The following is a 141718-nucleotide window of genomic DNA, read 5'->3' as shown; positions in this document are numbered from 1 at the left end:
GTCTCAGAAGCCTGAGTTTCCGTGGCTTTATTACAGCAATTCCACAGATTAGCTAAAGTACTGCAGATAGTGTGTGTCCCTGCAATGTGTATACAGTTCCCCCTGTTGCATATGTGAAGTACTTGACTACCTTGAGTAAAAGTTGCACAAAGAGAGATTGGAGAAATATAAAGCCCCCTCAGGCTCCACAAATAACTCATAAATACTCACAATCTTTCCTCCAAGCAGGTGCAAAATATCAACTTCATGTTCACTGCTTAAGACAATGTTTTACATAATACAAAAATTAAACAGAATTTCCAGGACCAAAGTTGGACATTTTAAATGAGATGGCCTCATTATACAAAACTTCATAATTACTGTTCTTGCTGTGAATGCAATTCTTTATATGAAATCTTTAAAATTGCAGAAACATAAAGCCCTATCAGGTTCAAACTCACAACCCCTTGTTTACAAGATCAATGCTGTATTTTTTTTCAGCTTCACAAAAGCAATATGGCCACCTACATTGTCAAGAAATCCAGTCTGATCGATTGAGTCTTACTTGATGTCAAATCTGTGGCTGTTGCTTTTATTTCTGTTAAACCAAAATTGACATCCAATCTCACTCTGCGACTTCTGCCCAGTCTGATATCAGGCATTGGAACAGAAAATGACCCAATCCTCTTTAGCCCAGGCTCATCCACATATTTGGCATTTTTCTTTTCTGTGCTGAAAAATTGGAAGAACATTGATTTCTGGTCATCATCTACAGGGCAATAGAAATGTTCTGACACTTCATTGCAAGCTACAGACTGACCTTTCTCCACAAATCTTTTAAAAAGTTCAGTACAATATTCATAATCTCTTTTTTTATTAACTCTCATTTTTTGGGGGTTGTGAATCAAAGGATTGAATTTTGAACACATATCAATGCCATAGGTCAGGGCACTGATTCTTGACCCTATTATTTTGGGGTCGTTTCCAAACAGAATGGCTCCCTTTGCGATGGCCAGCTGGGAGTCGTAGGGACACAGCACTTTGCATCTGCTGCTGAACTGCTGACGGATCTCCTCTCTCAGAAACTTGCAAGAAGCATAGCCCCCGACCAGCAGGATGTAGTCTATGTGGATTTCAGGTGTTGTAAGAATAGCTTTTATTTCATTAACTATTTTCATAATGCTGTACGCAAAAAAGCTCTTGAGCTTGTCATACGAGATTTGGATACAGCCATCTGACCAAGTAGCCCCATCAACATCAGAAAAAAAATAAGAAATTGGCTGCTTTTCATCTGCTAATTTGATCAAATTGTAGTGACATGTAATGTATATGTCTTCTGCCTGTCCACTACATTTTTGAATGGAGAAATGGTACATCATCTTTTGGAGTTCTCCGGGGTGTTTTCTTGTGTACTTGTCCCACACATTTGTGTGAAATATATCTCTCAGAAAGGAAATGAAATTGTCATCTACAGATCCTCCACCCCATCCCCCACCAGACGCTCTCCGCAGCTCCTTCAGAGATCCATTCTCTTGGACCTCGTGCAATGTGATGTCAATTGTTCCACCTTCAAGAACAATAACCAAAACATTTTTTAAATATATATATACATTTATTAAAGCTGAATAAAGGATGGCAGTGTTACTATAATGCCTTGTTTCCACTGCTGAAGCAGCCAGGCCTAGATTAAAATATTATGCAATTGGCTAGTGATCATACAGAAAAATGGAAAACAACATCTTGACAGAGTTCTTCAGGAGACTCAGAAGCCATGTTAAGATTAAAATGATAAATTCATGAATTTGAACACAGATATCCTATGAACTTACAAGGACAAGTGCCTTTTTGAGAGTTCTTAATGTAGGGTTTTAAGGTATTATCGATGCGTTATGCCTCACCTCCACAGTCGACAACAATGTACTGTTCCCAGTCTTCTGCTGCAGTTTGTCTTGATCCCCTCCCTCTGCCACAAAGCCCTCTTTAGGCAGCTGTTTGCACCACACTGAGGCTGCCTCAGGCTCCAGGGTAATGATCAGATTCTCTGAGTCACTCTCAGACACCATATCTGCCTGCAATTTAGAGAGTTTTGGAAGGGTTACTTTTATTAAAAAATACCTAATGCATTGCTTTGTTAGTATTTTATGTAATCAGTTATAGTATTCCAGAACAGCAAAGTAAACTGAGTACTGGGATATGTTTTGTACTACATCCAGCATTATTTTTGTATAAACTGACAGAAAAAAATAAAGAACCACTATATTTAACCACTCATTTATATATATATATATATATATATATACAGTGAGGGAAAAAAGTATTTGATCCCCTGCTGATTTTATACGTTTGCCCACTGACAAAGAAATGATCAGTCTATAATTTTAATGGTAGGTGTATTTTAACAGTGAGAGACAGAATAACAGCAAAAAAAATCAGAAAAACACATTTCAAAAAAGTTATACATTGAATTGCATGTTAATGAGGGAAATAAGTATTTGATCCCCTATCAATCAGCAAGATTTCTGGCTCCCAGGTGTCTTTTATACAGGTAACGAGCTGAGATTAGGAGCACTCTCTTAAAGGGAGTGCTCCTAATCTCAGCTCGTTACCTGTATAAAAGACACCTGTCCACAGAAGCAATCAATCAATCAGATTCCAAACTCTCCACCATGGCCAAGACCAAAGAGCTGTCCATGGATGTCAGGGACAAGATTGTAGACCTACACAAGGCTGGAATGGGCTACAAGACCATCGCCAAGCAGCTTGGTGAGAAGGTGACAACAGTTGGTGCGATTATTCGCAAATGGAAGAAACACAAAATAACTGTCAGTCTCCCTCGGTCTGGGGCTCCATGCAAGATCTCACCTCGTGGAGTTTCAATGATCATGAGAACGGTGAGGAATCAGCCCAGAACTACACGGGAGGATCTTGTTAATGATCTCAAGGCAGCTGGGACCATAGTCACCAAGAAAACAATTGGTAACACACTACGCCGTGAAGGACTGAAATCCTGCAGCGCCCGCAAGGTCCCCCTGCTCAAGAAAGCACATGTACAGGCCCGTCTAAAGTTTGCCAACATCTGAATGATTCAGAGGAGAACTGGGTGAAAGTGTTGTGGTCAGAGACCGAGCTCTTTGGCATCAACTCAACTCGCCGTGTTTGGAGGAGGAGGAATGACCCCAAGAACACCATCCCCACTGTCAAACATGGAGGTGGAAACATTATGCTTTGGGGGTGTTTTTCTGCTAAGGGGACAGGACAACTGCACCGCATCAAAGGGACGATGGATGGGGCCATGTACCGTCAAATCTTGGGTGAGAACCTCCTTCCCTCAGCCAGGGCATTGAAAATGGGTCGTGGATGGGTATTCCAGCATGACAATGACCCAAAACACACAGCCAAGGCAACAAAGGAGTGGCTCAGGAAGAAGCACATTAAGGTCCTGGAGTGGCCTAGCCAGTCTCCAGACCTTAATCCCATAGAAAATCTGTGGAGGGAGCTGAAGGTTCGAGTTGCCAAACGTCAGCCTCGAAACCTTAATGACTTGGAGAGGATCTGCAAAGAGGAGTGGGACAAAATCCCTCCTGAGATGTGTGCAAACCTGGTGGCCAACTACAAGAAACGTCTGACCTCTGTGATTGCCAACAAGGGTTTTGCCACCAAGTACTAAGTCGAAGGGGTCAAATACTTATTTCCCTCATTAACATGCAAATCAATTTATAACTTTTTTGAAATGCGTTTTTCTGGATTGTTTTGTTGTTATTCTGTCTCTCACTGTTAAAATACACCTACCATTAAAATTATAGACTGATCATTTCTTCGTCAGTGGGCAAACGTACAAAATCAGCAGAGGATCAAATACTTTTTTCCCTCACTGTATATATATATATAAAATGGACCTGGAGAAGTCCTAATGGAGGAAAAAGTAAAATAGATCATCTTACATTCTAACGAACAGTAACATATAATTGAAGACTGCACGGTCCTGAACAGATTCAATACTGGTAGCGACCACAGAATGGTTCGGGCATTAAGAGCATTTTAGCTCTGAGCTGAAGCACTGATCTAAAGAAGACCTCTCCCCCCAAAGTTATCAGATTTCCTTAACTCATCAGCTGTGAACTGGTTTACATCAAAGTGACAGTTTTTGGAGGATGGCACCGAGAATAGGCCAAATAGTTTAGAATCCCTGCTGTGAGATGTCTGGGGAAGGGGGCCTGTAGGTAATAAAAACTCTTTGAAATGGACGAGAGCTATTAAATAGCTATTTGAGACTTAAGAAACTTGACCCTTGGAACGAACAGGGCCCTGCTTTCCTCAAAGACTTTGTCTTCAAATAACTACGGTGGAACCCCTGCTTACAAAGAAGATTTTGTGCACAACCTTGGAGCCTTCAAACCAGTGGAAAATCTGTTTGGAAAAGACTCTACTTTCGCGAAACCCCAACTTCCAGGTGCATCGACTGAGTGGAAGTTCTTGGACAAAGCCGAACCGGACTGCCTTTGTTCCAACCACACGGACCTCGTGCCGTGTGCTGTTATCTGAGCCCGAAGCCAGAGAGGCCTCTCTGCGACGAAGTTCAGATAAGTTTAACAGTTTGGAGTTCATGATTCATGACATTTGAGAAATCAATTAGAAATGTTTATCTGTGATTCATAACTCTAGAATGTGTAATATAATTTCATTTTCTTAAATATAAATGTGTGTTGCATTAAACTGTTTTGTTGATAAATTTAGAAATAAAATCTGTCAACGCCGAGAAATATCTTCTCATTCCTGTTTAACTGTTTAGTCTGAAATTGACACAAGTTAATAGACATTAGATTATTGGTGGCCCTGCCTATCCTTAATCATTGAATAATAATCAGTTAAGGGAAATTGTGGTAACAAGTAATGCTAGGATCTTTCTCGGCACCTAAACGTAAATGAGACTGATATATATATAACGAGAAGTTACCTGACATAAATACTAACCTGCGTAGTTATTTAATGTCTGACTAACAATACTAACAAGAGACTCACCTTCGTCTTACTAACCAGTATTGTAGTCAATGTGTTTATAACCTTTTTTGTTTAACGATTTGTGTTATCATATGCGATCCCATGGTCTTTGATTTGGTCACGGAAGTGATTTGTCTATGATTTGTTGATCTAGAGTTGAATTTTAGTTTTTCCCTTTTGTATAATTAGTGTAGTGCTACATTTAGTCTTTGTTTTTCATAAATTTGACAATTTAAATCTTTGGAATTGGTGTCTGCATCCAATTATTATGGAAATTGAGTTCTACAAGATTCTAGGATTCGTGATAAGGCGATACTATAAATTCACTTCTTTAATTGAAATTTATAAGTGTACCTTACGCTACATTGTCATATTTGCAAAAACACCAGAAGACCTTGAGCAAGAAAACTGGGCTTAAAATTAACCAGAGTGAAACATTAGTAATGTTTTAAAGCTTTGCTATATTTAAGTAAATCAGCGGATACATAAGTCTAAAGTTATGTCTACCATGGACAACAAATCAGCACAGATGGCGATATTATTGAAGAAATGATAAGAGTAAACATGGGATGGAGTGCATTTGGAATAATCTTTATAGACCAGAACAATTCTAATATATATATATATATATATATGACTTTTATTATAATTTCCTGTACATGCAAAGAAAAAGCTTTGCAAAACATTCTTTGTCATGCAAATAAAGCAAATTTGAATTTAATGTGAATTTAGTTGAATGTATATCTATACATCTATATCTAAATCTATCTTTCTAGCTATCTATATACACCGATCACCTATTAACTTTTTCAGCAATTTGAGATACAGTAGTTCGTCTGTTGGATCGGACCACACAGGCCAGCCTTCGCTCCCCACGTGCATCAATGAGTCTTGGCCGCCCAAGACCCTGTTGCCGGTTCAGCGCTTTTCCTTCCTTGGTCCACTTTTGATAGGTACTGACCACTGCAGACCGGGAACACCCCACAAGAGCTGCAGTTTTGGAGATGCTCTGACCCAGTCGTCTAGCCATCACAATTTGGCCCTTGTCAAAGTCACTCAGATCCTTACGCTTGGCCATTTTTCCTGCTTGTGACATCAACTTTGAGGACAAAATGTTCACTTGCTTGCCTAGCAGAATTTGGCTGGACTGTGTGGATGGAGGAGTGGCAATTGTAAATATTTGTAATATGGCTGTGTGTGCTCTGTCTTGCATGTCCCTACCCCTCTGTGCACCTTGTTTAAACACCCTGGCTGGGCAGGAGGTCGCCTTTCCTCCTGAGTCTTGTTGGGTTTAGTGTTAAACAATTGATCATGTCAGGACAATGTAAGTGTGTATCACTTATAAAGAGCAGCTCCTGTGTTGAATACAATGCAGACTTGCATGTTCATTGTTTTAGAACCCAGAAAGTTAAAGGAAAACATTGACTCACCTTAGTGGCTGCCAGTCTCATGAACTGTTTTGCAGCAGAGTCCCAAATAGCCGGCACTGTCAGCACCCAGGTCACATCAGAGGCGATAAATTCCTTCCCGCTTGTGGAGTCACTGATGGTTTTCAGAGCATGCTCCTTGAGAAACCCCAGGCTCTCTGAGAATACCTTCAGTGCAGGAAATTGTTCTCCATTTTTAGCTGAGATCATGAGGTTTTTTGAAATTGTTTAAAAAGTGCAGATTTAACAGTTTTATTTATAGCAAACAAATCAGTTTTTAGTTGAGACAGAAAATTACTGGTCATTTTTATGATTACTTGCATGTAGTTGGCTTTTGGTTTAATAAACTATGTCTTATTGTGTTCATTTCGATGGAATTAATGCATCAAACTTACACCCTTTTTATAAGAGGTCTTTAGCCACTGATTGAAGCCCTAGTAGCAAACTAGAAATCACGGATATCCGTAAACACTTCAACAGCCAACTGATTTTTCTTTTCTTCATTCTCACCTCTCTCTGACTCTGAACTCAAAGCCAGAAACCCACAACATGCGTCGTCGACCCCCTCCCCACTCACCTTCTCCACGTAACTGATCTACTCCCCTTCATCTCCTCCTGTTCTCTCTATACACATGATCTGTGCCTACTCGCACCCCATGGATTCTCCTACCATTCCTGTGCAGATGATGCCCAGACAGGGGTTTCTTCCAGTCTTTTCCCTTTTCTGACCCCCTCAACCCCTCTCGCATTATCTTCCTGTCTGTCTGCTATTTTCTCCTGAATGCACTCGAACCACCTAAAGCTGAACCTCTCTATATCTGAACCCCTTTTCTGTCCCTCCTCCTTCTCACCTTCTACTGATCTCTCCATCTCACTCTCCTTGGAATCGATCACTCCCTCTCCTTCTGCTAAGAATATAGGAGTCACCCTTGATCCTGCACTCTTCTACACTCTGGTCCTATTGCGCAAGAAAATTAAAATTTCCTCCTCTTTCTCCACAGCCTGTTCCTTTTCATTCCTGGCCCCCAAGTGGTGGAAGAACCTTCTCACTGAGGCAGGGTGTCCAAACTATGGCTTGCAGGTCAGATGTGACCGATTTATAATTTATAAAAGGCCTGTAACGTGGTGTGTAAATTAATGTTAAATGTGGCCAGCGTGAGAATCTTCCTCCATAAACAATAAGGTTAAGCTACAGCCTTTCTAATGTGACTGCACAACCCACTCTCACTAGATGCATTTCAAAGGGCTAAAGTTTAGGCATTGCTGTTTACTGACATCTGATTGGTTGTCATATTTGGACATATTTGACATGCCTGTATGGGTAATTTACTTCTTGAAGGCGGGACTAAGCACAGTGACAGCCCACAGAGCTGGAATTCCAAATAAATTACCAGGTTAAAATAATTTTAAACAAGAAACCTATAAAAGAGAATACTGGAGTTTGGAAACGTTATGCAAGCAGGCGATTGGCTGTAAGTTCTTCATTATGAAACAGTGGAATATAAGTAAATTTTGTATTGAATAAATATATTGAATGGCATAATCTTGCATTTGAATAGGATTATAAAAAATACATAAGGAGATAATTGTCCTGCTTACAGATGCTAGATTATTGAAGAAATAGCATTATTATTACTATTATGATGATGATATTAAGTAGGTTTATGTAGCCTAATGTTAGCACATATGTATTTATTTATGTATTCCATCTCGGAGTACCCCGAAGAACAGTCACAAGGCACTGGTTGAAAGTGAAAACATTATCCAGGTAACTTTTCCAGCGATTAGAACTGATAGACATGCAGTGCAATGTCACGATCGCCAAAAGCACAGCCTGGACCAGACCAGGTTCCCTCATTGAAGACCCCACACAAAGCATCCTCAGTTTGTTTGGCTCAACATACATTGGCTCGACATTCTCTCTTGTGACTGTGAACAAAAACAAGTAATTATATGCTTTGATTTGTATGTGGCCCCTGAAAATAAACTTTCATATCTGGCCCTTTGAGAAAAAAGTTTGGACAACCTTGCACTGAGGTCAGGACAGCAGAGTCCCTGACAACCTTCCGGCAATTACTCAAGACACATCTATTTTGAGACTGAACTTGTAATTTAGCATCTTATGCTCCTGTGTTGTTCAGCACTTCTTAAATTGTACACTTTATATAACTGTTTCATTATACTGCTTACTCATACATTGCTAGAACACTTCAGGCATGCACTGATATGAAAATTCTGGGCCAATACCAATATCTGATATTCATTTTACAGGATTGGACAATACTTTCCGATTATGTATTTACCTATAGAATGAGAGCGGGTTGGAAGGGGGGATGAGATCAAAAGTGCTTGTGTTCATATAGGTTTTTTTGTACTCTGTTTTTTGACAATCATGCATTTGTTGGGACTAGCAGCATTGTCGTTGCTAGGAATGACATTCCACTGCCCTGCCATTCACTGCGCAACTGCACTGACTTCAGCAAATACCCAGACACAATTTGGCTTGCCATAATAGTATGGCTTTATTTTCCACATGTGAGTACAGGTCACTTTGACATGTCAGAAGCAGTAAAATGCATTGAGGGCATCTCATGCATTGTCGCAAAAATCTCAGGCTAAGAAGCTTGGCCACCCCACTGGCCTCCCCTCTCGTCACTCAAATTTTCATCAGAAAGTGAAAAGAAAAAAAAAAAAAATTCAGTGGAATTACCACTCTTTAAAGGTTTTATATATAACTGTATAAAAAACATGTCTGAAGTGACACCTCTATGAAAAGTCCAGCTCCCTCGAAGCTGCGGCTAATTTTACCGTGACATCACACCATGACAAGCTCACCGTCTCTCAGGCTGTTTTGCTGCATTAGCACTAAAGGAAATACGTTACCAAAAAATAATAATAATGCACCCAGGGGAGAGATACCATGATAAATAGCTGTATTATATATGGTTGCATCCAGGTACACAATAACAGCATCTCTGCATTATTAAAGCCATAAAAAAACGTACACTTACAGTGAAGAAACAAGAGGGCTGCCACCTGACCCCACAATCCAGGACATTTTGAGACAGAATGGGATTTAAAATTAGCTGCTAAATTTAAATAAATAAATGTGTAAATAATCTGGTTGCTGAATGACAAGTCAACAAACAAGTCATTCTGATGATCAGTTCAACATCCTGCCTCCGAACTGCTGAGCAATGTTACTGATTGGGAGAATAATCACACTTTATGGCAATTTAATACAGTATTAACATAATAACTGAAGAACTGCATTTCTTTCCCTGTGTGTCTGTGTGAAAAAGGTCACTGTCTCACTGTCTCACTGTGCTACGGTACTGTGCTAAAGTTCTACCCTGATACCTAGAAGAACAGGGTCTGATAAGAACCAGTTTTCACCAGCAATTTGGTCTCTCCTAAACTGTTTGTATCCTTCCAACTTGTATTCATCCCTATCATTTTCTGTAAGCCATGTTTCTGTCACTCCTACAACATCATAGTCACATGCCGGCACTGTGGCTTCTAGCTTTAGCATCTTGTTCCTTATATTCCTGGCATTGAGGTGCAAACATTTCAGGACTTTCCTACTAGCAGTTTCCCTTTGTTTTCTTTCCTTAGTAGAACATCTCCCATTGTCAGAGCTCCCTGCCCCAAAAATTAACATATTAGTGTCTGCATATGATCAAAGGAAACGTTATTATGATTAATAATAATGTAATACATGAAAAGTATTATTGTAGCCATTATTATTATTCTAATTATGCCACTGTTTGCCCTGCATGATAATTAAGCACAATTATGAATTTGAGCAAAGGTGTAGGAGCTAATTATCAGGTAAAGAGAAAGTGTCCCAAGATTACAACAGCACCCCACCACATATAAAATAAAAAAAAATGTTTATATATTATCCTGCTGTCCTGTATCTGATGTGGGGGTGAATGTCCTGATGTGAATAATCCATGTTTTTGTTAAAACGGTCTAACAACAAATGTGCTTCACTTTAAACCTGTTCAATAAATGGGTGGCACGGTGGCATGGTCTTTTGCACTGCTGCCTCACAGTCCTGTCCAGGGTGTAATCCCACTTTATGCCCAGTGTCTGCTACACTCTTAGGACTAATGTGTTAAATTTAACACATTCTGAGTTTGTTCAATGACAACACAAAATCTAAAAATATCCAGTTGACACTTTGAGAGTTAAACCATCGCGAGAGTCAGTGTTAATACTGGGTGTCAAATTAAAGAGTGTTGATTTTACACTGTACTGGACTGTACTGTAAAATAATTTAACATACCCATAATGCATTGTGGCAGTTTCCTGTTGTTTTATGGTTTTATTTTTTTCTTAATAATTGTATAAATGTTAATTATTGTACATTAATTATTGTTTGAGGGTAAAATGTATCTTTACCCACCAATATATTTATATGTGTGTTGTCAGATTTTTCTACCCTCTCTCAGAACTCATGTCTTTGAGTCAACCCCAAACCACAATGTTTGGCTATTTGTCGGTTTGTGGTGGTGCTTGTAAGCATTAGCTGTATATGCCTGATCATAACACATTTGATTATTATATTGTTATATCACTGTATTTTTTTTTTCACTTTAAGATTTTAAACGTTTTAGGTGGTTTTAGAATTGATTTAAAAAAAATGTAATCATAAGTATTACAATTTTGAATGTTTTTATTTTGTAAATGTAAAATACCAAAACAATAAAAACAGTATATGCCTGATCAGTTTGCGTGTTTGATTGGGTCTGGGTATTTATTTGTAAACCAATATATATATATATATATATATATATAGATAGATAGATAGTGATGGAAAAAAGTATTTGATCCCCTGCTGATTTTGTACGTTTGCCCACTGACAAATAAATGATCAGTCTATAATTTTAATGGTAGGTGTATTTTAACAGTGAGAGACAGAATAACAGCAAAAAAATCCAGAAAAACGCATTTCAAAAAAGTTATAATATATATATATGATTTGCATGTTAATGAGGGAAATAAGTATTTGACCCCTTCAACTTAGTACTTGGTGGCAAAACCCTTGTTGGCAATCACAGAGGTCAGACGTTTCTTGTAGTTGGCCACCAGGTTTGCACACATCTCAGGAGGGATTTTGTCCCACTCCTCTTTGCAGATCCTCTCCAAGTCATTAAGGTTTCGAGGCTGACGTTTGGCAACTCGAACCTTCAGCTCCCTCCACAGATTTTCTATGGGATTGAGGTCTGGAGACTGGCTAGGCCACTCCAGGACCTTAATGTGCTTCTTCTTGAGCCACTCCTTTGTTGCCTTGGCTGTGTGTTTTGGGTCATTGTCATGCTGGAATACCCATCCACGACCCATTTTCAATGCCCTGGCTGAGGGAAGGAGGTTCTCACCCAAGATTTGACGGTACATGGCCCCATCCATCGTCCCTTTGATGCGGTGCAGTTGTCCTGTCCCCTTAGCAGAAAAACACCCCCAAAGCATAATGTTTCCACCTCCATGTTTGACGGTGGGGATGGTGTTCTTGGGGTCATTCCTCCTCCTCCAAACACGGCGAGTTGAGTTGATGCCAAAGAGCTCGATTTTGGTCTCATCTGACCACAACACTTTCACCCAGTTCTCCTCTGAATCATTCAGATGTTCACTGGCAAACTTCAGACGGGCCTGTACATGTGCTTTCTTGAGCAGGGGGACCTTGCGGGTGCTGCAGGATTTCAGTCCTTCACGGCGTAGTGTGTTACCAATTGTTTTCTTGGTGACTATGGTCCCAGCTGCCTTGAGATCATTAAAAAGATCCTCCCGTGTAGTTCTGGGCTGATTCCTCACCGTTCTCATGATCATTGAAACTCCACGAGGTGAGATCTTGCATGGAGCCCCAGACCGAGGGAAACTGACAGTTATTTTGTGTTTCTTCCATTTGCGAATAATCGCACCAACTGTTGTCACCTTCTCACCTAGCTGCTTGGCGATGGTCTTGTAGCCCATTCCAGCCTTGTGTAGGTCTACAGTCTTGTCCCTGACATCCTTGGACAGCTCTTTGGTCTTGGCCATGGTGGAGAGTTTGGAATCTGATTGATTGACTGGTTCTGTGGACAGGTGTCTTTTATACAGGTAACGAGCTGAGATTAGGAGCACTCCCTTTAAGAGAATGCTCCTAATCTCAGCTCATTACCTGTATAAAAGACACCTGGGAGCTAGAAATCTTGCTGATTGATAGGGGATCAAATACTTATTTGCCTCATTAACATGCAAATCAATTTATAACTTTTTTGAAATGCGTTTTTCTGGATTTTTTTTGCTGTTATTCTGTCTCTCACTGTTAAAATACACCTACCATTAAAATTATAGACTGATCATTTCTTTGTCAGTGGGCAAACGTACAAAATCAGCAGGGGATCAAATACTTTTTTCCCTCACTGTATATATATATATATATATATATATACTCAATATCATATTTATTTTGCTTAATTTATGTAGAAGGAAGATGTTAGAGAAACAATTAGAGCTCTACAGAGACAGTTTGCCAGATGCAGCATGGATGTCTATAAGAGACTTGTTCTGGTAAGTTCAATTATATATATATATATATATATATATATATATATATATATATATATATATATATATATATATATATATGTTATTCTGTGTGAGAAACATATACTAATAAGTAGTTATTACCTACATTAATTTATGTAGTATATCAAACATGTAGCTTTTGCAGGCTCTGCTTATTTATTGGAAAGGCAAACAGCATGATTGCCCATAATGTTTTAACAAACCTAGAACACAATAACACAGCGGTACAGTGTAGTCTCTGTTTCTCTTTCTCTTACTTTGCAGTATTATTTGCAAAAATACAATTTGTGAGTGATCTGTATTAATATAATCTCATGTTTTCTTGTATAGAAATTACTCATGAAACCTGAAATGAAAGTGCGTAAGGATCTCCACCAAGAGTTTGTTAATATAGCAGCAGATTGCTACCACCTGGGATGCTTGATGGCCCTCCATAATCCTCCTCTTATTGTTCTAAATGAAAGCAATCCTCAGGTCCCCCCAAAAGGATCAAGAAAAAATATTGAAAAAATAATAACATTATTTCCACTCATTACAAATGGTTCAAATACAGTATTTATGCCTTTGCCATTTCCATATAAGAACTAGTTATTTGAGAAGATTCTGAGAATTAATCATTTAGTTTGTGAAAACTATATGTACTCAGAAATACTTGTTGGATGTTGGTGATATTCTATAAACATTTTATAAAATGCCTGTAGTAATTTGAAATAGTTTTACTTGGAATTCCTAATATAAAAAATATTTTTGTTAGATTTAAGTTACTAATGTAAACCTAGAAAGAGAAGCTTATATTCTGTATATTCTGCATGCATTATTATACCACTTTAGGGAGATATTGTATTATCAAAACAAAATATGTTCCTTTTTAACATTTCATTAATTGATGTTTAATTGATGTTTAATTAATGTTTTCTTCATATGCCAGGAGACCAAACAGTTTGACAAAGCTATTTTTATCCACAATTTATTATGGCTAAACCCAGTAATTTGTCTACATATTATTAAACAATCTCAATTTATGTAATTGATCTACTAGTGAAATGTATCCTCTAACCTAGTGTCAAACATATCAATGCCAATTGTTATTTGAATACATGGAACGCTCTTTGAGATGCAAATCACTATAAATAAATACATTAGAATTGTAAATGTATGAAAGGGCTGCACTGTGTATTTATTCAATTTAATTTCATAATAAAAAAAATGTAACCCAGGGATTTTACCAATTCTGATTCAACCCAACTCAAGAGATGGAGACAGTACATACATAATACAGAGATCATAATGGGAGTTTACATGCAGTGTTTTTAACTCATGAAGTGATGAGGCCCATGCACGTTAGCCCCGAAACTTGGCAGAATCAGGTTTTGTGGCCAAAATAACAGCCACAGGGAAGGACAGGGTCAATCCCAAACACTGAAATTATGTAAAAATTATGAAAACATGCCTATTTCCAGCAGGGACATGAGGGAGGGGCAGGGGGGCGAGAGCCACTGCCCCTTTGGTCCGCAGAGCCCTAAGTGCCCTCCCCTCCTGCATGTTTTTTTCTTGCTTTGTACAATGCTCAAAAAAATTAAGGGAACACGTAATCATTACAGTATAACACCAAGTCAATTAAACTTCAGGGATATTAATCTGTCCAGTTAGGAAGTCTAAGCGATTGTGAATCAATGTCACCTGTTTTGGTGCAAATGAAAGTGACAACATGTGCACTGGAGAGGCAACAGCAAGTCAACCACCAAAAGGGAATGGTTTTGCAGGAGACACGTGAATTGGCAGGTCCGCCATTGGCGCCCCGTTCTCTTCACAGATGAGAGCAGGTTCATACTGAGCGCATGTGACAGATGTGAAAGAGTCTGGAGATGCCGTGGTGAACGTTACACTGCCTGCAACATCATCCAGTATGACTGGTTTGGCGGTGGGTCAATGATGGTCTGGGGAGGCATATCCTTGGAGGGTCACACAGACCTCCACGTGCTAGCCAACGGTACCCTGACTGCTGTCAGGTACCGGGATGAAATCCTTAGACCCATCGTCAGACCTTACACTGGTGCAGTGGGCCCTGGGTTCCTCCTGGTGCAGGACAATGCCCGACCTCTGTGGCCAGAGTGTGTAGGCAGTTCCTGGATGATGAAGGCATTGATGCCATTGACTGGCCCTCACGTTCCCCAGACCTGAATCCAATTGAGATGTAGCCATGCATCCGCCGCTGCCAAGTAGCACCACAGACTGTCCAGGAGCTCACTGATGCCCTGATCCAGGTCTGGGAGGAGATCCCCCAGGACACCATCCGCCATCTCATCAGGAGCTAAAAAAAGACATCTGGCAGCCTGCCTGAATATTGAGTCAGTCGAGGTTGACGATTCAAGTAATGTGTGATTGATGAGTCACCTGGAAGGCATTTATAACTATGCACTTATTGGTAAAGCAATAATGTTTTATGGCTTCCAGAACACAGTGTTAAACTTAAATTAAGCACTGTTTAACATACTATTCTTAATAAAATGAAGAAGAAAAAATGTGAGTTGATAATTATATATCATGAGTGAAATATTCTACAAATTCCTTTCACGATGATCAGCCAGATCCTCAAAGCCACCCTGAGAAAGGTTGCAATTCAGACCCAGAGAGTGAGGGAGAGCCTATTGAGAGACATGAATTGAAAGAGACAGAGGCATTTGGTATCCAGAGTCAACATAAGACAGCTTCAGGTGAGAGGGTGACAGACTCTGGGAGGAAGAGATGGTTTTAGCAGCCTGCCCTAGAAAAATAATATTGTTACTGCTGTTACAATAAGGATTGTAAATTTCTTGGCAGTATTGTTGTGGAAATTTTTAAGTCTGTCTCTGTGGCATTCCAAAATCAGAGATACAAATAATGATTGCACTTAACAACAGCAATAATAATAATAATAATAATAATAATAATAATAATAATAATAATAATAATAATAACCACAATACTATTGCACTCTACTTGAGACAATTCCTGCCCCAGCAATGCAGGGAATATTCAAAGAGTTTGATGATCATCGGTGGTTTAAAACACTTTAAATTAGTGAAAATATTTGAAACACTGCCTGTATCAACGGCCACTGTGGAGTGCTCATTCTCAAAGATGAAGCTGCATAAAACAAAGGTCCGAAAACCTCTGTGGTCAAGAAAGGCTATCTGATCTGCTTCTCCTGTCCATAGAGAAGGAAATCCCAATCAGCAAAGATGATGAAGTAATACATCTCTTCCAGAGAATGCAGCCCCACAGGAAGAATTTGCAGATTTTGCTGGGGGTGGGGGCATTTGCCCTTTTTTGTTATTGAGCCACTGCCCCCATGGTGTCTCTGCATGTAAACCCACATTTCATGTGTAAATGCTACTGAGATAATCATTTATATCGTATAGAGGAGCTTTTCCAGATCTGCAAGGGGACCCGGGGACACAAATGGAAATTGGGCTTCAAGGCATTCAAGACAGAAAACAGGAGACACTTCTTCACACAGAGAGGCGTCACAATCTGAACAATCTCCCCAGTGATGTGGTTGAAGTGATAATTTGGGAACATTTAAAAAGACTGGATAGGATCTTTGGATCACTTACTTATTAATGGTCAGCACACTAGAGGTTTCCTATGTATTACAACACTCCTTGGGCAAAGTGGGGGACCCAGAGCAAAATCGAGCAGAGGATCTTGACAGTGAGTGCAAAAACTGAGCTTTTCCCGATGTTCTGCTGTTAATCTGTATTACATAACTGATCTGAGCTACTACACACAATGCTAAAAGAGCTTTTAACTGAGCAATCTAGCACTTGCTGAATTTTGAAAATACATATTTTGTCCATCTAATGTGCAAGTATGCAATTTTAAACAATTACCTAATTGCATTGCATTTTAAGTGAAAAGAATGGAACATAAATATCAGTCGCAGGCAGGACTTCAGGTGACCCATATACTTTTTATTACAGCAGTATTACATCACTCAGTCAAAAAGTCCAGGCTGATTGCTTGTGTTTCATAGGATGACAGATCAGTGGCTGTGGCCTGTATTTCTGTTAGACCAAATTTAATGTCCAGTCTGACTCTGCGCATCCTGCCCAGACTGGTATCGGGCATCGTAACAGTGAAGGAGCCGATTCTCTGCATGTCAGCCTCATCCACATACATGGCACACAGCTTTTCTGTGTGGAAAAATCTAAAATGCATGGACTTCTGCTCTTTATCTATGGGTGAATAGAAATACTCTGAGATTTCATTAAATGCTACAGACTGACCCTTTTCCACTAATTTAGCAAACACATCCGCACAGTACACATAGTCCCCAGCTTTATTTACTCTGCGTTTTCTGGGGTCGTGGACTGAAGAATCAAAGTCCTTAGCTACTGCAATGCCATAGGTAAGGCCACTGACCCGGGATGTGATTATTTTGGGGTCGTTTCCAAACAGAATTGCTCCCTTTGCAATTGCCAGCTGGGAGTCATAGGGACACAGCACTCGGCACCTGCTGCTGAACTGCTGACGGATTTCCTCTCTCAGGAACGTGCTAGAAGCATAGCCCCCGACCAAGAGGATGTAGTCGATGTGAATCTCAGGTGTTGACAGGATTGCTTCTACTTCATTCACTATCCTCTTCAAGCTACCCTCAAAGAAGCTTCTGAGCTTGTTATTTGAAATCGTAATACACCCATCTGACCAAGACACACCGTCCACATGCTTAAAATACTCAGACATCTCTTTCTGCTCCTCTGCACATCTGATTAAATTGGCGAAGCACATGATGTAGAGGTCCTCTTCTCCTGATGTACACTTCTGAGTGGAGAAGCTGTACATCATCCTGTGCAGCTCTCCAGGGTGCTCCCTCTTGTACCTGTCCCACACACCCAGATTGAAAGTCTCTTTGAGAAAGGCTTGGAATTGCTTGTCTACAGACGTTCCCCCCCACCCCCCTCCAGACGCCCTCTGAAGCTCCTTCAGGGAGCCGTTCTCCAGGACCTTATGCACTGTGATGTCTATAGTCCCCCCTGTAAGAACAGAGACAGAAAGAAGTATTTAAGAAAGGATTATGTTCAATAGCCAGTTTCCGACTGTAGAGAGCAAGTTCATGTTCATGTGTAAATCTTTACTTCTTATATACTGTATTGAGACAACTGGACAGGCAATGTAGAAATAGAGTTCCACTGACCATAAAATGTCATACATGGGAAGACCTTATTGAAGTTTAAGTTTGACAAGAAAAGGAAAATAAAAAGTGATTCTTACCACCACAGTCCACAGCAATGTACTGCACTCCCGGTGTCTGGTCAAAGGTGTTGTCCCTTCCTCCCTCTCCCACAAACCCTTCCTTGGGCAGCTGCTTACACCACATGGAAGCTGTCTCCGGCTCCAGGGCAAGAATCAGCTGCTCCGAGTCCAGCTCTGACACCAGACCCGCCTGTGCAGGAGGGAGGTAAACCATCTGTTAACCTGGGCATTGCATCTGAATTTATAAGGTACATCGTGAAACTTGTCAATATGCATATATGCATTTGTAGCTGTTAACACATATATATGAATGCCAAGATAAAAATCTCTTTGAGAAAGGCTCTGAAATCTTTGTCTGCAAACGTGCCTCACCACCCCCTCCAGACACCCCCTGCAGCTCTTTCAGGGAGCCGTTCTCCCGGACCTCATGCACTGTCACTCATGCAAAAGCTGGATATCTTTGTTGGTAAGGAACTGAGACCCACCTCAGTGGCCGCCAGTCTCATGAACTGTTTGGCTGCAGCGTCCCAGATGGCCGGCACTGTCAGCACCCAGGTGACATCAGAGGAGATGAACTTCCTGCCACAGGTCTGGTCGCTGATGGTGCTCAGGGCATGGTCCTTCAGGAAGCGCAGGCTCTCAGAGAACACCGTCAGAGCTGGGAACGGCTTTCCACTCTTAGCAGGGATCATCAAATCTTTAGTGATTTTCTACATTTGGGAAGAAGATGAGCACATTTAGAATGAAACATTGTATTGAAAATGATAAATTCATCCATGTAAATGTATATGTTTGTGTGTATTTTACTCCACATCAATGATGCATACTGTGCAGCTCATTACTTGCTGTTAAAAAGTAATGAATAGAACATATGAAAAATGTAATATAAATGTTTCCACAGAGAGGAAAGGAGCCCTTAGACCGCCTCCACCTAGTATAGTCAAAGAGGGCTCAGTGAGGCCAAAGACTGAGCAAGACTGCAGGACTGGGAGCACCAGGTTACAGTGTCTGTCCGGGTTTCTCAGTGGAGCAGAGAGTGAAGTTGGAATGAAAATACACTTTGATCCTGCAAACTTTCACTTCACAAGTTTTTAATACATTTTATTGTACACTTTTTTTAAAAGCGCATTATCATTTGTGTATATATTTATTTCAATATGTTTAAGTATTTCTCCTACCTTATTGTACAGCTCCATTTTAAAGTTTTCAAAGAAATACCACTTTCTGGACTCCTCCGAAGCCATGGTGTTGTACTTGATGACGGCGTCATAGCCAAATCTACTGAGTTTCTTGTGGGGGTTGAACAGGGCGCAGGTCGGGGTTTGGGGGGTCTGTAGCCGCGCTCCGAGCCCCAGGACACGGAGCGGATGTTGTCCGTGCAGGACTGGACACAGAAGCAGTAGCCGCTGTACGCTGTGCCGAAGTCCACAGCCACTATGAGAAACGAGTGGCACATCTTGCTCTCTGCAGCTGGAAACTGGGTGACCACACCTTTTTTCATTTCTGTTTCGATTGTGGTGTTTTGCAAAGCTTGTGTCCGCACTTCTACATGGAAACGAAACTAACCGGCTCTTGCTACTTTTCTGTTGAGGCCCTTTCTGTTTCAGAAATATCGGGATTATTGAGTGAAATAACAAATGGCATTTTAAATGATCACAGGCACCACTCCCTGCAGAAAGTGAAATCTTCAGGAATTCAGAAACTGGGGAGGCAATCCCATGAAAAGGTGGACAGTCATGCGATTATTATTAGATAGGCTACCATACATTACTATTGCTTTGGATAGCTTCAAATACATTATTACTTGCTCAAATAAAATTAGGGTCACAATTCAAACTTCTTAACTTCAAATGGCAGAGAGGTATTTTAGTGCTGAATCCGATGCAAGACGCAGCACATCTATCCATAAGGAATGATTTATCATTCAGTCAGTACCCATCCCATCACAACACCTGCTGTCGGCACATGACTACTTTTATAAATCTATTTCCCATTGAAACAACATTGAACCGACCTGCAGGCTACTGAGACCTGCTATTTTGTTTCTAACGCACTGGTTTTCCCGTCCCTGCTCAATTATATACAGGCTACACTGTCATCTCCTGGTAAAGTGCGGTATTGAACACAAGTTTTTATGGAAACATTTTGAAGATTTTGGTCACAATATGAAAAGCTGCTATGTAAATGAAAAGTACAATTGTATCTTGTATGAAAGCATGTAGCAGTAGTGTTTTTATTGTATGTATTGTATGAATTAGTATTGAACTGTGTCAGCTGGGGGTTTTGAGTAGTGTCATGAAAACTTTTTAGAGTGTGTATGAATTGAAAGTGACCTTCAGTGATGAGCGACAGAACATTCAAGGAAAATAATCGAAATAAATGAATAAATGCAAATATGTTTGACTGTAGATAAATGCTTTTCAGCCCTGGTCCTGTCGAACCACAATCCTTTCTCCAAACAGGAGCAAAATATCAACTTCATGTTCACTGCTTTAGACAAAGGCTTTAAATAATAATGAACAAATAAATAGCTGAAATTAAAAACAGGATTTCTTTCCAGGACATTGACCATGAGATTGAATATACAAAACTTTCTAATTACTATTCTTGCTGTGAACACAACTCTTTATATGAAATCTTTCAAATTGCAGAAACAACATTGCAAGCCCCATCAGGTTCAAACTCACCCCCTCGTTTACAAGACCAATGCTGTAACTACTGAGCTCTGGAGTCAGTCCTGCCTATTGCTGTTCAGGCAGACATTATGAAACACACACCCCAGGTATAGTTGTGTTAAACAGGGAGCTCAGTGCTCCACATGTCACTGCTTGACTGTGCAGACAACATACTAAAACCAGCAGGGGGCTCTCCTGTAGCTAGTCTATGAGCAAAGCACCAGGGATCAGGAGAAACGACACTGTCCCACCAATCACTTGTCATTAAGTGCTCTGTGTGTAATCAGTCAAATCTGAGAGTCAGTCCAGTGTTTGATTGGCAGCCAGTGCAAACATGCCAGCAGAGGAATATTATGGGATTATTATTATTACCTCTCTGAGTTTAATTGTAATGCTTTGGGAGACAATTTTGCATAAAGCAGATATAACCGAAGTACCAACAAATTTCAGAGAGATGTACAACTGTGTATCATCAGCATTGCATTGAATATGTATACAAAGTGTCTTGATTTGTTTGAGTTCTGCTGTCCCCCATGCCATACTCCTCTATCTCCACAGGATGGTGTCTGTGAAACATCATATTGTGTGGGTGAGATTGGGCTGTCAGTTCAGCTGAAATGTGTGTCTGCTGCTCTGATATTATTTTCAATGCAGCTATTAACAAATGCATTACCTTTCCCTTAAAGGCCCTGTGTGCATGTGTGTGAGAGTCTGCAATAATTTGCTCTTTTGCAACATTGTAAGGCTCTCTGAGGGAGATTGCAGGTGGGTAGAAGTGAGTATTCACAGTAGTGTAGAGTAGTGGTCTGGGCTCCAGGCTCCAGGCTCCAGGCTCCAGGCTCCAGGCTCCAGGCTGTGTAAAAATAACGTGATATAATTGTAAGTCACCCTGGATAAGGGTGTCTGCTAAGAAATCAAGTAATAAACTCAGTGTCATTACACACAGTTACCACATGGTGCAGTAACTGGGCTTGTATTCCCTCAGTCCCCTTTATGACACTTCATTGCCCTACCCTCTAATCCAGGGTTTCCCAAATGTGGCCCTCAGTGATGTTTGGTGTGGCCCCCCAAAGCCAAACTTTAACCACCCCTCTTCTGCACCTTTACTATATTTTAACACTTTCAGAAAAAATATGTCACAAATTGCACATGTAATTTGGGGGAAAATAATAAAACAACAATTAAAGTTAATATATGTCCCGTAACAGAGATAAAAAGGTATGATTTGGGACATATTTAGTTTTCATTGATTGTTCATTTTCTACTGCCACCCCCCATCCCCTTCCCTCCAGAAATTGGCCCTCCATCACCAGACATTGGGAACCCCTGCTCTAATCAATCCACATTGTATGTAAAGACCAGTCACACACAGCAGCATACATAAGAACATAATAACATAAGAACGTTTACCGATGTTTGGTGTCCATTAATAAGTAAGTGATCCAATTTCCATGTGTGTCCCTGCTGATGTGGAAAAGCTCCTCTGGTCTGATGTGGTCGATGCCTTTCATGATTTTTAAGTCTTGGATCAAGTCCCCACGTAGTCTCCTCTGTTCCAGGGTGAAAAGGTTCAGTTCCCTCAGTCTCTCAGTAGGACATTCCCTTCAGACCTGGAATAAGTCTGGTTGCTCTCCTCTGAACTGCCTCTAGAGCAGCGATATCTTTCTTGAAGTGTGGAGCCCAGAACTGTCCACAGTATCCAGATGAGCTCTAACTAGTGCATTGTACAGTCTGAACATCACTGCCCTTGTTTTGACAATATACCCTAACATTCTGTTTGCCTTTTTTATTGCTTCCCCACATTGTTTGGATGGAGAAAGTGAGGAGTCCACGTAGACTCCTAGGTCTTTCTCATGCTTTACTTCTTCCAGTTCTATTCCTCCCATAGTGTCATTATAGTGGACATTTTTGTTACCTGCATGTAATACCTTGCACTTGTCGTCATTGAATTTCATCTGCCAGGTGGCGGCCCACAACTGAATATTATCTAAGTCCCTTTGAATAACCTGTGCTGCCGAGATTGTATCTGCTGAGCCACCTATTTTTGTGTCATCTGCCAGTTTGCTAACTATCCCAGAGTCCAGATCATTAATATACAGATTAGAAAAAGCAAAGACCCTAGTATTGATCCCTGTGGAACTCCACTAACAACCTCACTCCAGTTAGAAACAACTCCTCTAATTGACACCCTCTTTCCTATAGAAGCCTGGGGTGTTCTGAACTACAGAACGCTACATTAAACTACAAATTAGACATGTCGACCTGTCTATACTGTCAGTCAGAAAACTTTCTGTCACTCCTGGCTCTACAGACTCCGCCTTCCCTCCTCTCCTCTCCTTTCCTCTTCAGAGGCAGCAGGGTGCGATCAGACTAAACCCTCAGGCCAGTGTGTCACCACCGCCACCTGTCTTTATGCTTTTCTATTTGCAAAAGAAAGAGAACAACTTGCTGCACTTCTTCCACACAATGGAGGACAATAGGCAGACATTCAGCCCAGTGTTTGTTTACAATCTGTCACAATAGTGACCACATCCCGCGTAAAGACTGCACAAGAGGTCAGGAACTTAATTGCTTTCTCAAAGTGTGAGATCCATTTATAAACTAATTATAGATGCCAATACATGTGTGTATACTATGTATCTTGATATATTTACTGTTCCAAAGTGACTACAGATGTGCAGAGTACAGTAAATATACACATTTGTATCCTTGCTAATTGAAACGTTTGTATTGCAGTTATGGATGCTGTTGTGGGTTCATGCCTTCATTTGTACCTGGCTAGAGCTTTAAATATTAAAGATATGTTGTTAACGTGTTGATTTGTTGCAGGGTGACATGTCTGTTAAACTTGTCTCAGAATACTGGGGTCAGAATGTCATCGAAGTCCGTCTGAGTATCATGCTGGGCCTGAGTGGAGTAAACCTGCCAGCACTGCTCTGTTAGTGAGGCAAGAGGTTCCTGCTCTGCCAGGGAATTTCCCAGCTCGGCTCCGCTCCCTGGGGGGGCCTCAGACAGACTGCACGTGTCGGAGGCGTGTTCTCTCTCCGTGCGCACGGTATAACTCACTGCCAGGCAGAGGCACAGGGACACACTCATACAGGGACACTTGAGAGCTGAGCAAGATTTTCACATGCTGTGGGTGAGTCAAGTCACTTTACTGTTTGTTTACTGTGCTGTGCCAAGGATTGGAGAGTCACAAAAACAACTAAACCGATCAGTTCTCCTGGTGATTGTATGTGTTCTGAGGTAGTGCTAGGATTTTTGGGAGCTTATCACTCTCTCCATTATTGATCATATTTGCTTAAATAATTAATTTCTGACTCTCATCAGACATTTTATTTTATTGAATTCACATGTTGTTAACTTTTTTAAGGTGTTATTGTTTGGCATTCATGGGTCTTTTCCTCTGCAGTTTATTGTCAGTGCCATTCTGCTCATCATGGGCATTTCAAAGGGGCTGCAGCAGGTGAGATCATCTTTCTGATTATTTCTCTCTCTTACAATCACTCCTCCATTGTACCTCTGGAGCAACTAGGATTTATGTTTTTTATATTAAAAAAGTATACAAAAATTAAAACAACTCAGTGAGCTGTTGAGATGAAGGAGAAATGCATCACTGTTTCAGAACACAATGTAAACTTTAACAATTTCATCTTTTATGAGTTTTTGACAATACAAAAAATGTAAAAAAAATGTTTTACTGAGTGCTATTAAAATGTGTTTGGATCTAGCCCAGTCTAGCTCACATATCTAGATTGCTGGCCTGATAATACACAGTGTCGCCCTCCTGAACACCTGACTGCAGCTGACTGAGCAGTTGAACTGCATTTTTTAAGAAATCTGAGCCTAGAGTCTGCTGAAGAAATCACAAATCAAACACTGAGGTCTCACTGCGCTAAACATTCATAAGAGGTCTAACTTTCCATCCAGAGTCATTTGCTAGTTCTCCCCTTGGATAAACCATTGCATGAACTTTGCTTTGCCAGGGTTTTGATGGTATACTATACTATCCCTCTTCAAGCTTTACATTAATTTCACTTTTCTTTTCCTTCCCACACTTAAATGGGGAATTGACACATTACACTGCCGTAGACTATATTATAAGGAAATATTCGAAAACCTCTCCTGATACTGTAAAACAAGCCTGGCCAAGATTATGAAACTCTTCCTTGTCCTCCTCATCCTCTTCTTCTAGTATATGGTTAGCTGATGCTTTGTATACTTTTCCATATGAGTGATATTGTGGTGTTACATATGGTCCTGACATCAGCTTCAGAGCTGCTACAGAGCTGCTTTATAACTTTATAACCCCCACTTTCTCTTCTTAGACACAGACAGTGAATACTCAAGATTTTCAGTTCAGTGTTAAGCAGCTCAATTGCTACAAGTGGTTTACACCTGGCACTAAAGAGAGGGCTAATTGTTTCTATTGACTGTGGTGACTCCTATTAGCTGATGTCATGTGAGAGTGAGCAGACTCAGTGCAATGACTGAACACTGCGAGGGTGACCGTCCAACCTTTCTGCCCCAGGGCAGGTTTCGGTCTCTACAAAATCTACATATATCAAATACGTGCACTGCTCTTTCCACCCCTGGTGTTATCTTTCACATCTTACAACTTTATAACAAGTTCTTGTAGGAAGCAGAAACTATCCCTCTGCCACTGAACAAAAAGCTTTGGAACCCCCAACTTGTCTTATCTGTTTTCTTTCCTGGCACATGGAAATAACAACGCATCTTGTGTTACAGAAGAAGAAGAAGGTGACCGCAAGAGAGGTGCCGGGGAGAGAAGAGCGGATGCATCGAAAGGACCGCGAGAGGCTGGGCCACAGGGTCAGGAATGTGCTGGTGAGTCGGAGCTTTCTGTTCCTTAATCCCCCCACTGCTGTGTGCCAGCCTTGACCTGCTCCCTGTCAGAGCCAGCGTACCAGTGCACCTCACTACACCAAGCCTGGTATGAATCCGGTGGGTCCCTGTTGAGGAGCACTGGTGCGATCGTGAATCAGTGAAGATACTGGAACACTAAAATGCATACACTGCATGTATAGTATGCAATGCTACACAAAATGGAGTATCCGATTGTGCTCCCTCAGCTTTGTGTACCATGCAGGGCCCGACACACAGACACTCAGGTAGATCAGACAGATGTACAGATGATGGGCACCACCTGGGCAACTCCTCTGTGTCTGGGGTGTGCTCGTTTTAATATGGCAGGGGCATGTGTGGCAGGCAGTGTAGAGCTAGAGGAAGGAGGCAACAGAACTTGTTCCCCAGCATTGCACACAGATGACACCTGCTCAGGTGACAAAGCCTTTCACTGGAAACAAATTGGAAACAAATCATCTTTCAAATCATCCACTGGCCGTGTTTTCCTGGTTCCCCTCAGAGCGTCTTAACACGAGAAAAATGTTAAACCAAAACAAAAACAAAGGATAAAATCTTTTTATTGCTCAAGAAACCAAAACAGCTTTCCCATAAGCTAGTCTGAACTTTGTGAGTTAGTGGTGAACATCAGATCAATCAATCATTCTTTCACGTCACAAAACTAATAATAAACTCCCGATTTCATCAGACCTCGTCAGAGTTTTAACGGGACTCAGCTGACTGTGGCTGAGGTCACCGCCGGCACCTCTCCCTGTCAGGAGCACAGCGCCTGTGGAACAGGTTCCTTACCACTGAAGCCAGGGAGGCAGTGTTCACCAGCACCCCCTCCCACACACACACACTGCTCCAGACAGCTTTGTTTGTGTTTATATAGAGGGAAAATTAGCCTCAACATTATTAATCCATCTTCATGAATTGAAGTGGACGTGAATTTCATTAACAGCCAATGAAGGGCGCCACATGTACACAAAATAAAGCCAGCCGTATGGAACAGGCCTTCAACAATGTGTGTACTAACCCACCGCTGCTTGTTTCCCCTGAAGGACGCCAGTGAGAATGACCTGCAGTGTGTAGCCCTGCTGCTGTCCGCCGGCCTGGTGGATGCTGACCCCTCCATGTCCTCCCTGACACTGCAGATCTTCAAAAAATACAGAGACGCAAGGACGGACACGCACTGAACCCCGTCCCCAGCTCTGAAACAGCCCCCTGGGTGCACTGGGTCAGCGACAACCCCAGCATCAGTGTAGCTGTGTCCTGCAGGTCAGGGAAGCAGCTGGGCACCATGTGTACTATGCGGGTCACAGTACTGCAAGCCCCACTGAGCACAATTGTTCCGAAGTGTACACTGGTGTATCCATTTAACTTTGTATCTCTATGAGAATTCAAATTCTTTGTATCGTTTTATTAATTGCTATCAGCACTCCTATCAGGGCTCCACAATTCTGAAAAAGTATGGATGTTTTGACAAGAAAGTATTTTAATTTGTGTGTATTTTTTTATTGTTGCTTTATTTGTTTATCACTAGTCTGGATTCCTGGATTTGTAAACAGAATCAAATAAAGTCACCGAACTGGAAAAACCAGCAGCTGATGCCCTGTCGGCTTCCTTGCGTATGTATGTACGTGAGTGTGTGTGGGTGTGCCCGTGGCAGGGTTGCTTGTTTATGTTCCTATGTGCGTGTGCATTCAAATACATGCGTGACTTCGTATGTGACTGAGTCAATACCAAGGCCTGACTGAGATTCCACCAGTTTCCAAATAGTTTTTTGGCCCAGAGACCAAATTTTCTAAAAGCAACTTAAATATCAATGAGCAAATCTAGCAAGAGACAGAGCAGGAGCAGGACATTAATATTGATTTTAGTTTATATAGTTTTGAAAATACAGTGGAATACTTGTGTGGCTCCTTGGAACTGGATGCATTTACTCTAACTCCCCACTAGGGAGAGCGCACACACCTCCGATAACACAACCCTCCGTCACCGCCACTAAATCCAGGACTCGGCCACAGTGCCTTCGGGCAGGTTTATTTGAACTGAAGTCCGTCTATTTTGAAAGAATGTGAAAAATAGAATATTCGCTATGCTAACAAATCTAACGACACAAGTTCCCTCCCTGTCTCAGATCTCTCCCCTTTCTTTTTGGTTTGGGGGGGAACAATAATGATTGGCAGTAACTGTGATAATATCTGTGACTGTAATTTGACTGAATTTATTTAGTCATAATTTTCTAAAGCTTTTATATGTATTTTGTAATGATTGTAGTGCTTTTGTAATGCTTTACAATGTGTCTTGCATATATGGTAAGTCGCCCCGGATAAGGGTGTCTGCTAATAAATAAATAACAATAATAGGCTCGATCTTTGCTGTTTCAAGACTGTGTTGGGTAAAAGGAATTCAGCTCTCTCACATTGATAACTACCTCAGTTTTAGTTTTGTTTGTGAAAGGCTAGCACTCCAGAAAGGGATTTGCTTTCTCCTTGTGTTCCCTTCATTCATAAGCATCTGACTTTTCATTCCACAAACAGTTTGTCCTTTAAAACGTGAAACAATTGACTTTCTCATCTTGCCCTGTCTGGACAGATAGTCCCTAAAATCAGCACGGTCACATGGGGAATGGCATGCCAGGATTCTCTAGGTCATAGTACCATATCAGTGCATCACAGACACAACACAGAGTGTGCACTGAGCCTGCCACACAGAGCCCTTCACTTCCTTCTACAGACAACAGTGTCAGTCTGCCAATACAGTATTTCCTTTGTTGGAAAAACTGTGTTTCCTCATGCTTATCCAAATGCCTGTAGTTTACAGATCAGTGTCATTATTTTCACCTGTCATTTCATTACAATGGAACTGATCAGACCACTGTGAAGGAAAAGTGTCTCGCTCTTCTGCCTATTAAATAAAATCAAACAAACGCATAGAACTATTACTGAACAGCAGCACCTTAGGTATATGTTTGTGACCTGAAACCAAACCTGAAGAATGGCTCCAATCTGAACGCTGACCTTTACAAGTTGTCACTTTGGATTCAAGGACAAGTGTGATTATGCACTACACATCTGCCCCCACCTCCCCCCCAGTCAGTGGGCAGGATAGCTGATTGGGTGAAACAACATTAAATCAGTTTACCAAAGGCACTCCAATCGACAGACTACAATTTTTCCAGAGCCATACATATTTCTCTCTGTCTACACACTTCAGTCACAGATTGTAAACAATTCCACAATTTGCTTTGGAGAAGAAACACAGAGGAAGCGGAGACAACACAAGTCACTGTGCAGTCCACACACCCCTCCTTATTCTCTCTATCTAATCATATTCCAAGCTGGGAACCCCCAGAACTTTAATCTGTGCATCTAATGCTGACTGACTGAGTGTCACACAGAAAAAGCATCCAGATATCTGACTTCTGAAGAAATTCTGGTAACCGGTGACACGGATTGGATGAAGATCACTGGATTCATATGAACACTGAGTCAATAGCCCATTATTCCACAGTGTTACTGGTGATCTGTTAATAGCACCTCAGGTATACAGCATGACAACAGTGACTGCTGCAGGAAATACACAATAAACACCACTGTCTGTATTTTTAATCGTATACATTATAAGGTATAAAGATACAAAAGTTTAATGACAAATTACGTCTGTCTCTTTCACCCCTCTTTCCTTTTGTTGGTTTCTTTTACTGAACTACACCAGACAGGAATGCGCTGCTCAAGGTGAGGGGATCTCTCTGCACTGCTCAGCTGTTGGCACTCCTTGTGTTTACTAACAGTCACCACCAGGGGGAAGCACACGTCTCAGATGGCACAGCCTTCCCTCACCGCTCTGCTCCTGAGCAACAACAGTCACTAAATATAGGGCTCAGGCACAGTAACCTTGGAGATGATTTATTGTAAACCAGGGTCTATAGAGTACTACCCGAGGAAGACAAAACCCATCGAGAGACTCCAGAGCGTTACAAAAGGCTTCCCTATTGAAGACTGAGATTTCTTTTGTCCTGGAGGAAAACGGGATGATTCACCAAAGATTAATTTCCGTGCACTGACTGGTGTGCTCCCGACTCCTGAGCGCAGTGAGGTGTTCTGGAGCAGTCTGGGCAGCAAGAGCCCAGAGCACAGTCAGTGTAAGGACTGAGAATAGACCCAGCCTGCCCTGTGCCTTCACTGTGCCCTCCGAATTGGGCATCCTGGCACAGAGTGAGGTGGTACTGAGGACTGGGGGCTCCTCCCTGGCAGCAAGCTGGTGTGGTCTGGGCTGGGCTGGGCCAGGGAGAAGGGGGATGCTATCGAAGAAGGGTACTGTCTTTGTCATCCGTGGTTCCAGTGTTTGGAAGTGAGCTTTAATCTCTTTCCAAACTCCAAACTCAGATTCTAATCCCAGCCCTAAACCCAGGTGTCACTTTAAAATAACCCCCAACTCCCCCTCATTTTCCTAGACCCCACAGTCCACAGAAACAGCCACAGCAGCCAGCTCAACAGCTCTCCGAAGGCCAAACTGCATGGTTAGAATTTCTGAAAGAGGGGAAAGGGGCCGTCCAGTGACGGAATCACAAATCTGTAAAAAGCAGAAAACTACAAAAGACCCTTTGTCCCTCTCCACAATGTAAGGCATGAATATCCGCATGGCTTCTTTGCCGTTATTATTAGCAATTTGTAACCGTAAATTCCTCTTTGGTTATCTGAGATCTGGCTGCTCCCTGATAGAGGAGTCTTGTGCTGATACCCCTCGTGTAACCGTGACGTTCTGACAGCGCTGCAGGGCTGGGCTCTCCACGCAATCTCACATTGAAATCCGCTGATTGATTTGAAGATAAAGTGACAGTGTCGGCAGACGTTAACTCAACAGCTGCAGAGTACCGAGAAGAAATGTTTTTAATGTTTCCTGTGTGGCTGCCCTGCCACCCCACCACCACCTCGGTTCTTTTGAGAAATCAGCAATCACAGGGCAACAACTATGCCAGTACGGACTCTCTCCACACTCTCTGGACTCTGGGCTTGTGTCCTAGGTGACCTTCTGTCCACCAGAGCTCCCTCGTTGGGCAACGCAACGCAGGGTCAGCTGGGGGCATGAACTTCCCCTCACACCACAACCTGGCGTCGCTTTCTCTATGAACTGCTCTCTGTGACATCAAACCCCCCAGCCTCCTTCCTCATTTCCCCATCTCTTTGCCTCACTGTCTGCTTCCTGTTTGTTTGTGTGCTGGAGCGCAGGGGAGTGGGAAGCACACAGGAACTGACACTGCCACTGGGGACCACACAGCTGCCTCTGTGCACAGGATGTGGTCGCAGAGGAGAGAGGCAGTGTGCGAGCAAGAGAGAAAGAATGAGAATGACTGAGAGAGAGAAAGAGACGAGAAACAGAAAGGTTGATTGATGTGAATTGAAGGCAGAAAGGCAGCAGAGCAGACCAAACACAGAGGAAGGCTGGAGAAGAAACAGTGACCCCTGCTGGGCGGCTCTGGCTGTGTCCACTGGGACACTTTTCTAAAGGGAGGAGGTCTGCTTAGATTGGCCTGAGAGAGCAGGAAAGACACCCACTGATACTCACTCTGCATCAGATTAACAGAGTTGCTTTAGTCTCTCTATTGAAGAAACGTCTTTCAGTCCAGGAATTATACTGTTTACTCTAGGTTCCATCTCCTGCTTATATCTGATCTGTGGCAAGATGGATAAAACAGACAGAGAGGTCTGGTCAGGAGCACACTCGCTGTATAATAAAAGGAAAAGTCACATGAAGTTTCAATTTAACCTTGGCTGAACTTGGTGGTGTGTAGACCGTCCATCAGCCCCAGCCTGAACAACAGCTGTTCAATCGCTGTTAAAGACCTTGAATCGCAAAGAGACTAAAGCGAGTCTCAGAGACAGACCTGCAGCCGTTCTGCCTGTGAGTCTGTCAGGAACACACGTCAGGCTGTGACTCAGAGCTGCTGTCTCTGCAGAGAGACGGAGGCAGCGGCCATGAAAAGAGCTATAAATATGCAAGCTGCTGTTGTGTTAAGAGTGGCAGTGTGGTGGGGCGCCGCTGGGCACTGTGGCGGAGCAGACAGGTGTAAATAATCAGCCATGATTACAGTCGCCACCACCAAGAGACCAAGAGACAGGGAAGAGTCACTGAGAGCTGGCACACTTCACCTCCCCATGTCAGCAGGGCTCTCAACTGAGCTGGATCAACTGATAGGGCTCCATCCTCCTCCATAGCACGGGTCTCTGAAGAGCCAGCTTCCTCAACTCTGGGTACAAGTCAGATATTGGCTTGTTGCTTATATTTATATATTCCACCTTGTCACAGTGATAACAACCACCAACCTGGACCACAGTGCTGTAAACCTCTGCAACCACGATCCACCCAGCCTCGCCTGCCAGCTCGGTGGTGGTCCCTCTGGGCTGTGACCAGACTCTCCATAAGAAGGCTGGTACAGTCACTGCTGCAGGCACAATAAACAGAAGCGATAATGATATCTGGCCATCATCACAACCTTAAGGCACTGTACTTAATTCATCTCATTATTTACTTAGGGTAAAAAATAAACGGTACAAAAATAAGAAATCCTTTCTGTGCGGTGTCTCCTGTCCTGGGTGACTGTCTGACCATGATCACAGAGCTGGCAATTCCCCTGGCCTTCGTGAGCAAAGCTGTCCCAGACTCTCCCAGGTGAAGCCGAGAATGAGGACACTGTTGGGGAGAGGAGCAGATTGTGCACCAGACATCACTTCAGAGCGCTGAATATTCTCACGGCTACAACACGCACCACAGCCAACTGCACACACTTCTCTAGGCCGACTGAACTGACTGCCAGTGCCTGTGCCCAGTGACCAGATCCTGCTGCCCTGGTATAAATATTCTTCTTGTTCTTATGAATTAATGGGATTTTTCAGGCCGGCTCGGCAGACTGCAGGCGCGGAGCCCCGATGCCCAGACTGACGACAGCCAGCCTGGGGGATCAGGAGCTCTAAGCTGATAATTCCCTTGTGAAAAACAAGTGTGCGTTACAAGACATAACCAGCCAGGGATCTGAGTTGCACAGCCCCGTCCCTCACACAGCGTTCTCCACACCCCACACTGGATATCCTGTGCAGAGACAGATGGGGGGTGGGGATCACTAAATGCAGTCCCAGTTCAGGCTGTAGCCCCTGCTCACTGCCTCCAGAGTTTTAATTCCTGCATTTCCATTCCTCTCGCACCCTCAGTCTTTGATTTAAACAGGACTCGGCAGAGAACGCAGCAAACAAAAATAGTTTTTCTTCAGGGCCTCCCTTGGTGTCTGGGAGCGTGAGATCTGTCCTGCAGCAGAGACGGGCTCAGCTGTCACTCACTGTCAAAAGGCATCAGTCACACTCACAGACAGGCGCTGGCGAGTCTGGGCCTCTGTTCACGCATGCACAGAGTGGACAAGATGGTCCTGCAAACAACACTTTTGTAAGGCAGCCGAGTGACCAGCTGAGCTAAAGGTGCCGTGCAGTATTGCACAGTGGCAAAAGACACTACCACACAATGGTAGATTAGTGTGTGCCCGCCTCAGCACACAAGGTTTGGCATTACATTGTCCCTGCAATGTCAACGTCCTGCAGGGACACAGGCCTAGTGTAGCCCTCTGTGTTGTATGCATGCCACTGGACCCTGACAAACTGGATCAACAATCCCCCGTTCATTAATGGGATCAATTGATTACAAAGATTGACCCAGGTGCTGTAACCAATGGATGGATTCAGATAAACGCTGCGGTACCCAAGGAGAAGTTATGCCCTCATCCCCCATATGAATGAAAGAGGATGAATAGGGATTCTAGCAGCCAGTTCATCATTGCACTAAGAGTTTCCTTGTCTACGGTTATAAAAATAAAACTACTCTCTTTCCATTGGCCATATCATAGCTGCTTCTGTGCTGGCCGGGAGGGTCCTGGACTGCGGCTCCCCGCGGTGTCCCAAGCATGGGCCCGTCAGGAGGCCGGCCGTCCTGTCAGGCACATTAACAGCAGGATGGGTCAACAGACCACATTGTGGCATTCCTTCTCCGCAGGCAGGCATCTCCCTGCTCTGTCAAGGGAGGGAGGAAGATCTCGTCGCACTGCACAGGACACGTTCAGGCAGTCCTCAGACCTGGCAACACACAGCGCTCCAGCTTCCAGGATTTAGGCCTTAGAGACGGCTGTGTAACGGCCAGCCCAGCAAGCAACTGAATCCCTCAGTTATCTGTGAGTTTTCTTAAATGTTTTTATTGCTCAGTTCTCTCCTCGTTGTGCAGGTTTCTTGAAAAGGTGCTGTCATCTGAAGCGGTGTGGCCAGCTCTGTGCTTGTTGCTCCCTTTCATGTCCACAGCTTCTGCCTCATGTGAAGGGAGCGGTGATGTAATGTCCTCATGACCGCTGTGTGATAGAGGGGCCTGTTTACAGAGCCATGACAGAGAGTTAGAAGACAGCCCTGCCTCTGTCACACATGGGCAGAACAGTAACAATCATTACCCAGAATGCAAATTGTCACCGGCCACAGACACAGCTGTAAGAATCAATATGACGTAAGCGTGGCAAATTCAAAACTTCAGCAGCACGAAGAAAGTCTTCTGCCCCCCACCTCCCTTTTTTTCACTGACATCAGATATTCAACTCCACATTCCCCTAGTAAGTGCAATACCAAGAGCTAGAATAAGAAACCGTAACGATATAATAACAGTAATAGGCACTCACAAAATATAGAGTGGAAGACAGACACGATTCTGAATACATGCTGAAAGGGGAAGAAAAGAGACCAATAATCACTAACATCAAAGACAACTTCAGCAAAGGCATGTAGTATATGTAGAGATTCAAGATGACGACAGAGGACAAATAGAATGATAGCAAAGAGATGGAAATATCAAAGAAAACTACTAGAAAGGCAAAAAGACCCAAACACTGTAGTCTAAACTCACCCAGGCAGCAAAGATTTAAAAGGGAGTACAGAAGGATTGCAAGCAAAGTACCTTTGCAAGACCCATAACAAAAATCTTGTTCAATTTGAGGGTCTGATGGGACACTTCCCCACATCTTTGCTTCTCTCGGATGCAACAGCCAGAGAGGTCAGCCTGTCCTGTTCTGCACCAGTCTGAGTGAAGAGCCTGTAGCCCCTGCCTCTACAGTCTGCATCTTTCAAGTGCGTCTCCTCACGCTGCAGTCTTCCTCCCCCGAGGCCTGCAGTGAGCACGCATTCAAAATTGAACCATATTTGAATCAGCCACGGGGCTCTCAGAATAATTATTAATAAATGTGTGCATCGAGAAGTTTCTTCAAACGTGCCCATCCTATGTCAGAAGACGTGTGTGTGTATGTGTGTGTGTGTGCATGGGGGGGGGTTGCAGCAGTTCCAAGGAATTACAACCCAAACCAGTTTTCTTCAGCCACAGAGAAGATGCCATGCTGGCTGCCCCTGTGTCCTGGGTTTGTGCAGATGTTGTGGCCTGGTGTGTGGGTGGCGGGGAGATGCTACTGTGTGCAGATTCCCCAGCCAGTGAAACCTACAGCTGTGTGAGAAACACTGTCTACCCACCTGCTAATGGACAACATCTTCTTTATCACAGGACACACAGACGTGGGCAGAAGACCGTGACACTCCAAACACACACAGAGAAATCACCCTGGAACAAATCAAATGGAAATGGTTATTTGATTATTTGTATAACTGATCTGCCAACAGTATATAAGCCTTGAGTGTCTATTATATATGTGTGTGTGTTTATTAGTCAGCAACATTTTGGGTGATTTGGAGACACGCTCTTGAAAACTAGAATTCTAAGAAACAACTCAATTGTAAAGCATGTTGAGGAACTAATGATTGAGATCTGATTGACTCAAGAAAAGGACAATGCCACTGCCATGATATTGCACCTGTAAATGAACACTGCTTTACTCCCGACGTAAACTAAAACAGTACAGGAAGTTCCCAGCAGACATCTGTAAGATAAGCTATTTTGGGCAGTTGTTTGTTGTATGCTAAGCCGGCTGGCTGGATCTGCCCTCGGCATACACACACACACACACACACTGTCTCCTGTGTGCATGATCCCTGTGTTGTGATGTGGTGGGGAGAGGGAGGTTTGAGAGCAGAGGCACATGGGGAGCATCCACTGGTTGAGACTCCAGCAGCTCTTGCAGACTCCCCCTCCAGGCTGCATTACCACCCAGTTTTGTGGCCTGTTATTTAAATCGTAGTAGAATCATTTCAGTATTGCTGCAATTATTTGTTTTCCAATAAAAGGTGATGACATAACATGGCTGGTGAGCTATTCCTCTGTTTAATCTCACAGTGTACCAGGCCCCATATACCCACTCCAAGCTCTCACCCTAGCCAACCCCTAAACACTGCAGATCTTTTGTGGTACACTGTCATTTGTGTCAGGCCCTGCGTGACAAACGAGGCCAAGAAACTGAACTTCACTGTGTTTGGATTTGTTCCATTTTGTACATGGTTTTATGTAGCGTATAGACATTATTTGTGGGTCACAACTGCTCAATTAAACATGGCAGGGATCCATAAATAAATATTCTATTCCAGGAATCTGGGAGAAATAAACTGCTTAGTTAATTGATTAATGGCTAGTCTAATTAGCTAATTGAAGAGCTGGCTGTGATTGATAATGCTCTGCTTTGAGAAGTATGACCAACGCCGGGCTGGTCCTGCGATTGTCCATGTGTAGGATCTCTCCCTGCCTTTCATGAGTGGGGGAGAGTCTGCGCTGTTCGCATTGTACAGCCATGGAGCATCCGGCAGTTGCTGCATAGAGCACGTCTCTGCTCCTCGGCTTGGGATGGTAGTGCCGTGCAATGTTGCAGGCACAGGGGCCCAGCAGGGCTGAGAGGTCACACACTCATGTGATGTACCATATGTGCCGACTTCCTTGTGTTGTGCTGACACACGTGTGACAGGCTATCGAGAGCATTCCCCCACGGCACATAGAGCACTGCGGATCTGATACTATGAGCTGCGTATGTGTGTTTGAGTGAGAGAGTTAGTGAGCGTGTGAGACAGAGAGTATGTTAATTTGTGTGTGTGTTTCACAGAGAGTGTATGAGTGTGTGTGTGTGTGTGTGTGTGTGTGTGTGTTGAGAATAAGAAGACAGGACTTTTCTTATTACATCTGCCTTCACACCCCTCATTTGTCTAAGAGACAAGTGAGAAAACCCCCTCATGTGTCTGTCAGTCTGCACCGGCAGCTGGCTCTGTGTGCCTCTACAGTTCAATGCAGCCCTTTGCCTTTCCACCGCGTCTTTGTCAATGAGTGCTCTGCTTCTCTTTTTTCCGTTTGCATCTGCATCACTACATTTTTGCACTTCCTTGGCCCACATCACAAAGTGCGCGAGTGTGTGTGTGAGAGAGAGAGCGACAAAAAGAGTTAGTGAGTGTGTGAGAGGGAGTACGTTACTTTGTGTGTGTGTGTGTGTGTGTGTGTGTGCGGTTACACTAAGCTGTGCAGAGAGCGAGGCTGCGAGGTGGAGTCTGACTGTCAGAAGGAGCGGCTTGGTGAGCAGTAAGGCTGTGCGCTCAGTGAGGAGAGAGAGAGAGAGAGAGAGAGAGAGAGAGAGAGAGAGAGAGAGAGAGAGAGAGAGAGAGAGGGGGCATTTCTCCAGTGCTCCTCACACAACAGATGCTGCTGCAGAGCTCGGCTCAGTCCACAGCCAGTCTCTCTCCACAGGCGACACCATTGCCCGTGGACTCCTCTGCAGCCAGGGGTCCACAACACGGGTCCACACAGAGCACTGCGCCTCGCAGTCTGACCCAGAGAAGAGTGTGTGGGACTTTTATCTGCATATGCGTTTTCTACATTTGATTTGTGTATAGACTTGATTTATTTATTTAATAATAGCCATTATTATTTATGTTTCACCGGGATTGTGATTTATCCCCCCACCGATCCGGAGCGACGTTTTTTGTCTCCAGGTTGTTTCATTGTGATGCCCAGCGCCGCATGTTGTTTTATTTATTTTTAACATCGTTTCTTGGAAAAACAAAACAAAAGGCAGCAAGCGGGCGTCTGTCGGTATAATCCCCTGCTTTTAGTGAAAATGGGTGAGAATCATCGGATTTAAAAGGCAATAAAAAGAAGAGCTCAGCTTTACCGAGAGAGGGGGGAGCGTCTCTCTCTCTCTGCGGGGATCAGCGCGTCCCAGCCGGCGCCACCGCAGCGCTGTATCGCCCGAGTGTCCCGGGACGGATCGGGTGGTCGTTAGCAGTGTGAGTCTATAAAACGCAGGTGGGGACAGTCTGGATTACAGACCAATCGATCAGGGACCCGCCTCCTCGACCACCCCCGCCCCAGCACAGGTGAGTGGCGGCTTTTGTTTTGTTTAATTCAGTTCGGGTAAATACCCAAGAGAGGAGAGACTGTTTATTGAAGCATTTCAAACACTTGCTGCCTAGACTGACAGTGTCAAAACAAATAAACCACATAAAGCTGTAGTGTATAACATATAAACAAGACCAAGGCTGCTTGATGCAGGAGAAGTTTATGTGCAATTCAATATGCTAAGATATGATACGTTTTTTTAGTTTTTTCTTTTTTCTTTTAACCCTGTCTGTTCTTTATAGAGCGTCCCGAACCACAGGGGAGGAAGGAAAGAGACAGTGTGGAAGATAGATAGGGATGGAAGGACGGGGGGGGGGAGAAAGGGAATGAAGGACAGATAAGGGAAAAGAGACAAGGAAGGAAGGAAGGAGAAAGATGGGGGGAAGAGAGACAGGGTAGGAAGGAGAGAGACAGGGGGGAGTGTTGTTCTGTCGCCCAGCTGGGTCAGAACAAATGAGAGAGCACCAGTGAAATGCTGTGCGCTGGTACAGCAGCAGGGGAAGGAGCTGTGTGAGATCAGCGCATCGGGTGTGGGGGGGGGTTGGGAAATGTCTGTCATTCACAGCTATCGCTTTCCAATCCATTCAACTCATTATCAATCAATTCCTATTCTGCTGCTTCTGGCTGTTGTGCCGGCACTATCATGCACACAAACCCTGGTATTGATTGTGTCCCTGTCCTTGTCCATTACAGAGCAGTCCACCCTTCTGTGTCCCTGGAGGCTCGGCGCAGACCGGGAGACCAGCTGTGAAAAGGCAATGAATTGAGCATCAGGGCCAAGCATCTCTCTCGCTGGAGACAGCAGTCCTCCACTGAATTATATATCTGATTTTATATGCCACTGCCTGTCCTTCGCCATTCCTTTTGTCTGTGTTTGTAAACATATTGTTATCTAAAGGGAGAAATTGGCAAAGCTGGCTCTAACTTCAGACAGGCCAGCCGAATCAGTCCCAGTGAGTGGCAGCATCTGGCTTTAAAGAAAGGGCAGCAGCTAAACCTAACCATGGGTACGGTGCTGTCTCTGTCTCCCGGGTCCAGAAAGGCCCATTTCTATGAGGACGGACCTGGCTCCCTCAGCCACTATGCCGGGCTGGCTGGCAGCAAGTCCCTAAGCATGCAGAAGGAGCGCAACATCAAGCGGCAGTCCATGTTCCTGCCTGCCATCACTTGGAAGCGGCTGGTGGCATCCACCAAGAAGAGGGGCTCCAAGAAGGCCGGGGGTGGTGGCGCGGGGGTGGGGCTGAACAACAACAACAATTATCAGAAGGACGTGACACACTTGAACCATGAGAACGTCAAGAAGTCGCTGTCCTGCGCTAACTTGACCAGCTACGAGGGGCCCCTGGCCGCACCTCATGCCAAGCCCCAGCTCTCTTCCGTGGCCAAGGTGCAGTCGGGGGGTTGCCCGGCTGGTGGGTCACCCAAGCGAGTGATTGTGCAGGCCTCCACCAGCGAGCTGCTGAAATGCCTTGGTGAGTTCCTGTGTGGCCGCTGCTACCGCCTCAAGCACCTGTCGCCCACCGACCCCATCCTGTGGCTGCGCAGTGTGGACCGCTCACTGCTGCTGCAAGGGTGGCAGGACCAGGCCTTCGTCACGCCCGCCAATGTAGTGTTCGTCTACCTGCTGTGCCGCGATGTGATTGACGGTGACCTGGTGTCCACCGAGCACGAGCTGCAGGCCACGCTGCTCACCTGCCTCTACCTGTCCTACTCCTACATGGGCAACGAGATCTCCTACCCGCTCAAGCCCTTCCTGGTGGAGGCCGGCAAGGAGGCATTCTGGGACCGCTGCTTGCGCATCATCGACACCATGAGCGCCAAGATGCTGCGGATCAACGCCGACCCGCACTTCTTCACGCAGGTCTTCGCCGACCTCAAGAGCGAGGGTGGCAGTGAGGACTACAGCCGCACGCTGGACCGGTGAGAGGAGGAGAAGTTGCCCCTCTCCCTCTGTCCCTCCCCTGTCCCTCCTGCCTCCTCTGTCCCCATTTTCATTGACATGCCTATCGCACAGGGCATCTCCCAGCCTCCCTGGACCACTACACAACTCCCCAGGATTGGACGACACTTGCTCCTGCTGCTCGGTAGTGATTCCAGCCGAGCAGACCTGGGCTTAATCTGCTGCCGATTTGTGGAGTGCAAACAAGCAGCATATATATATATATATATATATATATATATATATATATATATATATATATATATATAATTTGTTTTTCCTGATCCATGTTTCCCAAGTCTAATGTACTAGTTTTATTTATTTAATTGTATTATTATTGATTACTGGTCTATGGTGCTTGTGGACTGCGTGTGGAATGCTTACAGGTACAAAAGCAGCCCAGAGTACACCAGTTGATCAAACTGCTGACCCATGCAGCTGCGCACCCAACACCTCCTCATAGTCTCTCTCGCAGTTCTTCAATCTGGACACACTGGCGGTGGCTCCACTCCCACCCCCACACTCGATACATGACCTGACTGTACTTGAAAAGACTGTTGAAGCTCTGCAGGGCTCCCCTTTGACATGCGACTTTGCTTGTCCTGCCCGCTCTCTGACATGCGATGTGCTGGTCCCTCCACCCGCCTCACTCCTGTTGTTTTAGTTCCCTCGCCCCTACCATGCTTTAGTGTGCAGCCATTCTGAGCTCCTTGCACTGTTTACAGACAATTGGTCAAACCGTGCAGGCCTTCACGATGCAGCGGAAGCTGGGACTGGAGTCTGGCTACTGTGCCCACGACAGACGATAAATCAATAAACAGATCAGTTCCCTGTGAAACTGATGCACTTTGTACGAGATTGATCCCACAGTAACCGCACACTCTAATGGCAATCAGCCTGTTGTTGTGACATCAGAGACTGGTTAGTTTCCCTGTGTTTCCCACCAGGCACGTTTAGTGATTGACTTTGTACCTTTGATCGGGGGAGTCGCCAGTCTTCTCTGCTACATTTCTGCCAAAACTTATTTTATTTACCTCATATTAGTTCTCGACCTGTGCTGGATTCTGTGACCTAGTAACAGGCTGATTGTTTGCAGGCAGTGTAGTCTAGCATATATATATATATATTGCTCTAGCACTATCTTGGAGAGACTGTGAAGAATAATTTCACTGCAGTCCTCCATGCGAGACACTGTTACCTCCAGCGCTTACTGAAATCCAGACAAAATCGCAGCAGACGTCTGGTTTTCAAGAGCAAATATCAGCAGCCCTAGAGCTCAGAATGGCAACGTGTTTCATAAACTCCAGGAGGAAAGGCAATGGTAGCAGGATGGGGAGAGAATGCCCTCAGGGAGCCCCTTGCCCTGGGCAATTTAACAGTGGGTGGTCTGCAGTTGGAGCCCAGTGCCTATTTTTTGACTGTGAGCTGTCAATCAGTGTTGCAGGTTACACTGGGAGACTTTTTGTCTTGTCTGTTGTGGCCCAGTTTGTCCTGCGCTGTCGTCAGCATAGTTGCCATAGTTCATTTAATGGGATTAGCAGATTAATGATCAATTCCACCTCTAATCCCCACTATTTGGGCTTAATGCATGGCACGGCATGCCATGCACTTCCAAGATCTCGTGTGTTTATTCCCCTCTAGCAAAAACAAATCCATATTTGCTAATTTAATTGGGGCTCCCTGATTGTGCTTGTGTACACATGTGTGAATGTGTGTGTGTGCGTGTGTCTGCGCTGAAAGCAAACTAACGATGTCAGTTCATTTGCCTTCAGCACGGATGCGCAGAGCTCACAAACTAGGAGTGAGTGAGTGTGGATGGATGTCTGTATTTATTGCCTAAACAGAAGCAGAAGTATTAACTGGCATATACACTACAAGTGGGTAAATATTCATTCAAGCAGGCAGTGTGAAAACTGTGCATCTCTGGCTGCAGGTATACATGTAACTATACCACAGCCAGGGGTTTAGTTTTCTTTTTCCCTGTGAGGCTTGCATGATTGCATTTTTCTTTTGTTGTTTGTCTCTTACAAATTACAGTAATTGTCGTCCCCTGTCAGTGTAATGTGAACCTGCCAGCTGAGCCCAGTGCCCTTATTGCAGGGAGGTGATCGGAGTGTGTGTTTGTGTGTGTGTGTAGGAAAAAGACAAGCAAGGGAGCAAGAGATCGGGAGAGAAGCGGAGACGTGTGTGCTATTTGTGGACATAAAACTTGAGTTTCCATGACAATGTGGATGCTTGCATCACAGGGAGGGAGAGAGATGGAGACATTGGGATGGCAAGCGAGAGAGAGTGCTGTGGGGGGGGAGCTCAGTCTTTGCCTGTCAGTGTCCCCCTGCGATTGCAGTCCTTTACTCTCTGTGACATTTTGTATCAGAGCGGGGACTGACTACAGAGCTGTGTCCGTAGAGGAGTAGATAACACAGATGTGAACAAGCAACTCTGTGGAGAAACATACAGACCTCCTGCTCTCCTCCTCTCCTCCTCCCTCCATCTCCTTCTCATCAACCCTCGCTGTGGCCACAGGGGCACACTGTCCTGCTGCAGGATTCAGGTCTCCTCTTGCCAGCAGAATCCAAGACACCACTGGTCCCGTTAATGGAGTGGGGGATCCCAGTCTTTCATTCGGTTTAGTTCTGTTCTGACTATGTGAGGCATACAGGCTCTCTGACCCACCAGAAGGGGGGAAAAATCCATTGCAGGGTAGATCAGAGAGAGCGCAATTCTTGTAAAGCTGAAAATACAATCTTCAGGTTCCTTTGTGAGAGAGGGAGATGTCATCTGTGAGCTTGAGAGGTCTTGTCACTGCGCAGTAAATCCGGTTGTGTGTGTGTGTGTGTGTCATCCTCAGCAGAGAGAGCAATGTTATCTGGGGGTCTATGGCAGGGAGGGGGTGTAGTGGTTGTCATGTTAGCACAACCTGAACTTACGCCTTAATCCTATCGACATGAGCACAGCTGTCCTGGGGGTAAAGAACTCCAACAATAACCCTAGCATAACCATGGGGCCTGGAGACCGAGAGAGAGAGAGAGAGAGAGAGAGAGAGGGGTGAGGTGGTGGGCAGTAGAGAGGGCTTGAGAGGGAGAGAAAGAAAAGGAAGTCATGGATTCAGCATTCTTAAGGAAGTGCCTGAAAATCCTTATCCTTCCTTTCTTTTTCTGTCTCTCTTTCTCTTTTCGCAATAAAGCACAACTGGTGGCTTTCCAGGACTGAGACAATAGCAGCGCAGGGCAGGACAGCAGGGGGAGCGAGATGGAGAAAGGCAGACGGAGGGGGGCGCAGGAGACAGTGTCTTCCTCGCTCATTCAGCGCAATCAGGCTGGGCTGTCAGAGCTGATACACTGGGGGCTTTCAGGGCAGCAGGCAGGGGGGCAGGCCAGGCACACAGCCTGCGCTCTCACCAGGCAGGACCAGCTCGCCTGCGGCTGAATGGCCTTTTCTTGTGCCTGACCTTCTCTGCGCCATGGATCGATGCTCTCCACACACCCTGCTGGCCTCTGCAGAGCGAAGACAAAGCTGTTCTGTTTTCTGTTGCTGCCAGATACATTAACCTGTGCAGGGCGGCGCACAAACACGCTGCTTGTTCCCTCTCAAGAAGGGCAGCCAGTGTTGGGGACCTGGGACCATCTTCTCTGTGGGCAGGCCTCGCAGTTGAAAGTGTCCCCGGTGGGCAATGGCCTGTGGGTTGCAATAGCAGTATTTGCTTAGTGACAGCTGCTGCTTCTGGTTTTTGTTCCCTCTTCGATTGTGGAAATATTTAACACTAATTAGGCCTGGGAGTAATTTAACCACTCCTTGTGATTATGGAAACTGTGTGCATATGTTAAATAGTTGACTATGCACATGAGGGGAGAAGGGAAGGGGACTACAGGTGCACCACACACATTTTGGAATCCCCCTCAATTGTTTCCATTGCCCCCCGCAGGCTCCCAGAAGGCAGTGATTCAGAGTGTGTGTGTGTGATGCTGGTACTGTGCTGCTGGGCCCAGGTGGCCCCCTCTCTGCCCCCCCGCTCCACTCCTTCATTGCATGCTCTGCCAGCTGGTCCCAGCATCAAGAGACAAGTGGAACAAATAAGATCATGTATTCCTTTTCTTATTGTTTTAACAATCCACAGCATTGTTAAAAGAGACACCTTGTAAAGACCAGTCTACATGTACTAAATCTTCCAGAATACATCTGAAGAGTGTCCCTGGAAATGGGAGCTGCACCTGACACTCCTGCACTCGCAATCTCTGTCTTTATCCCCGTCCCCGTCCCTGTCCCCCCCTCTCTGTGCTCTGTGTTTCTGAAGTGCTGGTTTATCCCATCGGTTCAGGATAATGTTGCCCTTGCAGGGATTGACTTTGACCCTTCCTCACCTTTCCTTCTCATTCCCAAATCCCTGTGACTGGGGGGGTGGAGGGGAGAGGAAACTAGAATTAAAAACTCAAACCTGTCTGTGGAAAAAGTCGCAACTCTGTGAGTTGTGGCAATGCGAGTTTTGCTGCTATATCGTTGTCCAGCTCAGTGACCAGTCTCTCAGTATCTGCATGCCTGTGAATGTAAAACAGGACAGTGTAAATATGTTGCAGACTGAGAAAAAACAAAAAAACACTCACAAAAAAAAAACCTACGCAATGTCTTGCTACTGTGATGGTGTGCATGCTGGCAGTCATTTAATAGGTGTTTCAGGTATTTTTTTTTATTGTTTCTGTAGTTAAATTGAAATGGTTTGTTTTTGTTAACTTAAAAAGAAAGAAAAAGATGCACTGGTTTATCCCATTTTGGGGAGATATCTTATCAGTATTATTATTATTATTATTATTATTAAAATTTGTGTTTGCCAAGACAGGTTGGAATCTTCAAATGTATTATTTTTTATTTTTATTTTATTTTAAATACAGATTTCCTTCGTCTCATCTTCTGCAGCTAAAAAATCTTGAAGCACGTGACTTTTGACCAATGTCAAAGCTGTTTTAAAAACGTCACGTTTATCTGTTATTTTGTTATTGCGTGTGTGTGTGTGTGTGTGTATACACACACACACACACACACACACATACAGTATATAAATACCCAGAAGCACAGATCAGTGTGCAAGAACTGGCTGAAAGACTGAGAAATGATCATGTCTCTGGGAAAATATAAATACTTCTAACTGAGAAGCAGGTGAATAAGGATTTGGGGGCTGAGAGGGAGGGCAGACTGCGGTCAGAGATGGTGACACTCACAGTGTGTGACCTGCAGCCACTGCCTTACTGCCCTCGCGTCTGTCTCTGTCTGCAGTACACAGGGTTGTGAAACCTGGGGTGCTGTGCAAGAACAGACAAGTTTGAGAAATACGGAAAAGTGAAACACAACATGGTTCTCTATTAACAGCCTCCGTATGTGAAAGATGTCAGCCATGTACTCTTTATTGCTACTGTTATTCTTATTGTGTGATTATGGAGCATTTCAAGATGCATAAACAAAATATGTCTTGTACCTCTTTACTAATGCTGTACATGAAGACCAGTGTCCAATTTTCTCCCATCCACTGAATGACTGGGAAAGCAGGGAATACATTTCTTACTGTTCTTTTTGCATAAATAAAAGAGCAGTTTGCAAGAGGAATCCCTGCCCAGCCCCCTGGCACTGACCCAGCTCTGTTGCCCCATCAGGTGCCACTGTACACCCTGCTGACTGGGCTGTTTCTACCCCACTGCTATGCTGAGTCAGAGTGGACACTCCTAAAGACGCTCAGAGCCCTGTGTGGTTTCAGTTGCCTTGGGGTTCACCTGTTCCCTGGTCACCAGCCCAGCTCCCACCCTCTCAGCTGTCCCATAATGTAAATGCTGAGGCAAAACCTGTCAATCAGCTCATCTGTTGGCAGTAACCATTGATATGAGCGACCACTTTTCCAGTCTTTCGTGTCCACGGTTACCTGAGGATGTGCGATAATGCGGATCTGTACGTGGAGTGACTTTTGTGAAGTCACTTCCTATTTTTCTGTTGTATTGTATGTTGAGAAAACTTGAAAACAAACAAACTGTCACAGGTTTTTTGTTGCTGTTGTTGTCATTGAATTTCAATGCAAATGTTCTTTTTTTATTGTTACTATTCAATAAAGTGTTGACAAACTAGCGTTTCCTTCCTGTGATTAAGTAAGAGTGTGATAATGGCTGACTCAGAGCTGAAGTGACGCAGGGAGAAAGAGAAGTGAGCTTTGCACTGCAGCACCCAGCACCCACCCACCCACACTGCTTGACAGGGTTCAGACCTCTACTGCCTCTTCACAACCTCACACACTTCTCCTGACCTTACTGTATCAAAGCGCAGTCTCTCCCGATATAAAAGCCAGGGAGCACCCAGCTTGGTTGTGTGTTTGCAGTGCTGTCTTTAGGACACGCTGCTCTCTCTCTCACTGTAGAGAGAAGAAAGGGACAGAGAAGTGGGGAAGATGGGAGAGCAAAGGGGAGACAGGAGTGTGGGAGAGGGGAGGGGAGTTAAGCAGCTGCCCGCTCGGGACAGATGGTCAGTCTGGCTACTCCTCACTGACTTCTCGCCAGCTGGTATCTCTGTCCCAGTATACCTGCCATGAAAATGTCTGTACTCTTTTTCATATAGATAGAACTATATATAGCGAGAGAGTGAGTTAGAGAGTAAGAATGAGAGAGAGAGAGAGAGAGAGAATGAAACCAGCCCAAAACACAGTTTGCTGTGGGGATCCCATTATTTTGCTTCACTGAAAACTGAATCTGCAGAAAGTGAAACAAATCAAGGTGCAGGTAAGTCTCAGACCATATCAATTACAGCTCAGGGTAGAACTGTAGAATATTATATAAATATAGCCCAATACACTTGGCCCACACTGTCCCTCTGTATTCTCTGATGTTTTTAAACGAGAGGCTCAAATTCTTTACAAACAGGCTTTTCTAATGAGCGGTTTTGGTTGTGCTTTCACACAATGTGCTGTGAAATCAACTCTGTGAACCTGACACAGGCATGCAGGTCAGCTGGGTGATCCTGGGATCTGAAGGACAGACGGGTGGCTGGGGCTGCTCCAACAGTCAGTGAGACATCGACGGCTGGTTTCACAGACCCAAATTAGGACTGGTCATGGATTAGCCAATGTTATTTTAGGTAGGGTAGTCCTAGACTAGTGCTTATCAAGGTCTGTGAAACCAGCCACTAGAGTTTCAGGCATGCTAGAGATTAGTGTGGATCCCACAAGAATGAGAAAATGAAAATGAACACCAGTTTGGAAAAAATAAATATGGGGACATGCCATTCTGGATGAAATGGTCGATTTTCTGCGCATTGGAAACAGTGGCCAATAAAACATAAAATTTTCTTCAACCTTAAATTATGTCAGAAACCACAAAATTACTGTAGATCAGCACACTGCAGTTAAAAAAAAAACATGGTGCAGTAACAACCAGCACAGCAAAGGGGAAAGCAGCGCATATCTCTTCTCACACAGACTTCTGCTGTGGAAAGTTTTCGACACTTGAAGTTGGTGGCGATGCTTGACTGGTTTATGCAAAGTAACATCCTGTGTGATGGAATCATTTTGCAGGCTGTGCACATGGTTTCTCATGGTTAGATGCAAGTCTTGGATGCATAAATACTCTTCTGTGAAGCCTTGTTTCTCATCTAGTTGATTCTTCAGGCTGCGGTGGATTCCCAGGGACTCTTGCTGGGACTGTGTGCAAGAGGCAAGAGGCCATGTCTTGGCTTTCAACACAGTTCCAGGCGGTTTCAGACTAAAACTCATTACTGTTCACACTAACCTGCACCAGGAGTTGCTTCACAGGAGTCTGACATCTCCAATCCCCGGCCATGCTGCAACAGTTATAATGACCTGCCAACGCTACATTCATGCTCTTCCCTCTGAAGTTGTGCTTCTTCACTTAAATAAAAGAAAACCTGGCGGCTGCGGCTCCTCGGATTGTCAAGTGTTTTTTCGTCTTCAAACACATCGCTGACAGTAAAAACTCTGCGCCGCTCAGGCCAGAGCTTTATATAACTGAGCCGAGGGAACAGCTTGGGAAGGAAGAAGCACCATTAGTAAAGCAAGAGAGACACTTTTTCTAGCAGATCAATAACGCAGTGCTTTGTACAATTACAGGGCTCTCAGCAGTGACCAGTGTGATAGATAGCACCTACAAAGTTTGTTATTGATATAGATGGATATTATTATTATTATTATTAGTAGTAGTAGTAGTAGTAGTAGTAGTAGTAGTAGTAGTAGTAGTAGTAGTATTAATTATTATAAGTATTAATATTAGTATTATATAATATTATAACAAAAAATCTAAATGTAGCACCACAGTGGGAAATCACAGTGCAACCCAGCAATGCAGAAAGAATAAGCATCACTGACTGGGAGACAAAGTATATTTGACAATTATTTTAAAGGAAAGGCATCTGTTTGAACGGCTGTATATCCTTACTTGTGATTGGCTATTGATTGTATGATTCATTGTTGATTGGCTATAGACCATACAGTGACACAATGCAATGCACAAGGAATGGACTTTTAAATGTTCCACCATTGGTGTTGCCAATAGGATTTTTGGTGTTTTTGATTATTTCAAGTATTTATCATATCTATACAAAAATATACTAGGTGTCACGGTGAATCACTGTATGAGGTTTGTTATGTGTAAAGCAAGAACTGTAGGCGGAGTCAGAACAGTAAAAAAAAAAAAATTATAATAATAAAGATCTTGCAAGAGAATGAGACTCTGCATGTTCTCACTTTATTCCTTGGCTCCAGCTCTTTATCCCAGCTCTGACAAGAGATTAACAGCAATCCCAACAAAATCTGTACACTTGGAGAGGCTTGAGCATTTACAGAAACAGCACCGATGGTGAGGAAGTGTGGAGGAGGCCATGGGTCAGGGCTCTGTCTGTGCATCAGCCGACCCTGTCGGATGTCAGTGCCCCTGCCAGCTCGAGAGTGGGTCTCCCCGGTAGAAACAAGCATGTAAATGGAAGCTTACAATGTCCATTTTACTGGGTCACCTTGACATCAAGTAGCTGAACCACAATGGTGGCTTACGCCCTGTTTACATGCATGAAGAAATGAAACTGACAGAAATCTATATTTAGACAATTCTGAGCCCCATATATAAAATATATTTGTCATTATTTTTAGTATTTTAAAGTGACCTAAATACAACTGCCTTGTACGACTGCTGCACCACAGGCATTTCTCCACTGGTGGCTCGCACAGGGTGGAAGTCACGCACAGGTGACAAAAATAAATGTCTTTAATTGCAATTGAAGTTGTACAAGAAATACTTCACACCTGATAATCAACAATCATTTTCCTTCAGTAATAGTCATATATGTGCAAGCATATTTCTTTGACACGTAAAGGCAAAAGGTCCCCGGGGGTTGCCTGGCTCCAGTGAAAGGACAAGTGTCTCAGTGCAGGTGAGTTACAGCCAGAAACTCTCCTTCAGTACATCCCTATATACCCAGGCCCCACACTCCAATCAGTGGACTATTAAATACAATATATTACACAACATTTTTTATAAAAAATACTTTGTAGAATAAAAAGGGTAGCATGGTCTTCTGCTATGAAAATAAACATCTGAAAAATACACTGAATTAAAAGAAAAAACTAGAGATCAGGCCATGAGACTGGCAGCCTGTTTCCTTCATAGATCAGGTCCTCTGTGCTGAGTCCTACCCCATCCTGGTAGTAGACTGCCGCTTGCTAAAGCTCTGCAACTGTGATGCCTGCCCTGCTTGCCCTGCTGCCCAGAGAGTGACCAGGATGCTCTGGCTAGGATCCCTGCCTTTCAGTGCCCTGACATCGGTGCCAACCCCTGAGGATGCTGGAACAGGGCAGTGTTCGTCTGTGCTGGAGGGAAGTGGTGCATGGAGGGCTTGGGTGGCATTGTGTGTGGCGTGTTCTTGCAAAGCGGGTTCTGTGGGTCTCCTAGTTGGCGGGCAGCAGCAGGACAAACCCCTGTGAGCTCTTGCGGAAGTCAGCGGTGGGCTGGCCAATCTTGGTCTCCACAGTGACGGACTTGGGTTTTCCACGCATGTGCAGCTGGAGGCCTGTGCTGCGCACCGTCACCTGCAGGGGCTTGTGCTTCACCCTGTCGAGTAAACAGCACACACAGGGTTAATACACAGGATTAATACACAGGGTTAATACACACATAGTGTTAATATAGACAGTGTTCCTTCACAGCCTTAATACCTAGTGTAATATCCTCACAGCATTAAAACTCACACGCAGCATTAATGAATACACGGTCATGATATACAGCGTTTATATAAACACATCAGATGCACAACAGTGATTCTCACAGCATTAACACTCAGAATTACCCACAAACAGCATTAACAGACACACAGACCAACAAAGGATTAACACACACACTCACACACACACACACACACACACACACACACACACACACACACACACGGATTAACGCACAGAAATAACCTCTGCTGCACTAACTCTGCGCTGTATGTGACTGCAGTGCCCTGAACGCACGCGCTCTCACCCACACTCTACAGACACGGCCACAGCTGCAACTGGAGCCATCAGCTGAATCAGGGAGTTTCAGTGGGAGAGAGAGAGGATCTCCTCCTCTCAGTGAAAGACCACAGCAGGGTCGCCCCATGTGGAAAGTGCTGGAGCTGAACTGAGGGAGAGTGAGGGGCAGCTGGAAGGATGTGGATATGGTGGTGATGGTGGTGGTAGGGGGGGGGTTGTTGCAGCCATTATTTGTGACAACGAGTTAGCCTGGGCCACTACCAGCCCAGTCCAGCTGCACAGGGGACCATTGGGTGTCAAAACCATACAGCTCTCTGATTGTGTATTACTCATCAACACAGGGCAGTGAGAGATTCATTGATGCTCTCTCTTCCTCTCTCAAAGTGTTTTTTTTTTCTGTTCCCAGACAGTACTATTTATAGCTGATAATTAGGCCTGCTGTTTAATGAAGCCAATTCTGAATGTGGCTGAGAACAAAGCTCCGCACAGACCAGCCCTAGTCACAGCTGCCTGTTGTGGGGTGGGCAGTGAGCCTGGTGGGGAGAGGGCGACTGAGTAAGAGAGTAGTGTGTGTGTGTGTGTGTCAGTCCCTCTAGTCTTGGTACAGCATTCAAATCCCCCCCATAAGGAGACTGGTCTGATTTGTCACTCATGTGGACTGCTTTGGGGACCAGGTGCTGGGAGGTGTGCCTGGGCCAGCACTTTGACCCCAAGTGGATACACTACACTACCACCAGTCTTTCTTACAGAGCATCACCCAATATGTAGTCTGTGTGTCCTCGGTGGATCCTCATTTCCCCACTGAATTTGTCTTTTTAATGCTAATTTACCAACATGCATATTCACCTTAGAGACACGGATGAAAGGATACTGTGGGATCCCAACCACCCCCACCACCAACCTGAAAAATCCACTTCTTTCTGCCAGAGGACTTCAGAGTTCAGTCGGATTATTGCTGACCAGTCTGAGACACAGACACTGTGCGCGATATGTTTAAAGAAGTTATCTCCCTCCCCCTCAAGCCTCCCCAACACCCCTTGCTTCCCTTGCTCCACATGAGTTCTCATTGCTGTCACTGCTGTGATAAAGACATCTCTGCACACTTTCAATCTCTCTCTCCCTTCTCCTTTCCCCAACAACCCCCCCTACCCCCAACCTTCCTCTCCCACATCCCCAAAAGTCTTGTCAGTGTCTATTGCGCTGTGAGGATAACCTTGTTAATAAATCTCTCAGTGTGTCTGCTAGGGAGGCACTGCTCCGCTGTGCTGAATTATTCATTACAACAAAAACACGCAGACAGAACTGGGCCACAGAAACTGCTGCTGAATGTGTCTGAGGAGACCCTCTCTCCCTCCCTCCCTCCCCTAACTTTAGCAATGTTTCTCTGTTTTCCTTGCACACTCAAAGTCACATATGCACACACTCAGTCAGAGAGACACAGACAGATACAGACCAGCACTGCCCCCCTTGAAACCGGGGAGCCTGCATCCACAACTCCACTGGACATTTGCTCCTTGAACTCACAACTGTTCTCTGGTTCTGGGCTCTGAACTTAGCTGGTGTGAAGTGCGCTGCTGAAGACTGCTTTGTCATGTAGTAACCTGTCTGTGTCAAGCACTGTCTCTGTGAAGCAAAGGGCATTCTTTAAGATAAGAACAGATTGTGCCATTGTGACTGCTTAAGACATGCGCTGATTATTAAACTGAACATCTATAACCGCTGTCTGCTAAAACACCCGTTGCTGTTCCTCTCTGGTAATAAAGGGATAGCAGTTTCAGAAGCAGTCTGTTTCCATCAGCGCTGAAAAACCGGGGCTCAGGCAAGACGTGGGTGTCAGAAGTGTCTCAGTCAGTTTGTGTGGATAGGCCGCATTTTTAACCCAGTGAAAGGGGATGAGCTCATTATGGTGTCGTAAACCCTATCTGAATGCAGCCAAGTGTACAAATCCCCCATGCCAGGGGACCTGTCTTTTGGCATAGCGGTTTATCGCTCTACTGCTGAGGCTGTGCAGAGTGGGGTGTGCTGAGAAATGGCGGTTCGAACCAGAGCGGAGTTCTGACCGCACTAGCACTCCAGACAAGCAGTAAGGAATGTAAACCACAATTGTTGGCCATTAAGAATTCATAGTCAAAAGACCAAAAGTGAGAAAATCATATCTCTCTGTCCAGCACACAACTATAGCCTTCAGCAGGGAGGCCATGTGAAAAACAGCCAGACATGCTGCGGCACACAAACATACTTCAGCAGCGCGCTTACCAGCACTGAGCTCAGATTGATTAACGTGCCTGGTTGTGCCCATGCCCTGTGGAGCAGCTGCACTGCCCAATGCCAGCGGCACCTCTGTGAGCAGCTGATTCTGTCTGAAATTACATACCAGGATGGATTCGATCTCGGAGCTCGGAGCTCTGTCTTTCTGTCTGTGTGTCCCTCTGGCAGACAGCCTCTAAGCAGCTGTTTATATCAAATAAAATAAAGAGCCTGGATACCAGTGTGCCACCCACCCCCCCGGCTGTGTGCTGGAGTAATCAGCCGGAGTTTAGCTGCTCTCTAAGTGCTGCGCCGTAACGAGGACGCTCATCAATATTTCACACTGCGTTTGTTCAGACTCTGCGCTTAAAGAGCCCTGTTTACAGCCTCACCCTCGCCCTCTCCTTCCCCAGCCAAGCCGCGTGGGTTTCTGGTGCACTGCGTGGCAGGAGATGATGAATTATTCAGCGTTCAGCATAAACAAAAATAATGCCAGTCACACAAAGTGGAAGTGAAAAAAAATTGGTCAGCAGCGAGCAGGGAGGTGGTAACACATGGGTCCAACTGTCCTGCGGGAGAGGAGGGACCAGAGAACACTCCCTTAGGTGGCCAGGGGTCTTGTCCACTGGTGTGCAATGGGAATGCACCCTGGGTACGTTACTAAATATATACCTGGGAACTTCCACTTATCCTAACACAACAGATCACCAGTCACTACTACTATCACAAAATGTAACCAGGAAATGTGTGGGCAAGACAGTCCAGAGAGGGTTCATAACTTAATAAGAAAAACAGCACTGGGCCTGAGACTGCTGAGCTTCCCTCAAGCTTGGAGAGATCCTAAGCCATAATGATCACCAGTTTCCTGGTTTCTCCCACCTCCTACACACTGTCTCTCACAGAGCAGTAATTGGACCCTTGGGAATGACAGTACCCCCAAAATCTCCTGTCAAACATAATATGGGCGGAAATACACAGACTGTTCCTCCATCACATGAACCCCCCCAGATTGACACTGGGGCTGGAGAAAGGACACACTTCACTGAATGAACAGAGCGGAAGAGAATTACTGGGGGGCACTGGGTTTGGGGTAGAGAGTAAGAGAGAAGGAGAGAGTGTGTCAGGAACAAAACCAGAGGTATGTGGTGAGCTGACATAGGACAGGGCAGGAGTGAGACACAGACAAACACATTAATTAGTCACACTCTTCACTACAAAACAACTCAATTAGCACCTCTCTGTTTCCCTGTGGTAGCAGCTACCTTTTTACCTTTAGTTATGACTTCTGTCATCTCCTGTGTCCAGTCTGTGTGTTTGTTTGGTTTGCTGATTGAGTCCCTCTGACCTGCCTTGCACCCTGTCTGCCATGTCCTCGATTATCCTCTCCACTGAGACACCTGTGGACCTGATGCATTGAGCGTCCACCTCTCTCCTTCACCCTCTGGCCTACCCTGACCTGCCTGCCAATCCCATCCTATGTATCTTCAAGCTCATTATTTCCTCAGCTGTTAATGAGTAGCAGCCTATCAACCATTTCCAGAGCAACCCATCCTCCGTGGAGAGAGTGGGGACCGGGGAGGGAAGCGCGCACAGACCCACTGAGCAGAGACACGCCGCACCACGTCGAGCCACACAGAGCCCAGACTCTAAACTTAGCCCCACACTGGGCCACATACACGACACTGACATTTACATCCCTGTTTATCTCCATCTGAGTTCCTGCTTGTCCAGACCCCCTATTCCGCCTACATGTCTGTATCCTTTCCTAATCGCCTTACAATGTCTTCTCACACACAGCCATTTAAAGCAATCAACAAGGCACTTTTTACCAATTATAATAAAATAAAATAAAACTACTAATGTTGATGCCTTCCCCGCAAAGACAACAGTAACCATTCTGTGTGATCATGGTTCTAATTTTATCAGTAGAGAAGTAAGAAAGGAAAAAAATGACAAGGTTGTGCATTTAAACCAGACATATTAGTTTCAAAGCTCTTCGCAAAACAGCTGACAGGGAGGGGGCAGGGAGAGATAGCTGGCCCTATCAGTAGCAGTGTGATTGGGGCAGAGTCACAGACAGACACTGTCCTCCCTCAGTCCGCAGCTCCCTGCTCAGATTAGCATGGCGGCAAGCCGCTCTGAGGTCAGGTCATGTCTGAGAGAGAAAACAGCAGTTCAGTTCTTCTGGGGGAGCTCACTGTCCAAATCCCCGACTGTTACAGTGCAGGGGAAACTATACATAGATACAATTACCAACAGTTTCAGGAGACATTAACCGAGAAGGCAAATATTAACTTTATGTAAGAAATGCAGTTGGATTCTGCATACCCTGTGCACGCTCGGGTATCAACACGCATTCCTGTTTATTTATTATTCCTAGAGGTGTCGTCTGTGGCCCGCGAGTGAAGGGCAGGGAGCTGGGGAGGGTGATGCAGAGGGACAGGCCAGAGCAGACGGCCCTGGGGGAGGGAGAAGAGGCAGCAGGCACACAGCCTTTGCCGCGGGGATCAGAGCTGTTGCCAGGGCAGCCACATCATTCAATTCTATCAACACAGACAACACATCGCATCACATTAAGGACCATACTGCCGACAGATGTGGAGGGCAGAGATGGGGGACCGGAGGGGGTGGAATATATTTAGGTAAAAGAAAGAAAAAGAAAATATGTGGAGAGGACATAGAGCTTGAATAGAGGACTGAACCCTGAGACTCAAAGACCACACCCCTCTCTAACCCCGCCACTACCCCCGGCGCGTGCTGCCAGCTGTCACAGCAGATGGTATGGGCGGGGCTTGACCTCTCCAAAGCCCCGCCCCCTATATATGCCTATTCACACAGTGACAAAGGCGGAGAGAAAAACAGTGGGAGCAACCCCAGCTGACACCTGTGAGAGAGAGAGAGAGAGAGAGATGGAAAGAGAGAGGGAGAGAGGGAGGGGAGAATGGGGGGAGTGTGCCAGAGAAATACAGAAGGGACGTGTGCCAGAGGGAGATAGAGATAGAGAGAGAGAGAGAGAGAGAGAGAGAGAGGGAGGGAGTGTGCCAGAGAGAGGGAGAGAGAGGGAGTGTGCCAGAAAAAGAGAAAGGGCAGATTTGTTTGATGTTTTACGGATCATTTGCCGTACCCCTTCAAAAGCTGTCTTTAAACTGTAAAGAAAAGTAAACACTACTCTTCTGTTTTCTGTTTTCTAAAATGTCCTTAGTTTCATAATAATAATAATTAGTTCAGTGCAAATGACTAAGTCAGGACATCGTGCTGCGGGGGGTGCGAATACGAGGCAGCTGTGGAGGTTTGTGCTGTGGAACTACAGTGTCCTCACATTCCTGCTCCAGAACCCGACACGCTTTCAGTGTGAAAAGCCACAGCACGTCCCTCATTCTCTGTAGACAGACACACTTCACTCGGGGAGACGTATGCAGGGGTGGGGTGAGAGGAGGGTGTGTTGTCATCCCTGCAGATGACCCCCTCCACCCCCTAACTCCCCCTGCAGCCTGTGATCAGTTTCTGAAGGTTGTGACCCCTGTAATCGCCCCAGATGGCCGGACAAAGGGACGGCAGTGGGGGAGTGTGCAGACAAAGACACAGAGAGTGCGCCGATTAGCCCGGCTCTATAGCACTGGCCTGGCCCTGCTCTGCTCTCCCCATCAGCAGCCTGACAGCTGGTGAGGGGCTGCAAGCTCCAGCACCCGACTGCACCCTCATCCACCGTCTCAGCGTGTCACATTACCTCAGTGTGACTCAGTATCTCAGTGCATCTCAGTGTGTCCCAGTGCTTCAGTGTGTCCCAGTGCTTCAGTGTGTCTCTCTGCATGTCTCACTCAGTGTGTGCTAGTCAGGGTGGCAGGGCGTATGTCTCACCGCGCAAAGTGGTCAGCCAGTGTCCCGAGCAGCTCTCCCACACGGTCCTCATTGGGGCTCAGCGCGCCACTCTGCAGACACAGCAGCACGTCGTCCCGGGCCACAGTGTGCAGCACCACCATCTGGTCACTGCCTGCCGTCACGCTCAGGCCCGTCACCTGCACAGACACACATGTGCACACGGGGGGAGGCGTTACACACAGCGCACGAGCGGGGACGGTGTCCATGCGACTCCATGTGACTCCATGTCTGTATGCATGTGTCCTTATATCTGTCCTTCTGTGTGCGTGTGTGCGTGTCCATCCTGTGGGTGTCTATCTGTCTTTGTGTGTGTGTGTGTGTCTTCCTGTCATGCCTGTGTCTTGGTGTCTGTCCTGTCCAATCTGTGCCTGTCTTGTCTGTCCTGTGTGTGAATGTGTCCTGACCGTCCTGTCTGTGTTCTGTCCCTGTGTCCTCAGTGTCTGTATCCCAGCGTCCATCCTATCCCGCTGTGATGACAGCAGCAGGTGTGTGAGTGACGTGGGGTGCAGTGTATTAATATGTCTGGTGTCACAGTGCAGGCCACTCTCAAAGTTCGATAGGGGTTGAGATCTAGCACCTCCGCTTGGGACTTACACCTGTGACTGTGAGGCAGGGAGGGAGGGGGTGAGGGAGAAGGCAGTTCACTCTAGGGTAAGCCTCTTAGCACCGGCCCGGTACACAGTGTGGGCCAAGGTAATCCACACTGGCTCCCCCAGCACTGACCTTGCAGTGTCAGCGGGAAAACACAAGCTCTGTCAACTGTACTGTGCCCAGTGCCACTCAGTGTACCGTGCCATGTCCCTAGATCTGTGTTTCTCTGTGTGGGGGCTCGGGGGCAGCACTCACAGTGTCCAGGGAAATCTTCTTCAGCAGTTTGAAGTTTTTGCGGGGCTCCAGCTTGTACAGGTAGATGTCTGTGAGCAGCACGGCACGGTCGGAACTCTTATTGAACCGGTTCACCTGGTGCAGAGAGGGGATCAAAGTAAGAGACAAGTACAAAAAAATACACACAGCATCTCTTGGCACGTATGTTTCCATGTGTGTAAGGGAACACGGGGGGTGTCCGTGTGTAGGTGGGCGTCAGTGACTCACAGACTTAACAGGGATATTAACGCCATACAGTTGCTATACTGATACAGGCTGGAGGCCTCGTGTGTCACATCCTTATAGGTGTTAATGCCACGTGTTGTCTGGGGAAGGGCAGTGCCTAGGAACAAGTACCTTGCGGACCAGGCTGGAGAACAGCACGCTGCTGAACTGGTCTTTGTTCTTCAGGTCCTTCAGCACCTTAGCAAAGCTGGAGCTGTACTGTGGGGAGTCTCCAGCCTGAAACACATGCACACATACAGAGCCTCATATACACCGCAACACTGTAAGGATGAAGTACAGCCGATCACTGATTAACTAAACCTCTCAACTTTGATGGGTTAACTGTCTGGGTGCAACACCCTTCAACTTTCTTTCTCTGGAAAATGAAGGGCAGACTTTGGCTGTTTGATGAAAAGTCCCCCTTCCCCCCATTCCAGCTCTGATAATGCGGTTAGTGAGACCTCTGACATCAGGCCAGGGAGTCCTGTGACTCAGCCCTGAGTGAAGGACATCCTTAGCTCAGGCACGAGGACACCAGTTTAACGACGCTGCAGCCATGCTAAGTGGGTTATCACGTGTTTAATTGGGTTGTGGATGGTTAATTAAGAGTGGGAGCTGGATCACAGGGCGGCTGTTGTTTGGAAATCAGGACCTGCTGTGACTCTCGTGCTGCTGGAGAGACAGATCGGGGGAACTGGATAATTGCATTGTGTGAGTCAGTGTGGGGGAGAAGGGGGCAGGGAGTGGGCTGTGGTCAGTCTGTGCTCAGTCACACACAACCAATCAGTAGCCTGCATACATCAACAGGTTTTCTTTATTTCGTTCATCCCCCCCAACTCACAGAGGACAGGTAATCTCTCTCCCAAGTCCTGTTGCAACCCCATGCTGGTCTCTCCCCCTGCAGGGCCCCCAGCGCTGCCACCTTGGCCCGCACCTCAGCCATGTGGGAGGGGGGGATGTTCTTAATGATCTGACGAGCCCACCACCTGACAGAGGGACAGAGAGAGAGAGAGAGAGAGAGAGAGAGAGAGAGAGAGAGTGAGAGAGAGAGAGAGAGAGAGCGCAGAGATAATCACACACAAATAGACAGAAGCAGACATACTGCCTAAGCAGACGCAGGCAGACACACACACACACTCACACAGTGCTCACCGACGATAGAGTAACTGTGTGTTGGTCTGGAACAGGGCGAGCACCGCGGGGGGCTCGGGCCACTGCACACTGCGCCCGTAGTCCGGCATGTTCCTGACGTTGGCGAAGCGGTGCTCCACCTCACGGAAGTGGGCCTTCACCTTGTGCCGCTTGTACGCGCCCATGATAGTGTAGATGGCCCGCATCCGTCGGCAGCGCATCCTCGCCAGCGCCCCGCGCCACACCTGGGCAACACAGGCACACAGTCAGCACACACAAGGGCCTTGGGCACACTAATGTTTATCAACATTAGTATTACTATTATTATTAGAAGTAGTCTTTGTATTTCATAGCAGATGACCTATTACCAAGGGCAACTTTAAGACACAGTTCAAGAAACGCAGCTTAGAAAGAGCTGGTCTGTGTGTCTGACTGTTTGACCAGAATGATAGCGAGTCTGACCTGATGTCTGACTGTCGACTTTGCGTCTCTAACTGTCTGTTCTATATCTGACAGTATATGTCTGTCTGTCTGTCTATGACTGTGTTTCTGGGTGTCTTAGACAGGCAGACTAAGCTAGTTTTAATCTGTATTTGTGAGGCCGACAGACACTCACACAGTCAGATAGACATATAGGGAATCTTTTCTCTTTCTCTTTTCATCACAGCAGGCGGAGTGCATTTGCCTGGGGGGCAGGCACTCAGTGCTGCTGTACGGAGACTGCGCAGTCCAGTTTGACCAGTTTGTAGTACAATAAATTACTGTAATTGCAATTGATTCTCGTTAACTCAGCTGGGTTTGAAGCTGCTACAAGAGTCGGCCGCTCACTCTCAGCCACATCAAAGGCAACGCTGAGGTGCACCCCCCCCCCCGGATGGCCACCGCAATCCCACTCGTTAACAGTCTCGTTAAGTGATTGAGAGCAAAATGTCCACCACCTAATTACACAATTATTTAGGGATAGGTGGCGATCTGCAGCTCCTTACACAGGACACTAATGATATATTTTGTAGAGTAAAGTAAATAATAATAATAATAATAATAATAACATGCAGGGAACATTTTAAAAATATGAGAAAAGTGAGAAGGAGAGACAAAAAACTGGAAGTCAGTGAGGATGAGGGAAGAGAAAAGAGAAAAAACAAGAGACAGGGAGAGAGGGAGAGGGAGAAAGTGAAATAGAGAAGAAGCGAGAAAGCGGGGTGGTGGTGAGAGCGCAGACAGCACCCCCTACCTTCTGCAGGAAGAGCACAAGGATGGGGATGAGTGCAGCCCTCTCTTGCTCCAGGGTGAACAGGGTGCGTGGAGTGCGCACGAACAGCTTGGTCAGCCCGTACGCCACGTCGTCCTGGAAACCATGCTGCGTGATGATCGACTCCACGGCTGCCCGGTCCGTGTCCATCAGGTGATTGGGCCAGGTGTACTCACACGTCATCTTATATCTGACACAGGGGAGAGGGGGAGAGGGTGTATCCCCAAATTAAAACGTACCATTGCCAAATTTTCAATTTTAATAGAGAGACATATTACCTGAATGCCAGTATAACCAACAAAGAAGAATTTTGCTGTACCACTCAAAACAATGCTCCCCAAATAACCTAAATGAAGCTGAGAGACCATTCCTACTTTCATCTCTATGCCTAATTCAAATAATTATTTTTTAACCGTACAATTTTCCATAAACTGAGAGAAATGTAAGTGGTTCACCCTTAATAAATCACTGACCTAGGCACACTGGCACACAGTAACAGCCACTGACTCACACACACTGTGACACACTGGTTCACTGACACTACCACTCAAAGAATTGCAAAGCAACGTAGGGGCTGTCAATTCCTAATCAGATCTCTCTCTGGTTCTCAGACACCATATCTCAATTACCCACAGGCTGGTGTTTTTCAAATACTCCTCTGGAGGACATTTCATCTGAGAAATTAAGAAAGCTGTAAATTCTACTTAGTGAACACATGCATCTCGATTAAATCTTTCAATAACAGCTAAATATGTCTTTGAAAAGCCAGTCTGAGAATAGCTCTTGGGGCAGAGAACTATAAATATGTTTCCAAAGAACATTAAGTTAAATAAGGTTAAAAATCAGAACTTGACCTTGTCCAGGACAGTGAGGGTTTAGTCAGTGTGGACAGAGTGTGCATACCTTTACTATAGCTTGGGCTTTAGGGAGTACAGTGTGTGTGTGTGTGTGTGTGTGTGTGTGTGTCTGTGTGTGATGGTGCAGTCAGTGTGTGTGTGTGTGTGTGTGTGTGTGTGATGGTGCAGTCAGTGTGTGTGTGTGTGTGTGTGTGTGTGTGTGTGTGTGTGATGGTGCAGTCTGTGTGTGTGTGTGTGTGTGTGTGTGTGATGGTGCAGTCAGTGTGTGTGATGGTGCAGTCAGTGTATGCGTGCATGTGTGTGTGTGTGTGTGTGTGTGTGTGTGTGTGATGGTGCAGTCAGTGTGTGTGATGGTGCAGTCAGTGTATGCGTGCATGTGTGTGTGTGTGTGTGTGTGTGTGTGTGTGTGTGTGATGGTGCAGTCAGTGTGTGTGTGTGTGTGTGTGTGTGTGTGTGTGATGGTGCAGTCAGTGTTTGTGTGTGTGTGTGTGTGTGTGTGTGTGTGTGTGTGTGATGGTGCAGTCAGTGTGTGTGTGTGTGTGTGTGTGTGTGTGATGGTGCAGTCAGTGTGTGTGTGTGTGTGTGTGTGTGTGTGTGTGTGTGATGGTGCAGTCAGTGTTTGTGTGTGTGTGTATGTGTGTGTGATGGTGCAGTCAGTGTGTGTGTGTGTGTGTGTGTGTGTGTGATGGTGCAGTCAGTGTTTGTGTGTGTGTGTGTGTGTGTGTGTGTGTGTGTGTGATGGTGCAGTCAGTGTGTGTGTGTGTGTGTGTGTGTGTGTGTGATGGTGCAGTCAGTGTTTGTGTGTGTGTGTGTGTGTGTGTGTGTGATGGTGCAGTCTGTGTGTGTGTGTGTGTGTGTGTGATGGTGCTGTCAGTGTGTGTGATGGTGCAGTCAGTGTATGCGTGCATGTGTGTGTGTGTGTGTGTGTGTGTGTGTGTGTGTGTGTGATGGTGCAGTCAGTGTGTGTGATGGTGCAGTCAGTGTATGCGTGTGTGTGTGTGTGTGTGTGTGTGTGTGTGTGTGTGTGTGTGTGATGGTGCAGTCAGTGTGTGTGTGTGTGTGTGTGTGTGATGGTGCAGTCAGTGTGTGTGATGGTGCAGTCAGTGTGTGTGTGTGTGTGTGTGTGTGTGTGTGTGTGTGTGTGTGTGATGGTGCAGTCAGTGTGTGTGTGTGTGTGTGTGTGTGTGTGATGGTGCAGTCAGTGTTTGTGTGTGTGTGTGTGTGTGTGTGTGTGTGTGTGATGGTGCAGTCAGTGTGTGTGTGTGTGTGTGATGGTGCAGTCTGTGTGTGTGTGTGTGTGTGTGTGTGTGATGGTGCAGTCAGTGTGTGTGTGTGTGTGTGTGTGATGGTGCAGTCAGTGTGTGTGTGTGTGTGTGTGTGTGTGTGTAATGGGCTCATAGTGTATGAAGTTGTTATGGTGACGTAATCCCTCTCTGGACTTGCTATAACATACAAACACATTGTGTCAGGGAACCGGTCTTTGTGAGGCTGTGCGGATTGGACACTCAGAGGTGCATCTGAGATGGCAATTTGAGTAGGAGCTCTGACTGCACACACTACATGTGTTGTGTGTGGAGACTCACCTCTGCAGGAAGCGGTCATAGGGCTGGCGGTAGGCAAATCCTGCACGGCGCACCCTGACGTTTTCCAGCAGGCCCAGGTACTCCACCTGGTGGCGGCAGCGTGCCTCCTCAAACACCACCGGAGACTTCACATCATTGGGCTTGACACAGCGCACGTAGTATGGCTCCTACAGATAGAGAGATGGGAAGAGACAAGGGGAGACAAGGACACAGGGGGAAATGGAAGGAGACAGAGGGAGACAGTTATTCTGTTCCTTTTACTGTATGTGATAGTGCTTTGACAACACTTGTGTAAACTTGTCATACCAATAAAGCCCATTTTGAACTCGAATTTGACAGAGGGAGACAGAGAGGCATGAAGATAGGCTCAGTTAAGGACAAGAACTGCAGCCATGAATCACAGACAGTTCTCCATTTCCTGAAACACATCCCAGACCCGCCCCCTCCGGCTGTTCCCCACAGTCCTGCGGTGCCTTCAGTGAGAGTGGATTCAGGCTTGCGTGTCACTGCCGAGCTGGCACGAGGGTGAAAGCTGCCAGCTCTCCACAGGCTGGTGTGGATGTCTGTGTGTGTGTGTGTGTGTGTGGTGTGGGGGGAGTCAGTCCTGAACTAGCAAGAAGTTCATAAGGCACTGGAAACCAGAGGGTATGGAGGGAGAGAGTGGTTTAGGGAAACACCTGTGTGGGAATCAAGGAGCTGTGAAGATACAACTCAAGATACCCTGCAGGAGTTGCCATCCCCCACCTCCTCCTTCCTCCTCTTCCTCTTCCTCCCTCTCCATCACTGTCAGCCCAGAAACAGGAATAGCTCAGAGGGGCCTGGGCCTATTAATCAGGGCTGATGTCTGGCAGGGTGGGACTGCGCTCAGGCTGGGCGAGAAGGAGGCTCTCTCTCCTTATCTCCTCTGTCTCACACTCTCTTTTCTCTCTTCTTGACTCTCTCTCTCTCCTCACATGGCGCCCACAGAGACAGAGGACTGTGCAAACAAGGGTGCCCCAGATTCCAGCACTGGATCCAGGAGAGGAGGGGGGAATTGGAGGAGGAGGGGGGGGTTGGTGTGTTCCAGAACTGGGGTCCCACTGGGCTGTGGGGGGGGGTAACTCTCCTTCAATATGACCTAGAAAACTTATGGCTGTCCTGAATACACCATCCCAGTGTGCGAGTGAGTGCAAGTGTGTGTTTTAGAGTGTTTGAATGTGTGAGTGTTACAGTGTGTGTGTGTGTCTGTGGTGTCTAACCTTGCATGCCAAGTTCTCCACAAGAGCGATCATGGAGTTCTTGAAGAGAGTAGCAGCGGTCAAGGGTCGCTTTGTCACCTCGCTGATACCCAGCTGACCGTCCGGCCACATCTCCTGCAGGACAGGGTCTGAGCTGGGGGTGGGGGGGGGAGAGAGGAAGAGTGAGGGAGAGGCAGGGATAAGAGAGAGAAAAGGGTGAGGGAGAGAGAAATAGTTTATTTAACTTGGTAATACAAAGAGCCACCCAGACCCTGACTGTCTGAGGGCTCTCTTTAGTTTGGAGTGGAATACAACTAATTGATTTGATCCAGTGAAGGTGAATGTTGAAAGAGTGCCAGCACACTGTGTCCTTCAACACAAAGAGAGAGAGAGAGAGAGAGAGAGAGAGAGAGAGAGAGAGAGAGAGAGAGAGAGCAGGGAAAGAGCGCAGTCCTGGCTGGGGGAGGGTGTGTGTAGTCATCACAGGCTAAACTAAGAGGGCTCTCACCTGTTGTACATGAGGCGCTTGAAGTCCTGGAACAGAGGGTCTCTGTTTTTGTCTATGAAGCCCTCCACAGAGTACCTGAAACACAAACAGACAGGTAAAACACAAAGTACCTGAAACACAGCCAGACAGACAGAATTAAAACACAAAGTTGCTGAAAGGGAGGGCTAAAGTAATCAGGGGAGAATATTAAAAACATGATTAGGAGACTACAGCTGCCCTGACAGACACACACAGCACTGTGTCATATTCCAGCTGTGTCTTCATTAACATCAGACCGCTAACACACTCTCTCTCTCTCTCTCTCTCTGTCTTTGAAGAGCGCTGTATTCAGGTATCTGGGTCGTGGCTCAGCGGAGAGCTCTGCCTGCACTGCAGTGCTCTGGTTTGTACTAGGCTTTGAAAAACACAGAGAGGGGGAGAGGAGAGAGAGACAGAGGAGAGAAAGAGTGATAGAGAAGGAAGAAATGGCGAGTGATAAAGTAATAGAAGAAATGGAGAGAGATAGAGTCAGAGAGAACGAGCATTAGAAAGACAGAGAGATGGAGAGAGGATGAGGACAACCCAGCTCCAGGCACAGTCTGTGAAAGTATCAGAGTTGCAAGCAGACAGCATCAGGCCAGCACGGTACAGGCTGCGGCTGACCCAGGAGGTTGTGGTGGGGTCACGGCAGGGGTCAGGGCAAGGTCACGGCCAGAAGGACTGGGCAGCCTGAGAGAACTGGGGCAAGCTGTGAACCGGGGACGGCAGCTGAAATGTGGGGCAGCAGGAGTAAATATAGAAGCAGAGTGGCACTGGCTGTGAAATCAGAGACACTGCGACATGAAAGAAGGTGACAGCCGCACTCAGACACTGCTGAGGGAGTGAGGGAGAGAAAGAGGAAGAGGGAGAGGGAGAGGGAGAAAAAAATAGAGTGATGGAAAGAGAAAAGATGATGGCGAGGGCGAGGGCAAGGGCAAGAAATACAGGGAGAAGGAGGAGGATGAGGAGAATGGGAGACAGGGAGAAGGGAGAGAGGGAGAGGAATGTGATGAAGGCTGGCCCAGTCCAGACCTCCATTAACACCTCACACAGCACTCCAGGAGGGTGAAGTCATGTTGGCAAGGGCCTAGTGTAACTTTGCAAAATCTGATCTATTGCTGAATCCTGAAAAAATTGATCGCAGTTGGAGAAATAATGCATTCTGGTCAATGGATTCAGTCTGAGTTTGAAACACTCTGACAGTTTCCAGACAGTGAAGTGTCTGCAGTCCAGGGGGCACTGTTTGTGTGTGCGTGTGTGCATGTGTGTGTGTGTGTGTGTGTGTGTGAGAGAGTGTGTCTGTGTGTGTCTGTGTGTGTGTGTGTGTGTGTCTGCGTGTGTGTCTGCGTGTGTGTGTGTGAGAGTGTGTCTGTGTGTGTGTGTGTGTTTGTCTGCATGTGTGTGTGTGTGTGTGTGTGTGTGTCGGCCCCACAACCCTCAACTGAACCTTCCTCTGTGCTGCTATTCCTGGATTGAGGGCAGTGTTTTCTCTAGGTCACCCCCAAAACACAGAGGTCTGCAGCCGCAGCGCAGCCTGAGAAAACACAGGATGGCTCTTCAGCACTGCACTGCAGAGCCTCAGGGCACGCACATACAGAGAGGAGAGGAGAGGAGCTGCGTCTGTCCTGTACGAAGGGGGTCTGTTTGGACAGATTGTATGGTTGAGAACCAGGGCTGGACTGACCGCAGCAGACAACAGGCAAATGGTGCGTAGGTCTCTGCAGCGTCTCGACCAACAGACGCAATCAGAGCCATGTCAGTCACACATCACACGCTGAGGCAGGCAGGGAGGGCTGGGGGTGGGGGGGTCTGACTGTGATGTCAATCAAAGCACACACTGCCTGCCTCCTCAGGCCTGGCAGATCTGCCGACCTGAATACATACTATACAGAGAGAGACACACGCAGACACACATCAACACAGACACACTCACGTGACGTCCCCAGCGTAGTGGCGAATGCGGAAGTCTCTGTTGAACTCCATGCTCTTCTCAGTGGGACACAGCTGTGGGGGGAACACAGCACAGGCTTACTCGACTGGCCTGACCAGGGATTGGTGCAAGTTCAAGACCTTCTACAGCACAGGCTCCCACACTGCTCCACTTGTCACGATGTCTCATGGACACACACTGACACACAAACTGGCATACACTAAGACACAAACTGACACACACAGAGACACAGTCACACACTGCCACACACCAGAACTAGGCTAACGTTCAAGCAGACAGTAAAGGGACCTGACGCATTCAGACAGCCTGTGTCAGATCAATACACTGTCAGGAGACACTGAGCACTTCTACATTGTCAGCTTGCTCAGCCGAATTCTCCGTTTACTCCCCAAACTCAAGGTTACAGTACAGATCACACAGTCTGGATAACGTACTCTCAGAGTCGAAGAATCAACAACAAGCGATTAAAGCACCAAGTGTCAGCAAAGAGCTACACAAAATATCTACAAAATGCCCGAGCACATTAAGCTGCTGTAGAAACATGTATTGATCTATCTGTCCATATATAAAACTTCCTGCTGACTGTGAGACTAAATCCCAGGGGAGGAGTGAGGACAGAGGAGTATAAAGGGAAAGAAAGTAAGAATGGAAGAAGTAACGAGAGAGAGAGAGAGAGAGAAAGAGAGAGAGGAACAATCGACTGCAGTGGTCTGGTTTGCAATCGTTGGATAATGCTTCCCTCTGCTGGTTTCACACCATTACTGTCTGTCTGCGACTAATAAAAAACTTGAACTCTGAAACTCTTCTAGGATCCAGAAAACATTAAAAAGGTGCAATTAAGTGAGTAAATACCTCAATTGATTGGTAACTTGGGAACGCAAACAGAGCTTGGAGGAGTGGGGGTGGGGGAGTCACACTTTGACCTAGCAGAAGCTGTAGTGGGGTGCAGTAAAGCTACACTGACTTTGTGGGTTGTGTAGTGGGGGAGCAGTAGTGGTGTAGTGTGTACTGGGGCATACTCTGACCTTGCGGGAGGTGTAGTGGGGGTGCTGGCCCAGCTTGCTATCCATGCTGTCCAGGCACAGCCGGTCGGTCACACGGCCCACACTCAGGCAGGCCTCGTCCAGGATGGAGATGATTCCGCGGTGGGGCTGCTCCACCAGGTCCACGATGATCTGGTTGTTGAAGTATTCGATCTGGAGGGGATGTGGGGGGGAGGGCAAGGATCAGCACAGGCCAGGGGATACACACAGAATGGAGAGCACAGAATATGGACATACACAGACAGGACAGATACACACACACACACACGCACATAGAGAGACATAGAACAAGAACACAGGCCCCAACTGAGAGACTATAAATGTACACAGATAACACAGAACACTAGATTGGTCTTTTTAAGGGCTTCCTATAGACTGTACTGTAGTGGCCCCTTGGACACACTCCAAAGCACTGACACACACATTTTACACACACTCACACACTCACACAAAGCCTGGCAGCACCTCAAACTACTGATACAAGTAAAGAAAAAAAAAAGTCTGCACTTCTCCCATTTCCACCAGAGGGAGCCAGAGCCAAACCCCACACTCCCTGCAGGATCTCACAGACACAGAGGGCTTGATATTAACAATATACAGGAGGCAATAACAAATCTATGGGGTTTTGTGCTTGCATACTTTTTAAAACCCATCCCTCCACCAACAAGAGAAAAGGACCCAGAGGAGCTCTACTATAAAAAGTTAGTTCATATTATTGGCCCGGTTGGGAGAAGGTCAGACTCACGTGCTGCCAGGTGATGCCCTCTCGCTGGTATTCCTCCTGCTCCTGCCTCAGGATGAGCTCGATGAAGAGCTGCTGCAGCTTCTCGTTACAGTAATTAATGCAGAACTGCTCAAAACTGAACGGGGAGAGAGGGAGAAAGGGAAAGGGATGGGTGGGGGGAGAGAGGTAGAGAAGAGGAGAGAGGAATGAGCTTAGACACTGGAGATGGATGCATACTGACAGGCAGACAGGTACATGAGACAGAGAGACAACACCTGGGGGCCGGAGTCATCGGGGTGTAGAGACACAGATAGGCAGACAGACAGACAGACAGACAGGTAGATGGGGCTGGGGGCTGAGGATTGGGTGGCAGGTCACACACACCTGTTGTTGTCAAAGATCTCGAAGCCGTAGATGTCCAGCACGCCGATTACGGTGTTCTTGCCATGCAGGGCGGGGTTGTAGTCCCGCACCTCAATCACACTGTTGATGCGACTCACTATCCAGCAGAACAACCGCTCGTACAGAGCCTGGAGGGGACAGGGGTGGAGATAGTGTGAGAAATGAAGCCAGAAAAAGAGAGAGAGAGAGAGAGAGAGAGAGTGGGGAAGGCAAGGGAGGGTACAGAGAGAGAAGTAGAGAAAGTTTCCAGAGAGTTTGCTGTGTGACGTGGGTGGTGTGTGTGTGTGTGTGTTTGTGTGTGTGTGTGTGTTTGTGTGTAGGGGGTACCTTGGCAAAAGCGTCTCGGGCGTCACTGGCCTCCTGTACGTTGTGGCCCTTGTCAATGACGTCACCGCCCCCTGTGGCCACGGTGCGGTACAGCAGGGCCTTGCTCATGGCCTCGGGCTGCGTGTTGGTCAGAGCCGCCACAGTGTCTACCAGCCTCTCCTCTGACACACATGTGCTCTCCCCGTCACTCTCGAACTGCACGTTCCCCTGCAGACACACAGATACAGTCACACACAGCTACACACAGGTGCGTACAGAAGACAGACAGACACACAGACGCACAGCTACACACACAGAGACACGAATAAAGTTGCTGCTGTATGACTATCACTCAGTCCTGCTGTAAAGTGGACAGGCAGAGAGCAGAGAGGCGCTCAGTCCTCACAGTAAACCCAGTCCAGAGACGGAGAAGTGCAGTCCAGCCTCCCACACACAGCTCGCTCACCAGGTGCAGGATGGTACCCAGCACCCTGTACACAGTGTCCACCTCCTGGGGGGAGAAGCCGATCACCTTCATGGCACTCAGCACAGCCTTGTGGCTCGAGCGGTCATCATTACTGGTCTGCAGAGAAGCGTAGAGAGACGTCAGAGAGACAGGATAAGGGGCGCTACACTACACTCCTTTTTTTAAATGAAGTATGTTCCTGGCAAATTAAACATATATATTTGACATAGGTGTGATTAATTGTAATACATAAATAGGTTATCTATCTAACTTAAACATTGAAATCTAAACTTCAGAGAAGGATAAATAAATAATTAACTAGCACTGAAATAAAAACTAAATTTCCTTGAAATGAAACTGAATTAAAACATAAAAATCTTCAAAACAAATATGCCATTCAGTTGTTCTAACACTCAAGTACCATTCAGACTCTTTATGTTGAACTGTGAGGTATGGTGGGGACCCTTTGCCTGGACCAAATTGTAACCATAATTTCATCACTTTAATTTAAATGCAAACGTTTCTTAAATTACTAAAAAAAATCTTCTGAAAACAACCAAAATGTAACTCAGACTATGCCTACATCTGTGTTCCTAATTAAATGTAGCTGTGCAAAGTTGCTTTTATAAATATTGTCAAATACAAATCTTCAAATATGGTAACTAATTTGCCTAATTCCAAAATACTATTCAAAACAGTTGTGCTAAAGCGTGATACTGCATTGCAGTGCAGTGAAGAGGGTGTAGTACAGTATAGTAAAGTGCAGTAGAGTATAGTTCAGTATACTGTAGTATAGTTGCACACTGTAGCACAGTATTGTAAAACAGAATAGAACAGTGCAGTACAGAATACTATAGTACAGCACAGTGGCACAGTAGAGTAAAACAGCTCAGCACAGTGATGCCTGTATTTCCTGGTGCTGTTATCACAGGGGAGGGCAGGTTGCACACTCACCTGGGAGACAGCGCCCTCTCTGGTGTAAGTGTAGGCTGCAGGGTCCTTCTGGAGGTGGAGGGAGGCCAGCATTTCTTGCGTGCCACCCAGGAGCAACTGGACAAATGGACAAACACAGTAACAGAAGAACAAACAGAAGAAAATGAGAAAAATCTTGTCAGATCGCCCAAATTTCACAACCATTTCCTGCTGATCACAGCACAACACAACACCATACCACGCAACACTCCCCATTCCAGCACAACACAACACAAACCATTACAGCACAGTTGAGTACTGCCATGCAATACACAACACAACACTGCACTTCCAGGGCTGCAGCTCTGGGGCAGCGAGGGGCAGCATGCACACCCCTTACCTCACCTGGTAGAAGGAGTGGAAGTTCCTCTCTCCTCCCTGCTGCTTGATGACCCGAGACTGCAACACAGAGAGAGCGGAGGGGGAAATCCTTAATCATCATTAAGTCTACATGTGTAAATACTCACAGAATTGTTCGGTTGCAGGTGAGAACGTGTAGTTTTGTTCTCTTGCGAAACCTTATTTATTATTATTCTTCCATTCCGATACACGCAGGTTGCTCCTACAGTTCTTGGGCTGCACATAACAAACTCCATACAGTGGTTTACCATGATACCAATTACATTGTCCATGCTTTGTGTATGGAAACGGTCAATAATTCTTGATTAAGTATTGATCAAAAACACCAAAATCCAAATGACATCAAAGGTGGAATCCTCATCATTGGATTTTAGCCAATGTAAGGAAATTACAGCTGTTCAATCAGATGCCTTTCCCTTAAACGAACAGTCAAACATGTTGCGTCTCCCTGTCAGTAGTGCTGATTCCCTCGCATTGCTGCGCTACACCATGATTTCCCACTGCAGACTCATACAGTGAGGGAAAAAAGTATTTGATCCCCTGCTGATTTTGTACTTTTGCCCACTGACAAAGAAATGATCAGTCTATAATTTTAACGGTAGGTGTATTTTAACAGTGAGAGACAGAATAACAACAAAAAAATACAGAAAAACGCATTTCAAAAAAGTTATAAATTGATTTACATGTTAATGAGTGAAATAAGTATTTGATCCCCTATCAATCAGCAAGATTTCTGGCTCCCAGGTGTCTTTTATACAGGTAACGAGCTGAGATTAGGAGCACTCTCTTAAAGGGAGTGCTCCTAATCTCAGCTCGTTACCTGTATAAAAGACACCTGTCCACAGAAGCAATCAATCAATCAGATTCCAAACTCTCCACCATGGCCAAGACCAAAGAGCTGTCCAAGGATGTCAGGGACAAGATTGTAGACCTACACAAGGCTGGAATGGGCTACAAGACCATCGCCAAGCAGCTTGGTGAGAAGGTGACAACAGTTGGTGCGATTATTCGCAAATGGAAGAAACACAAAATAACTGTCAGTCTCCCTCGGTCTGAGGCTCCATGCAAGATCTCACCTCATGGAGTTTCAATGATCAAGAGAACGGTGAGGAATCAGCCCAGAACTACACGGGAGGATCTTGTTAATGATCTTAAGGCAGCTGGGACCATAGTCACCAAGAAAACAATTGGTAACACTACGCCGTGAAGGACTGAAATCCTGCAGCGCCCGCAAGGTCCCCCTGCTCAAGAAAGCACATGTACAGGCCCATCTAAAGTTTGCCAACATCTGAATGATTCAGAGGAGAACTGGGTGAAAGTGTTGTGGTCAGAGACCGAGCTCTTTGGCATCAACTCAACTCGCCGTGTTTGGAGGAGGAGGAATGACCCCAAGAACACCATCCCCACTGTCAAACATGGAGGTGGAAACATTATGCTTTGGGGGTGTTTTTCTGTTAAGGGGACAGGACAACTGCACCGCATCAAAGGGATGATGGACGGGGCCATGTACCGTCAAATCTTGGGTGAGAACCTCCTTCCCTCAGCCAGGGCATTGAAAATGGGTCGTGGATGGGTATTCCAGCATGACAATGACCCAAAACACACAGCCAAGGCAACAAATGAGTGGCTCAAGAAGAAGCACATTAAGGTCCTGGAGTGGCCTAGCCAGTCTCCAGACCTTAATCCCATAGAAAATCTGTGGAGGGAGCTGAAGGTTCGAGTTGCCAAACGTCAGCCTCGAAACCTTAATGACTTGGAGAGGATCTGCAAAGAGGAGTGGGACAAAATCCCTCCTGAGATGTGTGCAAACCTGGTGGCCAATTACATGAAACGTCTGACCTCTGTGATTGCCAACAAGGGTTTTGCCACCAAGTACTAAGTCGAAGGGGTCAAATACTTATTTCCCTCATTAACATGCAAATCAATTTATAACTTTTTTTAAATAAGTTTTTCTGGATTTTTTTGTTGTTATTCTGCCTCTCACTGTTAAAATACACCTACCATTAAAATTATAGACTGATCATTTCTTTGTCAGTGGGCAAAAGTACAAAATCAGCAGGGGATCATATACTTTTTTCCATCACTGTAGTTGCGACATACCATGGTAAAAACTTAGTAAAAAGTAGTATGGTGTTGTAAATATAGTACAGTTTACTATAGTAAAATCAAAGTAACATGTATTGAAGTTGTGGGGTGAACCACACTAAAATCAGAGTAAAACATATATTTATTTGTACATAAAAAACTAACATTTGTCACAGTGATGCCAAGACACAACCGGACAGAAAGGGCGGGGAATCATATTGTAATTATGAAGAGGACAAGTGGTGTGAGGGCAAACAGGAAGAAGCAGGGGAATGGGAGAAGGCAGATACAGGGAGAAGGAAGAGAAAACAAGGAGGGTTGTGTTCATGGGATTACACTGACATTTTGTACATAAGACATTTAAGTACTTATAAAAAAAGTTTGACATGCAGATTGGACCTTTTTGACTAAACCAGCTGAAAAACTTTCTCCTTCACTTTGAAATTGGAAGAGGAATCAGGAGCGAGTAATAGAGAGTGAGGGAGTGAGGGAGAGAGGCACACAAGGGTCAATAATAGAGAAAGCTCACTTCTGCATTATCAGGACAGTTTTAACACCACTAACAGTGACAGCACATCTAATTGTGCAAGCTTGAGGATCTTTACTGACACACACACTCTTTCATCAGCAGTTGAGACAGAGAGAGGGGGAGAGAGCAAGACAGTAAGAGAAAGGAAATCACGAGTCAGCCGCCCTGTTGTCATTGCGTTTCTTGGCTGCTATATTGCTGTCCAGACGGCTGGACAGATAATGGCGTCGTGGACAGCAAAGCACCACACAGTCATTCTTGAATATATATGTGTTTGTGTGTGTGTGTGCCCTGGGTGCCACACTGACCTTCTCCAGCAGGTAGTTGTTGATGTGTCCACCGGTGGGATCTCCGTTGAAGTTGAAGTTGATGTCCATGTACTTGCCGAAGCGGCTGGAGTTGTCGTTGCGGTTGGTCTTGGCGTTCCCGAAGGCCTCCAGCACACAGTTAGATTTCAGGAGTACGTTCTTCACACTGCAAGCGATGGGGGGAGGGCATAGAGTGAGAAATGCACAGAGAGAGAAAGAGGGTCAGAGAGAGAGACAATATACTAACACACACACTGACCTAAGCACACCCAGAGACCAACCCACACTGACCCCGTCCTCACCTCTCCACCTCAGCCTGCTGGCTGGGGTTCGTGATGGCGGCGATATACTGCATGATGTATTTACTGGCCTCTGTCTTCCCTGCCCCACTCTCCCCTGCAACACACAAACACACACACTGTCAGTAAGTCAGTTAGTCAGCTCAGGGTGCAATGACAGGATTTTATAAAGGGTCACAAAGATTAAACTAAAATTTGGGTTAACCTGGACTAAACTTTGAGCATCTTTGTTGTTGCTTTTTTGTATTTCTGTTTGAAACTACTCATCAAATCATCAAACACACGCATAGAGACAGTACCGGTATGATTTGTTTCCTCTGCACAAATTGTAAATTCTAAAATGAGTCAAGAGTGACCTCATATTTGTGCTTCTCAATGTGAAAGAGTTATATTGAATGTTTTGTCTTATACTGCAGGTGCTACAGTTTCAGCTAAAGCCACTTCTTCTCCATTTATTGGCCACTTCCTTATGATTAGCCACTATGTACACTGGCAGCAGACAGGGATCCGCATAGCCAGAGGAAGAGAGAGGGGCAGGGAGACGGGTATACAAGGAGAGTAGGAAAAGGAGGCAGAGTGGGAGAGAGAGAGAGATAAGGCAGGACAGATATCTAAGAGACCAAGAGACAATATGACAAGAGGAGAGAGACACAGAGGCACAGAGACAGACGGGACCAGGACCTGAGATGACAATGCAGGTGTCCTTGGCGCGTCTCTTCATGGCCTTGTAGGCAGAGTCCGCCAGTGCGTACAGGTGGGGGGGGTTCTCGTACAGCTCCCGGCCGCGGTACGCCTCCACCACCTCGTGACCGTACATGTCCATCTGCTTGTATGGATTCACCGACACCACCACCTCCCCAATGAACGTGTAGATGCGTCCCTTCTCGAACCTGCAGGGCCGACACGAGGTCAGTACACACAGAGACACACTGTTAGATCAGTACACACACTGAGGTCTCAATATGCATGTAACAAGGCATAATAGTGTGTACAATTAGCCTGTTACAGTGATGTCATCCCCCCAGGACTTAGTAGAGCATTTACACCTCTCTGAGCCCTGTGACATCACTGCAGTAAGAAACAGCCTGGGATCACTGCACAATGAGTGTGACACAATGACAGATAAAGACAAGTACCCATCACACCCAGGAGCGGAAACCAGTGTGACCTCCTGGGACCCAATCATGTACAACTTTCACATGAAATTATAAGGTGTAACTGGATGCTCCATGGTGCTAATTTAAGAAACCTGCTGGCCATATAAACGTTTGGTTCCCTTATTGTAATTTTTGTAACCCTGGGAGGCTGACAGCACATTATAAATAGACTAGCTTGTGGCCTGTGTGCAGAGACCAAGTGTTTGTTTCACACTGTCAGTCAGGCTCACATGACAATAAACAGCAAACAGAGAACGGCACACTGTTCTTTACCCGATGTATCCAAGGTGATATTTCTTTATAATAAGATTGTAATTTTTGTAAAGAAAAGTAAATACAGCAATTAAACGCTAACTATCTCTCAGGAATTGGATGATATGGAGAGAATAGTTCAGGGCCATTAAGGTCACAATGCAAGAACCCAGTTCACTGTTGATATTCAGAGTGTGCAACAATCTTCCTTTTTCTCTCATGCACACACTAACACATACACACAGGCCTGGGCTGGGCTGGGAAGTGAGAACAGGAAGTTTGTCACCCTGGGTGAGGTCACAGTGAGCCACTCTCAGAGAAGCCACTTCCCCCCATCCTCCAGGGATCAACTCTTCTCACATTCATGCTACCACCCTCACTGTGCTGTTCACCCTTTCACCCATCAGGGTTGTCTCTGCAATGTCACTCTCACACTAACACTAACACTTACCCTGGGTTCACAGCCAGGGAACTGACCACAGCCCCACTGGCAGTACCATCTCAGTCCTGCCCTTTTTCCTTTGGCCTTAGCCCTCAGCTGGCTCTTTTACTTCAGTCAGGTAGGGGGCTCAGGGTGCTGTTGTCCCTGAGCTGTGACATCAGAGCAGCGTGAGGTCAGCGAGTCTCTCGGGAGTGACAACTGTGCGTGAGTGCAGTTTAGAAGGAGGGGCAAGGACATCTGTTTTGTACCTTTTGTCACAGGAAATGAGATCATTCAAGCTACTGTGTGTGTGTGTGTGTGTGTGTGTGTGTGTGTGTGTGTGTGTGTGTGTGTGTGTGTGTGTGTGTGTGTGTGTGTGTGTGTGTGTGTGTGTGTGTGTGGGTAGGCTTGTGAATGCGTGTGTCAACACCAGTGAAGTACTGCATCTCTACAGCTTGCATTTGTAGCTTCTTTGATCTAGGCTCTCCAGATCCATCACTTTTGTGAATGAGCCCAGCAGTGTATCCCTCTGTCTAGCCAACCACGCTAGCCTGCGTCATCCCACTCTGTCCTCCCCTATATACCCAGCCCACACCCCACAGCAAGTTCCTACCTGTTGCATTGCATATGGAACAAAATTTTAGGAATTTACAGCAGGAAAACAAAGCACCTGGTGCAACAAGAATTAAGGCTCAAGTGCTGAAGCAACTCAGAGGTAGTCTCCCTCAATCCGTCAGCCACACTGGAGTAATATCAGGGTGTGTGGAATGAACATGTGCTTAACAGCAAGCCGGGGCAGTGCAGTAGTGTCAAACAGAGAGTGCTGGGAAACCACAGGCAATCCATAAAATGAAGCAATATGTTATTTGCCCAGCTCCTGATCTTTCACTGGGCTCTTCTCTGAGTTTTGAAAGAGAGTAATTCCCAGTACCCCTTTCTCGTCACTTCAGCTCAGAAAAGGGAAACATCATGACTCTCAGTATCACTGCTCCTGGCATCTCAGAAACCTGGGGTGAAACTGCAGAAATTCACCATTAAGGAGATTCTGGAATTTCTCCCAATTGCCCTCCACCCTCTAGACACAGGATTGCATCACTGACTGTCTGAAAGATCACACCTCCCTCTCAAAACATTGAAGCTGTGTTGTGACACACAAACCTTACAGGATTACGCCTCAGTCCTTCTACAACCCTCTGCATCCAGATGAACTGGTAGATCAGCTTGAGAAACAGCACAGATACCGAGGAAATTCTCTGTGATTAACATGCAATGATTCCTATAATGTCACACACAACAGCAAACCCCCAGGTTCTGTCAGGGTGTGAAAGCACAGTGCCGTAAGGGTCTAGTTTTAGAATTAACCACACACCGAGCTAAACTAAAAATCAACTAAATTAAACATGTGATTTCATCTGCTGGGGAGAAGTCTCTCAATTGGGCTGCAAGGGACTTGCAGAAGCTCCAGAATTCACATGCACACACTGGCACTGTTCAAGGGGCACCTAATTCAGACCCCGAATTTAGCACCATTCCTCCAGCTACAGAGCATAATACAGTAGGGATAGAGTGGCAAACTGTCTCTCTGGACAGCCAGCTTGTCATTGTGATTCTGCTGCATTTCCCTGTGTCAATTTAACCTGTTCACATATTGGATTGCTTGTCAATGAATGAATCTGAGTGGCTAAGGTGAGTGGAGTGGATGGCCTGATGTTTCACTAGGCTGTGTTCAGGTATCTTTGACATGTTTCTTTCAAATTATTTTATCATTTCTTAACTAAAAAACATATTTACATAAATATATATATATATATATATATTCTATAGTTAAAAGTGAAAACAGCAACATATTATGTAAAACAGTTATAATGCTATTGGGCCACACGGAAATTAATTAGTTACTGGAATCAATTAATCTAAATTATCATTGTTTTTAGTCAATTATTTATTCATTTTTTGCCGGTGACTATTTTAAATGATCTACAAAACCCACAGGACATTTACAAGCATAGCAAACCAGTTAAAGCACCAACATGAATACTCAGACACCGTCCCCTGGGAGACAAGCACAGGTCTGCAGTGTATGAATAGAGCATGCATCTTCCAAAGCTAACTGTACAGCGGCCAGGAGTACAGCCCTCACCGCTGCTCTATCTGTGCAAAGAGCGGCAAAGTCAAACCAGAAATGACTAATCATTCCTTTTTTCCTGCTGCCTCTTTCGCCCTTGCTCTCTTTCACTGTCACTATCTCCTTTTCTCTCGCTCTCAGCTTCTCGTTCGGTCTGCCTGGCCCCTTGTCAGCAGGAAACACTGGAGTTTTGACAGAGAAAAGCGAAACCATGTGGACGATCTGTTTGAGTCGCACATGAGTTGGCATGAGTACAGAGCGAGCGAGCAGAGCAGAGAACGGGAGACCCTACCACGGGGGATGTAATGCGGCAGAGTTAAAACTCTTCACTCTTCTGTGGCCAAGACTGAAGCTCAAGTTACTTATTTGTCTCTAGTCAAAAATGTGCATGATCCAGAACATGCCTGGCTGATGAGCTCTTCTCTCCATCTCTGTGTTTAACTATCACTTTTTCTCTCAATCCCAGGCATTGGCTGCCCACCTACATCCCCACCCCCAGCATCCACCCCTCTCATACCTTAGCTTCAGGTTCTCCATGAACTGCTCCATGGTCACCTCATCCAGGAGGACAAAGTCTGATTTCCCAAACTCCAGCCCCTCTAGCTCCGCCATGGTTGAGTCAGGAAGGACCAGGCAGACCAGCTGACAGACAGACAGACAGACAGACAGTCGTCCAGATATCCAAATTGACAGAGCGACTCAAAGAAAGAGAGCAGAGACCTCTCAATCAGCCCCTGTCTTTACAGAAGTACAAAGTAGCAGGGAGCGGCTTCAGAGTCTGAGTGAGAAACACTGTGTCTCTCCGTGTGTGTGTGTGTGTGTGTGTGTGTGTGTGTGTGCGCAAGTGGGTGTGGCGTAACAAACTGACTGACTGACTGACTGTGGGTTTTGGGCAGAGTTAGTCAGCTATCAGAGCTGTGGTTAACATGCAGGCTACTGCACGTCATACTGCTCTGTGTGTGTGGATTTGCATATGGATGCATTTATGTGTGTCTGCGTGGATATATATATATATATATATGTCTCTATATATAGTTCTGTAGAAAGACTCTGTGACAGTCGAAGTTCACTGTCTCTCAAAGTGTCACAGCATGATCCAGCACCGTTACACAGCAACTGGGGAGATACAGACAGAGACATGTAACCCAACAGGGACACAGGGCACAGGGTACTTTACAGTAAGCCGCAGTAGAAAATACCATTTTAATTTAAAAAAATCCCACCCGTAATTATCAGAAAAGACCAACTTGTCTACAATGAAGAAAGCACTGAATAAAAAGCCCCAGAAAACTCCAGCTGAGCTCAGCCTCCAGAGCTAATGCACACAGTGCCACACAACAGGAAGTGAGCTTCTGTGAGGGGCAAGGCAGCTTGGGGGAGGGCCCCATCAGCAATGAGCATCCTCTACACAGTCAGGTTCATGTGTGTGTGCATGGGTGTCAATATGTAGACACATGAAAAAGGAATGTACCATAACTTAGTCAAGTCACAATTGTCCCTTCCTGTTACACTTCTTTGTCAATAACACAAACCTGCCACACATCTCACTGCATCCCTCTGTCATGTCTGAGTCTTGACTGTCTCCCACACTATCTCTGCCCTTGTTATATCTCTCCACCGCCACCCCCCATATCTCATTTTCAATAATCTCCACTCGTCACCCTTTTTTCCTTCCCTCCTCTCACCTGTTTCTCTTCAACCCTCTCTATTCTAGCTTTCCCTCCTCTTCTGCTTTCTGCTATCTTAGCCTGCAGTGGCGCCTGTGTGCAGGTACAGACTCACTTCCTGCTCAGAGTGTGGGCTGTGGTAAACAGCGTTTCCTCTTTTGGTGAGTCTCTTATTGCGTGACAGTAGAGGTGACACCAGTGACCACACCGAACATCGCTTCTCTACACTCACAGAGAGAGAGATGGCGGGCAGAAACCAACCATGGAGCCAACGGTACAAAATAGACACATTGCAGCGAGACACTTAACCAGTGAGGAGGAGGAAGACGGGGGAGAGGGGTAGGAAGAAGAAAAAAAAACTGAATGTACTCAAGCTGCAAGGCAATGCCCTCTGGTGGCCAAATTGAGCACCTGAACCTCCTGTTCAGTACCTGCTTGTCACAGTGGCAGTGGGGGGCAGTCCAGTGTTATGTTGGTCCTGGCACTATTGCCCTGCCCTTAGAGACAGGACACTGCCCCTCTGCCCCTCTCCCTCTGCTCACCTCCTCCCAGGAAAAGCACAGCTGCACAGCCACTTCAGTTCTGATCGCAAATGTTATCATAATATTTTTATATAGACAGTTAGCCACTGCTCAGCAGCAGTCCGATGAAGTGGGTTACCAGAGCGAAGCTATTCTGAGGTGTGAATACCCCTCCCCACATTTCGTGGGACACGAGTCGAGCTGAGCACTGGGATTGATGGGATTAAGCGCATCGCATTGGGCCACTTCATCCATTAATGTGACATAAATGCCTGAAAGGGATTCGTTTTTTACTATTCTATGAAATATATTTAGGAAGAGTATATGAATAAATGGTATTGTATTACTCTTGGCCTCTTATCATGTGAGATTGGCGTAAAGCACAGTGGTCATTAAACTCCTTTGGTCAGGTTTGTTTATGGTGTTCGGTGGTTCAGAACGGATTAGGATTGGATGTTCTAGTATAGAATTAGGAACCTATTCTTCTGTGTAGTCAAGAAATATTCTTACAACATTAAATTAATCCTCATATACGTTTCAATGTATTTTCCTTTCTTAGTAATGAAGGAAACTGTGTCAGGAATATAAGAGTTCAACAGAATAAAATGGCAAGAAAGCAAAGCGGTGAAAAGATCCTGAGCACTCTCTCGTGTAGCAGAATGGGAGTGCTTTCTGAGCATTTTCACAGTTACACAAACACACACGTCAACAGCCGGAGCAATCGAAGAGTTCCAATGCAATTTCTAACTTTATTCGAGTGAGTATTACAATCTTAAGTGAAATCCCATTCATTGTAAACCGACACATATTAATTATTTTATTTATATAGCTTTACTTACGTACTTATATATAACTTATGGTTCGTGGAATCATCTCGAGAGAACAGAAGAGAAGACATCAGATACAGAACTTGGTTGATCAGGAGATAAAGATCCCCTTCCTTTAAGAATTAATGTAGGATGAGCTTATTTACACAGAAAGCTTATCGAAGACTTGAACAAGACTCCCAGCCACGGAGTTGGAGTTTACTCTCTCAGCATGCTGTCTGGACGGCTTTCTTCTGTCTACACAGCAGGCCAACTGCACCGTGGCAGTGTGGGACAGCCCTGGCTTCCCCCTATTTCCCACCTCCAGTCCAGCACTGTAGGACATACAGAACCACCCATAGACGGTGCCGGCCACAGACGGGAAAAGCCCCGCTACTGCTGCTCACATGACAGCTGTCCAATACAGCAGTGCACTATTGTCACAAGGGTATCATCATCATCATCACCACCACCTCCAGACACCGTGGCCCCTCTGCAGGTGGAGAGGTACATCACATGGGCCCCTACTCCCTATTCCTTGTTCCTATGCATTATTTTTTCCAGGATGTATTTCTAAGTGTATTGTTAATTTTTCCCAAGGTCTTCTTGAGGGTTGGCATCCCTGTTTTGTGTTTCCCTGTCACTCGTTCAGTGTGGACCTCTTTGTCTGTGTCTGTGCCCACTGGGCTGCCCAGGCCCTGCGCCTGCCCTGTCTTAATCTTTTTGCGGGACTCTGAGTTGCTTCTCCTCCTGAACGAGTTTCTGATCAGGGAAGGGCCTGATCCTGCCGCCCCCTGCTCCTGCTCCTGCTCCTTCTGGTACCTGGCCGGAGAGTATCCCTTGGCGTTGGCGGACTCTTGCTCGGGTCCCCTGACATCTGTCCAGCTGGGCTGTCGGGGCAGAGAGGAGCTCCTCATCACCGACGTAGCCTTTCGCTCCCCCCTACCCTGACGCCCCGCTGCTGGCAAACTGACCATGTTTCCCTGCAGTATCTGCTTCAGCTCATAGCTCTCTCTGGATGGGCCCACTAGCAGGAGTCTGTCCCCGACTTGGTCCACCAGAACCTTGTAGACATCAGCCAGTCTCTGAGCACGAGACAGCTGGACGTCAAAGGGGGAGATCACCTGCGTGCGCAGACTCTTTTTGACCTTCAAGAGGAAGTCCAACAGCTGGTCCTGGGCACTCTGCAGGGTGCTGTGTCGTTCTCTGTGCCGGTCGGCGTCCCGGCTGCCCTGGGCGAGGGTCAGGGTCACGGTGCTGATCTCTTTGTCTTCCTTCACCCTCAACTGCACAGCGTGTCGCTCCAGGATCGCTTGCAGCTCCTGCTTCTGTAAGCTCTGGGCGTAGCAGAGAGTATTCGTGTCGATGGGGAAAGAGACCTCCAGGGGGTTCCTGCTATACCGGCTGGGGCTCCAAGGAGTGGAGGGCTCCGACCACTGAAAGGATGAGCCCCCCGAGAGACCAGGGGAGGAGAGAGTGGAAGCAGAGGCAGCGGGGCTGTGCAGAGATTCACGGCTGGACCCCAGACCACTGCCATTGTGGAGAGAGTGGCTGCTGTGATGGCTCACAGCGGTGTCAGCGCCGAGGTCATCGTACTGCTCCCGGGAGACTCTGCTTTTGGATACGGCCCCTGTTGCCTGACCGTTGAGCCGGGGCATCCTGGAAGAGCCCTGCTCTCCAGAGGGAAGGTGTGGGGGATAGTGCTGGGCTGGGGGGCCGCGCACCTGCTCTCCGGGGAGGGCGAGCTGCAGCTGTTGGAGTCGAGTCCTGACTGCGCGTAGCTTCAGGAAGGAGCCCTCCAGGAACAGGTAGTTATCCTGGGTGGTCACTGTGAACCCGTGTGTGTGGAGCAGCTCCCGCACATGCCGGGGGTCTGGGAAGAAACGCAAGTCTAGACTGGCCTTCACTGGCAGGTCCACCTGCACACACACATACAGAGAGAGAGAGAGAGAGAGAGAGTTAGACATTCCTATGTTTCTTTTTAGCATTATCCAATTAATGCCTATTTTAAATTATAAAAATAATAATAATATCCTGTAGTTATATAGCGCCTTTCACCCTGAGGGCCAGAGTGTTTCAGAGTGTGGAGGGGACTGCCATGGCAGCATGAGTATTGATCTCTGTGTTAGACTGATAGTTTGAAATTAAATAACATTGTGGCAGTGAATAACTACTGTATTTTAAAGATGGAAAAAAAATAATCCTGGGGCACCCACCTCAGGCCTGTCTGCCCAGCTGACCTTCAAAGGGAAACTCTGCTCCTGCAGCTGCAACACGTGGGGACGCTGCACCACACGATCAGCCACTGGGAGAGGGAGAGAGAGAGAGCGTGAGAAACAGGGGCGGTGGGAAAAGTGAAAAGAGAGTAGGAGTGACAGAGACAAGGGAAAGAGGTCAAAACCGAGGGAGAGAGAGAAAGGGGGTTTAAGAGAGATCCCATTTGATTGGTTTTCCAGTTCCAGCTCACAATTAAGACCAGCAATTTAAGGAGCTGTTGTGTCATTAAGTTACAGATGGCAGATACACAGATACGGACAGAATAATCCACGGGTACCTTCCTGCAGTTCAAAGGTCACAAGGGCCTGTCCAGGCGTGCCTGTTGGGTAGAGCACCTGCAGCACCTCCCCTCCTCCATGCCGCGGTCGCAAGAAGTGAATCATCAGCTTGTCAATCATCCGGTCATCATGGAGGACACTGGGAACCTGGAGGACCTGGATAGTCCTGGTGTCCGCAGCCATGGACAGAGTCTAGAGAAGAAGCCGAGGCAATCAGTGCGGTCTCCTAGTGGTACACACACAAGTCACAGGGATACACAGGAGAGAAGAGAGCTGCGCAGAAGGTGCAAATCAAGCAGGAAATATTGTGGTGATGGAAAAGACAATTACAGTGGATTTGTTACTGTATTTCATTGATTTACAAAGTTTTCCAAAGGTTGTGTTCTTGTGGGAATAGAAATGCATGGTACATTGTAGTTATTGGTAGTTCGTAGTAGTAGCAGCAGATTAATTACTTGTAGTTGTAGCTGTAGTAGTTGCGCAAACCTACCTGAGAAAAGTTATAATGTGAGAGTCGGAGTCCCGACACAGCCTGCGTTTACAACAGCATAATCAATTAAAACCAATGCTGTCCCGGGACACTCAGCCCCAGCTGCTGGCCACTGCAGTTCCGCACTGCATGCCCTGATCATATTGACTTAGACTACTTTCTTTCTCTCTGCGTATATTGTATTTTCGGTTCAATTGTATCGCCTCGGTACTTTTGCTTTCTGTTTCCAGGAACAGAGACTCGCACGGTGCTCGCCATGGGAGTTGTCAGCAGCACTGCAGGCTTATAACGGGGGTCTTACCTGCGTGTTTCACAGTGGGGCCCTGGGGGTGCAGCCCCTCTGTCGCAGGACCGCTCGGCAGACCGACTGAACCGAAAGTGAAAGCGACCCTCTCCCTCCCGTGACGTCACGCATTCATCCGGCGTACGGATTGCAATATAATGCATGGGCATGGGTGTGTGACTCGTATAAATCTCATCTCAGCAACTTTTGTTGATGGTACTATAAGCACACAAATAGAAAGAAATAGGTACAGACATATTTTACACACAACTCCCTTGGATAAGGTACGGAATAATGCACTGTTTAAAAGGACACGCTGCTTCCCGGCAAGCGTAGAAGAAAATACAGGCTACGAAAAATAGCTTACATGACCTCACAAAACAAACAGGCCTGTTTTCTCCGTTTAATGTCACTTGTCTCTCTAGACGTATGTCCACACATGTACTGATCAATTTCTCCACAGAATACAAAGCATAGGTAATAAGTATAATGAAAACAGTTCAAACTAGTATGAAATAATCCATGCGCAACTGCAGCTGCAAATTGTACACATTTGAATTGTTGTAATATTGTTTTAGAAGCTGTTATGGCAAACCCTTGCCATGAGCTAGTCATTAAAAAGCAGGGAACTATAATGCTACCTTAAAAAAAGTGTAATATATATTTTACATAAAATAGCGTAACTGGCAAATGTTAATCATTATTTTCACAACTGTATTGTACAGGACTATTCAAGTTCAATGGCTAGTCTCTACTCAAAAAAGATAAGGCAACTATTTGCATGGATCTTTTTCAGTATTTGAGTTTCATTCCCAGCTTGAAAATATGTATTAATCAAATTGGAGGAAGTTTAAGACAATTAATTCTTCAGGCCACTAAAAAGCCGAAACAAGCACACCTGGTACTTACTATAAACTGTGCCCATAATAAAGCTCCTTTGCGGTGAGACCTAGGTGCCATGCAAGTGCCAGCCATTCATTAGAGGCAGGGGCATCACAAGGGGGTAGGCATCCCAGGAAACTGCCTGGGGCCCCAAATGAAAACTCATACCCCGCACCCCCCTGCTCACGGGAGAAAACTCTGTCCGCCCCCCTCCTCACTATCAAGGGAGAAAATACCAACACCGTCAGGAATTATTTTGCCTGGAGCCCCAACATACTCTAGCATCGCCACTGATTAGAGGTAAGCAGAACAGAAGGACAATGTGTGAATGCTGGGAACAATATATACTTCAACAAGCAAAGCACCAAAGGAACAAAACTGCAAGTTACCACATGACAGCAAACTCTTAAGAGATGTGGGAAGCAAAGCGGATTGTCAATATTCTACTGGATCACATTAGAGCTGGCCAGGGGGTACAAGCACTTCTACTACACAGAGCATACAGAAGGCTTGCAGACTGCAAAATAGTATTTACTGTACTTAAGGTTAATTTCCATACAGTATGGAGAAAAATACTTCTATATTTGTAATTGTTTGGCCTGTGTGTAATGCTCACGAATACACAAAATATCAAAACACATTTTAAATAAAATCCTTATAAATTGTAAGAAAAGGATTTTGGGATTTTAGAAAATGGGCACATGCAACACTGCCAGAAAAATCTGAAAACTCATGTCTGCCCCTGACATCCCTGGCCCAATTACTTCAGACCCTTCTCAAGCAATAAGCACAGGAGGGAGACGGGTTTCCAGAGTTGTCCTGCCTCTGGCTCATCCACAGAAGAAACTTAATTGGATAAGGAGATTTACCTGATGCATCACCCTTTTAATTCAAACCAGTTCTATACCAATAAGAATAAAATGTTTAAAAGTAGTTCTCTCTAGTCCAACCCTTGAATATTAGAAACTCTAGTTTTTGTTATCCTACAGCAGCATTACAGTGCTGATAGCCCTTGCATTATCTTATTCTAAAAAAAAAAAAAAAAAAAAAAAAGCATGATTAAATTGGAGGAGGCCCAGGGCCGGCCAAATAAGTGTGAACGGGGTCTTGGACTAGTGGGACAGTTATCCAAAACAAAATTAGAAAAAGTTCCCTTACAAGACAATGCAGTTTACAGCAACAGCACAACCAGCCTTGAAAACAATTACATATTTCCTGCCAGAGTTGTACCTCCTCTGGCTTAACTGGCACATTTGTGCAATAACTGGTCATTATAATAGAGCTTGAGGCATTTGCACTTTTAAACTAGGTTAGACATTTTGAACAGCCACTGTCCCATAAAAGCCAAAGCTGGCATTACTTTACCCTGTAAATCTTATAGCACAAATCACTGCTGCTGGACTAGCTAGATGATCTTTGCCTTTACCTTATCCTGGTGTACTAAACCCCTATAAGATCTTAAGATCAACAGCTTCACAATGAACATAAAATAGCGGTTATCTTTCACTTTTGTACCCCAAGATGCATGTGGGGAAATGACCCTGCTATTGGTAAAAAGAGCTACACAGACAAGTCACTGGCACAGTCTTTATTGGATTTTAACAGTGTACTGCACAAATGCAAGCCCCACTGCATTAGCTGGCACACTTCTGCAGAGCTGCTCCTGAGGAACAGGGACCTGGGGAGAGCAGGGGTGGAGAAAGACGGAGATAAGTTAGTCTGGTCACAGGCATACCATCCCAGAGAACACCAACTTTTTGGGCAATTCTGTATACAGAGTGTGTAGCACTGAGCCAAATTACTCACAGAAAACCATAACCTAAGCAGAGCAATCTAAACAACGAACCCACAGACCTCACAGCCCAAACGACCCTTAGACAGGAACACAGTCGCTCTCACGGAGAATGAAGTCTGAGGAGCAGCAGTACTGTGTGAGGTTTCTATAGCCTTGTGAGAAAGGACCCCCAAGGCCTCAAACACCCCAGCTCTATATAGCAGGCACCACAGGAAAGGACAGGGCCACTGCAGGCCACGCCTCGCTGAACGGCCTGCACAGGACATCAAGACAGAAATTCACTGGGCCTGGCTAAGATCCCAGCAGTCCTAGTCTACACCCCTCATCCCAGTTCAGACTGGTCTCTGCTCTGTTGGCACTCACTTTGCTCCTCCTCCTCCCTGGCTCCAGTGCAGTTCTGCAGCTCCTCTGCTCAGGGTGGATGGCAGCTGCTTTCAGAGGACCCCTGTAAAGAGCAGAGGATGAGGTTTACACAATGCAAAGAAGCATGATCAACAGTCTCCCCAAACACCCCCCACACATCCTGAAACTGCAGTCACAGATCCCACACATGCATCAAATGCATGGAGCAAGCAGAAGTTGTCTGAGGTTTCTTTAACCATGTCCAGATGGGCACAAGACAAGGCCTCAAACCGCCTCAGCTCTCTCTAGCAGACACTACAGGAAAGGACAGGGCCACCGCAGGCCAGGCCTCGCTGAACGGCCTGCACAGGACTGGCACAGAAGCAGACACTGGGCACAGCACCACACACACTCGGAACACAAATAAGATTGACCACAGACCAGTTTAAGTCATGTTCATTTCCAGCAACTGGCAGATCAAAAATAAGAAACTAGTGATTTGCGTTTCCTGAACCCGATATATAAGTATGTTGTGAGGTTTATCGCTGCTTTTTGAAGGATTTGGCTAGAAAAGCATACTTGCTAGATAACTAGACATCACGATTGCTTGTCCAGGTCACTATTTTAAAATTAAACCAGTCAGGCAGAATCCGATTCCTGCCGTCTTCCTTCCCACCTCCCCCCAGCAGAACATCACAGATCTTTCTTCCAGAATCACTCAGGTCTGTTTGCACCCACCTCCTCACTCCTGCCTGATGCCCCTCTCAGATCAGTGCCGACAGCTCCTCACTCAGTCCCCCCCAGGGAGGCTGGCTCTCTCCATGCAGAGGCCCCAGTTCTCGGTCAGGTGTCATGGTCTCAGAGGAACCAGCTGCAGGCAGGAGAGAGTTAAATCACTCAGAGCAGGGAAAACAATCACAATGCAGATTACTATAAACCACCCCCACGTTATCATTTGGGGTCTACCCTCCTGCTCTGTAGTTTCAGACTACACAAACTTTCAGAACTGGCAAAAAATAAATCTAAATTAACATGCAGACCTCACAGCCCAAACGACCCTTAGACAGGAACACAGTCGCTCTCACAGAGAATGAAGTCTGAGGAGCAGCAGTACTGTGTGAGGTTTCTATAGCCTTGTGAGAAAGGACCCCCAAGGCCTCAAACACCCCAGCTCTATATAGCAGGCACCACAGGAAAGGACAGGGCCACTGCAGGCCACGCCTCGCTGAACGGCCTGCACAGGACATCAAGACAGAAATTCACTGGGCCTGGCTAAGATCCCAGCAGTCCTAGTCTACACCCCTCATCCCAGTTCAGACTGGTCTCTGCTCTGTTGGCACTCACTTTGCTCCTCCTCCTCCCTGGCTCCAGTGCAGTTCTGCAGCTCCTCTGCTCAGGGTGGATGGCAGCTGCTTTCAGAGGACCCCTGTAAAGAGCAGAGGATGAGGTTTACACAATGCAAAGAAGCATGATCAACAGTCTCCCCAAACACCCCCCACACATCCTGAAACTGCAGTCACAGATCCCACACATGCATCAAATGCATGGAGCAAGCAGAAGTTGTCTGAGGTTTCTTTAACCATGTCCAGATGGGCACAAGACAAGGCCTCAAACCGCCTCAGCTCTCTCTAGCAGACACTACAGGAAAGGACAGGGCCACCGCAGGCCAGGCCTCGCTGAACGGCCTGCACAGGACTGGGACAACAGCACAAACTGGGACACTTCCCTCACAGGACAGGCAATGTCAAATACAGTCAGTTAGGTTTATTTCTCTCCACTGCACCGTTCCTCAGCACCAACCCTTGTATAAACGCTCTTGCAATACTGGTGTAAACTTGTCACACCAATAAAGCATTTTCTTCTGCTTTTAACCGCCGCACACGTTTCTGTGTGGTGGGCCCCGTGGTTTAATACTCGTGGATCAGTATCAATACGGTTAGTAAACCGGATTATGAATGCGGTTCACAGCAGACCCGTCCCCGGCAGCGGCGCTCAACACGTGGAGCCGAGCATAAATGGCGTCGCGGTTAGAAATGTAACGGATCACGACCAGCCAATAATGATTTAGTTTTTCTAACATTTCGCATCTGTGAACGAAGGGAGAGCCTCGAAAAGCTTCCACATAGACGCAAATTAATCACTGCGTGTAATTACCCATGCCTCACTGCTCGCCTACTGCCCGCCTCCATCGCCCGTCTTCAGCGGCGGCTTCGGGAAGTGAGGACGTGCGTCATTCAAACGTCCTCTTATAAACTGCGTCGACGCATGCCCAGAACGCTACTGAAGCTGACTTGTTGCCCACAGCCTATTTTGGGCAAGTGCACCGCTTCCATGCAGCTGCACTACCGATTAAAATGAGAATAAGACAAATAATTCCTATGTTTTCCCAGTGTAAAACAATGTTGATATTTAAATATAATAATATTAAAGTAATCTTGTTAGACAGAAAACGTGCTTTTCAGTGATTTTTATTTTATTTTGTTAAAAAGAGACAAACAGTAACATTAAACTAGCCGTGTTTGAAGATACTTTGCTTTTTGCGTGATGTATTATTGGATATGTATTATTATATTGTATTATGCTGGATAATATCAGTGATATTTTGCATTCAAAGTACTGTATAATGTAGGTTAGGAGTCGTGGAGTCGTACAATGGAAATAGTGCCAATAGTTAGTACATTTGTTTTTACACCATAACCTCTTTATAATATGTAAATATGAGCCTGATAATGAAAAGAAAAAGTGTGGTAGAATGCAATTTAAAAATGTCATAAAGGAAATGTCTTACTGGACCATGGGGTCAATATGAGGCTGTGACACCTTTGTCCCCTACAGTTGCAGCGTGGTGGTAATAATTACAGTAATATACAGTGGTTCAGAATGGCAATCACAGGTAAAGTATAGTTGACAAAGTGTAGTGTCGTGTAGCATTGTAAAACCACAGTATAAATCTTTAAAATATGGTAAAAGCATGGTACAAATGTGGGGAGGGACTCACGGTGAGGGGAGAGAATTCGTGACACTGAGCAGCAATATTTAGAAACATGAGTGTCATGTCAATAAAAAGCTTGCGGCAACGCAGTGGGCAGATGCTGCCATGGGTGCTATAATGGTCTAGAGTCTGTGAGATCAGACCCTCAGGAGGAGGCTGGGGGGGCACCCAGCGTGTCCTGACCCAGTTTCCAAGTGTGTCTGCATGTGGGATGAATGGCAGGAGTGGCAGGGGGCTTGTCAGTGGGAAGCATGACAACCAGAGTCAAGGGGCCCATTGGGCACAAAGGTGTTGGGGGGGTTGAGTGGCTCTCTCACAGGGGTCGTGATGGAGGCAGGAAGTGCGCTGATGCGGGCCGACACGCCTCATTAGTGTTGCCGGGGGAGAGGAGTGGCAGGGGGGAATGGTGGGGGATACAAGGGCAGCTCCACAGTGTGGACTGAGGCAGTGCAGGGGCTGTATCCCCCTGGAGACAGACGGACACAAGCAGCAGCTCTATCAGGCTGCCCTGGGAGTGCACAGTTACCCGGACCCGCACTTTTCTCTCCACCTCTGTCTCTGTCACTATCACTTTCTCTAATCCTGAGCCTCCAGAGGACCAGCTGTCCGGCACAGGTAAGAGTCTCTTCCCTCCAGTTGGTGTGTGTTTGAACTGTTCTGTTTCTGGGGGAGATTCAGAGACTGGCAGCCAAGTGCTACAAAACATCAGGGTCTGTATAAAGAGGGCATCTTCACTGGAGGCACGCTGTGAGCTCTGAGGTGCTGTAATGCAGTAGTTTAGTGCACTAATAAGGAACTCAATCCATAAGAGCTGCTGCCTGCTGTGGACTGGAGGTCTGAACTGCCATCTCCACAGAGCACTATTACTTAACTATGAGTGGGATAAGATTGAATTCAGCCTGAGATACAGAACAGCTGATTGGTTATTTATTCCTGTTATCTGACTTATTGCAGGTCTGCTTAGACACCGATTTTAGTGTGATTGTGATAAGCCCATGTGCAAGGCTTATCGGGCACATATGCTGCTCTGATCACAAATAAGAAGTGCGTTCAGTTTGAGACATATGTGTAAATCTTGCTTTCTGCTCAGCTGTTTATGTGTGTGTGTGTGTGTGTGTGTTTATGTGTATCTGCGTGTGTGTTGGGGGGGCTGTGTTGCCTCTCTAAAAATCTGTCTATTCCATCACACCTGCTTCCGAACCTGCCTCCCTGATGCCTGCAGAGACCCCACAACCCCTGCAGCTCCCCGTGTCTCCTGCAGTGTGTCCACTCCTGGATGAGAGCTTTTGCCTGGGACCCTCACCCTGGCAGGCTCAATGTCTCAGGGGCTCCTGTGCACCAGCAGTGCCAGGTACGTGCACCGCTGCTGCTGTCTCACTTAGAGGTCTGCTGAGTGCAAGACATTCTCACATCATTATGACTCCTGTCTCTCTCTCCTCCCCTGTCTGTCTCTCTCTTCCTCTCTTTCCCCACCAGCTCTCCCAGCAGCCTGCCTCCCTGGTCCACCGTGGGGGCCATGGAACAGAGAGTGGCAGTGCAGGAGGGGGAGCGGGAAGAGGAGGAGGAGAGGGTGGGGCTGGAGTCGGGAGGGGGCGGACCAGCATGCGTGCGGGGGGGGTGCAAGCTGAGCCGCCTGTCCTCCCTCAACTCCATCCTGTCGGTGGAGTGGCGGGCGGGGCGGGCGGGGCGATCCCCCAGGCTCATCGGGAAGTCTGGCCGCTGTGCGCTGCAGTGCCGGGGCCACGGCCGCGCGGGGGGGCTGCAGGACCCCTTCAATGCCTTCATGGACATGAGCTGGCCGGCCTTCCTGTTGACCTTCGCCCTGGTGTTCGCGGGCAGCTGGACCGGCTTCGCCTTGCTGTGGTGGAGCATTGCTGACCGCAGGGGCCACCCCAGCCCTGACCCCCACGGCCACAGTGACCCCTCCCCGCCCCCCCCCTGTGTGACGGCGGTGCACTCTTTCTCCTCCGCCTTCCTGTTCTCCCTGGAGACCCAGACCACCATTGGCTACGGAGCACGCTCAGTGGCGGCGCACTGCAGAGAGGGCATCCTGCTGCTGGTGCTGCAGGCGCTGGCCGGCATCATTATCGACTGCACCATGGTAACACACACACACTGCACTGGGGCACTGGGAGGACTTGTTCATTGGCATTTCCTCCCTCCCGTGACTCAATGACACTTGCACATCCAGTCGGTCTTTTCGATCTTTGTTACTGAAGGTCAGGTCAGTGCAACGTCTCCCCTTCACTTTGTCTCTGTGCAGGTGGGTCTGATGTACACGAAGCTGTCCCGGCCGGAGAACCGTTCACGCTCGGTGCTGTTCAGTAAGGTGGCGGGCGTGGCACTGCGGGGGGGGCAGCTGTGCCTGATGTTCCGCCTGGCAGACCTGCGCAGTGGCAACAAGATCGTGGGTGGCAGGGTCAGCGCCACACTAGTGCGGAAAGAGGTCACACAGGAAGGTGGGTCTATCCGTGCCTGCTAGGTTCTGTGATTGCCAATCTGTGTGCCTCGTTTGTCTGTCTGTAGCTCTGTCTATGTGTTTGTTTATCTGTCTGCTTAACTTTCTATCTTTCTTCTTTGTAACTGTCTCCACCAAATGCTTTTCGTTCTGTCCTTCTGCCCCCAGGCGGAGCAAGTCTATTTAATTTTTACAGTTATGTAGGTCTCTAACATGTTTTTGTGTGTGTCTGTTTATGTGTGTGTGTCCACGTGCCATTCCCAGGCGAGGTGCTGCCGTTCCACCACACTGCCCTGCCGGTGTTTGTGGACGAGAGCGGAGACACGCCCTTCCTGCCGTCACCACTGTGCGTCACTGTGTGTCACGAGATCTCAGAGTCCTCGCCTCTCTATCACACCTCCGCGCAGGTGAGACCCCTCACCCTCACCTCGCTGCACGCTCTCTCGCTCACACCCTGTGCTGCTGCTGTCCAGGGATTCGTTTTCTCTGACTATTTCTTTCTCACCCTCCCTCTCCCGCTCCCTCTACCCGCAGTCCCTGCCCCAGGAGCAGTTTGAGGTGGTGGTGGTGTTCGAGGGTGTGTTCGAGAGCACAGGGCAGCCCTTTCAGATCCGCAGCTCCTATTTGCCAGGAGAGATCCGCTGGGGCCACCGCTTTGCTCCTGTGCTGTCGCCCACCCGTGGGGGAGAAGGGCCCGGGTTCGAGATTGACTTCAGCAGGTCAGTGTGTATATGAGTGTGTGTGTGTGTGTGTGTGAGGGTATGTATGTGAGATTGTGTGTGCTGTGTAACATGTGCCACACTGAGCCCCTGTGTGCCCCTGCAGGTTTAACAACACCGAAGCCGTGCCCACCCCTCTCTGCAGCTCCCAGCATCTGCGCAGCCTGTCCTGCTCCACACAGGGCTCCCTGGGAGGGGCGCACCCCCACACACTGCCCCCGCCCTGGCTGCACGAGCAGGAGGACGAAACCCCCTTCTGAACAACCTCTGTCTGACGTCTTGATGGACAGACACAGCGTGACTACTGCACTGTGCTGCTGCTGATGACAGATAACTACAGGCACTGGAGAGAGACTGAGAGAAAAAGACAGGATCTTGTCTCAAAGGGGACGGCACACCATGTAAATAACAATGCTAGGAATCTGAAAAAATAAAATAATACTCAGGCAACGAGGAGATCAGAGAGCTTGGTTTAAAGACAGCTGTAAAGCCTCCAGTTTCCTCTCCTGCATGCGTACCGGGGTAAACCTGCACTTTAACCCTGCTCTATTCCTCTGCCTTGTTAACTTGGTCTCACATTGTTTCGCTCTGGATTTTACCCAGCTTTACAAACAAAAAAATACAATAATCACATCATATAACATAGTAAAGGCCATGGTAAACCTTCGTGAGAGTCAGGTTTAACTGTACGAGGAGAGAAGAGTGGGCACAGCCCTAATTCAGAGGATCGTCAAGGCCAGGAGGACTTCCCTTCTTGTCCACCAGGGGGAGCCAAGTGACAGACCAAGTGCAGCTAAGATTCCTTGCAACATTCCTGCTCTCCTCAGGTTTAAAGAGCATGCCTCTGCTGAATAAGGAACAGGAGAAATAATTAATTATTCATGCTGCATTAAAAATAAAAGGAAATAGCTTGTCTCTCTATGTACAGTCTGGCAGGGGAGTGAAGTCAGGCTGCAGGAGTGAAAGGTGCAGAGACAAGGATGCCCGCCTGCCCAGTGTGATCAATTCAATCTCACGTGCAGGAAGGAGCATTATTTCACACAGAAGGGCAGAGAGCAAGCTAAGGCACACTGCTTCTACTTTGTCAGTTTTAGAAAGTCGGCAACTGCAGAAGTTTATAAAATTAAATATTTTTTATAACAAAGACACTATACACTCACCTAAAGGATTATTAGGAACACCTGTTCAATTTCTCATTAATGCAATTATCTAACCAACCAATCACATGGCAGTTGCTTCAATGCATTTAGGGGTGTGGTCCTGGTCAACACAATCTCCTGAACTCCAAACTGAATGTCTGAATGGGAAAGAAAGGTGATTTAAGCAATTTTGAGCGTGGCATGGTTGTTGGTGCCAGACGGGCCAGTCTGAGTATTTCACAATCTGCTCAGTTACTGGGATTTTCACGTACAACCATTTCTAGGGTTTACAAAGAATGGTGTGAAAAGGGAAAAACATCCAGTATGCGGCAGTCCTGTGGGCGAAAATGCCTTGTTGATGCCAGAGGTCAGAGGAGAATGGGCCGACTGATTCAAGCTGATAGAAGAGCAACTTTGACTGAAATAACCACTCGTTACAACCGAGGTATGCAGCAAAGCATTTGTGAAGCCACAACACATACAACCTTGAGGCGGATTGGCTACAACAGCAGAAGACCCCACCGGGTACCACTCATCTCCACTACAAATAGGAAAAAGAGGCTACAATTTGCACAAGCTCACCAAAATTGGACCGTTGAAGACTGGAAAAATGTTGCCTGGTCTGATGAGTCTCGATTTCTGTTGAGACATTCAGATGGTAGAGTCAGAATTTGGCGTAAACAGAATGAGAACATGGATCCATCATGCCTTGTTACCACTGTGCAGGCTGGTGGTGGTGGTGTAATGGTGTGGGGGATGTTTTCTTGGCACACTTTTGGCCCCTTAGTGCCAATTGGGCATCGTTTAAATGCCACGGCCTACCTGAGCATTGTTTCTGACCATGTCCATCCCTTTATGACCACCATGTACCCATCCTCTGATGGCTACTTCCAGCAGGATAATGCACCATGTCACAAAGGTCGAATCATTTCAAATTGGTTTCTTGAACATGACAATGAGTTCACTGTACTAAACTGGCCCCCACAGTCACCAGATCTCAACCCAATAGAGCATCTTTGGGATGTGGTGGAACGGGAGCTTCGTGCCCTGGATGTGCATCCCACAAATCTCCATCAACTGCAAGATGCTATCCTATCAATATGGGCCAACATTTCTAAAGAATGCTTTCAGCACCTTGTTGAATCAATGCCACGTAGAATTAAGGCAGTTCTGAAGGCGAAAGGGGGTCAAACACAGTATTAGTATGGTGTTCCTAATAATCCTTTAGGTGAGTGTATATACACCAATCAGCCATAACATTATGACCCTGGCACATCTGGCACCAAGACATTAGCAGCAGATCCTTTAAGTCCTGTAAGTTGCGAGGTGGGGCCTCCATGGATCGAACTTGTTTGTCCAGCACATCCCACAGATGCTCGATTGGATTGAGATCTGGGGAATTTGGAGGCCAAGTCAACACCTTGAACTCGTGATTCATCAGACCAGACCACCTTCTTCCATTGCTCCGTGGTCCAGTTCTGATGCTCACGTGCCCATTGTAGGCGCTTTCGGCAGTGGACAGGGGTCAGCATGGGCACCCTGACTGGTCTGCGGCTACGCAGCCCCATACGCAACAAACTGCGATGCACTGTGTGTTCTGACACCTTTCTATCAGAACCAGCATTCACTTTTTCAGAAATCTGAGCTACAGTAGCTCGTCTGTTGGATCGGACCACACGGGCCAGCCTTCGCTCCCCACGTGCATCAATGAGTCTTGGCCGCCCATGACCTTGTCGCCGGTTCACCGCTTTTCCTTCCTTGGACCACTTTTGATAGGTACTGACCACTGCAGACCGGGAACACCCCACAAGAACTGCAGTTTTGGAGATGCTCTGACCCAGTCGTCTAGCCATCACAATTTGGCCCTTGTCAAAGTCGCTCAGATCATTACGCTTGCCCATTTTTCCTGCTTCTAACACATCAATTTTGAGGACAAAATGTTCACTTTCTGCCTAATATATCCCACCCACTGACAGGTGCCATGATAACGAGATTATCAGTGTTATTCACTTCACCTGTCAGTGGTCATAATGTTATGGCTGATCGGTGTATATATACTGTATATATTCAATAACTGGTAAAATCAAATTAAATGGAGAGAGGGCGTTACTGTATCTTCTGTTGATTCAGGCTCACTTGTCTGATTAATTCAAGTGAGTAGTAGATTAATTAAGAATAGGTCAATGCATAGAGAGATTCTGGTGTTACTAATGTAAATTATTATTATGTAAATGGACCAATAATTCATCTTTATTAAGCGTTATAAATATAAATGGTAATATAAATATGAACTTATGAGCCGAGGGGTGTGTGTGTGAGCTGTGACCCAAATGTATAGAGGGGGATGCCAGCCAAATAGTCTGGGAACCGCTGCCCTAATAGCTCATAACGTGAACAGATTAGATCAGCACTTTAGTTTCCCATCGGAAGCACAGCACATTATTGTGCAAATAGCCTTCTGGCCTGTTACACAGTGCATTGCCTGGCCAGCATTGAGCTCAGATGGGCAGTTTTTCCTCTGTTCAGTCATACTGCTGGGATTCTGTCCTGAGATGGGAGTAGTGGGGTACAGGGCTAGCTGAGAGGGGATCCTGGAAAGCCGTTTCAATTGGAGAGTTATTGCTGCGTGTCAAGACTGCCAAGCCACGTGAGAGGAGGTCTGATACAGTGGTGTGAACATCAGCACTGTGTGTAACAGGCAGCACAGACATATAGTTATATATATATAGAGGCCAAATGGCTTGCTGTCACAGGAGGTTTTTTTCTGGGAAAGCTTTTTCTCAGCAGGACAGTGAACAAACGAAGCACACACTCAGACTGGTTATAACAGACTGGTTTATTGAGCAGGTATAGGGATGCAATGTAGCAGCAATACAGTGGAGTCTATATTGTGTATGAGCTGTGGTTCACTGTGCGGGTATAGACAGAGCCTCATCTCCCTCTCTCTCTCTCTCTTCTACATCGTCAGCTCCTGCAGCAACAAAGACAAGACAGTCAGGGGGACAGAGAGAACAGTAGCCTCTTTTACTCACTGTACTCACTGTTCTTAACACCCTCACCTCTCACAGTATTGTCACACACTGTTGACCCTCAATCTCATAACACACACAATCTAACCACCTCTAAACACTATAACTGTTTAAAGACTCCTTCCATCCCTCCCTCCCTCTCTCCCTCCCTCTCTCACCATGATGGCGTTGACGATGTCATTGTTGTTGTGCCGCAGTGCACGGACGGCCTTGGAGCGGGACACGTTCGCCTGGGCCATCACCAGCTCAATATCCCTCACCTCCAGTCCTGCCTCGTCCACCTGGAGCAGCAGAGGGGGAACAGGGAACAGGGAGAATGGGGAAGGGAAAGTGGAAGAGTGTTTGGGAGGGGAAGAGGGTGAATGGATGAGAGGGCAAGAGTTAGAGGGGCAGGGTGGGAAGGACAGGAAGAGTGGGTGATAGTGAGAGAGGGAAAGAGAGAGGGGGAGGGAGAGAGATAGTGAGGGAGGGAGGAATAGAGAAGGGAGGAGGAGGAAAAGGGGACGTGAAAACCACAAAAGACACAGATTTGATTTGAAAATAACTACATTAATAAGTGGTTAATGGCTAATATACCTCCTCCTCATCCTCGCTCTCCTCCTTGATGCTCAGGCTGGGCGCGCTCTCAGTGATGAGCGGCGATGGGTCCAGGGGCACCTTGAACTTCTCTGCCGCTGCCTTGTGCACCTGCTGGGATAGGTCCTCTATCTGTGGGGAGAACACAGGGTCAGGGATATTGGTATCAGTTTTGATATCGGTATCGGTATCATTATCGTTATCGGTATCGGTAGCAACTCTCAGCATCATGCAATGAACACCAGGATACTCCCTTTGCTAAGTTCATCATTCATCCTCTGCAATGCAAACTGAAAAAAGGGAGTGGATCAAGGTGCTTGGGGTTCCCTGTCCCAGGGGGCGGCTCACCTTGGCCTCCCCAAACACGATGTAGATGTCAGATGCGGGGCTCTTGAAGACGTCGGGCCTTGTGATGACAAACAGGATGTTCTTGGACTTGCGGATGGTGATGCGCGTCACCCCATGGATCTGCCGTAGCCCTAGCTTGGACATGGCCTGGGAGAAAGAAACACACATTAAATACACATATTCACAGAAAGACTTAGGTATTAAATACATGACTCAGAGAGAGAAGCAGGAATTAACTATATAGACACACACACACAGAGAACAAGAGACACACGTTAAATACACACACACAGAGACACAGATATTGAATACATTTTATAACATTGCTCTCTCTAATTAGGTCAGCCTGCCTCACCTTGCGTGCTTTCTTCTCACTGCGGCTCTGTTTGGCCTTGTTCATGGAGTCCTCTCCAGAGGGCATGGAGTGAGACAGCTGGGACTGAGAGAGAGTGAAAGTGAGAGGAGGACAGAGATAGAAAGCGGGTGAGAAGGAGAGGGAGGAACAGATGAGTGCATGGTGTCTTAACAGTGATATGTTTCCAAAGCCCGGGGACTCAAAGGAAACCTGTACAAATTATTGAGTCCTGCAGGTTTTAGCTGTACATTTCAATGAGCAGATGATTAATACCTGTAAAAACACCTGGAGACCCAACTTAATTATCCCAATAATCAGTTATATAAAGTAATGAAGACCTGCAGTGTTTGAAAAGCAGTACTTCAGTACAGCACAACAGCCTGTAGAAATAACAGCACTGGCCTGGGCCTGCTGTCCAGGGTGCTGAAATAAACTCACTGAGCTCAGCCTAACACATTGCAGGTCTACAATCTTGGAAGGGGTGTTTCATGTGTTGTTAGTTTTTCTAGTATTAATGGTGATTAGGTAGGGATGAGATCCATTTAAACTGAGAGTCTCTATTGAAGATGAGATTTTAAGAAGCCAGTGGACCAATAGTGTCTGGTAGAGGATCTCAGGGGCTCACCTGTGTGTCGGCAGGCCGCAGGGGGTGGCTTTCTGGCTCCTCCAGGTCTGGCACCGAATCATCACTTTCAGAGTCATTGCAGGAACCCACTGCAGGCAACAAAGAAACACAAACACACAGACCGTCCATGAAAACATTCCAGACACATTTTCATTGTCATTTCATAAGCATGCCCTACGTGTGAAGCATGTCGAGCTGAGAGCGGCATGGTACCTTTGTGGCTGTAGGAGACAGGGCAGCGAGGCAGCCTGTCTGGGGCTCTCTCAGGCTGCCGAGGCTCAGGGCACAGGGTGGCGCGGGGACCAAGGGCAGGGGCGGGGGTGTTCTGCCGGCAGGGGGACAGCAGCTCTCTCTCACTGGATGAACTGGACTCCGTGTGGGAAGAACCACACTGCCGCCCACCCCGCTGAACTGGTTTCAGGCTGGGCTGGGTCAGGGGACCACGTGGAGACTCTGTGCAGTAGTCCAGCCCATCCACACTAGGCAGGCTCTCCACCTCCACACTGCCTGCAAGAGGACGAAGAACAGAACTGCAAAATTACACAAGACTGGAAAGACTGGGGTTGTATGCCAGCCTGGTTCCAACAGTGCTGACTGAAATGTACTCTGAGTAGAACATTGGAACAAGGGTAACACAAAATAAAATACAACAATTCTTAATGGCAGAGAAAACTATAAACTTGTGTTTCTTTTCTTCCATTCAGTGTTTTCTAGAATAAATGACAGAAGCACAGTGCTTTCCTAGATGTCACTCTCCAAAAATGTAACATACAAATACAGCCAAATACTATTCTGGGTGAGAGTGAGAGAGGGAGGAAGAAAGGAAGAGGGAAGGAGATATAGGAAGATAAAGGGAGAAAGATAAGGAGAGATGGATGGAGAGAGTGAGTGAGATGGTTGGTTTAGAGAGATACCTGTGAGTGGGTTTTGTGTGTTGTGTGCTGTGGTCCAGGGACACTGTAGGTCTGCCAGGATGTGTGTGTCCCGAACAGGCACTGATGAGGGCTGCCCTGGTCCTGACACAGGTTTAATGGAGGGTTGCAGTTGGCTGGGAGAAGCGATGGGGACAGAGAAATCAGGGCAGCAGAGATGAGGATTTTTGGACATCCAAGATGTACCATCAGTAAGGGACTGTGGGGGAGTGCAGACAGATGGAGACTGGGACTCTTGTACAGGGGTGCAAAGCTCTTCATGGGGAGATTTGCCCACAATCAGAAGAGAGCCCCCAGTGGCCTCCTCAGGGGCATTTGGACCATCAACTACATGGTTATCGTTAATGTCCCTTGTGCTGTTGGCCAACTGTCTCCCCTCTATTGAGCTGTAGTTATCCAGCCTCTCTTCCTCTGAGGACAAAGAGACAGAGGTGTCAGCTGTTACTTCCTCTCTCATTGTGGAGGAGCTGGGAATCTCTGTGAGCGGTGCACAGTCCATCGGTACATCGGTTCTACTGGCTTGAAGATTCAACTCCTCTGCTGTGTCACTGCAGGGTTGGCTGTCAGACTCTGTCACCCTCAGCGAGTCAACCCTTACCTCACTCCTTGCATCTTGCTGTTCCTTAGGTTGTGCATTTTCTCCTGTCTCGCAAGAATTCACAGGAGCACTGACCTTCTCCACATCTTCCTGCTTCACCATTGCCTCTGTGGGCTGACCTTGTGTAGCTGTTACACTGTCTGGACTGTGGTCTCTTTCACATTTCTGTGATTCGGTGCCTGTCTCAGATGTTGCCCCGTCATGATCGCTCTCATTAGAAGCTACACTTCGATTCAGCTCTTCCAGGACTGAAGCCTCTGTGATTTCCTCCACCTCTCGCCCTCCCACAGTGGGTTCCAGTTCCACACAGCCACCTAGTGACCTGGAAGTGGTTTCCACAGCAACACTTTCAAGTCCTTCATCTTTGTCTGACTCAGATCGTATGGAGGGACTGACACTCCTGCTGTGTCCTTCTTGTGCAGCATCAGCAGGACCAGCTGTTTCCTTGGTGCTGTCACCAGAGTCTTCTAGTTCAATAGAGGCCTCTCTACTGAGCTGGTCACTTGTCTCCTTTTCAGAGGGACCCTCCTGCTCTGTGGAACCAATGTCTGCTGTCTCAAGGGCAGTAGCAATCTCTCGTCCCTCCTCCTGATCCCTTTCTTCAGGAGAGAAAACATCCTTCACTTCCTCATTGGTGTCTGTCTGAGGTGAGGCCTTGTCCTCTGTTTGTGTGTTGTCTTGATTAGCAATGCAAGTCTCACTGTTGACTTCAGTGTTCTCGTTCTCTTCAAAGGCAGCCTCTTTCTTTGGTTCATTGATTGGTCTGTTAACCACTTCACTGTTCCTCTTTTCTTGTTGATTTTCTCCTTCCTGGAAACCTGAGTCAGACTCTGCTCTTCTTTCATCCCCTCTTTCTGAGCCAGTGCCCATCTCTGTGCTGCTTGTCTTTTGCCCCTTGTTGGCATTGTCTCTGTTTGCCTTTTCGTGTGCTGATTCCTCTGGTTTGGCCTGACCTGCCTCAACTTTGCAAGTCACAGCAGTGTCCTTGCTTCCCAAAACAGGAATACTAGAAGGAGATTCTTCAGGCTTCTTGTCACAAGCACTTTGTCTGGGATTGAAGAAACCAAAAGATCCTCCAAGCAAACTGAATACAGGCTCAGACTTGGGGCTGTTCCCTTCATTGTCTGTCGCTTTTTCATTCTCAAGTGCGTCTCGGTTGAATGGTGTAGAGTTTTGCTTTTCAACGACAAACTCCTCCGGGGAATCAGTTCTGTCTGGTTTGGCGGGTTCCTGGATGTTCTCCAGATTTCTTTCAGTTTGGGTTTCAGTTCCAGAGAGCAGGGCACACACTGGGGTTTCCTCTGGGACTGAATCGGAGCTCACAGGCTGAGTTCTGCTCAGCTCTTGAGTGGCATCTTCAATATGTCTGGACACTTCTTTCACTGAACTGACCTCAGACACCTCATGCTCAGAATCCTCTTCACTTGCTTCAATGCTGGTTATATTTGTGACTGATTCCTCAGGGATACTAACATTATCCTGTGCTGAAGCAGGAGAGGTGCAGTTCTTAGTTTCTTTATTTTCTTCTTCTGAAAGGATATTGAAGTGCAGACATTGGGGATCAGCTGGGGAACTGAATTGTGAGCTGCTTTCTTCTGGGTCAAACACACCACACACCACCTCTGCAGCTGTAGGCAGGTCTTGTTGGTGGAGCTTCTCTCCCTCCTGATCCTGCACTCCTCGGTGAGGACCGTGGAGGTTGTTGTCCTCGTCCTCTGCAAACTGAGAGCTCCCATCCTCCCCTCCCCCAGCCTCAGAGATCTCCTCTATAGATTTCCAGTTGGAGAGATTGGACTCGAGCACACCAGTCTCATAGTCGGTGTTGTCTGGGGCGGCATCCTCCATGAGCTCACTGTTGTTGTTGTTGAGGGTGTAGTTGTTGTTGTCCTCTTGGTATTGGGCAACATCTATTGACCCAATGTTGGGGGTGACAAAAGGCTCCCTGCACGCCCGAGCAGCTATCTCACACGTCAACAGGCTCTCTGCCTCGTACTCGCAGCACTCTCCCAGAGTCACAGGCCCTCCTGACCCCCACAGCTCGGGGGAGGCTCCCCTTCCTGAGATATTGGTTTCAGAGTTTTCTTTCTTTGGTGAAATGGCTAGCATGCTGTAGGCGGCACTGGAGACATAAAGAGGGTCCAAGCTAACTTCATCAGTGCAACGCTGATTCTCAGTCAGGTTGTCTTGGTTTAGAGAGGACTCAGATGTCATGATATATGAGGCTGTCACAGCCAGGTTATCTGCAACATCGGAGGGGATTTCGGGCATTCCAGAGACAGGTATGTTACTGGGGCTTCTTTCGTCTTTGGGGTACGATAACACAGGCATTCCCTTGTTGAGGTCATTGGTGGCTGTTCCATCCAGACCTGCCTGTAAGTCGCTGAATTCCATACTGTTCGCATTCTGCTGATCAGCTAGCTCTGCCTCCAGGGATGCCTCGACCAGCGCAGCAGCTACAGTTGACATGGCATGGCTCTCCTGGGGTGAGGAACATCTTTCACTTTCCCCAGCAGCTTGAGCTGGCTCTCCTACAGGGAGACTCTTGTCTGTTTGGTCTTGACCCAGTGTCTCTAATATATCTGAATGGGAAGATGGTTCTTCATAAGCTGCCCCAACACAGGTGTCAGCACACTGTTCTCCAGTTTCACTCTCCAAAGCAACTTTCTGTGAAGTAACCTCTGGTCTCACCTCTCCTGCACTTTCCATCAGCTGCTCTGTCAAGCTGTCTACCTCCTGGGCTGTGGAGGTTGATGGAGAGAAGGAGCTCCCACTGGAATGGGTCTTGGGGGCCAAGACGGTCTCTTTCTGGGCTTGCTCTGCATCAGAGGAGCCTGATGAAATCTCCATCTCACTCTCGCTGCCAGAGTTAGAGGACTCCTGGTCTTTGGGTGGTACCAGCTCAGCAGGGTCATTGGGGCCAGGGAAATGGTGTGCCAGCTCAGCGGAGTCATTAGGGCCAGGGGAGCGGTTTGCCAGCTCAGCGGGGTCATCGGGACCAGGGCAGCGGTGTGCCAGCTCAGCGTGCCTTTCAGTGCTGTACAGCCGCTCGTCCTCATCCCCGTTGTAGGAGGCAGAGTCAATAGACTCTTCAGTGTCATCCTGGAAAGCGAAGGACTCGTCAACGCCCTCATTGATGGAAGTCTCAGAGAGGGAGTTTAGGAAGGATGCAGAGGTGTCTTCCTCATTGGGGTCTTCCACGCACTTCCCCTCCTCTTCCTCCACCTCTGCTACCTCCACCTCTACCTCCACCTCCGCTTCCACCTCCTCTTCTTCATCCTCCCCTTCGTCCACATCACCCTCCTCCTCCCCGGCTCCGTAGGCATCCACGTCATTGCCTGGCCCATCCTCGGTGGGGAACAACGTGATCTCCATGGAGTCCGCCTGAAAGATGAGGCTAGCATGGAAAGGCAGGAGTGAGGCAGGGATCATGCGCTCATCCGCCAGGCCACCCAGCCCACAAAGGCCAGGGTACTCCAGGCCAGAGGAGGACATCTCTCCATAGGGGCTGTTGTTGTCGGTGTCAGAGACCTCCGAGGAGCACGTGGCCGGGGTCAGGCTGCCGGTGTCTGCTGTTGCCAGCCGGGGCATGAAGGAGAAAGAGGAGGCCAGCTCTGGGGAGATGTCCTCCTCGGGGCTGAGAGGGGCATCCAAGGTGGCGAAATGCTCAGCAACACAGGCGTGCAAGTCCAGGTCCTGGTCTGGGTCTTCTGGGTCCTCTTCTGCAGTGAGCTCGGCAGTCTCTAGCTCATCTGGCTGTTCCAGGGACCCTCCTGACTCCTCCTCTGAGGCTGTACTCCTGCCACTGCTGCTCCGCGTCGGGGAGACATCCTCAGTAACCCAACTGGGGCGACATGTCTTCCTCTTCAGCCTCTCCCCACCCTCCACAAAGCCAACACTCCCCACCAGGCCTGGCCCATCAGGTTTGTATAAGTTGGGGGCATCCTTGTCTACATTGTGCCTGTCCTCCCCGAGCTCGTCCCCAATCTCAGACAGGGACTCCACGTAGCAGGCAGGAGCTTCTTGCAGCTCTCCCTCTGCAATCAAATTGGGGGAGCAGGAGGGGGATGTGTTGGAGGTGCAGGAGGAGGTCCAGCTACCCCCCTCCGCTGTGATGTAGGAGCCAGAGGGGGAGGTGGGTGGGGAGCACAACCCCTCGCTCTCTGGGAGGTCGGGGGACTCAATGGGGGGAGAGCCGGAGCTGGGGGAGCTGGGGTACCACTGTTGCTTCAGGTTTGAGGAGTAGGCCATCTTGATGGGGGTAGAGGGGGCAGTGAAGTAGAGGTCGGGGTCCAGGGCCGGGGCTTTCTGGGGGTCGACGTTGTGGTGCTCAGCCATGAAGGGGGGCTCTGAAAATGACAAGGAAGGCACTTCACCCTGAGATAGCAGCTGCTCTGCCCCCTCTTTTGCCCCCAGGCCACTACTGTCAGACACCCCGGCGTCTGCAGGTTGGGATTCCTGACCAGTACAGGGCACTGGGCTAACAGTGTCTTGTCCTGGCTCCATCTGTGGGGTCAGGCTCTCAGCCTGGGGGGAAGAGGAGCTATCCTGGCCAGTGTCAAGCTGAGCCTGCTGGGGAGCCCTGTCCTGGACCTCCCCTGGTACTGCAGGGGGTAGATGTGGGCAGCCCTCATCTGTGGCCTTGCTGCCTGTCAGACTGTCCCTCTGCGCTTCCATGTTCCTCAGCAGGGCCTCCTCCCCCATCACCACCCGTGTGTCCAGAGTCTCAGGCTCCTTATAGTCGCTCTCCACCTCTGTGCCGGTCAACACCTTGATGCGCTCCATCTTTATCGGTTGATACCCACGCTTGCAGGGGCCCCTGCCGTACTTGCCAGGCACTCTTCCTGTCCTGCCATCAGATGCTCCGTCACAGCTAGCTCCCTCCGGCTGGGGGCGCAGAGCTGAGAAGCTTTGCTGGGCCTTTGGCAGCCGCGGCCCAAAGGGGGACATGATCGGGGGGCTGCCTGCTGGGGACAGCTTGGGAGGGGTGAGGGGGGAGGGTGTGGAGGCGCAGTCACTGGGGGTGGAGGCCGATGAGCTGGAGGTGTGCCGGGTCATATCTACAAGAATCAAGAGATGGAGAGAGAGAAAAAGAGAAGGAATGTGAGGGTAGGGTTTGTAATGCACATCATAGAGAGACACAAAACAGAAATAAAACCAGTGTTTGGAAAAGTTGCATGTGTAAAAAATAGCAATGTAAGCTGTTGAAAATCATTGACTACTTCAGGAATGCACACTGCTCACCAGTTACTCCCTATGTGTGAATGACAACCATCACCTCACCATGCCTCTCCCCAGTGCTTGCAATCTAAACCTCACAGGGCCTGAACACGGCTAAATACGAGTATAAGCCCTGCACACGCAGATTCACACTGAACCCAGACCACACCCCCACACAAACACAGGTCCCCTCACGCAGACACCCCCCTCCTCTGCCATCTTGCTGATGCACTAATAATGTCATCTAAATGCCAGGTCATTAAATATTCAAACAAACTGACAAGCAACACAGGCAGACCAACAACATCACAGCCACATGATAAGGCACTGTATTAAAAACAAAGAAATATCAAATGTCATAATTTAGTTTTTATTCTTGGAGAACAGGAGCCTAGAGGGAAAACAGTCAGTCTGGTATTTTCAAAATAATACAGTGAAGTTCTGGGAGCTGCAGAGCGACTCAAGCAGCAGGCTGGATGTGATTGGGTTTAATTCCACGACAGGAAGAAAACCTGTAAACAACACCTGCATTATTCAGCAGCTCACCATGGTTTACCTCACTGCTGTAGTTCACACTGTATCCTGGACTGACATTGACACCTCCCAGACCTCCTGGCATCTCAGAGCCCAGCAGCTCCATTGAAAGCCTCAGTGAAGTCTGCTTTGATGGGGAAACATGACTGTATGACACAGGGAGTGTCTGTGTGTTTTGTTACTGTGAAGACATATTCAATTATAGTTCAATTACTTGAGCAGCAGAGCAGAAACTGGAGCGAGGGGGGGGGAGTGAGGACGGAGAAGTAGAAGGAGAGGAGAAGAGCTGACAGAAAGCCAGCAAAAACAGAAGAATCTTCCAATTGTTTCCAAAGCATTATCCTGACTGTCACTCCTGTGCCCCAGGGGGCTGTGCAGACGGGCACAGCAGGAAGCATAATGAGTGTGGGCACTGGCAGCAGGACAAGGGCAAGCACGTAGTGAATAAACACAGAAAAAAAATGTCCTAATTTTTATATGTTTGGTGTTTTAAAGATACCATCAATAGAAAGTAGTGCACAAAAAAAGTGCATTGAATCATCAGTGCATTGAATCACCTGCTGTTTTTCAGTCCTACGGCAGTGTAGGATTTTCTGTAACAGGTGTCAGCACTGTTCTTTATGCTAGAGGGCTATAGGGCAGTGTGAGGAGCCTGATCAGGGAGAATGTAGCCCAGTTGCATTTTGAGCATTTGAGTTGCGTTAGTTAATTTTAGGAGCTCGTTGTGAGTAAGCAATCTATGGGTTGGTTCACTAAAACTGTATAGCTATATAGATATTCTGTAGATCTATGTAGATATTTCAGTGCAGGTAAAGAGCAGAGAAGGACAGTGAGTGAAGGCATCAGTGGTCAGGGCTACAGTTCTCTATAGTAAAAAGTTGTTCTCAGTTTCTGAGTTGTGTATTTTAAAGCCACAGATGCCTGTTTTGTTTTGTATTTATTGCCACCTTAACAGGGAGCTATTGATTAATTTCAATTCCGTTTCAAAGCCTTGCTTGCCAGTTCTCTGAAAATCCCCTCCCAGCTTTATGATCCCTGAGCCGTCAACATACCAAGTTGCTTGGCCTTGAAAAATAATAGCCTGGCGAGGAAGGAAATTAAATCAAGATAAAATTATATGATTTAAAAAACTGGAACTTCTTCTGGAAACTAGTTATGTAACGCAGAATGCAAAAGTGCTGGAGGCAGCATCAGCTGTTTGCAGAGAGAAACTGGAACAGACTTCCTCCCTGCATAGCTACAGCCTCCCCCTGCGACCAATGACACGCTAAAGCAGAGCCGAGACTCACTGTGGAGACACGGGGGCTCGCCTCACGCAGCCACGCACTCACAGGAGAGCACCTTACTCTCATTACGGCCTATTGTTGTTGCGTTTAAGCAAAAAGCATGGTATAGTTGTTTGTGAGTATGATAAAGTGACTTGGAGAAAAGCTGTTGAGTGTAAAATGGCGATGGCATGGAAACCTTAATAAAGTAAACCCTCTGTCTGCAGACATGAGGCTGTTTATTAACCTAATTAAGCACATCACCATTGCACTGTCCCCCTGGATCCACTCACACCTCACTCATCCACCTGGGGTGTCTATCAAATACATGTGCCTTTTGCAGGGAGAAGCATAATTGTTTCTGGGAAGGGAAGGTGGACAGCCCAGCTCCATGCAGCCAGTGTCACGTAACACAAGGTTGAAAAGGCTCCAGCGACTGCTCTTGTAATTGGACGCAGTGCGAGTCCTCTTCTGACCTTTGTGGCTGACTGACCCTGTGCTGGGCCTCACTGTGACAGGTTTAACAAGCCAGGCAGCAGCTCCAACGGCCAGGGAGGCTTGGGGGGCTGGGAAACTCAGCCAAAATACATTTCTCCATGTTTCTTGTCTGACTGGGTGCAACATGTTGAGAACTGTGATACTCCCAGACCGACCCTCGCCCAGGTCCTGAGCTTTGTCTTTATTGTAAACAAATCCTCTACCGGCCGGGACTGTTCTGCCTCCACTTTCCTTTCAGAGCTGCTTCTGTACGGTGTTATACACATTCGCATTGCATCGCATGAAGCGCTGTGGTGTTTTTCAGCTCGGGTCCCTGGCAGCACCATCAATGAATTACACGATCCACACCGCCCCATCAAGAGAGCGATAATCCCCTGCTAATAGGGGTGCCCGTCACTCAGCCAGCTCTAAAGGGAATGACGTCACTTGCAGGCTCCTTTTAGACCAGCACGAACAGGAAGAGCCCTGCTGTATCGCACTGCTTACAGTGGGACACCCACCCAAACAATCAGCTCAGAAGCCAGTGAAATGTGCCGAGGCATTCATTTCCACCTCCCTGTACTGTGTTCCACTGGAGACGGAGAGTGGCAGGCCGGCCTGGGGATAATGTGCCCTGTAATTGCTTTATCATCAGCTCTAACTCTGTTACCGCCTTTCAGCGCTCACATTGTCCTTTATGGAGGCATAGACAGACAGAGCTGGAGGGAAGGAGAGGAAAGAGGGAGGCGATGGGGGTGGGGGAAGCGAGTATAGCTCGAGGGAACCACAACCGGAGAGGGGGTGGGGTGGGGAGGAAGGTGAGACTGGGGAGAGTGCAGTGGTAAGGAAAGGAGACTGAGAGAGAGAGACAGAGAGAGGAGGGTGGGATGGAGGGGCTGGATGACGGCACACGGAGCTCAGCGAGGCGTATGCAGGCCGTGGTGCGGTGCAGTGCAGAAATGGCCCTGGGAGGACAGGCAGGATGCTGGGGCTGCAGCTGAAGTGGCCATGCGGGAGTCATCACAGTCCCCCCAACTCATCACTGCCCCCACACGCTGGGCTAGGAGCAAGGCATCTCTGAGTGCCTGATCCACACAGATCCACCAGCTGAGGATAGCAATGCACACACTGCACCCAGAGACTCGTCCCCTGACACGGGGGTTTGAATGGTCTGCACCAATACACGTGTCTCATCCTGTCTGTAGTCTGTAGCATGGAGCTGGGAGAGGAGGAGGGGAAGAATACACTCGGCTCCCCCTGATACATGCTTCCTCTCACAAGAACCAGAGACTCGGGGCAGAAATGTCTTGGGAAATACATTACAAGAGGTATTTTTTTGTTTGTTTGTTTTCCCGCACATAAAAAATCGCATTAATAAACAAAGGCTTTCTCACACACGAGGGAGACGATTCTGGAATGCTTGTATCAGCCAATTAGTTTCTTCTCCTGTGCAACAGCACCCTCTGGTGTTCTGGAGTGCATATGGCAGGGTTGACACACACTCGATGAATATTGCAAATCGAATTTAACTCTGATCTCCTGAAGCACGTACACTCCTCGCACAGTCAGCAACCTAAACTATCCCATAAGCCCTCGTCATGGCGCCTGCAGACAGCCAGCACGGAAGTGGAGGACAAGAAGGAGCCAAGACGGCCCAGCACTGTGCCCTGCTAACAGCAGGGAGAGCAGGAAAGCGAGAGTCAGGCAGTGTGGCAGGGAGAGTGACTGTGACTCAGTCAGCGACACAACAGACAATCCCTGTATATATATATATATATATATATATATATATATATATAGAGAGAGAGAGAGAGAGAGAGAGAGAGAGTGGGAAAGATAAACATGAAACTGTCCCAGGTTGGTCTCAGGTTTTAAGCAGGTGGTGGTGTGACACTGGAACCTGGGGTCAAGCAGAGCAGACATCTGATACTGACCAGCTGAGGGACACTAGCTGAAATATTTCTATACACACTCATTGCTGCAGCCCCCTGGAGCTAAAGCCTTCCTCTACATGCCACCTGTCCCCTGTTCTTCCCAGGGGCCCTTTTTTATCAGGCCGATTGAGAGATCTCGGGGGGGGGGGCTTGCCTGGAGTGATGCTGTCTTGGTACCTGAGAGTGAACAATGGGCTGCTGTGAGCCTGGCTGTGCACTGAATGGTGGCTCTGTAGGAATACAATAGGCTGCAGTGGCAAACCAGGCTGTGGACAGAGGCGCTATCTCCCTCTCTCCATCCCTCTTCTTCCCAATCAATCCACTCTCACTCTCTCCCTCCATCTCCCTTTCTCATTCTCTGCCAGGGTGGCGGTGAGGGGACAAGAGGAGAAGTTGAGGCCTGCACTGAGCAATATCTCTCTCTCTCTCTGTGCCTCTTTTTAACTTTCCCTCTCTCTCCTTGTCTGTCTCTGTATCTCTGTGCAAAGTACAGGGTTTCACTCTCACTGCTGGTCTCTCTTTGACAACAAACAAGCTGAGAAACAATTTAATTACTTAGTGGTACATTATGCAAAGCAGATTACCCAGTGGATGAGACACTTTCACAGCAACCCCTAAGCCCTCCCCTGGTTGGACACCCACCCCAACACACACTCCTTGTCCCTACCAGTACAGATACACATGGCCACCTCAGCAATCCCTCGGTTTTAACCCTGTCCTTTAATTCTGCCAGTTCTGCCCTTGTTGTTGAACAAAAACAGACGTACGACAGGAGCAAACAAATCAGCAGTCATCACAGTAATCCACACCTCCGAACAAGGCACACTGACATTGACACAGTTGTGCTCTAAACCAAACTCAGCTGCAAAGTGACATTCTGAACAAAGCAAACACTGCTATTAGCACCTGGGATAAAGTGAAGGAGTGGGCAAACACATGTCATATTTGCATTCTTGTAAGCAGCTCATCTTCTCACGGTGCAACAGCAACACAGTGCCGCATTACTGCTGTAAAAACAGTTTAATTCTCCTGGACCTCTCGCTCAACTCACTCAGCCTCATTTCCTGGCAGCATTGCGTCTGCCATTGCTCTCTCCCTCCCTCTCTCTCTCTCTCTCATATAGCCATATCAATCTCACAATGACTATCAGTGGCACAGCAACATCGAGGGTTTGTGTTCAAATCACCTTTAAAACGACGACTGTAGGCGCAACACATTCACCCAAACAAACAAACCCCCGCCCTCGTCTTCCCTTCCTTCTCCCAAACCTCTCTTACCATCCCCTCCTCATACTCCAGCCATCGCATCATAATCCCACTAATAATAACTCATCCTCCTTCCCTTTCTCCATCTCTCCATCTCTCTCTATCTCCCCTCTCCTCTCTCTCAGGTCATGGAAGGCCTAAGCAGGCCCCTCGTCTCCTGCTGTACTGTGATACTGCCAGTCATCCACCTAGCGCTCTGTGTGTGTGTGTGTGTGTGTGTGCATTGCCTCATCTGTCTCCTTAAGTTTCACTCAGACTCATCGGACACAATGATTCAGTAAATCATGTGTAAACAGCCCATCAATGTCTGCTCCTGCTCTGTAAATGTCTGTCCCTACAGTCTGTCCTGCACTCCTCTGTCGCATTTAATGTTTCAGGGTTTCATATTACATCTCGCATCGCAGTCGGGCCTGCTTTGGTTAGCGCCCGTTCGGAAAAGCTCTGGCAACCCCTGTCTAAGCTTGCCACTGCTTTTCAAATCTCTAATGGTTTTGAACTTGAATTTAAGACAGAGAGAGAAAGAGAGAGAGAGAGAGAGAGAGAGAGAGAGAGAGAGAGAGAGAGAGAGAGAGAGAGAGGGAGACACAGGAAGTAAGATATTTTTGCTGACTTCTGATTCCCTACCATATGTTTCCTGGAGGCTGCTCAAACACCTCAGACCATCACTAACAACTGTCCTGGCAAATTAGCCCAATTAGCTCCTCCCGAGCAAATGGGATGACCTTACAACAGAGCAACACAATTACACATCATCCACGGCAGCCAACACTCACTGTCTCCTTAGCCTAACCTTCAACCCACGCTCTAACAATCAGCACTAACATAGTGAAGACCAAGGACAGCTCCAGCCCAGTCCTGGACAGCGCAGTATCGTTTGCTGTTGTTGTTGTTGTTGTTGCTGCAGTGTGTCCTGTTCAGCTAAACTTGGCCAAGTGTATCCCTGGTCTACGTGTTAGTGCTGTGTCAGGGGCCCTCATTCCTGCTGGCTCTGTACAGGGGTTGCAGTGTAAGCCCTATTGTCAGGTCCAACTCCCTGACAGCTGTCACTTAGAGACGACAGCTCTCCCGTGTGAGAAGAGCACTCTCTCTCTCTCCCTCCTTCCCTGGGGATCCACACAGACAGATGTTGCTCGTTACCCCTGCCCGTCCCTGTCCCTGGTGGGCCCCGGGACTGCGGCCACCCCCTTTCCATCCCCTCTACCAACCTCTCTGCTTTCTTCTCTTCTCTCGCTCTTTCCTGGGTGTAAATCTGCTCTTTGGCCTCAGTGTCCATTTTGATGGACGCCCCTGCATGCTTTCAAGTAAACAGTCCTCAAACTGCGGGCGATCCGGCTCTCGCAGGGTTAATCCACACGAGTTCTGGCACCGAATTCATCCTGACACCCTCACACAGAGACACAGGTCACCTCAGACTTGGCAGACACACACACCCAGAGACCAACCCGGGCTGCTGCCGAACCCCCCACCCTCCTGACACACACACTCACACCCCTGCATCATTCCTCCTGCTGTCGATACACACTCCTACCCAGATCTCTCTCTCTCTCTCTCTCTCTCTGTCTCTCTCACAGAAACAAAAGTCAGCATTCTAACATCTTTACATGCTTTCTAGACTATACAAAATTATATTTACACCACCATTTTGTTTTCCTGTGTTTGTTGGTGGGTTTGTTTACAGCTCATGTGTACACACACACACGCACACACACAGAGGGGTGGTGTGGCAGACTACGCCATGAGGCCTGTGCTGCAAACAGGAGGTAAACACAGATCTGCCACGTCCGTCAGACCCTCGCACTCTCTCTCCCCACTGGCTCACAGGGTCTCCGTTTCCTGATGGGCTGCCAGCACTGCCCAGCACTGCCCAGCTCTGCCCAGCAGGCCGTGGCGCAGTGTGCCAGTGCTGTGTCATGCCCCAGGCATCTCGCGGAGGACAAGGAGGCGGAGGAGGAGGAGGAGGAGGAAGAGGAGGAGTGGGCGCCATTTCTGCATCAGATCAGCTTCCCTCTCATCTGCTCTACTTCGCCCGTGGCCAGGGGGAGGGGAGTGGGGATAGAGGGGACTCTGGGGGCACACTGTATTCTGAGGCCTTGATGCTTCTCGTGCCCTCTTCTCACATGGCCTCCCTCCAACTCCTGTTATCCCTCTCTCTTCTCTCTCTCTCAGTCCCTCCTGTTTAGCCAGTCTTCCTCCCTCTCTCTCCCTCCTGTTTACCATTTCTTCCTCTCCCTCTCTCTCCATCCCCTCATTCTCCCTCACCTTCCTTCTCCCTATGGCCTGCCCCAGCCCCAACCATGTATTGACTGCAGCCAGCTCTCCGCTCTGCCCAGCCATTGTGTTATACTCTCTCTCTCTCTCTCTCTCTCTCTCTCTCACACACTTCTTATATTCTATTCATTCTTACCCCAAATCCTCCTCTCTCTCTCTCCCTTTCCCCACCCTCCCTTTCTTCTCCATCTCTACGCTCACCTGGTCCTGGGATGCCCCTGTCAGTGTCCTCTCCCTCGGCCAGGCCAGGTGTGGGCACGGTACTCCGGGCTGCTTCCCCTGGCATGGCGCTGTGGAGATGCGGAGCCCCCCGTTAACACAAACAGATATCGCAAATCCAGCGACGTAGGCTGGAGTGGGGGTGGGAGGGGGGGCACAGAGGTGTAGCGGCGGTGTTGTAAGATTCTCCGTCCTCTTCACTGGTTTGAGGGCACACGTCCAAAAGGCCCGTAAGAGAGTGAGTGTGAGCTTGTAGAGAGTGTAAGTGTCTCTCCTCTCCTCGTCTCTCTCCTGTGTCAGTCTGTCTCTCTCTCTTGGGCGCGCTTGTGATGGGGCGCTGCTGCAGAGGAGCCAGCCCTGCGCGTCTGTGTGCGTCTGGAATCTGAGAGGGAGCTGCAGTGTTCTCTCTGATTACAACACAGCTCAGCACGGCCAGCCCTCCCTCCCTCCCTCCCTCTCTCTCACTCTCGCTCACAGCCTGTCTCCCCCCTCCCCCTCTCTCACTTGCTCACAGCCCTGTTCCCCCCCCATTCCTCCCTCCCTCCCTCCCTCCATCCTCTCTCTCGCTCTCTCTCTCTCTCTGTAGCTCACCGTCTCCCAGGCTGTGACTGGATCACAATCTATGATGTCAGCAGATTTCTCCAGTGATTCTGCATCCTTCCTGTATCTATAGGAGGAGGTAGTGTGTGTGTGTGTGTGTGTGTGTGTGTGTGTGACCCGGCACTGCAGAGAGAGAGAGGAGAGAGGAGAGAGATGGAGATGGAGATGGGGAGGATGCACAGGAGAGATGGAAAAAAGACAAAGAATAAATAAATGAAAAAGAAGCCTCCTATTTCAATTGAGTTCTGCAGTGCACAAGCAACACCCATCCCCCTCCTGGTCTTCAACCGTTTCCTCCCCAGGGAGTACGGCACGATCAGAGCAGATGGTACTGTCAGTCTGTCCCAGGATGCTATTATACCCCCTCACTGTAGCTGTCTCTGCAGGTGTGCCACTCACCCACCCATCCACCATGTGCAAAACACACATGTGGTCCACAGTGGAGACACCTGGTCACGCACACTGCAGTCACACTCAGTTCATGGTCTGGTCAGTGGGGCTCCGTGCCTGTGGGCCGGAGAGCAGAGGCCCAATCAGTTGTACAGCTTATGGAGAAGACATTGATTATAGTTGATGCCTACAGACCTTATCTGAAAGTATTATTTTGGTCACTGTATAATCTGGAATCTGCATCCGCTGCAATGTGCATTAGATTATTCATATCTATCTATGTACATTGAGGGAAAAAAGTATTTGATCCCCTGCTGATTTTGTACGTTTGCCCACTGACAAAGAAATGATCAGTCCATAATTTTAATGGTAGGTGTATTTTAACAGTGAGAGACAGAATAACAGCAATAAAATCCAGAAAAACGCATTTCAAAAAAGTTATAAATTGATTTGCATGGTAATGAGGGAAATAAGTATTTGATCCCCTATCAAACAGCAAGATTTCTGGCTCCCAGGTGTCTTTTATACAGGTAACGAGCTGAGATTAGGAGCACTCTCTTAAAGGGAGTGCTCCTAATCTCAGCTCGTTACCTGTATAAAAGACACCTGTCCACAGAAGCAATCAATCAATCAGATTCCAAACTCTCCACCATGGCCAAGACCAAAGAGCTGTCCAAGGATGTCAGGGACAAGACTGTAGACCTACACAAGGCTGGAATGGGCTACAAGACCATCGCCAAGCAGCTTGGTGAGAAGGTGACAACAGTTGGTGCGATTATTCGCAAATGGAAGAAACACAAAATAACTGTCAGTCTCCCTCGGTCTGGGGCTCCATGCAAGATCTCACCTCGTGGAGTTTCAATGATCATGAGAACGGTGAGGAATCAGCCCAGAACTACACGGGTGGATCTTGGTAATGATCTCAAGGCAGCTGGGACCATAGTCACCAAGAAAACAATTGGTAACACACTACGCCGTGAAGGACTGAAATCCTGCAGCGCCCGCAAGGTCCCTCTGCTCAAGAAAGCACATGTACAGGCCCGTCTAATGTTTCCCAATGAACATCTGAATGATTCAGAGGAGAACTGGGTGAAAGAGCTCTTTGGCATCATCTCAACTCGCCTTGTTTGGAGGAGGAGGAATGACCCCAAGAACACCATCCCCACCATCAAACATGGAGGTGGAAACATTATGCTTTGGGGGTGTTTTTCTGCTAAGGGGACAGGACAACTGCACCGCATCAAAGGGACGATGGACTGGGCCATGTACCGTCAAATCTTGGGTGAGAACCTCCTTCCCTCAGCCAGGTCATTGAAAATGGGTCGTGGATGGGTATTCCAGCATGACAATGACCCAAAACACACAGCCAAGGCAACAAAGGAGTGGCTCAAGAAGAAGCACATTAAGGTCCTGGAGTGGCCTAGCCAGTCTCCAGACCTTAATCCCATAGAAAATCTGTGGAGGGAGCTGAAGGTTCGAGTTGCCAAACGTCAGCCTCGAAACCTTAATGACTTGGAGAGGATCTGCAAAGAGGAGTGGGACAAAATCCCTCCTGAGATGTGTGCAAACCTGGTGGCCAACTACAAGACACGTCTGACCTCTGTGATTGCCAACAAGGGTTTTGCCACCAAGTACTAAGTCGAAGGGGTTAAATACTTATTTCCCTCATTAACATGCAAATCAATTTATAACTTTTTTGAAATGCATTTTTCTGGATTTTTTTGTTGTTATTCTGTCTCTCACTGTTAAAATACACCTACCATTAAAATTATAGACTGATCATTTCTTTGTCAGTGGGCAAACGTACAAAATCAGCAGGGGATCAAATACTTTTTTCCCTCACTGTATATATATACACTCACCTAAAGGATTATTAGGAACACCTGTTCAATTTCTCATTAATGCAATTATCTAACCAACCAATCACATGGCAGTTGCTTCAATGCATTTAGGGGTGTGGTCCTGGTCAAGACAATCTCCTGAACTCCAAACTGAATGTCTGAATGGGAAAGAAAGGTGATTTAAGCAATTTTGAGCGTGGCATGGTTGTTGGTGCCAGACGGGCCGGTCTGAGTATTTCACAATCTGCTCAGTTACTGGGATTTTCACGTACAACCATTTCTAGGGTTTACAAAGAATGGTGTGAAAAGGGACAAACATCCAGTATGCGGCAGTCCTGTGGGCGAAAATGCCGGTGGTGGTGGTGGTGTAATGGTGTGGGGGATGTTTTCTTGGCACACTTTAGGCCCCTTAGTGCCAATTGGGCATCGTTTAAATGCCACGGCCTACCTGAGCATTGTTTCTGACCATGTCCATCCCTTTATGACCACCATGTACCCATCCTCTGATGGCTACTTCCAGCAGGATAATGCACCATGTCACAAAGGTCGAATCATTTCAAATTGGTTTCTTGAACATGACAATGAGTTCACTGTACTAAACTGGCCCCCACAGTCACCAGATCTCAACCCAATAGAGCATCTTTGGGATGTGGTGGAACGGGAGCTTCGTGCCCTGGATGTGCATCCCACAAATCTCCATCAACTGCAAGATGCTATCCTATCAATATGGGCCAACATTTCTAAAGAATGCTTTCAGCACCTTGTTGAATCAATGCCACGTAGAATTAAGGCAGTTCTGAAGGCGAAAGGGGGTCAAACACAGTATTAGTATGGTGTTCCTAATAATCCTTTAGGTGAGTGTATATCTATATCTATCTATATATATATATATATATATATATATATATATACACGTGGATCAAGAGGTGAATTAGGTTGAACAGATTTCTTAAATGTTGAAAAGTTGTATGATTTTCTTTGTTGATATAATATTAATAGTATACAGCGTTCATACACATAAGGTGACTCCCACACATACTGAGTGGAACAGACTAGCCACATGTACACGCAGGTTCGGTCTGCAGTGGCGTGTAATGGTTAATGTACTGTAGTGGTTCTGTAACACAACAGAAGAGCGGTTGACATAGCAACTGCAGGAGGAGAGCCACTCCACAGCAGAAAGATGATTAGATAACCGAGGATTCAAACAGCTCTAAAGCCCCCCCCAGCCCGGGTGTCAGGGATTCTGGGGGCTTTCCTGGCATACACTCTGCCAGGGGGGCAGCATGTGATATAATATTAATAGTATACAGGTGTGCGACTGTGTGTGCAAGTCTGTGTGTGTGTGACTGTCTGTGTGCATGTCTGTGTGTGTGTGTGTGGGAAGATAGTCTTCAGTATCAGCTCTTCTAGACGCTTCTCTAATCAGCGCTTCTTTTGCTTTCACATTCCCAGGCTGTTTGCTTGCTCTCTTGCTTCTGAGAATCTCTGACGGGCTGCCAACTCGCCTCAGTGCTCACCAATACCAACCCAGCATACTCTCTTAACCCCTGGCTCTGTATTGGCACTGGTTAACCCTTTGAGGCTTGAGCATAGGGAGTGTACGGCGCTGTGTTACATCGAGTTTCCCCTTCTCTCCTCTCCGTCTTTCCTGGAGACGCTACCAACGTTCAGTGCTCTTAAAAAACGGCGTTGGCTTCTCCTTTTGTGTACTATGTTGCTGCTCCGGAGTCAGAGTCTATTAAGCCCATCTGCTAGTCACTCAGCTAGGGGATGAAGTTTCGGCCCCTCCTCTAATCCCTCTGTAATCAGCTGTGCCCCCCGAACCACAGCCCCACACAGCTTTCCTCTCTCTCCCTCCATCGAATGAATCCTATATAGTGCCTTTCAGTCCACAGCATCCCAAAACACCTCACACTAAATACAGCTTTCGTTACATGCAATTACAAATGCATTTCCATGGCAAATACATTGGGATTGGAAAGTGGAATTAGAAACAGATTACATGTCTATCTGCGTGTGAGCAGCTGAGTTCAGTTGTTTGAGTGTCTTTGTGTGTGACATTGTCCACGTATCTGCTACTGAGCAAGGAAGACCTTGTGTTTTACAACATCCTGACAAAAGGCACACCTTGGGGGATTTCTCAGGTTCCCATTGGATAAAGAGTGTGCCAATCAGGTAGCTGCTCCACAGGACAGGAGGCTGAGCTGTGCAGGAAGGCCCGCCCCTGTATTCTGCGGAGTCAGCCAATGAAGCTGCATTGTGAGAGATGCTAGTATGAGTGTTAGAGGGGCAGGAGGAGGTGGGGGTGGGAGACAAGCACTCCTGACAACCGTATAGTGAGAAAATGAATGAAAATACATTTTAAAACAGAAATGAGTGTTGTGCTGTAGTGGCGTACGCTGTGTGAGAGATGCAGGGCAGAGTCTCACATTTAACTGATTGAATGCGAGACACCCACTGAAACAGTCTCCTCCACTGAGAAGCCTCAGTCCAGCACTGTGAAGGAGCGCTGTGAATGGGGCTACGAGTGGCTTCAATGGGAGCTGCTGATGAGAGAGAGACAAGGACAATATGCATTCTGCACGACCTCATTTGTGCTCTGCCTGACACCAGCGCTCATAAATTACAAGCAGGCTGACAGTTAACAAGTCCACAAACACAAACTCATCATTCTTTCACACTGTTTAAAACAGCAGCCGAGCTCAAGGCGTCGTTTCCTGTAGCACATCTCTGCTCTGCCTCCCTAGGGGACGGCCAGCAGAAACCCAAAGAGAGGAGGGTTCCAGAGACAGGGGGACTTCGGGAATCCCGTTGCTATACCTGTGCTGTGCAGCCATAGACCTCCATCCCCTGGTCACCAGAACCGCTAATTATGTGACATGTGCAGAGCCCTGCTGTATTACAATGTGCGGCTCAGACAGGAACGAGATCTCGAACACGTCCAGGAGAGGAAGCGGGAGAAAAGCCTGGGCCCAGGCAGCACACAGGGCCTGGCACAGACAACCCACAGGGCCTGGCACAGACAACCCACTAGTGGGAGAAAAATGGAACACTCCCATATTGTATAATGGTGATGAAGTTAACGAGGCAGGCCAGAGGGGGACCTGTGACTTAGGCCAGGAAATAACCAGCAACCCTTAGCCAGCGCGTCTCAGAACGCAATCTGGCCTCGTATTGCCCATCGATTACACTGTGCTCCTGTGAACCTTGGAAGTCGTTGAGATGAAGGCATCTGCCAAATGAATAATTCATACATAATGAGAAAAACAACAGTGAGCAGCTGAGGCAGCCGTGCTCTCGGACAGAATCGGAGGCTCCACACACTCACAGACAGCGGCCCCAGGCCAGAGACAGGGGCTTGCCGTGACCCTGAGAGGCTGCTGGCAGGTGTGTTGGCGTGCGCTCGTCTTGCTGGGTACGGTGCACTCTATGCCTGTCACTCATGGGCTGAAGGACTGTGTAGTTCCTTTACAAGGTACTTAAGCAGCCTCTCCTTGTCACAGCACGACGCATATGTGTTGAACCCCCCCCTCTCCGTGCTTGACGTCAGCGCTGTGCTCAGGAGCTAATACTCCCTGGTAAGCAGATTTCCTTCAGGTGGGGGGTGGTTGTTGGGGAGGGGGGGATGTGGGGTAGGGGGTTATTTTAAGGTTATTTTTAAGTGCAAGGCTCAACAATAGACATCTTCAAGGTGAGCCGTTTAACTCTTGGCCGGCTGGAGTGGGCCGCCAGACCGGTAGACAGCGTTCACTGGACTGAAATGAAACGGTAACACAAGCCACAAGTTTAAGCAGTGGCAGAGATGCCAGTAAACGATTTTGGGATCTTCTCCTATTGGTCTGCTGCCCCTTGTTCACAGAGCCCAGCACATCCTGCACTCGCAGTCAAGACCAGGGAGAAAACCAGAAACAGCTCCTCTCCTTCCACCTTTCTGTTGGTGTATGTGAAATGCACAAAATGCCAAGCTTAACCATTTATATAACCCATAGCACAAACCACAATCTCCCACATACCTGTAACACAATTGTATTACCTGCTTGCATAAGGAGTCTTCCAACCAGACCAATATTAATAATAATCTTGGTCCACAGTCAGGGGGAACAGGCACATATATAGTAGGCAAGTATTACTGGGCATCTCACTGAATTCTATCACCTGTGGTCCAAGTTGGCGCTGCCCTGTGAAGAGCTCTTGGGCATATCTGTGCAGTGAGGCAGCGGTCCAGCCCAGAGACCGCGGGCCCATGTCACATTCGAGAGCACCAAGGCTGGGGGGCCGAGGAGGAGCCAAGTCCAACGTTCACACCGATGCCTTGACCATTTGCTGACTTGCTCGTTTGCTCACAGCCTCAGCCTAAAAACATCATGGTCCTAATAAAAGTCCTAATACTGCGATTGTTTCCCAAGAGACCTCAGTACTTGAAGCTGCTGGCCACTCAACTGAGGGACACAGGAGGGGCACAGAACCAGACCATTTAATTTACACTAGAAGCACAGGAAGACAGACAAGAAGAGATGGTGTACTTTTTAATGTGCAGCATTAAAAATGAAACGGGCCCACTTACTACAACATGGGGACAGTTTCACTCCTGTGAGCAAAATCGAAACAAGCCCCAATGACAACACAGAAAGAACAAGTGCCAGCCCCCAGCCCCTGACCCGACTGGCTGGAGGGTTATAGAGATGAAATAAAACACTGCGATACCAATGCAAATTAAATACTAGCTTTTTTATTATGACGATTATTTGTTACTAGCACTGCACCTTAGACAGCAGCTAAATCCCATTTTTAGAATCAGTCCTGTGAGGTTTCTGTGGATGACCGAAGCCCTGAGAGCTGCAGTGTTTCAAATCCCTTTCGCTTTATTTCTACAGCCAACAAAACATCAGCTCACTGTCTGCCTGGGAACACGGGGACTTAACACACGTCACCCCCCCACTCTGACACCGAGAGGGGGGTGCAGGGACACCTCACCGCTCCAGCTAGTCACCTCCCCCCTCGACACAGCCTCCTACACCCACTTACTCTGCGCTGTGCCGAGCTGTTCTCTTGGCACACTCCCCCCCCCCCCCGCAGCTGTCTCCATGGTGAGAGGGAATGCCCCCAGATGGTTGTCTAGGTGACCAGAAGTCCGGACAATGGATCTGCAAGGGCTGCCAGGACGCCCTCAGACAGGGGCTCACAAATCTATGTTATTCTTGCTGATAGAGCTGCTGCTGCTGCTGCTGCTGCTGCTGCTGTTGTTTTGGATTCACTGAGTTGTCGTTGTGTTGTTTTTGTGGGAATTTGCTTTTGTCAAAAGATTGCAGACAGTCCAGGTTCTACTTGGCCATCTCTTCTGCCACCACCTTCCCAATCTTATCCTTCAGGCAGGCCACCCTCTGCCAGTCAGACTTCAGCTCTAGCCACTCAAAGTACGGCACCTTGAAGGGGACAAAAATGTACAAGGGGAGGGAGAGAAAATAATTAACTGAATTTCTGAGTGGCTCAGAAACCAGGAACACAACAAATCAGATGGCCCAAAAAATAACTGACACCAAACGCACCCCTGCCTGGGAGCTCGCACGGCCTGACAGAGACAGCGAGGAATTGCTGATATTCGAACCACTGGTCCTAGAAGCTGGCTCTAGCTAGTGACAGGTTGTTTGCCGTGCCCTGTCTGTGTCGATTTAATAACCCCTGTGTGCCAGCGCCAGGAGGCTTAATGCCATTAAAACTTAATCCAGTGGCGCTGACCCACCCTGCCAGACCTCCTTCGCCCCCCCCACCCCCACCCCCACCCCCACCACGCTATCCCCCACTGGGTGAGTTATTTCGGCCCTGTGATCAGGAGCCCAATCTAACTGGCTTAATTTACTGAATACCATCAGAGCCTGAGCCGGGCCCGAAAGGTAAGGGGATTGGCCTAGATAGACCTCTCCCAGGTTTCATTTGGAGGAGAGCAGAGCAGACGGACGGCTTGTACACACTCTGGCTGTCCTGCACGGTGGTCAGCGGGAGACACTGACTGACACACAGGGGTTTCTGTGCCTGGGCCCATTTTCGGTTTCCATTGAACAGTAATTTTTTAAGCCTCATTGACTCATCCCTTTATCGTTAGACAGTGCACACAGACAGAGCACATCTGCTTGCTCCCTCCATCCCTCCCTCTCTTGCGCTCTCATTCCTCCTCAGCTAGATGCTGCAAGACTCTCCCTCGCTCCACTGAACAGGCCCCGGAGCAGTACAGGCTCCTCTCACCGCAGCCTCGTCAGACTCATTCCTCCACACTCAGCACACAGCAGGCTCTCCCCAGAGCCCCAACAGCCAGCCAGCCCCCCAGCACAGAAAACACACAGTGTGCCCCCTCCCCATCTCCTTCCTTCAAAGAGTCTGCTGCTCCTGCTGCCTTCTTACTTCTCAGTCTGGCCCTTAAAGGCCTCGAGTGTCACTGATAGTCTTAACACAGGAAGGAAATGCTTGTAGAAACCGAAACCATCCTTGCTCGCTACCACAGTATTTCTCCCTGGCAGTTCTTAGAGGCCTTTTCCATAATTGTATTTCACATAATCATAACACCTATAAACCAGTTACACATAGTCATTCTGCTCAGAATCAAATTAATTCCAGGAGCGTATCCTGATGTTCAGAGTTCAGAGCCAATTCCACTTTTTAAATTCCAACTCCCTTTTTCACCCCCATTCCAGATTCCAATTCCAATTCTTTTTGCCAATGGCTCTACTGGGTTCTACTGGAATTGGAACTGATTGGAAAAGGGAATAACAAACCGCACTGGAATGGAAATCGGACCCTGGAACCCCAACCCTGCTGCCGTTTATTGAAAGATCCAAGATAATGTCCACACTTTTCTGCGTTTTAAGAAGGGCCTCATATTTGCCATCTTAAATACACTTCCTATTTCTGGTCCTAGTTTTCCTGTTGAGCTTGAAGGAAATATGCAGACTCCCATGGGGGAAAACTCATCTGACCAATAGCAACAGCAGCCAGCCTGACACATAGAGCCCACATATAATTGGATAAGCAAACACACACTTTGTGAGAGGGAAATACATATGATATAAGCACCCCCCCACCACCACCCCTCACCCACTGAGAGCCGCTCAGCTCCCGAGCTCAGTTTGCAAAGGAGATTGCAGGAGGGATTATCCCTGGGGGGCGTGGCATGAACTGGGCATGAATGGTTTCTGTAAATCTGTTTGTAAGTGTTACTTTTTCAAGCTGGATACGGATGAGGAAAACCCCACCTCTCCCTCAGCGCTATACCCAGACTCTCCCCTCGCCCCACCAGGGCCATGCTTCACCCCCTGCCATCCTTAGCACCAGCACTGCTCTTCCCCACCAGCAGTTCCATGGCCCCTGGTCCCCCCAGTCTCTCACCTCCACAGTGAGGAAGCCGGCCAAGCGCAGGTGTCGCTGCTGCATGACATAGCGGCCCAGCAGCTCCCTGCTGCGCGAGCTGTAGTGAGGGAACTCCCTCGCCAGCACTGCTATCCTGGAGAGAGAGAGAGAGAGAGTCAGTCTATCAGTTCACTTCAGATTTCAAGAAAAGGTGGGAGGAACTGTTAGCAGGCAGACAGACAGAGCTCACCTCCTGGCCCCCTCGGGCAGAGGAGTGCCCCCGCCGCCCCCAGGTAGGTGGGGGGCACTCAGGTTGTCCAGACGGAGAGGTTTGCTCTCCGAGTCCAGGACCAGCTCTCCATCTGCAAGACAAGAGCAGCGTCAGCATAGCCAGCCTCCCTGGTAATGCGGACAGGCAGTGTGGCACCGTGGATAGTCTCCACTCTGCTGCACTTCACCCTCCACCTTTGCTGTCCTCTCCCTTCCTTTTCCCTGCCCATTCCCCATTTCTTTTTGCCCTTTCCACTGCTCTCTTCTCCCCCCCAGCCTCTCCTCCACCTCTCTCCCTTGCTCAGTCTCTCACCGATGGGCCAGCCATACACCGTGTTAACAGCCGTGCGGTACGCTCCCTCCTCCCCCCCTGTCAGGATCTGCAGCGCCTCCTGTAGGCTGGTCTGGAGCGTCGACGGACGGCTGTCACGGGTGGTGGTGGGGGTGGTGGTGTAAGGGGCAGGGAGGGCGGCCCGGGGCTCCCCACACTCCAGCTCCAGGGCGGCTGCGATGTGGAGGAGCTTCAGCCTGTATCCCTCAGAGTGTGAGGGGCTGCCCTCTGAAACATAGAAAGAGAGAGAGTAATGTATTATAAACACACAGGAAAAGAGAGGGCGAGGGGATTGATCTGGCCTAGAACACAGACACAAAAGGACACACAAAGCAACACTGACACAGCGAATCTGCAGCACTGAATAGAGAATTGCACCATCACTCTGACACAGCCACTGTCCTGCACTGCCCCACGCAGGCCAAATCTGGCAAGACAGGCTGTACTGAAGCAAAGTGAACACAGAGTCTCAAAGACACGGCAGGAGACAATATCAGAGCACATGACAGGAGAGGGAGAGATGCGGCAGCAGTGTGTGTACATCACAGTGAGAGTTTTCAGTATATTTATGTATGTGTGTGTGAGGGTCAGAGTGAGTGTGTGTGTATGTTGGACTTACTCGTCAGGGTGCAGTGGAAGCTGGGTTCCAGCAGGGGGCGCAGGAGCTGAGGCCGAGTCTGCTGCAGCACACACAGGGACCACACCGCATCCATGTGCAACACAGGGGCCAGGCGGTGCAGCACTCCCTCCAGCTTGGACAGCACCTCCAGGGGACATAGAAACACAGGCACACAGACATTAAAATAGACACCCCCAAAACACACACACCTGTGAACTTCACAAATGAACCAGAGCCCCAGCCAGCCAAACACAATCCCTTGTCCCTCCAAGCCCCATCCCTACCTTGCTGTAGAAGGCGTCCCCCTGGCTGGGCTGGAAGTTGAGGCGAGCGAATGCCATGATGAGGTTGCACAGCTGGGTGGCGCTGTAGTTCTCACTGTGCTGCAGGAAATGCTGTGGGGGAGAGAGGAAGAGGGAGTGAGAGGGAGGAAAAGCTCTGTATTTATCTATATAGATATATATATAGATAAGCTCCTGTACTTAACTTGTGTAAAGAATTTCAATTTTCTTTGGAGAATGTTTTTATGATTTTGCGATAGAACATATACACATATCGGCTATTTGCGTCTGGATTGAATTTAGCTAAACTGAGGTGGTGAGAGAGAAGGATGGGGGTGGGCTGGGAATGAGCAGACCCACCTCAGTGAAGCCCTCGAACAGCGGCAGGTGGAGCCACTTGAGGAAGGTGAAGGACTTGGCACAGCGCACCACCTGGTTGGGGCTGAGCTCGGGCAGCCTGGGCAGCAGCTCGGCGGCGATGCGCTGGAACAGCTGGGTCTGCTGGAAATTCAGCTTCCCTGAGAAAGAGGGGGGTTAGAGTAAATTAGGCCTGAATAATTTTTTGGTGCCTCTTTCCTGTTCATTCATCCATCCATCCATCCCTCCCTCCCTCACCATAAGCAAAGGCCAGGTCCAGTAGCAAGGGCGTGGGCAGTTCCAGGCCCGGTTTCTGCAACAGGTGGTAGGACAGCGCCCTGAGCAGCGGCACTGAGCGCCTCCCTCCCACCGCCAGCGCCAAGGCAACACGTCGCATGTCCTCTGGCTTGAACCGCTCCGCCAACTCCAGAGCCTGGGAGAGAGGGAGATAGAGAGGGAGGGCAGAGATATTCAAATTCATAAGTTCTCAGGGGACTCAACCATAAACCAGTCCAAAATGTAACAATAATCGGATCGCTTAACATTATTTTTATCCAAACCTTAGCTAAAATAATGTTGAACTTTTATTTTAATGTATATAATGTGGAGGGATTTGTGGGCCACACAACTTTTCAGGTTGGGTTGGCGTTACTTTGCTTTGCAGAACACTGGAATACAGGATGGAGAGAGTGAGCAACAGAGAGCAAGAGAAAGACAGAGAAGGGGCTCCTCACCTTGTCCTCCAGGCGCTCCATGAGAGGGGGTGACAGGTGCCCCACGTGGCTCATGAGCAGGGCGAGGGTCCGGGGCTCTGTGATCTCCGTCCAGCGCAGCTCCAGCTGCTTTAGCACATCTCCCAGCAGTGCCCCCTCCTGGCCAGCGCGCTGCCTTATGCTGCCCCAGTCCGCCAGCACGGCCAGCTGCTTGTAGCTCAGTCTGCGCAGGCGCCAGTGTGCCTCGGTCTGCAGTGAGCGCAGGGCCGGGGCTGTAGGGGACATGCCAAGCTGAGACAGCGCCCGCACCAACGCCACCAGGGAGCCATTCCACACTGTGGACACCTGCCAGGACAGAGAGGGTTAGACAAGCTGATAGGAAGAGAGAGAGAGATAATCTCACAGACACAGAACAGATCAGTTTTGCGTTGTTCTCACCTGGGAGTTGACCGTCTGCAGCAGATGTTGGAAGCGAGGGTCAAGGAAGAGTTCAGTGTTGTCGGTGATCTCCCTCTTGTCTCTGACCCCCTTGCTTATGGTGAGGCGTGCCAGCTGGGTGAGGGCACTGGCAGCCTGGTTGGCAGTGCCCCTGTGCTCCTCCCAGACCTGCAGCAGTTCCCCAGGGGTGCCCGCCCCCTCCAGCAGCTGATCCAGCTCTGTGCGATCAGGTGCCGGCTGGTACCCCTCATCCACTGCTACACACAGTGTCCGCCATGGGCAAGGTGTGGGCAAGCGCAAGGCCAGAGCAGGAAGGGGCTCTGCCAGGGCAGGAGGGGCCAGGGGTCTGACCCAGGCCACAGGAACTTGTGAGCACTGCCCCAGCAGTCGGGCACAGCGGCCTAGCAGTCGTGATGTCATTATGAAAATTAATGCAGGCACTGCAGCCTACTTCACCACAGGACAAACTGTTGCCTCATCTCACTCTGCCTGCAGGGAAACACACAAATTTACACGTGTGTAAATAGACAGTCTGGACCACAAACACACAGACATTTGCACACAGAAATAAAAACACAGGCTGACAGACATTAACACAAACATACAGATACACACAATGAGAAAGACACTGAATATTGCTGTCAAATGTAGGTTACTTTGAGCTCGAAGCATTCTGAAAATGCACACTACCACTGCAGATCTCCCACACTGGACATGGTGCAGGGTCCACTATAACTCACTGCACCACAGGACACTAATCTGCACTAGAGGGCTCAGTGTCTGACTTGCATATAAAGGCAAAGGGCAATGACAGCAAACACACTGCCTTAAGAGAATTGCACACAGCAGTACCACACAACCTGGGTCCAAGACCGGCTACAGCACAGCAGTGAGACTAGAGATAGATGTATTGCTTTGCCACAATTGCCTCAAATACACAGATTGTAACACACAGTCAGTATCACAATCACACACATACATAATCAGTTACACAGACACACAAGGAAGCAGTTACACTAATATACACACAATCAGACAGACAGGCAGTCATTCAGTAACACCAACACAGATAACACAGACACAGTGAATGTTGCTTTCCCAGTGTGCATTGTGAAGCGGATTTTAACACACTGTAGACGGCAGAGAGGAGCAACCTCATGCGGTGGTCTTTGCTACACCACCCTACACTAATTTGAACTCAGGGGGGTCAGGGCTTGATTTCCTATCAAGACTAAGGGCATCGACAACCAGCATAGACGATGTCGTGCGTTACTAAATTGTTATTACATGCTTCTTCGCAGCCCGCCGCCGCACGGGGGGCAGCAGTAGCACACAGGCCGGGTCTCAGTGGGCCGGTTGATCGGTTTATTGCTGTGAAGACACGGTATCCTGGTCGTCTGACAGCGACAGATGAGCGGCACTGTCTGTTCACAACCTCACACGGAAATAGACAGTCCTGACCTTGCTGGCTGCGCAGCCCTTTACCAATTTCCCGGTACAGTCCTGTAGAGAGCTCTACAGACTTTATGGGAAGATACCTACACTGAACTGCAGCTCAGTTCCCCACACCCACCCTTGAGCTTTAATACTGACCGATACGATGGTACGTTACAATAAATAACGCGCTTACCTTGTCAATTTACACAAGCGACATTCACATGGGTTGCTACCGACTGCCGTGGTCGCATAGTTATGATGTCATGACTGAAAATGAGTGCACCCTCATCACGTGATAAGGGTCTCGTTCGTAGTGTCCCAGATTCCAGTGACACCAAATTATTTTCTCATTAAAAGTTTAAAATAATGTCATTTTTTTAGGCATTTGTTTTTATACTGAATGGAGATACATAAAGTCCTCTCACTGTCTTTGCATGAAGTAATACAATTACATTATTATGATTATTCTTGTTCTTGGTATTATTTTTATTGTAGCAGATGAGAACATAAGTGCATTTCACATCTGATCATTGCAGTGCTGTCCACAACAGTCAAGGCCACACTGCAACCAAACACTGAAAAAAACTGTACAATGTTGACCAGCTACGCACTTTATTGCCATTGACCAGAGAAGTGTGAACTGTTTTCATATCACTCATTCTCACCTCTGCTTTTCTCTATGGAGATGTGAGTGAAATTCATCAGTGCATTTGAGGACATATGGCTGATAGATGTGAAATTAAAACAACTCAGAGAAAACACTGTTTGTCTTGTGAAATCATCTGAGCTATATTGTCGGTACCAAGTACTATACAAACTCGTAATGCAAAGCAAGAAGTATGACAAAACGTTGTATAAGTGCAATTTTAGAGGAGAATAAATTACTAAATTACAACTACAGTTTGAAAAGATGCGTCTTGAGTAATTGCCAGAGGAGGTCAGAGACTCTGTTTTGACTTCAGTGGGAAGGTCGTTCCACCAAGAATTAAAAGAAGTGGCTCTGGAGGAAGGGGAGTGGAGAGAAGCAGTGGTCTGCAGGGGATGTACAGAGAGATGAGTGACTGAAGGTAGCTTGGTGCAGTGTGATCCAGACAGCGGTAGGTGAGGGTCAATGTCTTGAACTGAATGCGTGACGCTATCGGGAGCCAGTGGAGGGAGCGGAGCAGTGGAGTAGCGTGTGCGAATCGGGGCAGAGAGACACCAGACGAGCCACAGAGTTCTGGATGAGCTGGAGCGACGGGTAGTTGTTGCAGGCAGGCCGGCCAGGAGGGAGTTGCAGTAGTCCAGGCGGGAGAGGACCAGGGACTGGACAATTTGGATAGCTGGTGAGGAAGAGTCGGATTCGGCATATGTTGTTCAGGAAGAATCTGCAGCTGCGTGTCAGTGTGGTGATGTGCTGGGTGTAGGAGAGCGCAGGATCGAGGGTGACTCCTAGGGTCTTAGCGGAAGAAGAGGGAGATTGTGTCGAAGATTCCAAGGGGATTGAGATGGAGAGATCAGCAGAAGGTGAGGAAGAGTGGGGAAAAAAGAGCAACTCCTACAGGACACTTTGCTCACCAGGTCAGGTTCTCGGTAGGACTGCGGTTATTGCAGCGATGAATTCCGCCTTGTATTCTATAATTGATCTGCTTTAATAAGTCATGTCTAAGGTGTGAATTGACCATTTTGTTGCGCAGTTTACAATATTTGTGTCTGTGTGGCTTTTGCGTTACTGGGCTCAGATTGTGAATATTCTAAGGGTCGGTCTGGAGTAACCCTTTTCCTCCTTGTGCTCGTAGCGTCCTTTTGCCATAGCCAATGAGCGGGATCTGTACGAGAGTATCCTGAATGATCCAGTGCCATTCCCCCAGCACCTGTCAAACGAAGTAGTTTCCATCATGACAAGGGTATGTATGACAGGGTTGTTTTTCCTTGTGACAAGTTCTTGCCTCCAGTTTGTCCCTCTGTATCCTTCTAACCAACTGTAATGAATGCATGTCACTGTTATTGAAATGTCAGGGAACTGGAGAAAGACCCAGTGACTGTGTAGCAGTGGAGTGAGCTTCACAATAACACAGCCATGCACTCACTGGCTCTCAGAACTACCAGAACTTGTTGCTAACATCATGTCTCAACTTTAAGCCCATTGATGGAAACTAAAGTGCATCTCCTTCTTGTTTTGAATCTGCAGCAGATGAGCAAGAATCCAGCGCCGATGAAGTGATACAGCACGGCTTCTTCATTGTATGTGGTGCACCCATCCGTTTTACGGCCGCTCTTCCACTACCTTATCCTGACCGTCTTTCTTTCCTGCTCCCTCATTTCAGAGTGTGGATTGGCCTGGGCTGGAGGCACAGAGGGTGACACTTCCGTTTGCCACACTGTCAGAGACCACGAGGCTGTGGGCAATTTTGATCCGAAGCCCCAGTTCTCAGTCTTGTCTCCAGGGTCTTCAGCCCGGAGGAGCAGGACATGCTCCTGGAGTTCAACTTCATCGCGGACTGGTATTATGGTATGAAGGCCCTCGACACTCAAGACCATGAAATGCCATCGCTGACCGTAGCTCACAGCCATCCCTCCGAGAAGAGTGTGGTTCTTCCAGCCCTCCGTTGCTCTCCATTTAAGGACCCCTGCCTTTAAACCTGCCATTTCAGCACTAACAGAGGAAGTGGCCTCACTCAGCATGTCCATGTGGTATTGTGTGATTGTATTTCACAGTGCCACTGGAGAGATGCCAACGCTGGACCAAAGAATGACGACGCCACCACAGGTTAGTTTACCGTGAGCCTCACTGTCACCCTTTTCCCTGCGCAGGTTCGGCAAGAACTCCAGTGATGTACCACAGACACACTCCGGTCTGGGCAACCGTTTATTTCTCCACAGGGTAGTGCACACAGAAAGACCGGTAGAAGTCGTATTTCATGTATGTGGATTGCACTTGGTAATGCACTTTATGATGATTAGTTTTAATTATGTGTCTTTATGTTCTATGTTCAAATGTATTTTTTAAAGTATTTAGTATTATATACATGGATTCTATTTTGGTCGGGAGGAGAGCGCCAATAAGAAAACACGTGGACCATCAAACAATTAGTGAACAATCAAACAAGATAAATGAATAATTAGGTGATTTATTAAGAAATCCAGTGAAAAACCAACACAAGATCATTCATAACAATCAAACAGTGAAAACCAAAAACAAACAAATAATGAAAAAGCTTCAAAGGCAGCCCTTGTGACACGTATTTTATTATATTGTGTTGTTGTAGTGATCTTGAGTTATTGTGATCCCCACTTGTCAGGTCTGCAGTTTCAACCTCACCACTAGATGTCTCCTGTGCTCCAGCTTTTCAGTTCTTTTTCCCTGATTCTCCCAATCAATCAGATCACTTTGCCTGACTCTTATCTCCCACTTCTTTAGTCCTTGTATTTAAACCCCCATCTCCAAACACTTGTTGTGGAGTCTAGTTCTATTGTTATAGCTTATCTGAGCATGCCACTCTATATACTAATCCCTGCCTGGTTTCTGGCCCTGGTACTCCGTTAGATTGACCCTGGCCTGCCTTCCTGTTTACGATTACTGGATCTCCCCTTTTATTTAGTTAGCTAAGCTCCTGTTCCTGTCCCTGGTTTCCCTTCTCCCCCGATTGCCCTGCACCTGGATGCACACACCAACCCCTTTCCAGGATGACTGACGTGACTCCCCTCTGCCCCCTTCCCTTTAGCTCTTAGCTCTGGAGGACTTGTATTTTACACTCACCTAAAGGATTATTAGGAACACCTGTTCAATTTCTCATTAATGCAATTATCTAACCAACCAATCACATGGCAGTTGCTTCAATGCATTTAGGGGTGTGGTCCTGGTCAAGACAATCTCCTGAACTCCAAACTGAATGTCTGAATGGGAAAGAAAGGTGATTTAAGCAATTTTGAGCATGGCATGGTTGTTGGTGCCAGACGGGCCGGTCTGAGTATTTCACAATCTGCTCAGTTACTGGGATTTTCACACACAACCATTTCTAGGGTTTACAAAGAATGGTGTGAAAAGGGAAAGGGTATGCGGCAGTCCTGTGGGCGAAAATGCCTTGTTGATGCTAGAGGTCAGAGGGGAATGGGCCGACTGATTCAAGCTGATAGAAGAGCAACTTTGACTGAAATAACCACTCGTTACAACCGAGGTATGCAGCAAAGCATTTGTGAAGCCACAACACGTACAACCTTGAGGCGGATGGGCTACAACAGCAGAAGACCCCACCGGGTACCACTCATCTCCACTACAAATAGGAAAAAGAGGCTACAATTTGCACAAGCTCACCAAAATTGGACAGTTGAAGACTGGAAAAATGTTGCCTGGTCTGATGAGTCTCGATTTCTGTTGAGACATTCAGATGGTAGAGTCAGAATTTGGCGTAAACAGAATGAGAACATGGATCCATCATGCCTTGTTACCACTGTGCAGGCTGGTGGTGGTGGTGTAATGGTGTGGGGGATGTTTTCTTGGCACACTTTAGGCCCCTTAGTGCCAATTGGGCATCGTTTAAATGCCACGGCCTACCTGAGCATTGTTTCTGACCATGTCCATCCCTTTATGACCACCATGTACCCATCCTCTGATGGCTACTTCCAGCAGGATAATGCACCATGTCACAAAGGTCGAATCATTTCAAATTGGTTTCTTGAACATGACAATGAGTTCACTGTACTAAACTGGCCCCCACAGTCACCAGATCTCAACCCAATAGAGCATCTTTGGGATGTGGTGGAACGGGAGCTTCGTGCCCTGGATGTGCATCCCACAAATCTCCATCAACTGCAAGATGCTATCCTATCAATATGGGCCAACATTTCTAAAGAATGCTTTCAGCACCTTGTTGAATCAATGCCACGTAGAATTAAGGCAGTTCTGAAGGCGAAAGGGGGTCAAACACAGTATTAGTATGGTGTTCCTAATAATCCTTTAGGTGAGTGTATATTAACTGTGTATTTTACCTGCTCTTCTGATTTGTATGATGCTTGATTTGTAATTTTGCACTATTGTTTTCTCTTGTATCCTGTAAGTTCCCTGAATAAACTAATAAGAAGAAAGGTGCATTTTATTCAATTACTTTTGATCTTTTCTTTTGTCTCTGAATTATTGTCTGTTTTACTTATTCATCAAAAACAGAATTTAAACTGATTGAACATTAATTGATAACAAAATAAAATGTTTAGATAATTATTTACAATTGTTTCCCTTTGCAATATTGAATAGAAACGTGATATATGATCAGATGCATATGACCACACAAATGTAGGGTTGGTTTTGTACAAATTGGGATGAGAATGTGTGCAGTGTTTGTTTATGAGAGCACAGTGTCCCCAAATCATGTTCGATCGGTAGCTCAACATCCAATAAGAGCATTTATTCTGCATTTATAAATAACCAGCTGTTGGCAGAAAAATGACAGGTGCTAAATGTATAAGGGTACTATGTGTCAGGAGTGGAAAGTGATTTTGTCTGTGGCATCTCATGTGTGATTCAGGTTACAAGAGACTTCAGTCGGTAAAATAGATGGACTGGTGTGAATTTCAGATAAAGGTGGTTTTCAGTGGCCATGAGTCTTGTCATATTGAATACAACCTAATGACAATGAAAAGGTTTGTAAGAGGATTTATTTCTATGCTGGGTTTTCAGCCAATCAATAACAGTTTAACAAACTCATAGGTCAATTATTACCTCGATACATTATTTTCATTTATTTGTGACAGAATTCATGTAAAACTAATATAATTATATTTCTAAATCAAGTTATATTAAGCTTGTGTTGAGTTACAGGAAAGTAACTTTCTCACTGCTCCTCACAGAGAGCAGTTGTGGTCAGCAGTGGGCAGCCTGGTGCGTCTCTCTCTCGTCTTCCTGCTGCCCTTTTCAGTTGTTCTTCATTCCTTTGTTCAGTTTGTAAGTTCACAGTGTTCCTCTCACCCAATCATAGTGAGACCTGTATACCATGCGCTCCATCTGTGATGAGACGATGCTTTACCATGGGCCCCTCTCCTCTGGCCATGGGAGGTTTAACTGCAGGCTGTTGGCACACACAGGCTCTCATGGAGAAATTCATCCATTGTAGAGAAATATACTGTACCTTAGAATAACTCTGTGTTTGTCTGCTTATTCGATGTTTGTTGCAAGTCGCGTTTGTGTTGCACAGATTTCCTCAGTTCTGCACAGATCTGCACAATCCCCCAGATCCCATTGGTGGAGCAGCGCAGTTCTGCGCAGAACTGTGAAAGTCTGCATTACACAAGCGCGCCCACAGATCTCAAGCACTGTATTTAGTTAACAAAACCCGAACAGGCATCAGTGTGTTATGTTGGGTGTGCCAGAGAATGAAACACATACAAGCACAGCTGCAACATGCCAATGTGACATCCACCCATACAGACTCTCATGAACAGCCACAGAGTCATGCAAACATTGTTGACGTGTTAAAATGAACATATCAGACAACCAAGAACACAACATAATATTTGTTTATATACTTTTTGTACACTTGCATGTTTGGTGTCTTTGTTCCAATCAAAACTCTAGGGAGGGTAGTAACATGCCTCTAGCACAACATGTAGCAGACTGGAAGAGTGGAGTGAGGGGCCGAAGTTTGATTAGGAGCAAATCTGACAAACTTCTATCTCTTCAGATCCTGTCTGCAACCTGTTGGGTCTTTGTGCTCGTGAATCTGCGATCCTGTGTGGCCTCGGGAATTTTTTCAGAAAGCTTTGCCTTCACCTTTTTGCAACTTGTTCCCTTTGTCTTCCTTTGTGGCCTTCTTCAATTCACAACTCTTCAAAGTGAAGATGAAAGCTGCTTTTCACACTTTCTCTGTCCCGGGGGATCAGACAGTTCAAAATCATGGGCAGTGAAGTCATGTTATGGTTCCTCATTTGCATTTCCAGTCAGAGGAAAGCCCACCATTGATGATTGGTCAGATGTCTAACAATGGGATATTATTATTATTATTATTATATTTCTTAACAGACACCCTTATCTAGGGTGACTTACAATTGTTACAATATATCACACAGTTTTTTCATACAATTACCCATTGATACAGCTGGGTTTTTACTGTAACAACCTAGGTTAAGTGCCTTGCTCAAGGGTACCCATGACCCTCCGCTCCAGAATCCCGAGTCCTAACCAGAACTCCACACTGCTCTGATCTGCATGTTTCCACATTGTTAAGGTTTTTTTTTGGTTTAGTTTTGTTTTAGTTTTTTGTCAAATACATTGTCCGTTTTGGATTTAATTTTAAATGCATTGGACCTTTTTTGTTTGTTTTTTATTTTTACCTTTTTATTTGTTTCTTTATTTTGTCCAATGCATTTTCAGTTATTTTCAATGTATTTGACTTTTATGTTGGTGAGCAGTTTTTGCTTTAATCACGTTTGTTTTGTTGTTTTGTGCACTTGTTTATTTGAAGTTAATTAGATTTTAAAAATTTTAAGTGATTTTAAGAATTGTATTTTAAAAGTTTTTAATCACAAGTATTACAAATTTGAATCGTTTTTTTTATGTCATGTAAAATACTATACACAATAAAACAGTATTCCACATTGTTAATCTGTCACACTCCTTTACCAAAACCATTTGGAAAGGACTCCTGCTGAGATGAAGTGTCCTGGCCTGCCTAGACAGGCTCTCACCTCCTTGATATTAGCTGATACTTAATGAAATCAAGAAGGGTTGGTCACAGGGGGTTATCACCTTTTCACAGACAGGATGGCTCCAGGGGAAATGCAGGAGCAGAGAGAGATTTGTCTGAATTAAAATCCATCCCAAATGACCCACTGCCAAGCTCTGAGAGGGTGGTGGGTTGTGATACACGAAGAGTGGGATTTTGAATGTTCCACCATTGTTTTCTATGGCTTTTTTGGTGTTTTCAATCAATAATAAATAAATAAATATTGATTATATCCATACACAAAGTATGCAGTATCATGGTGAATCATCGTGTGAAGTTTGGTATGTGTGGCGCAAGAACTGTAGGAGGAGATATTGTTCATCCAAACCGAAGAATAATATTGATAATAAAGATCTGGCCAGACTAATCACCATTGTGTGCGGGAGCCCGAGTCCAGCAGTTTATCATTGTGTGGGATCTTGCTACCCTTTGATTAGCTTTCCATCAACCCTCATCTTTGCAAGCTTGTGCCAAAGAAGGATCTGTAAATCAATACAGGCAGCATCACCCTACAGTGCTGGTTTGTTCTGAACTGTAGGATGTCCTCTGAAATGCTCCAAGTCACTGAGGCCACTCATAACAGGCCCGTGCACAGTGAGTCCTGCTACATATGTGACAGAGGAACGTTCTCCTGAAGGGGCTGACCATGAGAGCTGCCTTAGAAGGGTTGCAATGTCTGTCCTTCATCCAGTAAAGCTCAAGGCTGCTTGTACGTTTCAGAAGCAGTGCTGGAGCTGCGCTTTGGCGTGATGCTGTGGGATCCCTGTTCCTGGCTTGGCACACCTGGGTGACTCATCAGGTTCTTGACTAAACATTCACAATGGAAATAGGCAGGGCGTCTGTCACCTTAAATATGCGTACAGTTGAGCTAGAAATGGCAGAGGCTCCATAGCTCAGGGGTTAGAGCACTGGTCTTGTAAACCAGGGGTCGTGAGTTCAAATCTCACTGGGGCCTGGCTATTTTATTTAATACTTTATTTATTCCTAAATAAATAACATTATTCCAATGTTATCTATTATCAATGTGAATTTTGCGCTTTTTGTGCTTTCCATGTACTCGTCTCCTATGAATTACATTACATCCTAACAAATTAATCACTATCCAGTTGCAGCTGAAAAAAATATCTACACCCTTCATTTAATCACAATGTTCATGTTATGCATTCAGTTTAATAAGTACCTTTCAGTAAACCATACTTGTTTACCAAAGACCTCTTTTCAGAATTTGTAGAAACACTGGTTCAGTCCGGATATAAAACTGTTCAGATTCCAGCGGAGGCAAGAAGGGGTGTGTAAACTTCTGACTATGAAGCCATTAAACCTCTTAGGAATGCAGTTTCATCCCAGTTTGTCCAAATGGGGACATATGAAGGAAAATAAAATGCAGATTCAATGGTCTGACATTAACCTCAGGCATAATATTGAATGTGAACTTTATTTTCAAAATCATTAGTATAACCATGTCAATTTTATTCTGACCTATTAGGCTTCGACCTGGTCCCTCTCAATCAGAGCACTGATGATGATGATTATACATATGACTCACACCCATACGTACCAGTAAAAAAATTTGGAACACCTCAATTTTTCCAGTTGTTATTGAGATTTACATACTTTAATGTCTCAAAGTACCCTGAAATTAAAGCATAGAACAAATAAACAATTGGAGATAAAAACAAATCATGTAATCATGTTTTTTAACAAAATGTAACCCATTAAGCTGACAAACCCCTCTGATACCCTTAAAAGGGCAGCAAATCCATGTACTTCTCTTTAATCCCATGTGCACTCTTCACTGTTGCGTTGTTTGCTATGCCATGAAAGCTGAGACTCTCAGCTTTCTAAAGATGTGAAGCATTCTCTGATATGAAAAATATGGTTTTTACAGCCCCTACGCATTAACGCCGCATTCTGAAATGGGGATGTGGGGCTACTTGGTCTGAGTAGGAATACAAAATCTCAGAAAATATTGACAATTATGACATATTCTGGAAGCAGACAGTCTACTGATCAAAACAAGACCATCCACGTTTTGGTAGAAGCAACACACACCCATAGAGAGCTCAAAATGTTAAGATGGAAAACTCTGTTAACAGTGTACGAATACACACTGATTTTACATAATTGGGTCTGAACTTATCTGTGTTTGATAGAACATCAAATAATATATACTGGATTAAACGTTAGGTTGTTCTGAACAAAACAAGCCTATCTGCAAAGAAATCCAATCGAAACTGAGTAATCTGTGATCATCTGAATGAGACCCCCCCCCCCCCCGGAAACTGTAAATCAGATGTGTTTGAGAATGAGAATGAGAATGAGATTGTAATTATAATATTCTTTAACACTAATGTTAAAGTGAATGCATACATTAGATCATAGGCGTAGGTTTAGGGGCGGACGCATCCCCTCAATGTTGAGGGAACTTAACATTGTCCCCTGACTTAAGGTAAATCATTTTTATTATTATTAATTATAATTATAATAATTATAAGGATTTTGATATTCTGTGAATGGGATGAATGGGTTCATTTCAGGGCAATACACAGACTGAGCACAAATACAGTCAATTTGAACTCAGATCCTGAGAAATGTGTTAACCAGTGCATTGAGAACACATAACTCCCAGCTGCAAACAATGACACACCCACACATACATAATCACAAACACACTCAGGCAGCTTTATAGCTCACCAAAACACACACACACAGACTTTGCACTGGGGCAGTGTGTGTGAGAGAGGGAGGGTTATCTGTGTCATGGCTGTCAGCCTGTGCTAATCAAAGATTGAACTGTGTTTAATCAGTAATCTGTTGCTACAAACAATCTCCGCAGGATACCGACGCAGTTAGGGCACTATGAGCCAGGTACTGGTACTCTCCTCTTAAACCAGAATATGAATGTATTAATGTATTCCTTTATTCCGTTTACCCAGTTCTCTCACTAGTTCTCAGCCTTGTTCCTCTGCGCTCCTGACTTGTAGTGTGTGCTGTGGGCAGGTTGACCGTGTCTCTGGGTCTCTTTCAGAGAGAAGCAGACAGAAGGGGAGCCACAGACAAGCTGGTGAGTACACAGTGTGCTGGTAAACACATACTTTCCAGAGTATGCAGTTGTCACAATGGATGGATACTTTGTTTGTGTTACAGTGATAATATAGTGTCTTCCAGTGTGTTGCAGGGCTGTACTGTGCAGAGCTGGGACAGGGTATCACACTAGTGTCGCACAATATTACAATATGTCTGGTTCGATGTGTGTCCTTGTGAGAAGTGTGTCAGTACTGAACGTTCGTGTGTGCCTTGTTGTGTGTCAGTCAGTCCCTGTGTGTCAGAGTGTCAGTGCGCCGGTCTGTCCTCTGAGCCTGCGGTCAGTAGCGCGGAGGGTGATGCTGCTGTCCTCTGTCACTCGCACCCTGACTGGTCTGGCGGAGCGGGCGCTGGGGTTCAGCTACTGGGCAGACCAGAGGCAATGCTATGGCACACCCACAGTAAGAACACTCACACCAAATGGACATACTCACGTGTGATGAAAAACACGCACTGAAGAATCTCTGACCACACTATGTCTGGATGGTAACCTGACAGTTTTCCCCTTTCATTTACCATGATGAAACAGTTGTATTTAGTGTGCTTAAACATGATTTCACTTTGCTTTCCTATATTGAACCGTAGTTTTACCCTGGTGTACTACAATTATCTTTTATCCTCCCTCTCTGCCCCAGGAGCAGAGGTCAGGGGAGGCAGGGTCCTGGGACAGTGACCTCACCTTCAACTGCAGCAGCTTCAAGAGCCAGTATGAGGTCAGTGGGGCCCGAATGTCCCTGTGCATGGGTGTGTCCATATCAGTATGTCTGTCTGTGCCTGTGTATTTGTGTTTGTCTAAGTGTATGTCTAAATGTGTGTTTGTGTCAGTTTACTTGCTCCTTTGTGTGCCCACTCAGTCACTCAGTCAGTGAGTTCTCCCTCTCGCTCTGTGCCCAGTTCCGGTTCCCCGCACGGGCGCTGCGTGTGGCACTGTGCCCGGAGGCGTGGCGCTCAGAGGAAGACGTGCGTTTCCTGCGCAGCACCCTGAGGACCATGCCCAGCTTCCGCCGCTACTCCCCACACATGCAGCTCAAACTGGCCAGGGTGGTGCGCTACGAGAGGTGAGAGGAGCAAGTGAGAGGAAGCCATTTGGCCCATCTTGCTTGTTCATTTGCTTTATGAACTTCTCCCTCTCTCTCTCCCTCTGTCCCCCAGGTTTGCCCGGGGTCGTGTGGTGGTGCGGAGGGGCCAGAGAGGCAGCAGTTTCTACTTTGTGTTCTCTGGGCTCATCGCTGTCACTCAGGATTTGGATGGAAGCTCCGCCTTCACCGACCCGGAGCCAATCCTCATGAGGAAGGGGGCGGGCTTTGGTGTGAGCTACATGGCTGGGGGGGATAGAGGGTTAACGTCAGGGCTTTAAAACCACTTGTTGATGATTCAAAATGGTTTTAAAGAAAAGTTTCCACTCCAAGTAAGAAGTGCATAGAAGGTTGTAAAATATTATGTCAGTATTAGTGTGTCAGTGTATCAGTGTGTCAGTGTGTGTTTCCCCTTGCAGGATGTGGCTCTATTGAAGGGGCAACGGCGCAATGCCACAGTGGTGTGCATGCAGGACACCGAGCTACTGGCCGTGGACAGAGAGGACTTCTTCAACCACCAGCTGGACCAGGAGCTGCGCAGAGAGGAACTGGATAGAAAGCTCTACTTCAGGTCAGAGTCAGAAAGAGAGAGAGAGAGAGTCTTCAGTGTTCTCTGTGCTGGAGGGTGTTATATGAAACAGAGCTGTCGCTGTTCTGGCCAGGTCCCTACCCCTATTCTCCAGCTGGTCAGACAAAGCACTGGAGACATTGGCTGACCACTGCAAGACAGAAGAGGTCCCTCACGGCCAACTGGTCCTGAGAGACAGCAGCACAACCAGCAACCTGGTCTTCATCACCAAGGTAAAGCTCCCTTTAGCAACCTTTGGCGGACAGCATTTCCCCCAAAAGCATCGTTTACATGTTAAGGTTCCCACACTAAGGGCAGGATTGTGGAGTTCTGGGTCAGAGCACTGCAGGATGGTGGGTTCTGACATTGCCAGCCTCTACACAACACCCACTGGTACCCAGGTCACACCTGCCGCTGTGACAGATAGCGGTCCTGTAGGTGATTAAGGTTGCAGTCTCCTAGCAACTCAAACACTCAGCCCACATTAAAGCTTAAAGCTTCCACAGGCAGACGTCAGCACACCCGTTTACCTTCTCCCTCTCCAGGGACAGTGCAGTGTGCTGCGTCTGGTGGAGCTGAGCCAGTGCCCATCTTATCACAGGTGGATCAGGCAACAGGAGGCGGTCCAGTGGAAAGTGCAGGGCAGGGGACTGGCAGGTGAGAGCTATCAATCAGTCAGTCTGGGGTTT

The 141718-nt window shown here is 47.1% G+C and overlaps 6 protein-coding genes, 5 non-coding genes and 2 pseudogenes across 12 annotated transcripts in view; 3 read left to right on the top strand and 10 right to left on the bottom strand.

The window, feature by feature from the left end:
- The window catches only part of LOC136714104 (heat shock 70 kDa protein 12A-like), a 6728-nt pseudogene extending 105 nt beyond the window's left edge, over positions 1 to 6623 (bottom strand).
- A 10326-nt stretch (positions 6624 to 16949) lies between these two features.
- Positions 16950 to 19668, bottom strand: LOC136714103 (heat shock 70 kDa protein 12A-like; annotated as a pseudogene).
- Positions 19669 to 37365: 17697 nt separating this feature from the next.
- LOC136713730 (cyclin-dependent kinase 5 activator 1) lies at positions 37366 to 40243 on the top strand. The gene is made up of 2 exons (XM_066690933.1): positions 37366 to 38067; positions 38783 to 40243. Exon 2 carries the CDS (start codon positions 39093 to 39095, stop codon positions 40011 to 40013), a length of 921 nt encoding a protein of 306 aa, XP_066547030.1. The 5' UTR covers positions 37366 to 38067; positions 38783 to 39092; the 3' UTR covers positions 40014 to 40243.
- An 8486-nt stretch (positions 40244 to 48729) lies between these two features.
- Positions 48730 to 78509, bottom strand: myo1g (myosin IG). The gene is made up of 22 exons (XM_066690994.1): positions 78216 to 78509; positions 74425 to 74633; positions 73747 to 73840; positions 73445 to 73610; positions 70508 to 70561; positions 70145 to 70240; positions 69191 to 69307; positions 68746 to 68952; positions 68401 to 68546; positions 68038 to 68152; positions 67275 to 67445; positions 66232 to 66302; positions 64281 to 64355; positions 63794 to 63926; positions 62556 to 62722; positions 60098 to 60305; positions 58885 to 59108; positions 58574 to 58718; positions 57865 to 57969; positions 57490 to 57603; positions 56623 to 56780; positions 48730 to 50107 (listed from the first exon to the last, which is right to left on the bottom strand). The coding sequence occupies exons 1-22, from the start codon at positions 78308 to 78310 to the stop codon at positions 49945 to 49947; spliced, it is 3033 nt and encodes a 1010-aa protein (XP_066547091.1). The 5' UTR covers positions 78311 to 78509; the 3' UTR covers positions 48730 to 49944.
- A 2106-nt stretch (positions 78510 to 80615) lies between these two features.
- rbm43 (RNA binding motif protein 43) lies at positions 80616 to 89290 on the bottom strand. Of its 2 annotated transcripts, XM_066690473.1 has the most exons (8): positions 89194 to 89290; positions 88384 to 88465; positions 87778 to 87910; positions 87061 to 87142; positions 84039 to 86580; positions 83247 to 83439; positions 82909 to 82997; positions 80616 to 82611 (listed from the first exon to the last, which is right to left on the bottom strand). In XM_066690473.1, exons 6-8 carry the CDS (start codon positions 83428 to 83430, stop codon positions 81244 to 81246), a joined length of 1641 nt encoding a protein of 546 aa, XP_066546570.1. In that variant the 5' UTR covers positions 83431 to 83439; positions 84039 to 86580; positions 87061 to 87142; positions 87778 to 87910; positions 88384 to 88465; positions 89194 to 89290; the 3' UTR covers positions 80616 to 81243. The 2 variants fall into 2 exon arrangements, with proteins under 2 accessions (XP_066546570.1, XP_066546571.1); XM_066690474.1 differs by lacking the exons at positions 84039 to 86580; positions 87061 to 87142; positions 87778 to 87910; positions 88384 to 88465; positions 89194 to 89290 and adding an exon at positions 83738 to 84025.
- Positions 86828 to 86956, bottom strand: LOC136714234 (small nucleolar RNA SNORA9). Its single transcript, XR_010805018.1, has one exon. It is a non-coding gene; the product is annotated as a small nucleolar RNA SNORA9 (small nucleolar RNA).
- Positions 87275 to 87407, bottom strand: LOC136714238 (small nucleolar RNA SNORA9). The gene has a single exon (XR_010805021.1). It is a non-coding gene; the product is annotated as a small nucleolar RNA SNORA9 (small nucleolar RNA).
- On the bottom strand, positions 88151 to 88279 carry LOC136714239 (small nucleolar RNA SNORA9). The gene has a single exon (XR_010805022.1). It is a non-coding gene; the product is annotated as a small nucleolar RNA SNORA9 (small nucleolar RNA).
- On the bottom strand, positions 88598 to 88730 carry LOC136714237 (small nucleolar RNA SNORA9). The gene has a single exon (XR_010805020.1). It is a non-coding gene; the product is annotated as a small nucleolar RNA SNORA9 (small nucleolar RNA).
- A 7874-nt stretch (positions 89291 to 97164) lies between the features above and the next one.
- On the bottom strand, positions 97165 to 114384 carry nacad (NAC alpha domain containing). The gene is made up of 9 exons (XM_066690472.1): positions 113972 to 114384; positions 100195 to 105867; positions 99494 to 99787; positions 99281 to 99369; positions 98656 to 98739; positions 98301 to 98447; positions 97953 to 98084; positions 97535 to 97657; positions 97165 to 97318 (listed from the first exon to the last, which is right to left on the bottom strand). Exons 1-9 carry the CDS (start codon positions 114054 to 114056, stop codon positions 97304 to 97306), a joined length of 6642 nt encoding a protein of 2213 aa, XP_066546569.1. The 5' UTR covers positions 114057 to 114384; the 3' UTR covers positions 97165 to 97303.
- A 7148-nt stretch (positions 114385 to 121532) lies between these two features.
- On the bottom strand, positions 121533 to 128866 carry tbrg4 (transforming growth factor beta regulator 4). The gene is made up of 11 exons (XM_066690793.1): positions 128801 to 128866; positions 127171 to 127659; positions 126754 to 127077; positions 126278 to 126452; positions 126023 to 126180; positions 125666 to 125776; positions 125382 to 125526; positions 124745 to 124990; positions 124412 to 124523; positions 124201 to 124315; positions 121533 to 122246 (listed from the first exon to the last, which is right to left on the bottom strand). Exons 2-11 carry the CDS (start codon positions 127588 to 127590, stop codon positions 122145 to 122147), a joined length of 1908 nt encoding a protein of 635 aa, XP_066546890.1. The 5' UTR covers positions 127591 to 127659; positions 128801 to 128866; the 3' UTR covers positions 121533 to 122144.
- An 8317-nt stretch (positions 128867 to 137183) lies between these two features.
- Positions 137184 to 137256, top strand: trnat-ugu (transfer RNA threonine (anticodon UGU)). Its single transcript has one exon. It is a non-coding gene; the product is annotated as a tRNA-Thr (tRNA).
- Positions 137257 to 139142: 1886 nt separating this feature from the next.
- Positions 139143 to 141718, top strand: part of LOC136714001 (cyclic nucleotide-binding domain-containing protein 2) — a 4852-nt gene continuing 2276 nt past the window's right edge. Inside the window, exons 1-8 of the mRNA XM_066691271.1 lie at positions 139143 to 139365; positions 139613 to 139786; positions 140021 to 140098; positions 140280 to 140443; positions 140538 to 140694; positions 140881 to 141032; positions 141124 to 141262; positions 141575 to 141686. Coding sequence (XP_066547368.1) covers positions 139685 to 139786; positions 140021 to 140098; positions 140280 to 140443; positions 140538 to 140694; positions 140881 to 141032; positions 141124 to 141262; positions 141575 to 141686 — 904 coding nt within the window. The 5' untranslated portion in view covers positions 139143 to 139365; positions 139613 to 139684. The remainder of the gene's footprint in view (positions 139366 to 139612; positions 139787 to 140020; positions 140099 to 140279; positions 140444 to 140537; positions 140695 to 140880; positions 141033 to 141123; positions 141263 to 141574; positions 141687 to 141718) is intronic.

The sequence above is a fragment of the Amia ocellicauda genome, chromosome 18 (genome assembly GCF_036373705.1).
Source record: "Amia ocellicauda isolate fAmiCal2 chromosome 18, fAmiCal2.hap1, whole genome shotgun sequence".
NCBI classification, from domain to species: Eukaryota; Metazoa; Chordata; class Actinopteri; order Amiiformes; family Amiidae; genus Amia; species Amia ocellicauda.
The sequence above is the reverse complement of the archived record's forward strand: the minus strand, read 5'-3'. Positions and strand labels throughout refer to the sequence as shown.

Excerpts from the sequence above, each read along its gene's own strand:
- LOC136713730 (XM_066690933.1), top strand. The coding sequence starts at position 39,093 with ATGGGTACGGTGCTGTCTCTGTCTCCCGGGTCCAGAAAGGCCCATTTC.
- myo1g (XM_066690994.1), bottom strand. The coding sequence starts at position 78,310 with ATGGCGGAGCTAGAGGGGCTGGAGTTTGGGAAATCAGACTTTGTCCTC. Across the intron at positions 64,356-66,231 it reads CACTACGCTGGGGACGTCAC|GTACTCTGTGGAGGGCTTCA; the intron begins GTGAGTGTGTCT and ends TTTGTGTTTCAG. Across the intron at positions 62,723-63,793 it reads TGGAGAACTTGGCATGCAAG|GAGCCATACTACGTGCGCTG; the intron begins GTTAGACACCAC and ends CTCTATCTGTAG.
- rbm43 (XM_066690473.1), bottom strand. The coding sequence starts at position 83,430 with ATGGCTGCGGACACCAGGACTATCCAGGTCCTCCAGGTTCCCAGTGTC. Across the intron at positions 82,998-83,246 it reads GACCTTTGAACTGCAGGAAG|TGGCTGATCGTGTGGTGCAG; the intron begins GTACCCGTGGAT and ends TCCCTCTCCCAG. Across the intron at positions 82,612-82,908 it reads GCTGGGCAGACAGGCCTGAG|GTGGACCTGCCAGTGAAGGC; the intron begins GTGGGTGCCCCA and ends GTGTGTGTGCAG.
- nacad (XM_066690472.1), bottom strand. The coding sequence starts at position 114,056 with ATGCCAGGGGAAGCAGCCCGGAGTACCGTGCCCACACCTGGCCTGGCC. Across the intron at positions 105,868-113,971 it reads CAGGGGCATCCCAGGACCAG|ATATGACCCGGCACACCTCC; the intron begins GTGAGCGTAGAG and ends TGATTCTTGTAG. Across the intron at positions 98,085-98,300 it reads TCGTGTTTGGGGAGGCCAAG|ATAGAGGACCTATCCCAGCA; the intron begins GTGAGCCGCCCC and ends TTCTCCCCACAG.
- tbrg4 (XM_066690793.1), bottom strand. The coding sequence starts at position 127,590 with ATGACATCACGACTGCTAGGCCGCTGTGCCCGACTGCTGGGGCAGTGC. Across the intron at positions 125,777-126,022 it reads TGTTCGAGGGCTTCACTGAG|CATTTCCTGCAGCACAGTGA; the intron begins GTGGGTCTGCTC and ends TCTCCCCCACAG. Across the intron at positions 125,527-125,665 it reads GGGACGCCTTCTACAGCAAG|GTGCTGTCCAAGCTGGAGGG; the intron begins GTAGGGATGGGG and ends TGTCCCCTGGAG.